The 142,429-nt window shown below is 57.3% G+C and overlaps 1 protein-coding gene across 1 annotated transcript; it reads right to left on the reverse strand.

Moving 5' to 3' along the window:
• Positions 1–43,029: 43,029 nt before the first annotated feature.
• Positions 43,030–101,189, reverse strand: CHL1 (cell adhesion molecule L1 like). Its single transcript, XM_036266749.1, has 26 exons — positions 101,056–101,189; positions 97,676–97,781; positions 94,528–94,715; positions 83,654–83,776; positions 82,528–82,698; positions 81,746–81,793; positions 79,434–79,554; positions 76,162–76,346; positions 68,905–69,036; positions 67,016–67,156; positions 66,368–66,479; positions 65,448–65,614; positions 62,702–62,867; positions 60,913–61,037; positions 59,071–59,172; positions 58,756–58,953; positions 57,361–57,431; positions 53,341–53,563; positions 52,215–52,330; positions 51,908–52,112; positions 51,599–51,721; positions 50,860–51,039; positions 47,807–47,968; positions 47,118–47,249; positions 44,909–44,981; positions 43,030–43,469 (listed from the first exon to the last, which is right to left on the reverse strand). Exons 1-26 carry the CDS (start codon positions 101,147–101,149, stop codon positions 43,253–43,255), a joined length of 3,681 nt encoding a protein of 1,226 aa, XP_036122642.1. The 5' UTR covers positions 101,150–101,189; the 3' UTR covers positions 43,030–43,252.
• Between the last annotated feature and the right edge of the window lie 41,240 nt (positions 101,190–142,429).

A 142,429-nucleotide genomic window follows, 5' to 3' on the forward strand; every position in this document is an offset into this window, starting at 1 on the left:
GACACAGCTGGTGGGGACGCAGCCCGGTGGGAACACAGTTTGACAGTTTCGCACAAAGCTTGGCCTGGACTTGGGATGCTCCTTAGCAAGTGTGCTTCTTGTCATCTGCCTAAATTAGTCGAAAACCTGTGCCCACAGACACCTGCCCAGGTTTGGGCGCCACCGAACTGTCCTCCAGTGGAGAACAGATGAGCTCTGTACATGCGGACACTGGGACAGTGGTCAGCGCCGAAGGTGGACGCTCCGTGAAGCCAGGACACACCGGGAACCTCACCTGTGTGTCACTAAGCCAAAGAGCCCGCCTGACTGGCTACATCCTGTGCGGTTCACCTCGTGACGTCCTGGAAAAGGCAGAGGTGTGGGGACCATACAAGGCACAGTGGTTGCCGGGCAGCAGGAGCCTGTGGCCAGTAGGCGGGTGTGGAGGACGGTCTGGCAGTGATAACACTGCGGGGTCTCAGGGGTGGACATTTGTCACCGTGCCTCGGTCTACGCCCATAGGACGTACAGCCCAGCGTGAAACAGAACTGTCGGCTGGGCGGCTGTGACTGTGGGTCCCTCCGAATGACCACCGGACCCTCTGGAGAGTGATGTTGACCATGGGGGACGCTCCCTGGGGGGTGGGGAACCTCTGTGCCTTCCTCTCAATCTGGTTGTCAAACTCACACGCTCTACAAAGTAATGTCTGTAAAGGAAAGAGACAGAAGCCACGCTTCTGGGGAAGGCCTCACCTTCGGGCACGATGGGCCGCGTGGGGACGGGGTGTCCAGCGTCAAGGCAGGAGGGCCCAGGTAGGACCCCGCTCCTCTGCTGAGAGCCAGGAGGCCCACGGACTCGTCCGTGTTACGGGAAGACTAGCCTTGGAGGAAACACGTTTGGGTCCAACAGCAACACTCCAGAAACGGCAACAAAGTGTTTACAGAAGCTAAACATGTACTTTACCTCCAGCGAGTCTAACGATGGATGAAAAACAGCGTGAGGAACGAACGCACAGTCAGAGGGAGCCCGACATCACCCCCTTCATGTCCCTCTGTCCCCAGTTAAGAATCTAACCTCTTCTCCAAACAATCCCAGTGCAGTGTTCTCAAGAGAGGCAGAGACCGTGTGCGACGAACCTCAGCTATTTTTATACAGTTTTTCCCCCGAAAGATCCCAATTCCCGGCTCCTTGTCAGCTCCCACAACGCCTCCCAGCGGGCCCCTGGCAGGCAGAGCGGCCTCCTGCGGAGCTCAGCCTATCCGCTGGGTGTGCAGAGCCCTCGGCTGTCTACAGTCTAGCACGTCATTATTGCACAATGTCTTCATGAAGACACTTCTCCGAGACGATGGGAGATGCACTGGGTTGTCCACCGGAACCCAAGGTGGAGCCGTGCTCCATGCCTGACTGATCGGGGCCTCTGCACAGAGACCCGGGGGGCCATGGACTCGCCGCTCCACACATAACACGGAGCCTGATACACCCGTCATAGGCTGAAAGTAAAAATGTAGCCCGGCCAGTTGGCTCAGTGGTTAGAGCATCGGCCCTCGGACCAGAGAGTCCCGGGTTCGGTTCCCACTAAGGGCACCTGCCTCAGTTGCAGTTCATCCCCGGCCCCGGTTGGGGTCGTGTGGGTGGCAGCCACTCCATGTGTCTCTCTCACATCGATGTTTCTCTCTCTCTCTTCCTCCCTCTCTCTCTCCCACTCTATCTGAAGATAAATGTAAATATGTCCTCAGGTGAGGATAAAAAAGAAAAAAATATATCAAAATTCAAAAATGTAGCCCAGACAGTGTGGCTCAGGGGCTGAGCGTCGACCCTGCACCAAGAGGTCGCCGGTTCGATTCCCGGTCAGGGCATATGCCCAGGTTGTGGGCCTGATCCCCAGTGGGGGGCGTGCAGGAGGCAGCCAATCGATGTTCTCTCTCATCGATGTTTCCATCTCTCTCTCCCTCGCCTTTCCTCTCTCTCTAAAGTCAATAAAGAAAAATAAATACTTAAAATGTTGCTCAAGAACTGTGAAAATGCAGGCGTACTACGGGAGTGTCAGTGGAATCACCGGCTTGGTCACCACCTTCTGCCTGGAGCCGGGAAGCCGACCGCAGGTGCGCACCGGAGACGCGCACGCGAGCAGTCACGTGCGGGAAGCGCGTACTCCGGGAGGGGCGTGGTGACGATACTCAAAGGGCCTGAAGCCCCGTGGAAACCACAGTGAAATGGGGCTGGGCCCCTGTCCCCGTGTCGTGAGGCGACCTCAGAGCTCTCGCCCCCCCGTATTTACATGGAAGCAGTAACTCATCCAGCCTCTTGCTCCCCAGGTGCCTGTGGAGGGTGTACTGCATGGGGGCCCTGACAGAACGGGGGACAGCCGTGAACGGGGTACACAGGTAAGAGGACAGGCAGCGAGGTCGAGGCGGCACCCACGTGCCCTCCTGGGCACGGCTCAGAGGAGCGTCACGGGAGACCCAGCACCTGGGCTTCAGGGTCAGTGCCGGGAGACACCCCCAAGCTGGGAGCTGGGGCAAGCTCCGGGGTCGGGCCCCTGCAGAGAGAGCTGCCCCTGGCGTTTGCAGCCTGCGCGGCTGGGGGTGCAGCGAGCTGGGGGGGATGCAGCCGGGGCCTGGCCTCCCCTCTGTGGGCGGAGGCTGCACCGCCGTGTCCAGGCAGCCGCCCGGGAGTCCCACGCTGACCGGACGAGCCTCAGGAAGTCGGTCACCCACGTGGGCCAGCGATCACGGGACAGACCAGCGTGCGGTCTCAGCTCCGCGGAGGAGGCCTCGGGACGTTTCTGTAATTCACAGCACACGTGGTCTCCAGACACTAACAACAGACCAGTTTGGTTTCAGTGTTTGGCTCTTTTCAGGGTGACCTCATAGCCACTGATTTCCCTTGGGGAACGACAACCCACTGCACACAGCACCCCAAAAACAGTCTGCCTCGGCACCTCAGACTCCTGCAGCAAAGACAGAATCTAACGGGGGCGACCCCGAGGCCCCCACCTCCTGACAAGGCGGGGTGCAGCCGGCTTCACGGGACAGCGGGGGGTGGGCGGCTTCATGAAAGAGCCGGTGGGTGAGGGGGGGCTTCACGAGACCGCAGCCCCACAGGTGCCCAGGGTCTCAGGCTCAGAAACACCCACACTCAAGTCAGTGCTCTGATGTCGGTAGCTTGACACCCTTTCCCCCTTTTGAACAAAGTGGCGGTGGAGGGGAGGGGGGGGGAGCGTGACGGGATAAACCTAGACTAGGTGACCAAAGGCGGCAGGAGGAAAGACTTGACATGTGCCTGTGTATTGCAGGAGCAGTGAGACGCCGTGACGACCAGCCCCTCTTCCAGGAAGTCCTCCGGGATCTATGCCAGGACCCGGAAGCTCGGCTTCGACCATCACGTGCGCTTCTCTCAGTGTTGATCAAGTTCCCAGAATCCTCCTTTCCTTGGAGGGTCTCATCTCAGTACCAAAGGGGTGTCTCTGCCTCCAGATGCCACCTCTTTGATGATCAAGGGGTTCGAGCAGCTTTTAAGGGCTGGTACCCGAGGAAGACCCTGGCCCAGGTGGTTCTGCGGCCGAGGAGACACTGAGTTCTGGGAGGACGGCCGTCTTGCTGTGACTGCAGGAAGACCTGTGCCCCGGCTCGGGGCGGTGTCACCGGGGGTGCGGTGGCTTCTGGACGCAGATGCTCCAGAGGCCAAGACGGCAAAGGACCTGCCGGAGGAGGAGGTGGAGGAGGAGGAGGCCGCAGGACCCTCCGGCCGAGGGAGGGTGTGGGTGAGGGTGCGGAGCCGCCGGATCTGCTTTCTGGGGAACGGAGGAACGAGGAGTTCTTGGACCTGAGCGGGGTGCAGAGCTGAAGGGGCAGGAGACAGGACGCTGCAGGGGAGAGTACACCCCAAGGCAATCCGGGCAGGGCTCCCCAGAACACCTTGCCGAGCTCAGCCATCTCTTTAGGTTCCTGGACCCCAACACGAAAGGTCCTCACCACACAGGGATGTTCCCGGTGCGTCTGCTCGGGAACTAATCCAGGAAAAGGGGACCAAGCAAAGCACCCTGGACATGCTTCCAGGACTGACCTGTCCTGGGGCGGAGCCTCGGCAGGTCCTGGGGGACCCGGAGGGAACACTGTCCTCGTAGGAAGTGGGGCACTGCGTCCACTGCTGCCCCTGAGGACCCCGGGGGTGGAGAGGTCACTGCCCATCCGACCCTGCGTGGCCCTCGGCAATGCGTGTGCCTGTGTCTTAGTTACTACCCCAGAGAAGCTACAAAGTAAAACGTGAGTTTTACAAAGTAAGACCCTGAGACCATTGGAAATACCGCAGTTCCCTGTGTAAGCCAGGGGGTCTGGCCCCCGACGGCACCGAACACGTCCATGTGACGATGGCAACCAGCAACGGAGTTTTTACTTCCGTCTAACTTCCCTCGATGGGAACAACCACAGGTGGCTGATCCGTGGGTTTGACGGCAGTTCCAGACAGGGAGAAGCTGCTGACGTGTTTCTGGGAAGGGGAGTGTGTTTAGGAGAAGGCTCGGAGCCCCTCCTGGAGCAGGGAACGCTGTCGCTGGGCCCCCACCGCCCCTGAGGGGTGCTCCCCTCTGTTACGGGGGGTCAAAGCTGCAGGGCTCCAACCCCGCTGACCCACCAGGCCGTGGGGCCAGCAGTACCGCTTCCCTCAACTACCCAGCCCGGCTCCGTGCTCCCTCGAGAGGGAACTCAGACAATAACCGTCACCCCGAGTCCTGTTCCGCCTCCCTTCTCTCCAGCTGAGACGCCCCGCACGTAACGCCCTCGGGAGAGACGGATGGAAACTGATGAATCTAGAAACACACCATGACAGCGGCTTCATTAAGGAGTGTCTCCGGCAACGTGTCCCTTGTGTCGATGGGATTATCCAAGTGCCCAAGTCCACGGTCAGCGCCCCCCAGTGAACCGTGAGGTCACCGTTTCCCCGTAAGAGCACTGGAGCAGGGAGCGAAGCAATTCCTCCCTCCCCTGTCGTCGTCCGGTCGCGAAGCCCCTGGCTGTACCGTGGACCAGGACCGTGGCACCTGACACAGACCCAGGTGGGGCCGCCGCCTCCGAGCCACGGGTCGCACACAGCGGGGTCTGCACAGCTGTCCTCTAACAGACTCCTCTGTCTCGGACTTATTATCGCAGGAGGGAAACCTTCCCTTTTTCATTATTTGAAAGAGTCTCTAGAATGTATCCTTGTGTAGACACATTAGGGCACTTAATTTTTTAGGCAATGAAAATATGAATTATTCTACGGTAAATTGTATATTAACTACACCTTCTTGGGATGTTTCAAACATGCATATTTTTTTAAAGCATCTTTTTTTTTCTTTAGTGACACGCTGACACCCTGACCCTGGGCTGGGGGCTGCAGCGGGGCCTCGGAGGTGAGCCCCTGGGTGATGGTCCTGCTGGCAGAGGCCAACCAGAGCCGGTTCTCTGGCCAGGGGCTGCTGACCAGGCGTCGGCCATCGCTGATTTCCCTCTGGGACTCCTTTTGTTTTTTCAATTTTTTCCATTTATTGGTTTTAGAGAGAGAGAGGGAGGGAGAGAGAGAAACATCTATGAGAGAGAACATCGATGGGCCACCTCCTGCATGCCCCCCACTGGGGATCGAGCCCACAACCCGGGCCTGTGTCCTGACCGGGAATCAAACCGGCGACCTCCTGGTGCAGGGTTGACGCTCAATCCCTGAGCCACACCGGTCGGGCAAAGTTCATAATTTTGTAGGGCCCTCGACTGACGTTATAAATATCCAAAGGGCCCTTGGCAGGGAAAGGCTGCCCCCCCCCCCGGACCAGGCCTCACGAGGCGACAGGCATTTTCAACCCCACTGTGATCACACAGGACCACTCTGGTGCATTCGGTCTGTCCTTGACCCAACATTGCGACGCAGAACGTGACTCTATATCCAAAGGAAGTAAAAGTGGACTATCAAAAAGATACCAGCACTCCCGTGCTTATTACGGCGTAGCCGCGATCCCCCAAATACAGACACAACCGGGTCCGTGTGTCCGATGAACAGAAGGTGTGATGTGCAGATGTGTCCCACACGGTGTGATTCAACCAAGAGAAGACAGGAAATCCTGCCATTTGTCACCCCACGGGTGGACCTCGAGGGCATGCGGCGGAGTGAGGTAAGCCAGGCAGGAAAGCCACATGCTGTAAGATTTCTCCCACAGGTGACTTCCCAAGACGAATCACACAAACAAAACAGAGACAGACGCGTAGAAACGGTGGTGATCAGAGGTGGGAGGGGCTGGGGTGTGGAAAGAGGTGCAGGGATTCGGGGTACACAATCCCGCCCCGAGATGAACCAGTCCCGGGTGTCACGCCCAACGCAGGAGGTGACAGGTGGTCCCCACCCCGCAGGGCGCAGACGGGCAGCCCGTGTCTGGAATCAGGCAGGATCGGGTTTGGATTCCGGTTCTGCCGCCCGTCGCTGCGTGAAGTACGGACCCGAGAACAGCGCCATCCTGCAGGCTCTCGGGAGATCACATCAAGCACGCCGTACGAAGTATCGGGAGCATAGTAATCGCACCGTCAACGTTGGCCATTATCAGGAGTGACAGCTGGTATTGACCAGCCTGGACCTCAGGGTGGCCTCATTCTGAGCAGATTTTATAGTGACTCAATCTGTGAGTAACCGCGTGACACGGGGACCCAGCCGAGTTCTGCAGACAAAGGAGGTTATTAAATGAACGCGTCCACTCAGCAGGAATGCGCAGTGCGTCTTCGTCGCCCGGCTGTGTCTCAGGCACCGATGACACCTCGGAGAGGGAGACCACGTCCGGCCTCCCCCGGCCTCGCTTCCAGCGGGGGGCACGACGCAGATGCGGCTCCTCGGTGAGCCGTGCTGGGTGGGGCAGAGGGACAGTCTGTACAGACCGTTTGCTAATGCTTCCTCCTCCAGAGGTAGACAGGGACCCCCATCCCCGAACACGTGCCGTCCTGAGTGGCCGACTCAGCCAAGCAGAGCGACCCCCCACAGGGCGACCCCCCGGCCACCCGCGTGGACCTCACTGGGAGCCCCTGGGAAGTGCTGACTCTCAGGTCTCGCCCGGGCCCGGGAAATCAGTTGCCTTTTGACAGACTGCTCCGGCGATTTACTTGCAGATGAAATTTAAAAGCCTTGTTCTAGACACGGGGGTGTGCCCGCCAAGGGGCTTCCTCCATCTGACACTGAGATCCGTCAGGGCCGGGCATCCGTCACAGGACCCCACAGAAGCAGCTTTCGCTCACAGTCTTGGCACAGCTGAGGCCGACCACAGGCCCTCTGGGGGTGCTCTCACGAGAACACTGCTCTCTATTTCGAGAAAATCTACGCAATTCTCTCTGGAGAGGACCTACGTTCTTTAAAAAGTGTACCGAGAATCTGGAGACGGAGTTACAGTTTCTGTTCTGGGATACTTCTCGTGGAGGAGCAAGTATCATTTCGTAAGTCTCCGTGAACGATGCAGTTTTCCGTGGTTAGGAGACATGTTCCATGGTCACCAGGAGACACGTTCCTTTGTCCCCAAGAAGCTGAAACCACCAGCTCAGGCCGTTGTCCCAACGCCCAGCGGCAACCCCAAATTCTGCTGCCTCTCGGCGCAAGCTGGAGACTCCTGACTCCCCCACTGTGGCCGCCCCCACACATACCCTCCAGGTGAATAATAACAAAATAGCACCAAAATAACAGCGATAGGAGTAGTTTCCCCAAGTCTCTGCGTTTCATCCTATACCAGTTGCATGGTGTCGGGTCTCAGAGATGTTTTTAAAGCGGCAGACGAGAAGGGGGTGTCCCTGAACAAATCCGTGTGCCCCAGAGAACCCCGGGAACTAATCTGAATTCCAACTCCCCTGCCAGCCCCCTGCGGTTGGCAGCTAAAAGCATTTTTTTCCAGAAGTTTTATGCAAAGTGAAAGATTACTCCCAATGTAAATTTCAGATGTGTAGGTTCACTGTAAAGGTCGGGAGACAAGATTAGAAAGATCTTCTTAAATTAGCCCTTTTCCCCCCTAGCAGGTTACAAGTTGAAAGTATTGAACAGAACACATTCCGGGTATAATTTAAGACCTCTAAGGTTACAGAAAATAGATTCTATAAAACTCAACCCCAAGTGCATATTATTTCTTCCAGGATACAATTGCACCGAGCCCTCGGGGCTGGCGGGGAGCAGTCCCAGCAGGGGCTGCTCCAGGTCCCCCTCTTCCAGGGAACCCGACAGTGGGGTGAGGCCACCAGGAAGCCCGACCTCCGTACCCACGGGGACCTGCAGGTGGTGTCCGTCTTATGTAGTGAGAGGTGACACCTTCCAGGGCATTGAGATTTTGTTTTGTTTTTTCCTTAGGAAATGGACCACAGGAAATCTCTTTTTCATGCTGCGAGACCGGATGGGGTGCTGGTGGGTGTGGGTGGGAACCCTAATGTACACAGCTCAGCTGTGCAGAGACGGGGTGACTCGGAGGTGGGTGGGGGTTCCGGGCCCTCCGTGAGCGCACTGTGGGCGCGGGGCCTGCACACCTGGGCTGTGCGTGGCTGGCTTCCCTGCCTGGCGCTGGCACATCGACTGCCCAGAAAAGTCCAGAGATGCCCTGAGCACATCGAGGGGCACCGGCCCGGTGCCCACACCAGGGAACAGTGTGGGCGACAGGGAGACGGCTGAGCTGTTCCAGGACCCAAGTGGGCAGAGACACAGCGGGAAGCCCCACGGCCGGGATGTGCTGACCGGCTGTTCCCTCGCTCAGGCCCCCCTCCTGCCCAAGCTTGCTAATGAGCCCGCCGTGCGTGGTCAGCAGAATGTCCACATTCCAGGAGCAGCCCTTCCGTCGCTGAAAATAGGCCCAGCCGGAGGGGAGAGCAATGAACCCTGATCTTATTAAGGTCACAAGAGACGAAACTGATTCCTGTGTGTTCTCCCTCTCTCTGTAATAACTGTTTCACTCAGCATCCTGTGCCTGTCACGGTGACCCTGCTCCCGGGCCCCCGGCCCCCGCTCACGGGTACCGCTCACGACCACGTCCGGGTGGGCAGAACCCACTCCCTGGCCCTGCCAGCCACCAGCGGCCCAGGGTGCCCCTGACCGGCCGGAGACACACAGAGGCACCGAGGTCCAGGTCTCTCCTGACACTTAGCAGCTGTGTGGTCTCAGCAAAGTTGCTCACCCTCTCTGAGTCTGTTCTCTGTAGCACGGGGAGGGTTTCCACACTGACAGACCTTTTGTGAGAATTAAATTGGGTGTTTATGTAAAAGCCTCCGGCGTAAAGAAGGGGTTTGGTGAATAGTTCTTCAAGGTGAAGCTGTAGTCCCCGAACCTCGGCATTAGACCAAAAACATTTCTTATGTAGTCAAACAACCTTCCCTGTTTGTTGTCTTACACGGTTGGGTTCCGAGAACGTCTGTGGGTTCCACTCTGCCTCCCCGGTCAGCGAGAGCTCTGAGGTCACCTTGGGCTTTTCCTTCCTTTCTTTTTCTTTATCCTCACCCGAGGACATTCTTGCATTTATCTTCAGATAGAGCAGGAGGGAGAGAGGGAGGAAGACAGAGAGAAACATTGATGTGACAGAGACACATCGACTGGCTGCCACCCACACGACCCCAATCAGGCCGGGGACAAACTGCAACCAAGGTACATGCCCTTAGCGGGAACCGAACCCGGGACTCTCTGGTCCACGGCCAGCGCTCTAACCGCTGGGCCAAACTGGCCAGGGCTCACCTTGGGCTCTTTCAAAGCCGGTTGTGCGTGATTCCCACAATGCACTGCACCAGCTGGGTGGCCGGGGACGCTGAGAAACACGACAGACAACCATGTGGCCTGGACCAGGGCAGCCGGCCCAGCTAGATGTGCTGCTTCCCCGGGGGGGCATGTGAGCAGCCGGCCACGTCCCCTTCCCAGTAGCCACACTTTATGAAAGCGATGGCAGGGCGGCCCTGCTCCCCGTTCTGCTGAGAGTGGGTGTTTGCATCCGCCAGCCCTGCACCAAGGCCCCGAGCACGTTCCCCAAGTCTGCTCCCAGGAGGACAGCGGCTGCAGCCTGAGCCAGCGGCGTCCGCCCGGCGCCCCCTGCTGGCCGAGTGCGGAGGCGCAGGCGAAGAGAGGTGCCCAGGCTCCAGCCCGGAGGGCGCCCTGGTCCTGCTCGCCCTTCGCTTCCCGAAGGGGCCGCAGCAGTCGCTGCCCACACACTGCCCACCTCGCAGGCTCCAGGGTCGGGGGAGCCCCTCACCGCGATGAGACAGTCCCACGTGGAGCCAGGGTGGTGCCCACACTGAGGACCGAAATGGAGAGGAAAACGAACAAATGCACAGCGATTCCTCACTCAGCAAACCCACAGGGCCTCCTGGTGACCGTGGGGCAGCAGGGAGCTCACACAGGACCCAGGACCGGGGAGCTCTGGACCAAGGGGGCTGCCCCTCTCCGTACCTGCGTCTCCCCCGCGGCCCGGCGGTTCCTCAGGACAGCGGGCCAGGGCGCTGGAGTGACGGTTCGCCAAGAATGTGCAGCCAGTGAGGCGGGACAGTGGGGCTGGGTGTCCCGCAGTGGGGCTGGGTGTCCCGCAGTGGGGCTGGGTGTCCCGCAGTGGGGCTGAGTGTCCCGCAGTGGGGCTGGGTGTCCCGCAGTGGGGCTGAGTGTCCCGCAGTGGGGCTGAGTGTCCCGCAGTGGGGCTGGGTGTCCCCGCAGTGGGGCTGAGTGTCCCGCAGTGGGGCTGAGTGTCCCGCAGCGGGGCTGGGTGTCCCGCAGTGGGGCTGGGTGTCCCGCAGTGGGGCTGAGTGTCCCGCAGTGGGGCTGGGTGTCTCCGCAGTGGGGCTGAGTGTCCCGCAGTGAGGCTGGGTGTCCCGCAGCGAGGCTGAGTGTCCCGCAGCGGGGCTGGGTGTCCCCGCAGTGGGGCTGAGTGTCCCGCAGTGGGGCTGGGTGTCCCGCAGTGGGGCTGGTGTCCCGCAGTGGGGCTGGGTGTCCCGCAGCGGGGCTGGGTGTCCCGCAGTGGGGCTGAGTGTCCCGCAGTGGGGCTGGGTGTCCCGCAGTGGGGCTGGTGTCCCGCAGTGGGGCTGAGTGTCTGCAGTGGGGCTGAGTGTCTGCAGTGGGGCTGGGTGTCCCCGCAGTGGGGCTGGTGTCCCGCAGTGGGGCTGGTGTCCCCGCAGCGGGGCTGGGTGTCCCCGCAGCGGGGCTGGGTGTCCCGCAGCGGGGCTGGGTGTCCCGCAGTGGGGCTGGTGTCCCGCAGCGGGGCTGGGTGTCCCCGCAGTGGGGCTGAGTGTCCCGCAGCGGGGCTGAGTGTCCCGCAGCGGGGCTGGGTGTCCCGCAGCGGGGCTGGGTGTCCCGCAGCGGGGCTGGGTGTCCCGCAGCGGGGCTGGGTGGCAGCAGGAGGTCTCAGTCAGCCTCCTCAGCGTCCTCGACAGGTTCTTCACTGTGAGCAAACCTGTGACAAGCTCTGTGACCCTCAGCTCAGTGACACAGACAGGATCCAGGCTCCTAGGCAGGGACTCACCCTTCTAACAAGATGATGTTGCACGAACCGGGCTCATTCGACGACCTGCTGCCCGCCCGCCAGGTAACTGCTCCCACCTGTTGTTGAGGAAACCCCGTAAGTTAATAAACGCGTGTTCTTCAGGGCTGACACCCTTTTCCTGTCGGCCAGAGGGCCCTCCCGCTCCCTCCGTCCCTGTGCTCTCGGGGGCAGGGATTCAGCAGCCACGCTGAGCCCGTCGGACAGGTGTGCCTCTGCTCGGACAGGTGTGCCTCTGCTCGGGACAGGTGTGCCTCTGCTCGGGACAGGTGTGCCTCTGCTCCGGACAGGTGTGCCTCTGCTCGGGACAGGTGTGCCTCTGCTCGGGACAGGTGTGCCTCTGCTCTGGAGAAGTCTCCTTCACAAGGTACTGCCTGGTTGCCCTGGCTGGGGTTTGCCTGCACAAGCTGTGGGACACACCAGGTTTTGTCAGCCTCGCTGTTACCGCATTTCATTTTATTTCATTTGGAGGGGAACACAGCACCACCATCACCCACCAGCGCCTATCAGAACCCACCAGCACCCACCAGCACCCATCAGTACCCACCAGCACCCACCAGTGCCCACCAGCGCCCACACCTGAGAGCACTCTACATGGTCTGCTCGAGGTGTCAACGCCGTGTGGTTACCAGGCAACAATCAGCGAGGAAGAGCCAGGCCCCTAACTCTCAGGAGCTGCCTCCTCCTCCTCCCACCCGCTCCCACTCTGCGGTTTTCCTACCTGCTCCGATGGAGGACCCAGCTCTGGGGGCGCAGCTCCATGCGGAGGCTTCCCATCAGACCCCATCTTGGGCATCATTCTCTTTATTTATAGCACTTCCAATAGTAGTGCGTTTTACGACCAAGGGGTCCTAAGTGTGATGGACGATGTTATCCAGGCTTAGGAAATACGAGCTATTGCTATTCGTGGTCATTTCTGCCATGGACACCCGGGTGCCCGGCCGGGTCCACTTTCCGGGCCAGCTGGTGTCCCAGCCCCAGTCGTTTTAAGTGCTTCCCAGAGACTCAGGAAGGGGGCCTGTGGCTGTGGGTCTCGGGTCGGAAGGGACCAGGCGCCCCCTGGGGTGTCTTCTACAGAAGCACTGGTCCCCTCATCGGGCTCCACCCTCAGGACCCCAGAGCTCCTGCAGACAGGCTCAGACTGGTCCCAGCTGTTGAATGAAATGCCGGTCGCTCTTCAGAGACCACGGAGCGAGACCACAGCAGGGCAGGGGACGTGCGAGCAGATGAGAGCCCTCAGCCTCTGGCTGCTCCCTGGGCCAAGGTCTTGTCCCCAAACACACAGGCACAGAGCCCAGGGCCAAGGTTGGGGCATGAACCCTTTCAGAAGCAGAGGGCCCGCCGTCCCTGGAGGGCAGTGCTGACGCCCCTTATCATCAATGGCCTCGCTATCTGCTCCCCTGAAATCTTAAAGACCTGCGCTGACCCTGGGGGGAGCCGGGTTTGTCCAGAGCCGCCGCCTGTGCCCTGTGGAGGGGCGTTGTGCCGTGGCCACTCTGCATCTCCGAAGTCCCTGCCTCCAGGTACGGGTTTGGGGGACACAACATTCAGTGTCCAGCAACACCTCAGACCTTGTTTCCCGAGGCTGAAGCTGACCAGGTAGCTGCCCAGCGTGTTCGTCAGAGTGGACCATACGGGCCACCGTGTCCACAGGAACATGCCAGTGCCCCGCAGATGAGTCATTGCTCATAAAGACAGCTTTACAGGGGTGGGCCGCTCCCCGCACCCAGGACACCCGTGATGTAAGCCATGGCAGGGCTGGGGGCCCAGAGTTTTAAATAGCCCCCAACCTGGTTACCAAAAGCAGGAGTGATAACATCCCAGCATATGCGCCGTTTCAATGATCTTCCCAATATGTTGCAGTTTTGCATGTTACAAAACATTGTTATTTTTAATCCTGAGATCATGACTCATCTTGAGAAAGTTTTTTTTTTAATTTCTGAGGACTTTGAAAAAGTTTTTCTTTATTAGAATGCATTAACATAAATTAGCTGCACAGCATGTGTGTGCATGAGAGAGATGCAAATGTGAGAAATGTAGGTATTCATCGCCCTGTGTTTGCTGAAGCTAAAAAACTCAGTAAGTCCGTGGGCGGAGGGAAGGAGACTCATGCATTTCCTCGTTTATTTGTTGGTAAGACTCTGGGTCTTAGGAGAGCACAGGGCCCCGTTGCTGGGGTCACTCAACCAGGCAGTAAATTACGGCTGATTGAACTGGAAACCTGAAATAATCTTCAGGTGATCCGACGAATCCCACCACAATTGCCACAGTTCTCCGTTTCCACTCCACTGATCGCTGGTGAGCCGTTCTGAATTAGGGAGAAGCAGGACCTCTGACCTCACGGAGATCACATCCCACCTAGTTCTCTTCTCCCGGCAAGTCTGTCTTTGTTTTCCCCTGGATTTGTCTCCAGAATAATAAAACACCGCATGCAAAAGATTGTCAAAGCTGAGGGACCCTTCGCCTTGATTAAGAAACAGGAGTTTGATGGCGTTGTGCCAGCCTCCTCCTGCCGGCCAGCAGGGACGGGGACACCAGTCACCGCTGGCCCCTGACCGGCAGAGTGTGTGTGACATCGGCCTGGTCCTCAGAGCCCACACTGGGCTCCCCTTGGAGCCACCTGGGTACCTGTTTGAACACTTGCCCTTCCGGTACCCACCCTGACCGTCTCAGCTCCTCACGGATGGAAGCCCGTCCCCAGAGGAAATTTAATAACAGGAAAGTCTGGTGGGTCCCCCTCATCGGGAGTCACAGCGCCCGGCGAACACGTGCCCCCCCGCGGACTCCCGGGGGACACTGTCCTGGATCAGGACCTTCCTCCCAGTCACCGCGGACGGTCTCTCAGCTCCCGCTCCGTGGACGGTGCGAAGGAGAAACCACAGGCCACGGGCTCCTGCTGAGACCGCGGCACCTGGAGTGAGCACTGGGCCGACCACACGTCCACCTGTCCCGGAGACACCCCCCCTCCCCCGCAGCTCCCTGGCCGACCGCCAGCAAGGTCCCCGTCCGGGCCTCGCCGTCCCCCCAGAAGGAAGAGGCGAGGTGCATGGTGAAGTCCTTCCTGCCCTCTCTTCCAGCAGGCGGGGTGTCCCGCCCCAAACAGGGCTCCCTTTTCCCCCCTGACACCCCGCGCCCAGCGTCTCCCCATCACCGTCCACGCTGTGCAGCCGGGGGTCCCTGTCGCTGCCGGAGGGGTGCTGCCCCTTAGGAATCGCGCAGGGGAGCCAATCTGATCTTCTCCACTCGGTCAGATTTTGTTTGTTAGCAGTTGCTACGAGCAACTGAAGGGGCGTGACACCCAGTGGCCTTGGAAAGAGCGGGTGACTGCAAGGCTGTGGAGCTGGGCCTGGAGAAGCCACGGACCACGCGCCACGGCCCCTCCCGGCTCCGCACGCCCTTCCCGGGCCCTCGCTGGGGCCCGGCGATGGGTACAGAGGTGCCGGGAGGTTCTCGGGTGTCTCGGGGACTCACCCGCAGGTCCTGCTGCAGCGCCCCAGACCCGAGCGCTGTCCTGAGCAGTAAGAGCAGAGGGGTGTCCTCTGTCCCAACACCGGGGTCTCCCCTGGCTCCCCAGACACCGCAGAGCCATAGGGATGGAAAAGTCATCTTCTTACTCACCAGAAGCAACTGCCCACCGTGGCCGGGATCCTGAGTGAGGGGACCTTCCGGAGCCCTGCAGGGCGGGCTGGTTGCCAGGGAAACGACCTGGGACCGGAGGGTCTGGACCTTCCCTCCCAGGACCCCTGGTTCCAGGCACAGGAAGGGCTCGAGGTTGGATCAGTCAGTGAAGGCCGACCAGTTAGCAAATCACACCCATGGAATTGAGCCTCCATAAAAAACAATAATAATAATAATAATAATAATGAAAACAAATCACCAAGGAGGGAAACCAGAGTGTGTCCGCGTGCCTCACACCCAGGGGTAACGCGCCTGGCGGAGCAGCTCTGGGGGCCTCGCCCTGTTCTCCTCACCTGGCCGGTGTCCCCTCGGCTCTGTGACCCGCAGCCGGCGAGCGGGCAGAGGTCCGGGGCTCTGTGACCTGCACCCGGCGAGCGGGCAGAGGGTCCGGGGCTCTGTGAGCCCCTCCAGCCGGCGAGCGGGCAGAGGGTCCGGGGCTCTGTGACCCGCACCCGGCGAGCGGGCAGAGGGTCCGGGGCTCTGTGAGCCCCTCCAGCCGGCGAGCGGGCAGAGGGTCCGGGGCTCTGTGACCCACACCCGGCGAGCGGGCAGAGGGTCCGGGGCTCTGTGAGCCCCTCCAGCCGGCCGGCGAGCCCACGCCTGTGCCCGGGGGCCTCCCCAGGGGCAGCCACCAGCCAGGACCACCGGTCGACCCGGCTGCACCTGGGGCTGAGCCCCTCACCTGTGGGATCTGCTTCCATCTCTGGGGAGACTGCAGAGTCGCGCTGAGTTCCTGGACCCGGACGCCCAGCCGGTGCCCGTGGTCAGCGTGAGGAGCCTCCACAGAGCAGAGGGTGGACTCGGGTCCGGGGGCCTTTCCTGTGCAACTTACATAGAAAGAACCCCTCTTCCCTCCCGAGGGGCGTGGGGGTGCTTTATCCAGACAGCGCCCCCTCCAGGTCAAGTCCAGACACAACCGTCTCGCTGAGTCGCACAGACAAAGCTCCCTGGGCCCCTCCCCCGTCTGCTCCCTGAGAGCCTGTGAGCCTCCCAGCAGGACGGTGAGGAGATTCCGGGGCCTGGTCCTAGCTCGTCGACTTGGTTTAGGGATGTCAGCCTTTCTTTTTCATTTATCTTCAGATAGAGCAGGAGGGAGAGAGGGAGAGAGAGAGAAACATTGATGTGAGAGAGACACATCAAGTGGCTGCCACCCACACGACCCCAACCAGGCCGGGGACAAACTGCAACCGAGGTACATGCCCTTCGCGGGAACCGAACCCGGGCCTCTCTGGTCCGCGGCCGACGCTCCAACCGCTGAGCCGAACCGGCCAGGGCAGGAATGTCACCCTTGCACGGGTGGAATGATTTGGACGAGAACCTCCTTCACAAGGGCACTTCTGGTCGTGGTTAGGGCGAATGTGAGGATGGAAATGTAGAGCCGGGGTGGGGGGCACGTCGATCGTGGTGATTGTGCAGTGGTGACACTCTGCTGTTCAAATCTGATTGAAAGGACATCGCACAGGAAGCTTCCGCTCGGTGCTGATGGCGTGAGCTCCCGAGGCCCGGGGTTCTGAGAAGCCAGCCGTCTCCACGGTGAGTCCCCCCGGGTTCCCCTTCAGGAGTAGTTGGATTGAAGTACGTCTGTGATGTGGGAGCCTCCGGGTCACGGGTCCAGAAAGGCCCTGGAAAGGGCTGGGGGAGTGGGGAGAACCCCTGGGCAGCCGTCCAGGCTCGTGGAGGGACCTCGAGGGCCCCATGCACAGAGGCCCAGGAATGCCTCGGCCCCCCGCCCCCCGCCGTCCAGCCTGGCATGGTCATCAGGGAGGACTCGGGGGATAGAGGAGGTGATATTAAATGATATTAAAATGTGTGAGCTTGTTAAAATCGTGTGACAGCCTATTTTTCTTAGTCAGACCTGGCCTTGGACAGAACGGAACTCCCATAGCTTGGGGGTTGTCACACGGCTAATCAAGGACCAGAGCTGCTGCAAACCAAGCAGAGTGTCTTCAGGCCCACGACCTCAGACCCACGGAGCCTGGCATCGTGGGGGTGGGCGTAGCACCCCCGACGCCAGGGTGGGCACGTCCAGGCCCCGTGTCCAGGGATTCCCTTCGCGTCCCTCCGACCTGGCCTTTACGCATCTCGTCTAAATCAGGGCTAGATCGATGGCGGCTGTTCGTAACTTAACACCTTCCTACACGTAGACTCACGTCCTGAAGACAAAGGCTTCGCAGCCGCTGATGAGCTTCTCGCCCAGCGGGTCTGCTGTCTCTTACCCGTTTCCAGAGGCCGGAACCCAGCCTTGGGCCGCACTAACGAACCGTCCAGCAACTACTAGAAAACAGGGAGCCCCTGCCGAGTCGCCGTGTATTTTTCTGTTAACCAGTTTTAACTGTGTTAATATCTAGAACGGAGTCTTTCTGTTGTTGGAGGCATTTCTAAATACCTGGGGACCCCGACCCCTCAACGCACCCCTGGGAGCCGACCCTCCCAAGGTCGGGATCCGGGGAGTCGGTCACCCCCTTATAACTGAACCCCGTGTGTAAGGCAGAAAGGAAACAGCACTTGGCATGTCCTCTTTGGAGGTTCCTTCTGTGTCTGAACACGCGGTTGGGCTGAGCCTCCGACTTGTCAAGATAAAAGCTGTACCTTGGGTTGTTAACACTGAGTTAAGTAGAAAAGAGGCTTTTACGTTGACTGCGCCCCTGACCTGTATCCGCGTGGAAGTGTTTGCCGTCGGCCTGGGGCCGGCTCGCAGTGGAAGTGATGGGGAGATGCTGAAACGGAACAGCCCGTAGACGGTGAAGCGCGGTCCCGAGCCCAGTGCGGCGTGTATTTGAGGGAGGAAATGAGTTCTAGCAACTCCTGGCTCAGTGTCTGAAACAGGGTGATTATAACAACGCCCGTTTCCGAGGCGACGGTCCAACTATGTAACAGCTAGGTGAGCGCTCGCCTAGAAAAGTCAGAACGACACCGTTGGTTCGAGCGAAATGGTGCACACAGGCGCGGCGCGGATGGCCCGCAGGAGCGGCCCCCGGTGGCATCGGGTGTGGCACCTGGAAGGGGCCAGGTTTAGCTGCCGGTGGCTCTCCTCCAAGGCGCCCGGGACCACGCTTCGTACCAGGCTGCTCTGTGTGACCAACAGAGGAGAAGGAAATTCTTGCTGCGGGCACATCGCAGGCGCCCTGGCCGCTCTCTCCGCTTCTCCTCGGTGACCACTCCGGGGAAGGAGCGTCAAGACCCGCCCAGGGAGAGGCCCGTGGCGGGGACAGAGCTCGCAGGCTGACCCCAGCCTGGGTACAACGTCCAGTGACTCGCCAGTGACAGCGTGAGGACCGTCTCCTGAGAGACACTGAGCCAGGACCCCCCAGCGGGGCTGCCCCGACCCTTACCCTCGGCCTCTGTGTGGGGGGTGCACGGGCCCCCTTCTAGGCTGCTGGGTTTCGGGTAATGTTTTCTGCAGCAAGAGACCACTCATTCACCATTTAAGCGGCATTCTTACATAGAGAAATGAGGACAAAAAGAAACATTTTGAGACAGAAGGCTGGGCCGTTCTTGGTGCTGAATTCTGAGTGAAGGAGACACCCAGACAGGCACTGTCTCGGCCAGGTGGGTGGAGGGGATGCGTCATGTTGAGGTGCGGCTATGCCCAGTCGGGGACCTGCCCCAGGATGTGAACAGAGGCTAAACTCAAGCTGGTGCCCTGTTCTCCAAGCTGGGCCACCTGCTCCGAGGGCCACCACTCAGAGGGACACAAACGTCCATTCCTCTGCCAACGCGCGTCCATGAGGTTCGCTCACGGGAGGAGGCATCGTTCCAAAGAAGCACGTGAAATCCACGACCGTGGTGCCCGCCCTCGTGGGACCCGGCATTTCAACCTTCTGGAAAAATCACGAGCTGACTTCTGAAAAGGACCAAGCTCCACAGGCTGGTCCCCAGTCCGTGTCCGTAAACGGGACTTTCCTGTGCCCGTTACATCTGCTCGGGTCTAGCGGGCTGGACAGGTGGGTTATGGAGGACATTGAAAGGCCGACAAGGATCGACGTTCCTAATGTTGCACCGGGGCTCTCTTAGGGGAATGCATCATGAACGGAGTGTGTGTGTCCCCCTTCAGAGCCCGCCTGTTGGAGCCTACCGGCGAAAGGTGTGAGCAGGTGAGGCTGCCGGGAGGTCACCAGGCCACGAGGGTGGAGCCCCCCTGAGTGGGGTGAGTGCCTCGGTCAGAAGAGGCCAGGGAGCCAGTGTCCCCTCTTGCTGCCAAGAGCGGACGCAGCAAAAAGATGCTGCCTGCGACCTGGACCAAGGCCTTCACTGGAAGCCACCTGCTGGCCCCTCGTCTCGGACGTCCAGCCTGCAGAGCTGGGAGAGAGAAACGTCTGTGGTCCGTACGCCCCGGGCGGAGGGCAGTGTGTTACAGCGACCCGAGCAGACCGAGGAGGACCACAGCAGGGTACCTGACGGCACCTGGAAGGGGATCCACAGGCACAGGACAGACGGGGGGGAGAGAGAGATGATGCAGTACACAGGGAACATGCATATCACACATCCATGAGTCCGGGGCTGTGACGCTACTTTCTTGTACAGCGACTGAAGTACGTTTCCCGTGGGTCAGCCTGCAGAGGGGTCCCCTCGGTACCTAACTGCTGGGCCCGCCCTACTCCGTGAACAGGGAGAAGACCACCTGGTTCCCCGCGAGATGACCAGCCTTGACTAAAGGTTCCTGTATCAGCACCCCCTGCACTCCGAGAGACTCAGATAGGAGAGGAGGAAGTTCTCAGAGAAAAGGGGTCAGTCCCATCGTAATGAAGCTGTCGGCACCACCAACAAGTAACCTCCCGTTTGGAGGAAAACAGACAAGAACGGCCGAAATCATACTCTCGTTTATCACTTGGAGATTTTAAGGAGAGTTGTGCGCACAGGGGGGCTGACCAGTGAAATGTGTCTGTGCACAGGTGTTTTGTTTTTGTTTTTAAATCCTCACCCGAGGATATTTTTCCATTTATCATCAGGTAGAGTGAGGGGGGAGGGAGAGAGGGAGAGAGACGTCGATTGGCTGCCTCCCGCACGATCCCCACCGACCGAGGCTGGGGACCAACCGCAGCCGAGGCCAGTGCCCTTGACCGGATCTGAACTCGCTACTCCTTGGTTTGGGGGCCGGCGCTCCGACCACTGAACCACACGGGCCAGGGCTGTGCACAGGTGTTTTGTTTCTTGTTTTTTTTTTGAAATCCTCACCCAAGAATATTTTTCCATTTATCCTCAGATAGAGTGGGAGGGAGGAGGGACAACACAGCGACAGAGACATTGACTGGTTGCCTCCTGTGCGATCCCACCATGCTCAGCGGGTGGACCACCGGCCACACCAGCCAGGGCTGTGCACAGGTGTTCTCCAGGGGCCAGCCAGCAGTGGCTGCTGGGGGGGCTCGGAAGGGGCGGCTCGGAAGGGGGGGCGGGGCCTTGACTGTCAGTCAGCCCTCAGTGAGCTGCCTGGGACCCTGTTCTCATCTCTTCTCTCCTCCAGGTCGAGCCTCCCACGAGCAACCATGTCATGGAAGAGCTTTGGCTCAGTCATGTCTTGGCCCAGTGAACAGGTGTGTGATCGGGCTGTTACCTGGCTCACACTGAGGTCAAGTCCAGGTCAGAGGCCGTGGCACAGAGGTGCTTGCCCTGGGGGAGGGTCCTTTCCCTGACCCCTGACCCCCAGCGCCCAAGCGCAGGAGCCTGGGAGGGAACCTGCCGGTGGAGCTGGGTTAGACCTGGGTTCCTGACCCCCTCAAATCGGTGCAGCTGATGTGGCTTTGGTGAGTCACCTGGGTTCCTGACCCCTCAAATCGGTGCAGCTGATGTGGCTTTGGTGAGTCACCTGGGTTCCTGACCCCTCAAATCGGTGCAGCTGATGTGGCTTTGGTGAGTCACCTGGGTTCCTGACCCCTCAAATCGGTGCAGCTGATGTGGCTTTGGTGAGTCACCTGGGTTCCTGACCCCTCAAATCGGTGCAGCTGATGTGGCTTTGGTGAGTCACCTGGGTTCCTGACCCCCTCAAATCGGTGCAGCTGATGTGGCTTTGGTGAGTCACCTGGGTTCCTGACCCCCTCAAATCGGTGCAGCTGATGTGGCTTTGGTGAGTCACCTGGGTTCCTGACCCCCTCAAATCGGTGCAGCTGATGTGGCGTTTGGGGAGCCACGGAGTTGGGGGCCATCTGTGCGCAGCAGCAACTACCCACGAGGACGCTGAGCTCTCCCGGAGTGACTGAGCCTCTAAGCGTCGCCCAAACCCGTCCTTCCACACTGGCTTTGGGAAGCTGGAGCTGGACCTCTGTGCGCCCGAGTCCCCCTGGGCCGGTGCTCAGTGAGGCCCGGGACCAGGCCCATGGTGTGAGGGGGTGGAGGAGAGCAGGGATGCCCCTCCTGGGGTCCCTGCTCTTTGCTGTCTCTGCACCTGAGGAAAAGCCTCCTGTTGGCACAGAGCCCGGGACCTTGCAGAGCCGTGTGGCGAGTGCAGGCTGGACGTCGCCCCGCCCGGGAGGGTCTGCTCTGCGGCAGTGACCACGCCAGGAGCCACTGCTGCCGGGGGGGTGGGGGCGGCTGAAACCAGGGAGCAGAGCCGGCGTGCGCCATTAACCCCGCCCGCGAGGGGAGCCGGGGAGCATACAGACCCCGGCTCTGTCCCCTCCCTGGCCGCCCGGAGGGTAAGGGCGCCTCTCACAGTCCAGGCCGGTTCGCCCAAGAGAGCAGAGCGGTGTCATCATCTGGGGTCATCCGTCTGGGGGCAAAGCAAAAACAACCCACACCCAGCCCAAGTCCTTCTGCTAATCGCAGGCCCGTGACGCACACGGGCACCCCGACCTAGCAGGGACCCTGGGCAGCCGCTGTCTCTGTGCCTGCAGGGTGTCCCGTCTGCCAAGTCCTGGGCGGGATGGGCCGGCTGTGGCTGGAGGTCAGTCAATGCCCAGACCGGACACGCGACTAGGGATCGATGCACTGTAATGTCGATGTTACTGGCAATGATCAGTTTGTAAGTGTTTTCTGTTATCTGTGTTGTTTTTCTACAATGAACAAGTATGATTCTGTCATCATGCTCAGTCATTCAGCAAAAAGAAAAAAAAAACCTCAATAGACAGAGTTTTGAAGTTTGAGGCTCCCTTCATCCCGGGAGAGAGAGGGTTAAAATTCTTCGCGGGGAAGTGGAGTGCGGGGTGCGGGTGGGCTTGTAGGGACAGGATGCGTGGGTGGAAGAGGAGGGGAAGGTCTCTAAATGCTGCCACCTGGCCCACAGCCAGCCACCACCTCAGCTGGGTCAGTGAGCAGGCGTGTGGTCCCAGGTGGTCCCAGGTGGTCCCAGGTGATCCCAGATGGTCCCAGGTGATCCCAGATGGTCCCAGGTGGTCCCAGGTGATCCCAGATGGTCCCAGGTGGTCCCAGGCTGCCCCAGGTAGTCCCAGGTGATCCCAGATGGTCCCAGGTGGTCCCAGATGGTCTCAGGCTGCCCCAGGTGGTCCCAGGTGGTCCCAGATGGTCTCAGGCTGCCCCAGGTGGTCCCAGGCTGCCCCAGGTGGTCCCAGGTGATCCCAGATGGTCCCAGGTGATCCCAGATGGTCCCAGGTGGTCCCAGATGGTCCCAGGTGGTCCCAGGTGGTCCCAGATGGTCTCAGGCTGCCCCAGGTGGTCCCGGGCTGCCCCAGGTGGTCCCAGGCTGCCCCAGGTGGTCCCAGGTGATCCCAGATGGTCCCAGGTGGTCCCGGGCTGCCCCAGGTGGTTCCACGTGGTCCCGGCTGCCCCACCCCAGTCCCCAGGCCATCATGGGAGGGTCCCTTTCCCCACACCCACACCAGTGCTTCTCTTGATCACCTTTCTGCCGGGCTCTCCAAGCTCCTTGCCACACCTGAGAGGCAGAAACCCCCAGATGGAACCACACGGAACCGTGTCCACGTCCAGAACTCAAGCCCTGAGAAGCAGGGGCCCGATCGCAAACCCTGACCTGCACAGTGAGGTCGCGGTCCCTGTGGGCACAGGCGGGGGGCCCCCATGCGCAGGGCTCCTGCCGACACTCAGGAGCGGAGACCCTCTGAGAGGCACGTCCCACAGAGCTCGGGGCTCTCATTGGGGTTGTTTGGGAGAACCCCAGTAAACACTTCCTCCGAAGCAGCAAGGCAGGCTCCTGAGAGTCAGTGGCAGGGAGCGAGTGACTCCCGGAGCCTGCAGGATGGCCCGTCTCCCACCAGGAGGCACGCGCAGGGCTGTGAGTGCGAGGGAGGGCGCCGATGGGGACACGGCGCAGCGACGGCTCTTTGCTGGTGACAGAAACATAAACAGCACCTGGACCCTACCTGCTGGGCGCACAGAGCTTTCCCGAAGCCGCACTCGCGTGGAGAAGCCTGGGGCGGGCGATCACGCAGGCCCGTCCTGAGCCGGAATAAGGAAGAGCTGTGACCGCCGCCAGGCGGGGGTGGGGGAGGGCGGGGGGACGACCCATAGGTGGCAGACCAGGGGTGTGAGTGAGGGTCTCCACCGTGAGGGGGGCTGTCCCGAGGAGCAGGCGCGGGCACCTCCTCCCGGCCCTGGCGCGTGGCAGCCACAGAACGGTTGCCAGTCCCGGGACGGGAGCCTGGGGGCTCCCCCTTTGCCGGTTTCAGACTCCGGTGCCAGGCTCCGCGTCTGCGCCTCCGTGGAGCTGATGTCGCCGTCGGTTCGCCCGCAGCTGGTGAGAGGAGCCAGCCTGGCACAGCCAGGAGAATAAACACAGAGCAGCCGCCACGTCTCCGGTCGGGCTGCAGCTTCCTGGGGAAGGAGCGTCTGGCAGGGGAGGGACCCCTCCCGATAATGACGCCACGAATAACGCAAGGCCGCGGCGGTGCCGGGAGCCCCCCCCATGCAGAGACACTCCGGGGCCTCGAAACACTGTTTTCATTTTAATTTATTTCCTAGCGAGAGTCACACACACACCATCCCCAGCCGGGCTGGACGGCGTCACAAGCGCTGGTTCTAATTCGGTGCAGCGAGGGATTCGGTGGTGACTGGATCCTCCCTCTCGGCAGAGCCGACGTCTGCGGGTTGTCACCCTGGTTCCGACAATCTCAGAAGCAGCAGCTGGGAAGTCATGAAAAATACATGTGAGGCCAAGAGCCTGCTTTTCCCAAAACGCTCTTCTGGGTGGCGTATGTCGTCTTCAGAGACACGAACATGTTCTGCGGCAGTGAGCAGTCCACTGAGGGAGCCCGGCGGGGACTCAGACACCTGACGCCCTGACCCGGGGCTGGGGCTGCAGCGGGGCCTCGGAGGTGAGCCCCTGGGCGACGGTCCTGCTGGCAGAGGCCAACCAGAGCCGGTTCTCTGGCCAGGGGCTGCTGACCAGGCGTCGGCCATCGCTGATTTCCCTCTGGGACTCCTTTTGTTTTTCAATTTTTTCCCCTTTATTGGTTTTAGAGAGAGAGGAAGGGAGAGGGAGAGAGAGAGAAACATCGATGAGAGAGAACATCGAGGGGCCGCCTCCTGCACGCCCCCCAGTGGGGATCAGCCCACAGCCTGGGCCTGGGCCCTGACCGGGGATGGAGCTGGAGACCCCCTGGTACGTGGGTCGACGCTCAACCCCTGAGCCACACTGGCCGGGCGACACTGTGCCTTCGAGAGCAAACTGCGTTGCTCAGTGTGAGATGCGACGAGCCAGGACGAGAACAGAACCTGGGGCAGCAGCATCTGGGTTTGAAGGTCACCCGAAGGACACGGTGAGCGGGAGCTGGAGTGGCCACAGCGGCGTGGGCTCGTCGTGAGGTAGCAGCGTAAGGACTGCCGTTGGAGGGGCTCGGATCCAGGCCTCCGGGCTTGACCGGGTGAGGTTCTCTCCGGTCAGCGCGTGTCGCACAGTGTGTATCACGGGGCCCCCAGCTCGGCCGGGCTTCCGAAGCAGTGCCCCTCGGGCGTCCAGCACACTCTGCCCGGCTCTATTCCAGGGACTTGATGGTGCGGCTGATGAACCGCCAGCTTGTGCAGACTCATTTTAAAGCATCGGCTGTGGTTTAACATGGAAACTGGCAGCAGTGCGGGGGGGACCGGAGAACGTGGTCTCGGTGCGAAACCCAAGGCTGTTTCGTGCTCGGTTTTTATAAAGCGCCACGTGGGCCGGGGCCGAGGAGGGAACAGACAACCTGGACGTGTCATGTGCTGCCGTCAGACCGCGTCCCCTGGCATGAATATTCATGTGTTCATTTCCCAGGTCTGCGTGGAATTTCCATGGAGCTTGAAATGTGCCGCTGCACCAAAGAGGCTGGCCAGCTCCCGGCAGCGGAAACATCCGCCTTCTGTCTCCCGCGTGGCGGGGTGTCGCGTGGGCAGTCCGCAGGTCGGCGGCGCCCGTGGCTCCGTGGTATCGGGGCCACACCAACTTCCCTGGGGTTCTCTTGAAGGGAGTCCCCTTACGGTAGCCGCCCGAGCTCAGAGCCCCCCGACACTGGAAGAACAGTTACACGTTGTCTGCCCCACGCCGCACGTTACCCTAAATGTCTCACACGTCACACTAACGACCACACTCACGAACATGAAGGGTACAGCCCAGAGCGCGTCGTAGGATGGAGCAACGTGGGCTCCGTGCCAGAATGTCCGTGCGTGAGCCTAGTGAAATCTCTCCTCTCCGTGAACCGGTCTCCTCCTCCGTGAACCGGGCGTGGATGTCTGTCTGGGCCTCTCGAAGCAGACGTGGAGATGGGGTGAATCTGCAGGGACTCCCCGGGGGAGGAGGTGTGAAGGGCGGAGGACCGCAGGGTTCAGCTCCCGGGAAAGGGACACAGGAAGGGAGCTGGGTCTGGGGGCCTCAGAGAAAGCGGGGTTCAGCGGGGTCCTGCGGAGGCCAGCCCGGGCCCGGCCTGAGTCCTCGCTGGGCTGAGTCCTGGGCCAAGAGCACGCAGCCCTGGGAACGCTGGTCCGCACGGCCCGGGACGAATTCAAAGAGGTGGCGGCCGGGACCTGTCAGCAGCAATGGCCGGGCAGCTGGCCCCCCGAGGGCCTCTGAGGGGCGGGCACAGCGGCCGTGTCACGGTGCCGACCCAGCTGGTTGTTGTGCTGACAGGGAGAGGGCAGCACCCGCCTGCCTGCCTGGTGCGTAACCGGCGACAGTGACGGCTCCGTCTCCGCAGCGCGGCACACGCGCCCGGTGCCAGTCCTCGGACCAGACGTCACACCAACGCCAAGTGCCAAGCAGTGTCTGGGAAAACGCTGCTCCACCGTCGCCGGCTGCGGCGAGCGTCTCTGGCCGATATTTCAGCTCAGCCTCATGCCTGAGAGCACTTCCCGCCCTGGTTTCTGTCCCTCGAGCCCCAGACCTGCTGGGAGGCCGAGCTGCCTGTCCCCTCCCCGTCCCCTGTCTGTGAGCGCGGGAGCTCCTGGGATCTGCCCGGGGCTCGGCGTCCACCAGGCCGCTCTGCAGGGGTGTGCACGGTGCCGGGAAACGTCGGGGGCCCTGCAGCGGTGTTGCCAGCCTGTGGCCTGCGGCCTAGAGGCTGCCGGGAAGAAAAGGGGGCAGACTCCGGACGACAGCAGCTCGGCCGGGCCCACGGTTCAGACCCGTCGTTTCCGGCCATTTCCGCACCCCGGGCGCGTCCCCCGTCAGAGCCGTCCTGGGACCAGGACACAGGCGCCGTCTCCCTCGTTGTGTGTAGACCGGTGCAGACGCCCCGACATACGCTCCCGCACATGTTCCAGGGGTCTGGTTGCCGCTCAGCACCAAACGCGTTCTTTCTTTAACATGCTTCTTGGAAGTTAGAATGAAATCAACTGAGTTCGTAGACGTTGGAGGGGGCACCTCTGAAAGTCCTGCTCTGAACGACGGGGATGTCTTCGGCACCGAGTTTCGGGGCGGCACACTGGGGAGAGGGACCCCGCATGTGCCGAAGAGCAGCTCGCTGGGAATGTGTCTGAACTGTGGGAGGAAAGCGAAGGGCTGAGCAAGCTCAGCAGCGATGATAAAACTGAGCAGGGACCTCGCCCTCGGCGATTCCTGAGCAGAAACCCTCCCGGGCGGATCCTCAGAGCTGAGGGCTCTTCAGTCTCAAAACACATTCACGGGGCCCAGCAAACGCTGCGTAACTGGAGGCGCTTAAACAGACGGGGGCCGGGTCCCCCTCGGCTTTGGAAAGGATTGTCCTCCGCACGGGAGGTCGAACCAGGTCACCTCGGACCCGCACGTTCTCTGAGTCAACGACCTCTGGGAGCACAGTGACCTCCATGAGCACAGTGACCTCCGGAGCACGGCGACCAGGAGAAGAACAGGAAGGATCCCCACAGACCCCTGGGACGTGTTCCGCCTTGTACGTGGGAGAACCGTGCACAGCGTCTGTGTTACACGGTGTCACCCTGGAGTGTCGGCGAGAACGGGAGACGGGTCTCGTGCCCACCCCTGGGCGTATGAGTCGGTTCCGATCCCCCCGCCTGGGCTGGGAACAGGGTGGTGCGCAGGGACCTGGGTCGCGTGTGGCCGCCGCAGCTTGTACACCAGAACCACACGCGCTGGTGCCCTTGGAACAGCGGCCAGGTGTGCACTGAGCCTGTTTCATTAAACCAAGAAAAGGCAACAAATACCCATCGAGCCTGCGTAGGGCTGATCCGAGACGTTCGTAGGGCTGAGGCCTGCAGATCAGACAGAAGAATGAACCAGACCCACTAATGGCAGCAAACCCAGCCGGTGGAGGAAGGGCTGGCGCAGTAGGAGGCTGTCCACCGGGTCCTCCAAGGAGCCGTTGCCAAGAGAAGGCGAAGCGTCGGGGACTTTATTTGGGGACGGGTTCCGGTGGAAGGAACGAGAAGGAGCCGTGAGCCCTTCCAGTCGGACCCCGAGGAGGGGCGGGGGAGAAGCTTGGGGAGGGGCCTGCGCCGGCCACTGGGACTGTCCCCGTGGGGGAGTCCTGGGCACGTTCTCATGACGGCGGCACCATCAGCAAAACAACCAGCCGAGCACGGACCTCAGCACGTACTGTCCAGGGAGACGTCCGAGTACGTGGAACACGCGTTAGTGAGACGCTTTTCCCAGGACCGGGCAGGACGCGCAGAACAGGTTCCTTCTGCAAGTGGGTGCAGTGGGGTCGGAATGACACCCAAGGGGGTCACTGTGCTTGAAGGAATGCCTCGTTCCACTTGGCATCGGGGGCAGGACGGAACCAGTGCTGGCGACGGTCAGCTGCCGTCTCCTCCAGCGAGGACGGTCTGTGGCGAGAGCCCGTCCACACCCGGACACCAAACACGTGTCGCTGTCTCTTGAGGGACGTGCCCCCCACCCTTCCTCTGGGGACCACGGAGGCGTAACTCTGACCCCAGCTCTACCCGTCAGCAAGGTCACAGCCCACAAGGTCGCAGCCCACAAGGTCACAGCCCACAAGGTCGCAGCCCGCTCGCCAGGTCTCCCTGCAAAGCTCCCCTTCCCGCGGCCCTTCGGGGAGCAGGTCACCCCTGCTCGGTGGAAGGACCCTCCGTGGCTGGTCTGCGGAGAATATTTATTCTGCGCAGTTTCTGTGAGAGGGAGCTGGCGGGGGGGTGCCCACTGGTCGGACAGAAGTGAATAAAATCCACCCGGCGCAGGAGCCGACCACAGAAGGGCGAGAGGATGAGACCGTCTCCGTGTGTAACTCCGCAGGGCGATTCCTGGGACGGAGGCCACACGGCAGCGCGACACGCCCAGGGGGGGCAGCGTCTAACGCCGGCGTCCGTCCTGGTGCGTCTGAGGACCGTCACCCACCCCGAGCAGATGACCAGTGTCGACCAGACAGTCTTACAGTTTAGCCAGAGAAGGGGTGTCCGCACACCACCCTCCCGGCGCCCACCTGGTCACCGTCACTGGACACAGAACTGTTCATCAGCGTCTGCTGGGAACATGGTGAGACCACGTTGTGAAGTAGATTCTACACGGCGGCCTGTTTAAATGTTTTAGTTAAAAACAGACATTTTAAACGCACCCCCCGAACACTGAAATGCCGTAGCTGCAGTGAAATAGTTCCGATAAGCGGTTTGATGACTTTCTGCTGCCCGTGTGTCCCCCACTGAGCACCACACACAGCAGCTGGTGTTTGCGTCTCCTGCCGGGGCCACCAGCACCGCGATGCTGGGAGGGGCCCAAGCGCACGGCCACGCCGGCCTCTCGAAGCCTCCAGGTCGGTGACGCGCGGGGTGCGGGGCTCCGGTTCCCGGCCGCTCCTGGAGGTGGACCCGCTCGCTCCAGAATCACTGGTGGAGATGATCTGAGTAAATCTCCGCATCAGGGCGGCTCTGCAGTGACCGCCCCGCTGAGGACCCCTGTGCTGCCTGGTCTGGTCTCTCACACTGGATTATTGTGCGTATTTCTGCCTCATCGTCAGCGCGGCTCATGAGCATCAGGGTGACCGTGGGCCGTGGCGCAGATCTGTCATTCCACACGAGATGCTCCTTCATCCTGACGGGAGGCGCTGGCCCCTGGCTGTCTTCACAGCCTCATAAACCAGGTTCAGCTAGAACAGAGCCAAAGGGAAACGTGACCCAGAGACGCGGAGACAGACGTCCTGGGTGGCCGGCAGGTACCGTGGGCAGACGTGCGTCCCTCCCTCGCACCGTCGCTCCTCACCCACGAGGAATCCCCGGGACCTTCACGCTTCCTGGGGCCACCTGCACAGGCTCCCCGCTATTTCCGGGGCAGCGATGGGGGCTCGCGGGGGTTCAGGAAGTGCCGGGGTGAGAAGAACACGTCTGTGCGGGTCGGTGCGTACCCCGAGCCAGGCGCGGCTGCCGACACAACCGAGTGCATTACCTGAAGCCAACGACAACTCCACCCTCGGACCACCACGCTCGGTGCTTGGATCGGCTCCGGCCGCTGAGGGCTGGGTGCTGCCCGGACAGAGCGGTGGGATCCAGGGACTCGATCAAACTCCCAGGTCGGGGAGGGGACACCCGCGCTCCCAGCATCCAGAAGGTTCTGTCGACCCTGACGGAGCGAAGTCTCACCTCACCTGTTGGAAACTTCCCTGGGAAACGTAACCTCGCTGCTCAGCTGTGAAGGTGACGCAGGAGCACGACCCGCGTCGGACACGTCGCGAGGGCTACGCGAGATGATTCACAGAGCACGTCCCCCTGTCTGGGCCCAGAGCACGTTTTAGCGTCGTCAGCAAAGTTCCAAGTCTGTCCCCAGGTCGCCGCTGGGGACTGTGACACAGCCCAGAACTGGATGGGGAGAGTGGGCGGCGGGGCCCGCGGCCGGCCATCTGGTCCCCGGGCCTGCCCGGACTCTTCCCCGCCAGCTGGCTCGGCTCCCGGAGGCAGGGGCTCAGCGGCTGCCCCCCGGCCACGTCCTCGGGGACACGCACAGCGGGGCCACCGTGGGACAGCGCAGCACCTGGGCGAGGGAATGACGGCCAGCCCGCTGCCGGCCGCCTGGCTGAGTGGGGGCCGCTGCCTCCCTCAGGCCCCGCGCAGCACCCCACAAGCACAACGCCCATCTTTGCAACTTGCGGTCTCTCCCCCAGGAGGCGGCCTCAGCCCGTAGCCAAGTCCAGAGTGGTCAGGACACGCGGGGGCGTATGAACCCCACTGATTGTCAGGTGACCCTTCTGGCCGAGACACGCTGGTGCGGAGAATGGATCACGTCCACAGAGGTGGTTCTCTGGCCGCCGGAGGTCAGGGCTGCTCGTCCCCCGTCGGACTGACGGCCGCCAGAAACGGGAAGGACACACAACGTGGGAGCCTCGGCCGGATCCCGGCCCTGTGACGGACGCGGGGACCGACGAGGTACGTGTGCCTCTTCATAATTCTATTTCTATTTATGTATTTATTTTTATTTATTTATTTTTGGAACGTGCCCCTGGCGGGAACCGAACCCGGGGCTCTTTGGTCCGCAGGCCGACGCCCCCACCGCTGAACCAAACCGGCCAGGGCTCCCCTTGTCATTTTAATTCGTGATTCATTTGCCTTGGTGTTCGTGACCGACGGAAACACGGAGACATTCACAGCTGCGCGTTCAACTAGGACGCTTCGCTGCAGTGCACCTTGGGAAGGGAGCGGGGCCCCCAAACCCGGGGGCAGCGGGGTGACAGCGTGTATTTGAGGACTGTGCCCCTTCCAGCTCCTCCTCCCTGGGACCCTGGGACCCTGGGACCACTACCTCAGGACTGAGGTCTGGCCACACCCTGCAGCGTGTTTGACCGCCCTCCCCTCTGCGCTTTGCCTGTGAAAACACAAGGTCGCGAAGGTGGAGCGACGGTCCCCAAATTCACAGACCTACGCGGCGGCAGAGCAAGGGCGGGCCCTGGTCCTGCCTCTTCCCCTCCGGGGTCCCTGCCCTCCCGTGGGAAGCGGCCTCCGCGGGTCTGGAGGGGCGAATCCTCCAGCGGCGCCAGGGGAGGTGCCCGGGCCTGCGGGTCTGCGGGGGGCAGCTCCAGGTGGTCAGCCCGTGGGGACCGGCCTTGCGTGATGCTGACGGTCCCCAAGGTGCCTGCTGGGATGGGTCCTGGCGACTGCTTCCAGGTCTGCGGTGGTTCCCGGCTGGGGGTTGAGCTCCAGGCACCTCTTGGGCAGCTGCCCAGGACTTGGGCAAACATCCAATCTGTGTTCATTCGGTACCATGGGCCTGCGTGACACCCACATCAGGGACGCTCAGGGTGTGGCAGGAGTCGGTAACTACGATGTTGGTGACCGGGGGTGTCCCTGGACGCCCCGTCCGCACATGGCCAACCCGCCTCCCGATCATGGCGCCCTCGGCATGCAGGCGAGTCCTGTGCCTCAGAGAACGGTTCACGTGGACGCCTCGCCCTTCTGGTCCTCCTGGCAATGGAGAGCGATGTGCTCCTGTCCCCTCGCTGACCCCATTACAGCGGGGACCCATCTGTGATTGGGGTCACCTCTGCGTTGGTCCCAGCCTTGCCCGGTGGTCCCCAGGTCTCGACAACATGGGCTTTGGTCTGGGAGGGAGCCCGTTGCTGTGTCTCAGGCTGAAGGGAGGGAGGGTCGTGGCGTGGAACAGTGGCCCTGGGTCTCGGGCGGTGGCGTGGGTCCAGGAAGGGGGTCTGCCCAGAGCATCAGGCTGCGCGGACGAAGGGGACGCGGAGAGAGCAGAGCGGGGTGAAGGTGAGCATGCGAAATGGTTCGGACTCTGAGACTTGTCCTTGGAGGTCAGCTGGCTTGGGTCTGCAATGTCCAGGAGAGAATGTGGCTTGGAGTCACGCAGGTCGGGGTCCAGGTTTCGATTTGCTTTTCTGTAGGGTCAGAGCGTCCCGGGCCCGCCACACAGCCTCCTCTGAAAACCAGGGCACACTTGCCTGGCGTGGTTGTCGGCACCCCGGGTGCAAAGCCCCGGCACGGCGCCTGGGCGGGTCGAACGAGGACACCCCTCGGGGCTGGTAACAGGCACCAACCGCGTGCGTCTTCCTCTGTCCCCTGCTCAGCACCAGGGGGCCCCGCCTCGGGGTGTAAAGGGAGGCAGTTCTAGGAAGTCTCTGGGCAGCTCGAAGAATCTCGAAGTCCGTTCTCAGTTCGAGGTGCAGACGCACCCCGGGTAGGAGACTGGAAACGCAGGTGGCAGGGGGCAGGTGGAAGCCGAGGCTGTCCACACTCGGGACCGGCCGCCGTGGAGCCGAGGGGCACCTGGCCCACCTGGCCTTCCCCTGACTCTTCGACGCCGGGGGACTGGGGCTGTTCTGCAGAGACCTCGCCCGAGGCCTGAGTCTCGTGTCTCAGTGACGCCGCCGACACGCTCTGTCCCTGCGCAGGGAAACGTACGATGACGTTTGCTCCGTGTTCCCCTTTGGTGAGCCTGAGGAAGGCTCGTGTCCTTGGCCCCTTCGGGTCTACCGGGCACAGTGAGATCAAACCCATAACTGGGAATTGAGTGCAAAGGGTGCACCTGTGAACAGAAGCAACAGAAAACAACTTCCCACTCCCTTGGGGAGAACCAGACGGCATCCAGTTAACCAAGCGCTTAGAGAGTATTCAGTGCATGTTTTCATGCACCCGAAGACGGTGCATCTAAACTCACGAAGGAAGGAAGGAGCAAGGGGTCCCTCTGGGAGTCAGCAGGGTAGCTGGGTGACTGTGATGTGCCGGCTCGTCATTCCTTCGGTGTGTGAAAATACGAGACGTGGGATACTGGACAGAAAACCCGTCTTCGGCTCCCTCGCGACAGCTGAGCATTTCAAAGCACGTGGCCTCAGGCGGATCCCTTCCCGTGGGCTCGATCCACACAATACCGCACGTGCACGCGCTACCCCGTCCGGCTGCCCGGGGGTCTCACCAGGGACAATCACATGTCAGGCACAGGGTAACATCGGAACACGTTATAGGGATTTGTACACCTTTTAAACAATCTGCAGACATAGAGACACATGGCCGTCAGTGGAGACACAGACGGGGAGCGAATCTTTTCTCTATTTGCTTTAAGTCCATCTATCACGAGCACCTTGTCTTTGCGGAACTTCTGTTCTTCGGCTCTCGGTCTCCTCTGCATTCAGTGTGGGGTCGGCGCTCGGGCTCCTCTGCATTCAGTGTGGGGTCGGCGCTCGGTCTCCTCTGCATTCAGTGTGGGGTCAGCGCTCGGTCTCCTCTGCATTCAGTGTGGGGTCGGCGCTCGGGCTCCTCTGCATTCAGTGTGGGGTCGGCGCTCGGGCTCCTCTGCATTCAGTGTGGGGTCGGCGCTCGGTCTCCTCTGCATTCAGTGTGGGGTCGGCGCTCGGGCTCCTCTGCATTCAGTGTGGGGTCGGCGCTCGGGCTCCTCTGCATTCAGTGGGGGTCGGCGCTCGGGCTCCTCTGCATTCAGTGTGGGGTCGGCGCTCGGGCTCCTCTGCATTCAGTGTGGGGTCGGCGCTCGGGCTCCTCTGCATTCAGTGTGGGGTCGGCGCTCGGGCTCCTCTGCATTCAGTGTGGGGTCGGCGCTCGGTCTCCTCTGCATTCAGTGTGGGGTCAGCGCTCGGTGTCCTCTGCATTCAGTGTGGGGTCGGCGCTCGGTGTCCTCTGCATTCAGTGTGGGGTCGGCGCTCGGTCTCCTCTGCATTCAGTGTGGGGTCAGCGCTCGGTGTCCTCTGCATTCAGTGTGGGGTCGGCGCTCGGTCTCCTCTGCATTCAGTGTGGGGTCAGCGCTCGGTGTCCTCTGCATTCAGTGTGGGGTCGGCGCTCGGTGTCCTCTGCATTCAGTGTGGGGTCAGCGCTCGGTCTCCTCTGCATTCCGTGTGGGGTCGGCGCTCGGTCTCCTCTGCATTCAGTGTGGGGTCAGCGCTCGGTCTCCTCTGCATTCAGTGTGGGGTCGGCGCTCGGTCTCCTCTGCATTCAGTGTGGGGTCAGCGCTCGGTCTCCTCTGCATTCCGTGTGGGGTCGGCGCTCGGTGTCCTCTGCATTCAGTGTGGGGTCAGCGCTCGGTCTCCTCTGCATTCAGTGTGGGGTCGGCGCTCGGTCTCCTCTGCATTCAGTGTGGGGTCGGCGCTCGGTCTCCTCTGCATTCAGTGTGGGGTCAGCGCTCGGTGTCCTCTGCATTCAGTGTGGGGTCAGCGCTCGGTCTCCTCTGCATTCAGTGTGGGGTCAGCGCTCGGTGTCCTCTGCATTCAGTGTGGGGTCGGCGCTCGGTCTCCTCTGCATTCAGTGTGGGGTCGCCGGCCGGGCCGTCCGAAGGGGGGCGACACTGACCCCCGGCGGCCCCAGCGCCTGCGTAAATGCAAAACCGTGCACAGGGACATCTTTGGGACGTTGATTGAAGCTATTATAAGTTTTTTCCAGAAACTAGACACATGCCAGTAGTCATGAGGTTCGCGTGCAGTGTCTGAGTAGCAACTGCCGGGGTCTCAGCTCCAGGGGTTCCTGACGTGTCCCTGTAAAAGGCTCTATTTGAAAATGACCACTTTAAACTGTGCATTGTGCTGATGTTCTCCCCACAGTTTTTTCTTAGTTATAGTCCCAGAGTCTATTTGAGGTTTCTTGTACATTATTACACATATGGCCGACACGCTCTTTTTTATTCTTTTTTGCCAATTTGTGTTCTCAGCGGGAGTTATAAAGACGTCAGCATCTCCCCGCCACACCCGAACGTCATGACCATTCTGGGTCCTGGGCAGCTCTGTGGGGACGAGGGTGTGACTTCTCTCCATCGGAACTGCGCAGGGACCACACCAATGCCCGGGATGACGCAGAACCACCGGGCGCAAACCTTCCTAACATCCAGGCAGAACCTGGGCGTGAGCCACACCCTTTGGCGAGCTCAGGTTCTGGGCCGGGCTCCCCTGGGAGAACCAGGTTCCTGCAGCCCGAAGGACCTCCGACCTCCAGAGGAATCGCGTGTCCTCTCTCCGGGGTGCACTAGGTGTCCCCATCAGCTCAGACGCCCTGCAGGCCCCTGTCCGAGAGGCCAGGGCACCGGGAGGCGCTTTAACCCGCGTGTGTAATGTATCGCTGCACCTGGGTCGGTCAGAGGTTAAGGAAAAAACACTAAGCAATATCAACTTGTCTGGAAATAATAACATAAACGATGCAGACACCACTCCCCCCGTCTCCACCAGAAAGAGAATAGTTCAACCAAGAAACTAATTACGTGTGAGCCCTGTCACCACAAATGACGACCACGCTGTCAGGATTTGGAAAATGCCGACCCCTTCGGGACCGGAGAAGACCGTGTCAGTCACACATGTGCCTGGACGCACAGCAGCGGGGTCACAGTGGGACCGCAGCCGGCAGCAGAGCTCGTGTAGAACCAGGAACAGACACATTGAACCTCGAAAGGGCCTGAAGGCAAAGCTGGGCTCTCACTGGGCCACACTGCCATCTAGTGGAGGAGCCTCCAACGACGGCGGTCGGCGACCGGCCACAATCACAAGGTGCCGCCTCGTGGCCTCCGTCCGGGCGGCCGCGCTCGGCGTTTTTAAATTCATTTGAAAACACGGCTGATTCTTACACTCTACATAGGAAGTCAATGTGCTGTGATGTGAACATCACTCCCAGGGAATGACGCACATTATAAACATTTCAACCACCGTGATCATGCTAACAGATACGGAGTTTTATACATATAATCCAATGTGCTATAGACACAAAGTATATACTGTGTTGCAGTTTACTGTTTTGTATGCCGCTTACTGATGTTCACGTCCCCCTCCAAACTTCTTTATTAATTCTCGTAACCGAAATTACTGACTGAATCGCCGAGTTACAATGGTTGTTGAAGAAAACACCAAAAGCAGTTTTCTTCCCCAAAGCGGAGGGGAGGGCTGGGCGACAGCTTTTAGTTTCCGTCTGTGGCCACAGCTTGTAGTGTGGGCGTCTGTCTACGTTTATTTTTGGGTGACTGTGCATTTTTTTATTATTATTTATCGAGGTATAATTGACATATAACATTATATTTATTTCAGGAATACAAATAATAATTCAAGATTAAAATATTTTTTCTTTATTGATTTTAGAGAGAGAGGAAGGGAGAGGGAGAGAGATAGAAACACCGATGAGAGAGAACATCGACTGGCCGCCTCCTGCAGGCCCCCCACTGGGGATGGGCCCACAACCTGGGCCTGTGCCCTGACCGGGAATCAAACCGGGGACCTCTTGGTGCAGGGCCCATGCTCATCCGCCGAGCCGCACCGGCCGGGCTGGTTCGATGTTATATGTATTGCGACATGATCACCACAGTACAGGTAGCATATTGGAAACATATGAATTTTATAAAACATGTGAAAGTCGGTCGGCCGGTTTAGATGAGTGGGTGAGTCGAGCAGTTCTTTCTCACCGTCACCTGTCACAGTGCTCCCCATTCCGTGACCACTCCGTCCGGGCACCCGGCAAATCTCCGTTCCGGGCCGCTCTGCGCCTCGGCCGAGACTGGTGTCCGCTGTGAGCTCGGTGGACCCGCTGCTGTTCCCGTGGGACTCGCAGGGGAGAGGACCCTCGTGGGGACATGAATGGGCACAGGAACGGTCGCTGCGAGGAAATAAGAGGGTCACTGCCCCAGGGACTGGCCACACTCCAGCTGGTCATCAGAAAGGCCCTCTCTGGAGAAGTGACCCTGAAACACACCAGAGCCAGTGTGTGCAAGTCGTGGGGGAAAATGTGCGTACAAGGCGGGGGGGGAAGAATTCGTGTACAAGGCGGGGGGGAAGAATTCATGTACAAGACGTGGGGGGAGAATTCATGTACAAGATGGGGGGAAGAATTCGTGTACAAGGCGGGGGGGGGGAAGAATTCATGTACAAGTCGTGGGGGAAGAATTCATGTACAAGATGGGGGGAAGAATTCGTGTACAAGGCGGGGGGGGGAAGAATTCATGGACAAGGCGGGGGGGAAGAATTTGTGTACAAGGCGTGGGGGAAGAATTCATGTACAAGATGGGGGGAAGAATTCATGTTCAAGGCGGGGGGGAAGAATTCATGTACAAGATGGGGGGAAGAATTTGCGCACAGGGTCGGGAGAACAGGCTTCCACAGAGAACCAAGAGCAGTTGCAAATGTCCTGGGGCAGGAATGAGGCTCAGTGGGCTCCGGAAAGGAGGCGGCGGGAGCAGCAGAGGCAGTTTTGAGGGACAGAGGACCCGGGTCAGTGAGGTGGGTGAGGCCGGCTCCCACGTGGCCCTGGGCTTGGGGGTTGGGGCCTCAGCCACATTCGTTGCGGGTCAGGCTGAGAGGGGCAGACAGGAGCAGGGAGGCCTCCCCGGAAAGGGCTGCCCTTTGGTGAGGGCAGCGGCAGGGGGCGGGGCTCGGAAAGCACAGAAGGATACTTAGGGGTTGGAGCTGACGGGGCGACAGGGCACGGAGGGGAATGGATGCAGAAGTGGCTCTGAGCTGAGTGGACGCTGGTCCCTTGTTCAGGGGGAGGACACAGGGGGGAGCGTCTGGGGCAGATGGAGGCGTCTTTCTGCATCGGGCCAGCGTCTCCTCACTGCCTGGAGTCTCTCCTCCGGCTCTCGTCCCCTGTGGAACACACTTTCCTGAAGGTGCGTCAGATGCTGTGCCGGGAGGTGGCCCGTCCAGGGCGAAGGAGGGCGCGTCCCTGCCCGGGCAGCACTTGTGCACTCGGGGACGAGGATCACGACCGGACAGCCCTGCGGACAGTGCACCGCCGCCGCGCGGGTGGAAAACGACAGGCACTGATCCCACGATGCCCGAGACAGACGCTTCGACCCAGGGTGCCAGTCCCTGGGGTGCCCTAAAGAACGCGTGGGACTTGGAAGCAGGTCAGCGACCGTGAAGGAGGATGAGACGTGGCAGGACCTCAGGGCGCGGAGCTGTTGGCGACGCCTGGAGCTGCGGGCAGGAGGGAGCCGGGCCGAGTCCCTCACCGCGGAGCCCGCAGCAGCCAGCACGTGGGCCACGAACCTGCCAGAGCGGGAGGCCCCGCAGTCGTACCGGCAGGAGGCACAGGGACGCTGAGGCGGGAGGAAGGGGACCGAGACGAGGCAGGCCACAGAACCAGCCACTGCTACCAGCAGGAGATACTCCAACCCGGGCCATCTGGGCGAGGGGGGCCAGGGGACATGGGCGAGGACAGCAGGTGTGACCTGCCGACCCGCCCCTTCTCCCTCGGGTAACATCTGCTCTGTGGGATGTTGACCCTCCATGCTCCCCAGCGGAGCGCGAAGGGCACCGGGGAGGGCACCCGAGCCCGCCACGCACGTCCACCTCCGCGCGGTCAGGCTGGGCCCCGCACAGCCCCACACCAGCCCCGGCTGGCACAGCAGACAAGCCCAGGACCCGAGGGGGCAGGCGTCCCATGCCACCCTGTGCCAGGAAGGGGGGGATGCGGGACAGGACGCGAGCTCAGTAAGGTCTGGCCATGCGGGGCACCGAGGGGCAACTGCAGATCTCTGTCCCTGTCGTGAGAGCGATGGGGTCGCCCAGGAGGAGGAGCAGGACCAGATCTGTACTGCGACTGGTACCCTCACTGTGGGGGGGGTGAGCGGGGAGCAGTTAGCAGGAGGACAGCAGAGGGACAATCAGCAGAGGGCAGACTGCGGGGACATCACAGACAAGACCCCGTTGGCATGAAAGTGGTCCCAGGGGCGCAGACAGAGCGCGGATGGAGCCGGGGGTCCGGCCCTTCCCGCAGCAGGACTCGGGCGGGCTGGGCCTGGGGCGGAGAAGGCGGGCACACGGCACAGTGCCCGAGTGCAGCCGACGCCCTGGGCAGAGGCTGCCGAAATCCCGGGACTGCCAGGCGTGCAGGTGTGGGTGGGGGTCACCCCAACTGGGAAGGGAAATGACGCTTCACTCTGCAACGCCGGCTTTGAAACAGCCTCAGACGTCAGAGCAGAGAGGCCGGGTGGAGGGCAGGTACCAAACCTCAGCTCTGGGGGGGTCCTGAGCTAAGTGTCCTCGAAATCACTTGTGTTTACGTGACAACCAGGCCCTGCGTGGACGACACAGGTGAGGGAGATGGCGGGGTCCCAGTGAGACAGACTGGGCCGGCCAGGGACACCGGCTCGGTGAGACAGCCGCTGTGTCTTCCCTCCCGCAGGACAGCGGGCGTCCACTCCGTTTACGTCAACCGCCGCTTCCAGGCCGTGCCCCGCGGCTGTCGGTGCCCATGCGGGATACTGATCGTCGGCCCCGTTTACGGTTCCACCACACCCCCCAAACCGAGACCCCTCTAAACACGCTCAGTGAGTCAGCTTGAACCCCAGCCGTGCTACTCAGCCCTCTGAGCGGGCGGAGGGGCGACGGATGATGAGCCGGGTTCTGGAGTCTCCGCTCCGCTCTGCGCTGGTCTGCCGCCCATGGGGTCGCGCTCACTGGGCCCCGCCTCGTGCCTCAATTCTACACGCAGAGGACGCTACAGACATTGACCAGTGGTGTATGTGACGCGCTCAGCACACACAAAGTGGTTTTCAGATCCATAATTTTCAACAGATCGTCTGCTGAGCAGACTGGGTGCCCCGATCGCCCACCAGCCTTATTGGAAAGCCCAGCTACGGGACATGTCGCCGGTCTGTTGTAAATATCGTCGTTCAAATAATGCTGTATCGCTACACCTCATTTACACTTTACTAATTTGCGTTGTGCTATGGACATCCTGGGGCCACGGGAGACCAGGGGGACAGGCAAATCCTGATTCCTCCCGTCTGGACAGAAGAGGACACACACAGTGTTAGAGTTCATGAAGCCAAACGTTTATTTGGAAAGTCGAAGTTCATGTGTAATGAAAATATGTTTAAGCCATACATGTTCACAGGCAGAAACACAAACACCACCTCTAACACAAACACCTTTTAATTAAGTTCCGCTATGAGTATCAATCTACGTGAAAAAAAAAACAAAGTCCTCGGATACAGTCCTCGTCCAGACCCCCCTCTCTCTCGAGGACGCCGCGAAACGATTTAAGCTACGAGCGACACCCGCTTTGGTTCAACGCTCATTCCACGCCGGGGACCCAGGGGCGTCCGTGCTGCCAGAGCACAACCCCCACGAGGGCCCTCAGTGTCGGCCCGGGGTCACCCTCATGCTGTGAACATTGTTAGGGTTCAGCCTGCAGTTAGTTCTCGGCGCTTAGGAAAGCACACCAGTCAGCGTTCTCGCGCGTGGTCTCTCTGGAGCTCATCTCTTCCACGAACATAAAATAGGAGAAAATATGACTGGAGACTTCCGGCACAATTTCATAGTGTCTACTTTTTTCTTTTCTTTTCTTTTTTCTTTTTTTTTTTTATAAACACGGGCACACCCAAAACAGCAGATGCCTTTACATGAAGAGAATACAGCCACCAAATGCACATTTTCTTATAAATACACATGCAAAGAACACTTCTGTGTAGCAAAGACCCTGCTTAGTTTTATTCGGATTAGTCATGTTGGACGGCGTGTGCAGACCACATTGCTCACGGAACAGCAGGTGGGTTATATTTCCTGTACGCCTGTTTTTCTATAAAAATATATTTGTGTGCTCACAGGAAGAAAAAACATCGCCTTGGTCTGCGTGGGGTGACTTTTGGATACATCGTTAGAGTAAAGGTTTGTTTTGGAAATTCAAAGGCATCTCAGCTTGTATTATTTTCAAATTTTTCTTCGTAAAAAAGAACACCCTGTGACAAAGAGAAGGTGACTGAGATCATCGTTAGCACTTGATTGTTGAGACCGTTTGAAGCAAAGGGGTCAGCAACTTGCCTAAGTTGGGTTTTTCTGTACAAAGTCGGGGCTGGGACAGGGGAGAGCTCAGGGTCCTAGGCTGTGGGCAGCTCCCCGGGAAGTCACCCCACCAACCGGCCTGGAGAGCACACACCACCCATTACGTAGAAACCACGTCGGCAGTGGACAGAGAGAGGCAGCCCTGGGCCCCGTCCTTCTGTGCTGAAGGCTCCCCGCAGAAGCCAAAGGGGAAAAGGTCCCGGGACAGCGGAAGGCGGCCGTGACGCAGTCCCGTTGTCCATGATCCTCAGTTCTGGCCACTCGGAACATAGGAGCCGGGACATCCTGACCACACAGACAGCTAAAGGGGCGCTAAGATTCGGGAAAGGGAACATGTCATCGCTTGTGTTAACTTCTAACACGAGGACCATTAAATGTTTCGTGAATCGGCTTCCAATGCTTGGTTAGGTTGTTTCCACCTTACATGACTCTCTTGAGACCTTTCTGACGGACGACAAACACAGGAGCTGACGCCACCACAGAACTAGACTCTACAGTCCCAACCAGGGCCCGGTGCAGAGCCGCGACCAGACAGCCCCCCAGGGGCGTCGCGCAGGACACAGGACGGCTCTGCCTCCCGAGCCACTGTCCCCTAGAGATCAGTCCACGGTGCCGACAGGTGTGTGGGTCCCCACAGCCAAGTGGGCGAGGGCCATCCCCGTTGGAACTCCGCCTCAGGGGGCGGTCCAGTTCTGACCACGGGCCACTGTTTGAAATAAGACATTTTTTCGCTGCTCATGCATTTTGGATGACACACGGGATGTAAAACGACATGTAGGTATACCACGTGGGCTACTGCATCAACCACGATGAACACCCCTAATCTGGGTCCACAGGACAGGTGGTGGGGGGCAGACAGCGAAGTCCAGGACTGACCGGGATACGCCCACAGCTACCATTCAAAGAGAAGGCAAACTCCACGCAACGCAGGGTTTGTGGCAGGGGTACAGAACGCTCCCTTCCGTGGAGGAGTGGGCCACGGAAGGCCACGGACAGGCCCACACAGCCCTTCTGACACTTTCTAAACCGTTCTGTGTACGATCTCAGAAGAACGAGTTGCTGTAGGCCAGGAAAACATGCCATATTTATGGGACATTTTATTCTAAGACTTGGGAAGAGCAGAAGACGGAATCCAGGTGCTTTATGCAGAGTCCTCCGTTTGGGGACCCAGAGCTGGGCATGGCCGTGGAAGGGTGGCGTGGCCTCTCTGTCCACGTTCTTCCTCTCACCCCAAGATAAACCCATCGGTCCTCAAACTGTGTGACCATCAGCATGGCGTGTGCATCGCAGCCACGGGATGGAGGCGCGCCGTGACGCGGACTTGGCGACGGGTGAAGGTCCGTGTGCAGGGGGAGCATTACGTAGACACAGTTCTGACCTCCAGCCACGCGGGGACCTCGCCCTGTCCTTCCTCAGGTGACCGGGGACAGCTGCCTCTTGTGCAGCCAAAGTCCATCCAAGAAAAAGACAAACAGGGTGCCGATCCCATACCCCTCGGGAATTAACAAGTCACGTCAGAACCGGAAGGTGCATTTCTGTCTAAACGGGACGGTCTCTGGGCAAGTAGTTAGAGCTCAATAAATACTAGTGGCATTTGCCTAAGACTTCTACTAAGATTTAAATAATACATTTTGACTGTATCGAGACAACACCGAGAGTTTAATAAGACATTCATTTTCCTCTTTACACGTAAATAATCTGTGTGCTTACAATGACCACCTTTTAGCCTGCAGGGAGGCTGCCACTCGGTCCCAGAGACCAGCACATACGTGGAAACAGTGCCCGCGAGGCCGCCGCGTCCGCCAACAGGGTGACGCGTGTGGCCGGGCGTCCGGAGTGCACCGGTGGACACTGACTAGGTCGAGTGACTCTCATCACGGGATTGTTGCATGTCTGAGGAGTCAGCACCTGTAAGGAGGCAAACAGGCGGCAGCGCTGGACACTCTGTTTCCACGGCTGAGGGTTTTTCTCGGCAGGAGGGCAGGGGCGGCGTCGCTGGGGTCTCTGGCAGTGTGCTCTGTCCCCAGGTGCTCGGTCTGGCGCCCTTGAGCTGAGACACGGAGGTCGGTGGCAGCCAGGGACACGGCCACGTGGCGTGTCACGCCCGCAGTGGGAACGTGGCCGCCGAGCTGCCGTTGCTGTCCACGGACCCCTTCTCCTTGGAGCCCGCGTAGGCGCCGATGAAGGACCCGTCCTCGCTGAACAGGCCGTGGTCCCCGTCCCCGTACTGGACCAAGCTGTCGGCGCTCTCCGTGGCCGGCATGGCCCGGGTCAGGGACCGAGGGCTGCCTTTCAGAGGCTTCTCGTCGCTGTCGCTGGAAAACAGCAAAGGGTCCCTCAGCGCTGTCGTCTGAGCTGCTCACGCAAAGCAGCAGGGCTCACAGCGCCCAGGACTCCCACGTGACCGGGGGAGACGGGTACAGACAGCCGGGGTAACACGCTCACAGACACACGTTTCGCAGGTCACAACCAGTCGGCCGTTCCGCGTGACCGAGAGCCGCCTCCCCGTCCCCAGCTGGGGCCCCACGGGCTCAAAGGGCCGCCTCACTGACTGGCTCCGGGGACTTCGGCAAGGTCTCCCCTCTGACCCGTGTCCCCACGACCTTCCGAAACCACCCCTCTGACTGGGTTACTAATCAAATTCTGTTTCTTGTAACCAAAGAAGTCCCTCGGATAGAGTTTATAAACTCAGGGTTTTCATTGTAAACGACGGCTGGTGTTCTTAGGACCTGCATCTACGGGACCGTGTGCGGATGGTTTGGGTTTCACGCTGACGAAAAGCAGCTTCGCCCGGCCTTGCGCCAGCATCGGCCTGAGCACGGAAGGTTGCCGGTTCGATTCCCAACCAGGGCACATCCCTGAGAGATGGGCTCAGAGCCCAGTCTGGGCGGAAGCAACTGATCGACATCTCTCTCTCTCTCTCTCTCTCTCTCTCTCTCTGTTTCTCCCTCTCTCTACGCATGTCCTCAGGTGAGGATTTAAAAATAATCATAGGATAATAACAATAAATATAACAAATATTTTTTTTATAAAGCAACTCTGAGAGTGAAACGTCTGTAACAGTCTTCGATATTCCTGATCAGGGTTTTTTTCCTTAAGTACTAACAGCCGCGACACTGTCAAGTCGTGTACCGAATGAAACAGTTTTGTCAAACCCGACAGAGGAAGAATGTGGAGAAATGTAAGCAGGGCGTGAGCAGCTCTTGGGAAGACGTGGCCTGCGCTGGAGGCCTGGCCACGGGCACGGCCCGTCCCCACTTCCCCGTGGCACCCGCTGTCCCCGGGAAGAGGAGCCGAGGTGACGTGTGCCCCCCGCGAGCTGGTGCCCGGGCCTCCGTCCGGCTCCTGTGCCCTGGTGGTCTGGACGGCCTCCCCCTGGCCAGTCCCCTCATGACCAGCGTCACCAGAGCCGTGACTGAGAGCTGAGCGCACACTTGGCAGAACCGCAGCTCGGGTGCCCTGACGGAGCCGGTCGTGGGCTCCGGGACGGGGGTTCTGCAGTTACCACAACAGAAGACTGCGGGTGACCTTGCGTCGGGGCGGCAGAGTGGCCCGGAAACCAGCCCCGGGTCACAGCGCGGCACCCGGACACTGTCCCGGGGGTCAGGGAGAGAACAGGGGTTTTCCTGATGAGCACGCCGCCTGGGGGTACAGCATGAGAAACATGTGACCTGCTCCAAGGGCACAGGTGAGCCGTGCGGGTGAGTCACCTGCACCTGAAGGACCCGCGCACCTGGGCGGACGCCGTGTTTACCTGTAGTCTCCGAAGGTCTCGTCTTTCCCCGACTGAACTTCTGGGTCCGGGTGCAGGTCCTCCTTGTCCTTCACTACAGAGGAGAGAGAGACACGAACCGTGAACGTGTGCGGCCGGAAGGAACCCCGGAGCCACGCCTGCTGATGCCACGGAGCCAGGTGCTTCTGTGGTTCACCTACCACAGCAGTTACCGCGTAAAGAAACGGGGCACCTGGGTTCCCCTCTGTCACCCGCGTTCCGGCACGTGGCAGATCTCACATTAACCCAGTGCTCTGTGGGCCACGTGGCTTAGCTGTGGCCGCTCACGGAGACCGAGGTGTCCACGTACACTCGCTCCCCTACCCTCTGAGGGCCACAGGCTCAGCCAGCTCTCTGCCATCCCATACAGAGAGCGGAGTCGGCCCTGTGTTGGTCTCTCGTCACGTCCCCTCCTCAGTCAGGCTATCGGGGTCCACAGTGACATCACAGCAGCTGTTTGCTGAGGAGCGAGACGCAGGAAAAGCCCAACGAAACGCTATCCTCGGCACGTCCACGACTCGCAGACCTGGGGGTCCCGCCCACAGTGCGAAGCGTCCGCTTTCATTTCCCTTGAGAGCATCTGAAGACGCCCCTTTAGAGCCTGGGACAGGCCACACCTCACAAGGACTATTTGGGGGTGACAGCCAAAGGGAATGTGCATGGAAAGGGGAACGGGCCCTGCCCAGGCTCTGACGCCCCCACCCCTGGGGACAGTGCAGGCCTGGAGGCCAAGCCGCCTGGGAGACCCGGGCAGCTGGCCAGCGCCTGTCTGAGGACGCAGGAGGAGGAGCCCTCCCAGGTGGGAGCCGGGACCGTGAACAGCCCCCGCCCGGCCCTGCCCTGTGTCCTGTTCTCTACGGGACCCCGTGTGGGAGTCAAGGGAGCAAAGCCACGGAGGCAGCCGGCTGCCCCCACGGCCCAGCCACAGGCCGGGTGGGACTTGGCGGGACGTCACCGGCGGCGGCGGTGTGGCGGTCAGCGTCATGGTCGGCCTCGTGAACCCCGTCTTTCCCAGCCAGTCCCCCGGATCCACAAACCACAGGCCCAGGTTTCCTGGGGTCACTGCAGTTGGCATGACCCAGGGCTGGGCCGCTGGAAGGCGTCCGGTGATCCCCAGGGCGCCCCTCAGCCCTCGAACGTCTAGTCCATAGTCACCGGCCATCACGGAAGAAATCATGCGCGATCGTGTGACTTGTAGACATTCAGAAGTTATTCTGATTGGTTTCTCCAGTGTGCGTAATGGGCTCCCGATAGGTATTTGTGGATGAATCCCAGGCCAGGAATGAGCACCACCCCGCAAACCATCCCACGGAGGGCAGTGGGGTCCCACCCTTCCCCTACACGAGGGCATCGCGGATACTAGGAAAACAACCCCAGCATCTGAAACAGACTGAGATGAAATACACTTGAAAACTGGATGACGTTTAAGGGAAAACAACCACTACATGAACTAGAATGGTGCTTGTTCACATTTTAGATGTCATTCATGGAGGGGCGGGGTCTCGCTGTGTCCAAATGTCTCAGAGCAAAAATCCACCCTCAGCAACGCTGACTCCAGTGCGGCTGACGGTGGGGCCGGAACCCACTCGTGGGAGAAAGTCCCTGGTCGGGGACGTGAGGAGAGGCGTCCTTCCTTCCGAAGGTACGGAAACACGTGTGTGTGCTCAGTAATAAGTCTCCTCGGCATCTCTGACATTTTACAAATAAAGAGGAGAAACTGGGAAGTGCTGTAAGTCTCCTGAGAGCCCATTTCAGTACAGAAACTGGAGAAGTGGGCAGACACCTGGGGATAACACCCCTGCGGTGACTTGATACAGGACAGTGTTTCCTCCCAGGTGGACACTGCATGTCTACTGCACTGATATAAATTTGACTTCAGTGTGTGATCAAATGAGCAAGAGGCGTCTCGGCAGACTGACTCCCCCAGCACACGATTTCATCAACTGACGGTCGTATCAAAAACAACTCTTCTTGCTCATTTGCTGCTTTTTTATTTACATCCCACACACCAGAAACATCTGTTCTTGTCCTTTTCTGTCTGATTCAGTTCACTCAGCATGACCGTCTCGAGACTCACCCATGCTGCTACCGATGGCAGCGGCCCACCTTTTTCCTGGCCGAGTAGTACTCCGCTGCACACGGGTACCGGCGGCGCTGCCCGGGAATGTCGAGAAGAACATGGACCCCCTACCTGAGTACTTCCCGCCGCGGTTCCTCTTCACGAAGCAGACGGTCAGCAGGACGAGCGTGAGCGCGGCCACGGCGCCCATCAGCCCGATGAACCAGCCTTGCGTGGTGATGCTGTCGTACAGGCCGGCGTACTCTGTCGCACAGAGAAGTCACACATGAGGCTAGAGCGTCCCGGGCGCTAGGCCTCTGGGGAAAGTTACACATCATTTTAAACACACAAAACAGTACAGTTTGTCTTCCTCTCCAGTGCCCCAGAGGGGACGTGACTTGGAGGATGTTTCCTCGGGACACTGAGGTCGGCGGAGGACGGGCCTCTGCACCGCGCGGGCGGCGACCCCAGCGGAGGGCACAGGGCAGGCGGCCAAGGCGGCCAGGGCAGACAGCGGCAAAGCGCAAGCAGAAGCCGGCTGGGCACTGCGGGATGCCAGGCCGTTCGGGTCCCGGCCCGTTTACTTGTTAGCGTTGGTTATTCACGTGCGCTATGAGCAGGAGGTGGTTCTAGGCCGTGTTCCCGCCGAGAGCGGCAGGGCAGGGGCCTCCGCGGGGCGTGCGTGTCTGCTGGCTTGAAGGCGCTATGCCGACACGGGGGACCTCTCGGCTCCCGCCCTGGCCTGTCACACGGGGTGGGGACGGCCGGTCTACGGGACACAGGGTACCCTCGAAGGCAGCCCCACACGATCCCAGCCTCACCTCTCCCTCTCTCCTCAATCACATCTTCAAAAATGCTGCTGTTCCCGACCCAGTTCTTAGTCAGGGGGCGGACTACATGCTCAGCGCCGGGCTCAAGTCCCTCTAGTGGGTGCACCTGGTCAGTAACATTCACTCCTTCCGAGGCCGTCCCGGGACCTCGACCTAAGGAACGTACACAGCAAAGCACACACAGTCACCTCGAAGAGCAGGACAGCGAAGGTGTGACACAGACTGTTACTGGAGACGCGGAGACGGCTGCCGGCGGCATGCTTTCCGTTAGCTAGGTCCTGACCGGTCAGGAGGTCCGCGAAATCAACCTTCGGGGTTTCCTCCTTAACAGACTGGGATTCGGTCAACGCGGTGAACCTCATTCGAGTCCCGCTGGGATGACGTACGTGCCCAGGAAATAGTGCTACAAATCTACCTGGTCCGGTGAATGGTTCCGCCCAAACGTGGACCTCAGAAACCAGACACTGTTGTTTTGTGGGGTCTGAACTCCCACACACCTAGCAGGAGACTGACTGTGGACACTGAGGCTCATCACTGGAAGCATGTGGCGTCTGAACCCCACGCTACTCCTCTTTGCCTCGCTGGGCCCCACAAACACGGGTGGAGGAGCACCAGAGACGGTCGTGTATTAAACACAGGACACCTGTAGGAACTGAAGCTACATAAAGTGCAGGCTCATAGGTACATTTAATTGAAATGCACTCCGACGGGAGGTATTCTGAGGAATGGGCACTTTTCAAAAACCGTGGATATGCCAATAGATTCGTCGTAAAAACGCATAGTTGCAGCCCAGCCGTCGTGGCTCAGTGGCTTGGGCATCGTCCCGTGGACTGAGAGGTCCTGGTTCAATTCCCAGTCAGGACACCTGCCCGGGTTGTGGGCTCGATCCCCAGAGGGAGCGTGCCAAAGGCAGCCGATCTATGTTTCTCTCTGACATCGATGTTTCTATCTCTGTCTCTCTAAATTAATAAAAACATATTTTAAAAAATAAAATTTAATACAAAAAAACACAACTCATAGTTGCAGATAACAATATGAGTCACGTGTAATTAAAGGATACATTTAATTTCCGGTGTTGCAACAAAATGTCTAAAATACTTTCCTAGATATTTTGCTAAGAATCAACTCACCAGAATAACTGGAAACCAGAAAATGTTAACAATGTATACTGAAGTAAAATATCTCCCATATTTTCGAGAATATTAGGGGTTATGCAACTCTCTTCATAATGGGATACTATGTTTCATGTTAAACTTTAGTTACGTTTCCATAGATGGGAACTGGATTGAATAGTTTCTGATAAGAAAAGGGCTTTGCTACAAAGCGGCACCGTGGAAGAAAGGACAGTTACATTAGTTGAGCAAAGCCATGAAGGTAGAGCACCACTGAAGTCGAATGCAGTTAATTTAGACGCTGAAAAACAGAAATATTAATATAATACTGAGTAGCACAAGCTTTTGAAAATCAGAGCAAAGCAAGTGTTCCATTCAAACCAGTAAAAGACACACAGAAGAGTCTCCCCGATTCACTCCATCTTCTCCCTCTTACGTTGTGAACACTGGAGGGACCCCGACAGCAGTCAGAGAAAATGCCTGGCTGTCAGATCCCGTTCTCGGAGTAACGACCCGATGACCTGAGCGTGTGCCCCCTCGTCAGAGCGAGAAGGGAGATGCGCAGAAGTGGACCCCAGTGTGGACAAAAGTTATCATTTTTCAGAGTGTTTTGTGATCGCAAAACACGGTGGCCCCTCATTGGAAATGTTTCTGTAGTTTTTTCAAAGATCACAAGGAACCCCAGTGGAAAGGGGTCCGTTTCTTTCCTACGAACATGCCCCCCAAGGAGAAGTCAGTGTGAACCAGGAGGGGCAGGTGCTGGGACCCTGGAAACACAGAGCTCTGGAAAGGAGCCCACAGGCCCGTGGGGCCGGTTTCCAAAGCGCTGTCCTGAGACTGGGCACATGAGCCCCAAGCACTGGGTCTCCCATCACTTTGCGGAAAAGCCGTCGCCTCGGTTAGAGAATCACACAAACAGCCTTTCGCATCCTCCAAAAGAGTGATTTTCAACGCTTCTCACCTCAGGGCCCACGTGACTCATTACTCTGCGCACACCAAACAAATACGCGTTTTGCTGATCTTACAAAAAAAATAGGTATAATTTTGATTCATTCACATGGGCCGGCTATTGTGTTGGCGGCTGGCGTGTTTCTATTTGACAGTCTAGGGGAGACGAGGTCAGCGCCCCCACTGGACAGCAGACAGGCACACAGGTGGCGACATCACCGGTCTGACTCCCCAGTTCCCAGCTGAGGTTCCGCATTGCCTGGCTGTCTCCCCTCGCTGCCTCCCACTGGCAAGTACCCTGCAAGGTCAGGTCAGCTTGGCCCGCACACAGGCTGTCTGTCCTCTGCTTCAGTTCCCTTTACTGTCCTACTCTGGTTTCTTAATTCCCTCCCAGCAGACTACTGATTTCAGCGAAGGCTTTGCAAGATCACTGTGAACATCGCAGTTGGAGAAATAATGTGGGGCTGGAAATGGTTCTGAGTTGGAACAAAAAAGTGCCACTAACCCATAAAAAATATGCAACTAAAACTAGATGTCTTGGTCATTTTTAATAAATACAATAAAATCGCTACATGAGTCGTGTGTGGCAGTCCGTTCGGGAAGTGAAATATCAGATCAGTACTGCGAAGTGTCTACCAGGGCAAGAGACCTTTTTTTTTTTTGGTATGAAAACTTTCCCCCAAAAAAGATCCTCCTACTAACCTTACGACTAACTTTGCGAACATGTTCCCTAGTTTGAGTCAAACGATAGCCCCTGACCTGTGCACCACACACGAGGGGGTGCAGCTGTGTGGAGTCAACACGTTGGATCGACGTGAACTCCAGGAACAAGGTGAATACCTTCTGGGTCTACGTGGGTGGATCACAGTCGGCCGCCGAGGCCACGGGATCCCCAGGTTACAAGGGCCAACACGCCAGCGCGTGCGTTCGCGGCGGCTGTTAAAACCCACGGAGGGCAGCTTTCACCTCCGCCCACGTACTTACTGCCGCCTCCTAAGGTGGCCATCTCCTCCGTGATGGGGTTTCCGCAGCCCTTGGACGTGCACGCCCTCACGTAGAACTTGTACTTGGTGGTGGCGTTGAGGCTCGACAGGCGCCAACTGTGCTTGGCCGGGGTGGTGATGTTGACGTCGATGAGCTCCCCCAGCTCAGAGGTGTTGTTTACTAGGGAAAAGGACAGGCCTCACATTGCAGTCTCAACCATTTGGTCACCCCGCCCCTAACTTCTGCTTCTGCGTTCGCCTGGGGTGTGCAGGGCGGTTCCTAGCTACCCACCCGCCCGTGCTACGGGCTGGCACGATCCCCATACGGGGGCGAGCCAAGGTCCAGCCCAGATCTAGCTGGTGGCCGGCTCAAGGGCTCTTACAAACACACAGCAAACGCACGTGTCCTGCTACCCCCTGGCACTGAGCTCTCACGAGAACAGAGCTGGGCAACCCTTTGCGGAAAGGGCTGGATGGTAAGTGCATTGCCCAGGCCCAAGCTCCCCACACCGTAGCTACGGGACCAGAAACAGTTATGGGCGAACAGAGGCCGGGGGCGTGGCTGTGCTCAGCCGAGTTTTCTTGATGAAAAGGGACAGCGGGCTGGCTGTGTCCCCCGCCGGCTTGGGGCCCCGCGTCACCGGGAAGCCAGCTGGCCGGCCGGCAAGGCAGGGTCACTCGGCTCAGCAGGGCACGCCAAACACCCACGCTACACGGAGGCCATTCAAACGTCTGCCTACTTATCTGGTACTGCAGCAGGTAGCCGGTGAGGTTTCCGTTCAGCTTCTCAGGCAGACCCCAGGACAGAGTGGCTGTGTCCTTGTCCACGCTGACGACCTTGAGGAACGCTGGCTGCTCAGGCACTAGGACACGCAGACCGAGAACAGAGACCTCGTGACTCGGACACTCCAAGAGAACAACCCCAAAGCCCCCTTAGTATACGTCTTCACGGAAATCGAGAAGCCAGCTCAGGGGGTGCACCTGCTCTACTATTGACTCGGCCTCTGGAACATCCCCAGGCCGGCACCGGCCCCGCAGACACCCCTCACCTCCCTCCGGCGTCTGGAAGGTGTAGGGCTCGCTCTCGGGACCGGCGCCCTTGGAGTTGTAGGCCAGGACCGTGAGGCGGAACTGGGTGAAGGCCTCCAGTGCGGGCAGCATGCCCTGGGTCCTCTGCCCCAGAAACCTCAGGACGTGCACCTCCTTGGGGTGCGCTCTTCCGTCCAACAGGCTCTTTGTCTTCCACCAATTTATCTGCAATGGAAATGGGAGCCTTGACCAGGCTGTCGCCACGGCCTGAGGTGCCGCTGGCTCACAGGACGGGTCGTGTCAACACGGGGACGGCGGGGCAGAGACCTGGTATCCTTTCAGACGTCCGTGGACTCTGTCCTTGGGCACGGAGGACCAGGTCACCTTCACCAACGTGCTGTTCACGACGTCCACGCCGTGGACCACTGGGGCTACATCGGGGTCTGTGGGGCACGAGAGGGCGGTCAGCTCTAACGATCCCCACCTGTGGTGACCGGACCGCTCAAAGCTGTCCGGGGTTGATCCCCAGAAAAGTGTGGAATCAGTTCCTAAGGAACCAGAGAACTTCTCGTCCCAGCAGTGTGTCGGCCACAAGGGTTCAGGGACACGGGAGCCAGGCCAGCAGCACCTTGGCTGCAGGGGCCAGGGAGTCACCTGGACCTGCTGCCTTGAAAGGACCTGAGCCGACTGGTGCTGTTGCTCGGTTACTTGGCAACGGTATCCATCCGGCATCAATACCAGCAGCAAACTGAGCATGTGCATGAGTCAGGCATCGTCCAGGGGCCTGGACGGGCTCCCTCCACCCTTGGGACAACCCACCAAGGTCGGGTAGGAAAATGCAGACGCAACTGGGTCAGGTGGGAGCCGCCCCACATTCTCCATCTCGGGCCTGGATGGAAGCACCTGTCGGGGGGCCGGGTCCCCGCGCACGGCTCCCCCTGGGCGGTCCCACTGGACACAGAGCCTGCTCCCTCCGACACTCGACTTGCAGGACTCCTCACGGTGTGAGCACTTAGGGACTCGACCACACTGCGAACACCCTGACCTCTGTGTGTGGGACTCTGCACACACCTCCGGGGCTGTCTCAGCCTCGGAGGGGGAAGGGGGGAGGGGGGAGGGGTGCTCCGCCCACGCCGGAGGCGGGCCCAGTGGTGGGGGGGGGCATGTGGAGGCTCCCCGCTGTGTGACCCTGCGCTGCCTACCCAGTGACCTGGTGACTGAGGGCTCTACCTTCAGTATCGAAAGCGCTTCATCGGGGAACGTAAGGAATGAAGCCTTCCCGGCAGCCCCTACCGCTCTACACGGGTGGAGTGTCCCGTCAACCCCAATGCAGGAGTCGCATCCCTGAGCCCCCAACCCCCCTCCCCAAGAACACCCTCTAGTGGGCAGAGGCCGCGGACAGACTTGGGTCGGCACTGGGAGCTGCCGGGCGGGCACCTCGGGGCGCACTCACAGTCCTCTCCAGAGTAGAGCACCACGGACTGCGGCTCGGGGCCGGCGCCCAGCTGGTTGACGGCTCGGACCTGGACCTCGTAGGGGGCGTAGACGTCGGGCGTCATCACGCGCAGGCTGTGCTCGCGGACTGTCTCCTCCGCCCACTCGCCCTGGGCCCCCTGGGGCTTCCAGGACACGCGGTACTCCAGCCCGGGGCCGTTCTGCTCCAGGGACTTCAGAGGCTGGGGCAGAGGCAGGTGTCATCAGGGACAGCCCAGCCCGGGCCTGAGAACGGCGCACGGTCCCCCCGGGGGAGCTACCCCTCCCGTTAGAAAACTGGGGACATTCCTGCCATCCCCGGAAGTCTGTGCATTAGTCCCTCGCCTCCCGGCCATAAGACCCACGGTCTGGAGGCCTGGGTTCTGTCCGCGGGGTTAAGTCTAACTTTTCATTAGCAGGAGACCGCAGGGACACTCCGCCCGGGGTGCAGCCTGTGCCCAGCCCCCCTCTGCAGTCTCGTTCGGCCCCGCAGACGGGCAGGCGAGAGGACGTGCCCGTGACCCAGGCGGGGGGGGATCCCCCGCTGTCCACAGACCTGTCCCCTCCACCCCTCCAGCCTCCTCGGCCTTCTTTCCAGAGAAAAACAGAGACTAGACATCATTTTTGGAGGATGCGAATGCTGACACGTTAGCACCCAGAACAGATGCCTCCTGTCAGTGATGAGTAATGTCCCGGCTCCGGCCGGTGTCTCTGTTTCCCTAAGAGAACCCGTCCGTCCCCATCCCGTCCCCTCCACACACACCTTAGTTAGCGGTGAAGGAATATTGAGTGTAGAATGTCTAGTGTAGAACATGGGTTATTTCCACTCACTCATTTTGTTTGTTTGTTTTAAGAATAGCTGACTGGATTTTAGAGAGAAGGAACCCTGATTCGAGAGCGTGATGCCGCCCCCTGCAGCCCCGAACCCGGGACCGAGCCTGCCCCTGCATGTGTCCTGACCGGGAATCAAGCCAGCCGGCGACCTTTCGGTGCCCAGGACGGTGCCCAAACAGCGGAGCCACCCCAGCCGGGACTCCGCTCTCATTTCTAGCTGAGCGAGACTGAAACTCACAAATATTAAAGACAAAGAAAGAATTTTAGAAAAGCAAGATAGAGAAAGAAAGTTACCTACAATGGAGCTCCCATTAGACTGACAGCTGATTTCTCAATAAAAACCCTGCAGGCCAGAAGGGAGGGGCATAAAGTGTACAAAGTAATGCAAGGCGCGGGTCTGAACCCAAGACTACTCCATCCAGCAAGGCTATCATTCAAAATTGAAGGAGAAATTAAGAGCTTCACAAATAAATAAATAAGCTAAAGGAATTTACCACCACCAAACCATCACTACAAGAGATGCTGAAGGGACCATTGTAAGAAGAAGAAACAAAGAGAAAGAGAGAGGAACAGAGGTATAAAATATAAATGGCAACAAATATCTATTGGAGGATTCCAAAATGGTGGCAGAGTGAATGGAAGCTACACAGACGATCTCCCAGGACCAAACTGAAATTACAACTAAAATAAAAACAGATCATTGGAAAAAAGCAACAGAAGCCCTGACCGATTTGGCTCAGCAGTTAGAGCATCAGCTTGAGGTCCGGAGAGGCCCAGGTTTGGTTCCACTAAGGGCATGTACCTCAGTTGCAGTTTGTCCCCGGCCCTGGTTGGTCGTGCAGGTGGCAGCCACTCGATGTGTCCCTTTCATGTTGATGTTTCTCTCTCTCTCTCTTCCTCTCTCTCCCTCCCACACTGTCTGAACAAAAAATGAAAAAATGCCCTCAAAAGAGGATTTAAAAAAAAAGCAACAGCAAAGCAGCTTGCTGCCGACCTCACACGCGTGGCACTTGAACGAATCTGTCCTGGGAAATGCATCTGAAATGTGATGTCAGCCCCAGGGCAGGGCTCAGCTCCACGGGCAGTACTTGGTGTGAGTGACCTTCGGTGATGTTACACGTGTTCCCACAGGATCCGCGATGCTGCCCCCCTCAATCGCTTTCACTGAAACACTTCTAAGAGGCATTGGTTGGAATTCAGTCGAAAGCATAGCGTTCTGCCAGCAAAATACCTTCCAGTCTGAGCTCATTCCACGGGGACACTTGCATTAACCAACCAAAACAATCGAAGCCAGACCAACCCTCCCGAGGCCCTGGGGTGCTCCTGCCTCTCGCAAGGCCTGGCCCTGGGGTGCTCCTGCTCTCAGACGACGGTAAATCCACCAGGAGCTCAGCACTGCGCAGACCCATCAGCGCCGCCCTGGAGCCAGCCCGTCCGCCCCCAGCCAGCTCCTGTGCTGACAACGTCCTGCAGGGGGCGCTCGCTCTGCTCCAGGGAAAACCCTTCCCCTGGACGAAGTTCCCTGCAGACACCGCAGGTCACTCCTGTAAGAAAGACCTGGTCTGCACGGCCGGCCTCCTGGGCGTCTGAAGTCCTGAAAACCAGCAGGAGCACTGGTGTCTGGCTGGCAGACAACGGACAAGAGAACCTAAAAAATTCCCCAGGAGAGAATTCCCCGAAACACAGACGGGGGAGCAGGTGGGGGCTGGAGGAGCGCAGGGATGAGGGCTGCCTGCCCGTCCCCCGAGGAAGCTGTGGCCGAGGACTGAGTCTCTAGAAAAGAGGTTCTTAACTTGGGACCCAGGGGTCTCCGGATGGGTCATGGGTGTCCTTCGAAGGACATGAAATGACGAGCAAAACTAATCTGAGAGTTCAGCTCCTTGGAGCGGAGGACTGACCACTGACCACTAGGGCCAGAGTGGTTCTCACGGAGCTCACCGGCCGTCCACCCGGCACCGCGTCTGCCTTACGGGATTGTCTGCGGAACTTCAGGACCATGCGACAGATACTCCCAAAGCATAAATGACTGACATGATACATAGTTTCAGACTGTGAGTTAGGTAATTACCCAGACCGCGAGGGAGTAACCATTTACGCGAGGGAGTAACCATTTACCACCACAGATCCAAGGAGAGAATATTCCTCTTGAATAGATTTGGTTTCTATGTATTACCGATTATTTCCTAAATTTTAACCTTGCAAACCTTAATTTCACTGAAATAGTAATAAAAGGTAGGGGCTGATATAAAAATATCAACTATTTTGCTGGGAGGGTCTGGGGGGGGATTACGTAATGAGCACTGAGACCAATATAGGAGAGAAAACAGAAGGCTTTATGCATCGTAAAATTCTCTCAAAGGTCAAACCCGAAATGAGGTGTGGGAATAAACGAGTATATTCCAGCATACATTCAAAAATGTCCTGTATTTACGTAAAATTCCATCCAGGCAATGCTGGAGGACTTTGCTAATCAGAATGGCTGAATGGCAACCACTTCCAAGTAGGTTAAAATACTTGCTCGTGAAATATGCCCAATAGAGGGGGGACGTTCTCTGCTGTTACAACGGAAATTTTGAAATGACACCCACAAGCACTGAAGTTATCTGAGCAGATACAGACTGCTATGCCTTGTTTAAAGAGGCGAGTCTATTTAATAACTCTTCACAGAGATAAAGGGGGAGAAAGCATTTCGAGTCCAAAGATACCCATGTTTAAATTCTAGCGTCTGGGGTGATGGGCAGGACTGTGAACCCCCTGGGACCCCAGATTCTAGATCCGGGACTTGCTGTCAATGATGCTTTCTCACCAAGGTTGTCCTCGGAATTACGATACTTGCTAGACCATTTACCAAAATCAAGTGAACGGTTAAGGTTTCCTGTAGGTTTTAAATGGGAGAACATTTAAAATATTGGTAATAACACTGAAACTGTGGGTGACGGATTAGAATTAAATCAACCTGAATGATCTTCTTTAAATCATTTCCCACTATAAAACTCTACGTCACGACCTTGAAATCCCAATGCCCTTTAACACAGACAAACCAAATACATTTATAAAGTATAATAATATCAATATCTGATCTCCTCTTTCGTAAAGAATCCTGACCTGTCAGTACCCCAACAAGAGATCTAAGAGAAAGGGAAGAAGGAACATAAAGAAGACACACCTCCCACTTGATAATCATTTCTTTGGGCTGAGACGCTTGAACCCTTATGTTCTGTGGATTCTTGTCTGGAGCTGAAAAATCACAAGCATTAAAATTATTTTTGCCCCTGTACGGTCCCCAGGCAAATCATCACATCATCCCCCACATGAAAAACATAATTAAAGAACTGATATATTTATTAATTTCTGTCCAGCTCAGTGCCTAAAAAGATTAAGGTAGCATTATTGAGATACAATTGACCTGTGACATTGTATAAGTTTAAGGTGCACAATGTGATGATTTGATGTAAGGATATATACGAACACAGACACACATTTTATATTTGTATGGGTATACATATTTGCAAAATGATTACCTCAACAAGATTAATCAACATAATTTCGTAAGGCCGCTTTACAACATATCTTTCATTTAAAGGGGCAAAGCTGTGTTCTTGGCGTTGTTGCAATTACTCCATGGAGTGTAGGGGGTTTGCGCTCACATACCTTCGTTTGAAACTGCTCTTTAAATTTCAAACCTGAATTGTAACATCCTAAACCTTCTTTTTAAAAAAACGTGTTTTAATTCAAACCTACTTTCCTTTTTCTACTAGAACCGTGACTAGAAAGGTGCGTTGAGCCGATCTGTCTCTCAGCTAAAGCAATGAGACATCAGGGCTTTGCATCAGCCGCCAGGTTTAGGAGCAAGACCGGGGCGAGCAGGGGCGGCCCTGGAACATTCCGGATGGCCCGTTTCATCAGAAAGGGCTAAGCAGAAAGTTTCCTGCCGACTTCAGCTGATGTCCAGATCACCCCGGGGTCTGGTTCAGGTATTACCTGTATTTGCTTTTCCTCAGTCCTGAAAGGGAATTCTATCCTAGCTTGTTTATTTCAGCCAGGGTGGAAAAATAGGGTTACAACCTCGGGCGTGCCTCGTGGCAACTCAGTAACATGTCAGCACCATCGTTCTTGGGATTTATGCAAAAAAAAAAAGAGTGTCTTGGGATTTACACAGATACTGGGATACAACATATAAACTAGACGCGTAAAAGGAGCGATGTTTGATCCCCTGAAAACGGAGCAGGGTGCCCATGAGGACTCAGTTTTATTTCAGGAGGCGGAGCCCTGACTTCCTGCCCACACCCTGAACTGGGACTGGGACTCAGCTGGTGTCTGATTCTAACCTGATTCTTAGTATCAGAAATCAGTTTCTCCGTATCCCTCCCGGCTGACTTCTGCTCTGTGCCCCGCATGGCCGTCCCTCTGAATGAGGCCGTGGGGTTTGAGTATTCTGTGTGTTGCTCGTTTCCAGAACTTTCCGAGCTCTGTCTTGGGAAACATCTGAAATCACAGACCCCTCTGGCAACTCTCTTTGGAGACTGACATGTTCGGTGGGGGACGGGACGTGGACACCCACCTGCGGGCGGAGTTTCGTGATGGTCGGACGGCCTGCTGGGGGCGCTGCTGCCCACCTCGTTCACCGCGATGACCCTGAACTGGTACCTCACGTAGGGAGCCAAAGGCAGCAGGGCCGTGGTCTCCGCCCCGGGGACCGTGGTCAGCTCCTCCCACCGGCCAGGCTCCTCCCTGTTCCCCTCAAATTCCACCACGTACTCTGCGGAAGCAGCACAGGGGGCAGGTCAGGGCGGCCACACACCCTCGAGCAGCAGGCTCCCCAGGGCAGCCGGCCAGCGTCCGCGGGGCGAGCGCCCGTGTCCCAGGCCGTCCCTACCGCTGATGTTGCTGTTGTGCTTGTCCCCAGCCTCCCACGTCAGCCGGACGCTCCTGTCCTGTCGATCCGACAAGCGCAGGTTTTCCGGCGGGTCCGGAACATCTGGCCACAGACGAGAGGTAAAGGTGAGCAGGTAACGGTGAGCACGCAGTGTCTGCGTTCCCGCCCCTGGCTCAGGCACCGGGCGGCCTCCCCCCTCTCTGGGGAGCCCCCTCCGGCTCGGTGACCCATGGGCCCCCAGGCTGTGCCCTGAAGGAAGGGCCGGCCAGCTCTGAGCTCAGGCCACAGCATCGCTTTCCTTGGGGGGTTTCCCCGGCCTGGGGAGGAGTATCCCAAGGGGAGGTTTGCCACCGAAACGTTTTGACAGAAACTGGAAATTTGAGTTGGTCCTGACACATTTTAAGGGGGTTAAAGTAGTGGCATTTTGGCTGCTTTCACAAGAAAAGCAACAGTAACAAGTCAGCCCCAGTGACCTTTCTTTACAATTCATTTCCAAAGTCCCACGTGCCCCCAGGAGAGGAGGGGAGGCTGGTCCACCCTGGGCCGTGCTGCAGCCCAGACAGGACTGTCCCCCCGCTCAGCAGCTGCCGGCGAGGCCTCCCCGACAGATCACGGCCTCGCCCACCCGGAGGGGGCAAGTCCTTTTCTAAAACATGCTCAGTGTCCGTGGCCTGAGGTCAAGGCCTTAAATAGGAAATTATCGTCCGGTTTCCGAGTCTGATCTCTGGGATGATGCCCCCGGCACACGCAGGAGCCCTGGTCTGAAGTCGCCGGCCACGCCGCCCTGACCCCGGTCCCCGGGATTCTGCGGGGCTGGGACCCCCGGGCTGCGGTGGATGCGTCAATGATCTCCTGACGGACTGTACGGGACGGCTTTCGAAGGCAGCTTCTGCCGGAAGTGGGTCAAGCACGTGCTTTAAAAACCTGCTGCCCAGCCCTGGCGGGCAGCTCAGTTGTTGGAGCGTGGTCCCCTGTGTGGGATGGTCCTGGGTTCGAGCCCCGGCTGGGGCAGGTACCGAAGGCAACCGATCGACATCTCTCACATGGAGGTTTCTGTCTGTGTGCATCTCTCTCTCTCCTTCCTCCCTCTCTGGAACCGATAAGTAAAACTAAAAATAATGTTTTCAATAAATAAAATAAAATACAATAAAAACTTTTCCAGGAAAAAGAGTCTTTGAGATGCTACGCCCAGTCCGTCATGCGTTACTTTCTGTTACAGGGATCGGAGACTTAAACCCAGAGACTGTCTGAAAAAATGAGAGCGTAAACTCCACGAAGTGGTATAGAAAACACAGCCCAAGTCTTGAACGCTTTTTATCTCTATTCTCTGAGTAAGTGGGCCTTGCTTCCTACCCAACACCCCACCCCTGCGTCTGCGGGTGAATTCGGGGTAACCGCCTCAGTGACAGTCGGGGGCGCACACTGCTTTCTAACTAGGATCAAGACCCCTCCCTCCTGGGCCCTGGCGGCTCGGCCTGTGCCAAGGACTCTGAGCAGGACTCTGACGCCACCGCCAGGCGCCCACGCCGACCCCCGCTTCCCATCTCCACTCCTGAGCCCCATTCTCCGCACCCCAAAAGGGGGCTGGAGGGCCCGGAGCCCCAGCCCGCCCCAGGATTCTTGGCTGACAGCCTGGCCTGCCTCCCACTGAGCCGGGCAGCTACCCAAGGAGGAAAAGGAAATTAAGCGTTAATTAACATCTCTAAAGCAGAGGAGGAGAACTGTTTGAAACTGGGTTACTACTAATTGAAAAATTCAAACTAACAGTCTCTGCTCCAGGCTCCAGTAACCACCGCCGCCTGCGCCCTGACGGGAGGAAGGAAGGAACAGACGTGCGCTCACCCAGGACCGTGAGGTGAGTCCTGTCCACAGCACTGTCCAGCGCCGTGTGGGCGGAGCAGGAGTAGACGCCTTGGTCCTGCAGCGTGACGTTGGAGATGGTCAGGCGAGCCCCGTCAACAGTCACCCTGCGGGGAAGAGGCACCGGATGAGGGAGGACACGGCACAGAAACGCAGGTGCCCCCAATGCACCCCACTCACGCGACAGCGAAACAACACAGACGTCACACAATGCAAATGTTCTCAGAGAAAATTGCAGTTAAAACCGAGGTCAAGCACCCCCACACACACACACACACACACGTGTCCACACCACGTAAAAGGGGCTGCTTGGTCTTGTTTTGTTTGTCAGGCGCAAACCCCCCCGCAAAGCCTGGCCCAGCGCTGCGCCCCCGCGCGTCTGAGGAGCACGGGGTGCCCACGGCAGCGGGCGCCTATCTGAAGGGTTGTCACCCACATGTGTGTTTGGGGAGCCACCCGGTCGGCTGGGCTGTTTGTCACACAGGCAGCTTCTGCGGCTGCAGGACGAGGGGACCGGAGTGTCCCGGAGGGACAAGCCCTGTTCTGACCAGTTTCTGTTTCTCCAGCCTCCAGCCCCAGCAGGGGGCACACGCGAGTCTCTGACAGCAGCTGAACTCGGATTTATCCGAACGGCAGGTGGCAGACGCTCCCTTCGTTCCTGAATCTCTGCTGGGCTGGCCTTGCTTCTTCCCTCCTCCCACTTCGTAAGGGAGTTCAGGACGCGGACACGCACAGATCGTGACGTTCACGTGTCTCTGTGCTGTGGACACACCGAGTGGGTTTTCACAACAGTCTCATTACGTTTGAAATGCATTCTCAGCGGCTGGCTCTTGAGCTGAGATAACGGTCGTCCTTGTGGGGAGACGTCTGCAGTGGAGGGTTAAAATGTAGAACGCACACGAACTGCTGAGAAGCTCGAATTGTAGAAAAATCACTCCGAAGGGTCGTCCATCCGACCACGTCCTACCGACGAAGGGCCTCTAGCTCCCGCGGGGCACCTGGACGGCTCGCCAGCTGGCACCCCATGGTCTTCCCCTGGGGACCCGCACGACTCAGCTCAGGGGAGCCCACAGCTCCTGTGGGCTCCGTGTCCGTTTGGTACGACTGCAATGCACACACTGGTGGTTTTGGAGAGTTCACCCTCTCGGATGAAGGAATTTAGTCCCGTCACCTCCTCCCGCCCGGCTCAGCGGCAGAGCGAGGGAGGGGCCGACTCCCAGCTGTCAGGCCCGGGCCTGTGGCAGACACTGCGTCTCCCTCTTCCGTGAGGAGCCTCCCGTGGTCTGTGCTCAGCACCTCCCCACGCCGCCCCCTCCTCCCCGCTGTGTGTCTCTGTTCTCTGTACACGGGCTGAAGGCAAACGCGTACTTGCCAAGACCCTTCGGCGGGAGTGAGTCCAGGAAAGATCTGGGGTCTGCTGGGAGGGGCTCCCATGGGCTGGGAGGTGGCGGGACTGGTCACTGTCCCCTCGGGCAGCGTGAGCAGTTGGGGCTGCTCCCAGCAGCACCCCGGGGTGGACCGGCGGAGGGACGGACTGGTCTGCACACCTGCATCGCACCTGAGCGCAGGTGACTGAGAGTCCTGAAGGTCAGGGAGCAGCCCCTGCCAAGTGTACCTCCTCAGTCGCCCCAATGGTTTTGGGGGCCCCCAGCAGTAAATAAGCCTCAGACCCCTGTCGTGACTTGCTGAGTCACAAGAACAAGCAGACAAGCCCCGTCAGACCCTGAAGGCTGAGCAGTGTCCACGCCTGAACCCCCACCAGCATCCGCACCTGCCGTCCTCCGTGCCGTTGACCTCCAAGGCGACCCCCCCTCTGCTCCAGGACAGCCTCAGGCTCCCCTGCAAGTGCGCGTCACACGTGCTCACACAGTGCAGCTCGAGCGGGTGCGACTTGGGGACACGCGGGTTCCTGGGGGAAATGTGGACTTTCGTGGCATCTGCGGGCACCCAAGGGAGACGCTGGTTAGAACCACGGAGCACAGCTCACTGCAACCCACACCTGCCCTCCACCACGTGTCAGCACAGCAGTCAGGGCCGCGCGCTGCCGTCTCGCCGCAGCCTCCCACGCCACAGACCAGGGCCACTGTCCCACCCAGGCGGGCTGGCAGCAGGCACACGGGGTAGCAGTGAACAGCTCAGCGAGTGCCCTGCGTCCGGCCCAGGAGCCCAGGAGCCCAGGAGCCTGAGCTGACAGATGCCTCCCAGCGTAAGAGCAGCCTCATGTCTCCTCCCAGCCTCTGGACGCGGGATCCTGTGTGAGCTCGTGTGGGCCCGTGTGGGCCCATGTGGGCCCGTGTGAGCCCGTGTAGGCCTGTGTGGGCCCACGTGGGCCGGTGTGAGCCCGTGTGGGCCTGTGTAGGCCCGTGTGAGCCCGCGTGGGCCCATGTGATCCTGCGTGGGCCTGTGTGAGCCCGTGTGAGCCCATGTGAGCCCATGTGGGCCCGCTCTGCAACCCCAGGGCTCAGAAGGACGTGTACGCAGCAGCCCCACTGCCTGCTTGTTGACTGTCTTGTTGAAGGCGTCACAGTCAATAGTATTTAAAGGCTAATCAGCCCTGGCCAGTGGCTCAGTGGTTAGAGTGCTGGCCCGTGGACCAAAGAGTCATGGGTTTGACTCCGGTCAAGGGCACATACCTTGATTGCGTTCGTCCCTGTCCCTGGTCGGGTCGTGTGGGAGGCAGCTAGTCGATGTGTCTCTCTCACATCGATGTTTCTCCCTCTCTACCCCCACTCCACCTGAAGATACATGGAAAAATATCCTCAGGTGAGGATTTTAAAAAATGAATAAATAATAAAAAAATGAAAGCAAGTCAGTGGGGGAAAGAGGTGAAGGGTTAAGAAGCACAGGTCAGTAGCACAGGAAGGAAGTACAGCTCAGGGAATGTAGTCAAGAATATTGGAATAACTTCGGTGGTGCCAGGTGGACACTGGAAATATCGGGGGGACCCCTTTGCTAAGCACGTGATGTCTGACCATAGGCTGTCCACCGAAACTGATACACCACTGAGTGTGAACTGTAACTGAAAAGTAAATTAAAAAAGAACATAGGGGGGAGGGTGTGGGTGCAGGTGCAGTTTGAGGAGTCGGCCAGGAATCGATCGTCGTGAGGCTGGTGGTCGTGAACAAGATCAGGGTTCACTCCCCAAATACTTCTGACCAAGTTCGAAATTTCACATAAAAACCTTCCCTAATCTTTTCTTCCTGTAGAAGTATGAAGCTTGCCCTGGCCGGATTGGCTCAGCGGTTACAGCGTCGGCCTGCGGTCCAGAGAGACCCGGGTTCGGTTCCCGCTGAGGGCACGTACCTCGGTGGCAGTGTGTCCCCGACCCTGGTCGGTCGTGCGGGTGGCAGCCCCTCGATGTGTCCCTTTCACATCAATGTTTCTCTCTCTGTCTCCCTCCCACTCTATCTGAACAAAATATCAAAAAAATGTCCTCCGTGAGGTTAAAAAAAAAAAAAAAAACTGGACACGACACTTGAAGACGCAGGGACATCGGAGGGAAGCAGACGTCATGAGAGAAAGTGTGTGGGCTGCAGAGATACGGTCCGCGGGCGACGTGGGCAGAGGGAGCCAGGTCCTGGGAGGAGCAGGAGGAGAGGGGGCAACGGGAGGGGGAGCGCGGGGAGGGAGCTCGAGCGTCACCCTCTGGGTGGACACGGGGATCAGGACACGCCCCCCCCAGTGGGCAGTCAGAGGCCATGACACCGACTCCGCCCCCCCTAGAGCCCAGTGCCTCCCCCACCGCGTGGACTGCAGGCCTTTCTCGCCTTCCTGTCTCCCTGAAAAGGGCTCTCTGAGCAATTTTAAAATCGAAATCCGAGTGAAGCCCAAGAGGCTATTCACAGCTTCCCAGGACTTTGCTCTGAAGAGGAAGAACCTGCTCCCAGAGGACCAAACCCTCCCAGCTGCGCCCCAGGCTCTGTGACCTCCACGCTACCCGCTTACTTGTGGAATTCTTTTTTTTGTATTGATCTTCAGACAGAGCGGGAAGGAGAGAGGGAGGAAGAGAGAGAGAGAGAAACATCGACGAGAAAGGGACACATCGAGTGGCTGCCACTCACACGACCAACCAGGGCCGGGGACAAACTGCAACCAAGGTACATGCCCTTAGCGGGAACCGAACCCGGGTCTCTCCGGACCACAGGCCGACGCACTAACCGCTGAGCCACACCGGCCAGGGCTACTTATTAAATTTTTAACTCAAAGACCTGGTTACTTGTCACAGTGCTTTGAGTTGGTTATTGAAATACAGGATCATCACAGAAATGCCGAAATAGGGCATTTTCAGAGATTGCGCGTCGTCCCAAGGACACCAAGCTCCCTCTTGGACGGTCCAGACCACACCCGTGGCCAGCACGGCCTCTGCCCCTCAGGACGGTCTCGGGACCAAACACCACCTGGGACTCGGCCAACAGGGACGCTCTTACGGCAAGTGCTCAGGTCAAACCACCTCCTTTCGGGGAAACGGAGACCAGGGGGGCCCGGGGAGCATCGCAAAGTGAAAACAACCGAATTACTTCGGACGTCCAAGCTGGCGGTGACCGCTGTCTTCCCCTCGGCGTTCTCCACCCAGCAGGAGTAGGCGCCGGCGTCGTCCTCGGTGGCCCCGCTGACCTGCAGGGTGCCGTTCCTGTGCACGCGGTACCGCGGGCCTTCCAGAGGCTTGGCCTCGTCCGCCTTCTGCCTGTGGACGGAAGACGCAGAGTGGGCGGCCAGCACAGGCCGCTCCAGGGCCCTCACACCGGCCTCTTGGGAGCTCAGCCGACCTGGGGTTCACATCTCCCCCAAATGTTCTACCTCATCTGCCCACCGTGTGCCTGGGGAACTGGGGTCCATGCCCCATGCTCTGCTCTAGCCTCGGGCGGCGCCCTGCCCTGGCCTCAGAGCTGATGCGTGTTTTCTGGCTTCTAGCAGGTGAGCTTCCTGGTGAATGGTCCTTGTGGGGTGCTGAGGGGGGCTCGGAGCCCGAAGGGATAACAGCCCTTGGCAGCCGCTGGGCTGGGGGACACCAGTCATTCACAGGTGTCGTAGGCCGGGGGTCTTCCCCGTCCTGGGGACCAGGGTTCCGTCTGCCCTGTGAACCCCAGTCCTCCTCCTCACAGTCCCCCACATCCAGGATCTGCTGTGCGTTAGCAACAGGGTGTGGTGGAGCTGAGACCTCACGGGACAGACGGTGTCCCCACCAGCCCTGTCTCCAAATTCATTTGCAGGGTCACTGCAACCCTCTGCTTTCTCCGATCTGCCCACATGGGGACACCCCCGTCTTGTCCCCGCCTCCAGGGCAGGGGTGGTGGCTGGGGAGCTCCCCACTCCTCCCGGGCACTGGGTACGAGCCACCACGTGGACCTAGTGTGGCCAGTCCAGTGACGGACGAAGAGACACGGGGCCCACGGCTGACACTCTCGGAAGGCAGCGGTGCCTGCGGCAGCCGACTCACCAGGACACCGTCGCCTCGGGCGACGCGAAGAACTCGCAGTGTAAGAACGCGCTGGACCCGACCACGGCGCCGTAGCCCTGCCCGTCGGCCGTCTGTATCAGCGGGCGGATATCTGCCGGAAGTCACACGGACAGTCACAAGCATGTGAGTGAGAAAGAACAGGCGCATGTTATTATTATTATTATTAAAGTTTTTTCTTTATTGATTTTAGAGAGAGGAAGGGAGAGGGAGAGAGAGACAGAAACATTAATGAGAGAACATGGACTGGCCGCCTCCTGCACGCCCCCTACTGGGGATGGGCCCACAGCCTGGGCATGTGCCCTGACCAGGAATTGAACTGGTGACCTCTTGGTGCAGGGTCAGCACTCAACCACTGAGCCACACCAGCCAGGAGAACAGTTGTATATTCATATGTTCTTTATCTGGCCCTGTGGACACTGTAAAGAGGGAACAGACAGATCCCAGTCCAGGTTCTCCAATTAGAAGTGTCCAAGTTCAATGCCTGTAGACAGCGTCATGCCCAAATGCAACACAAGGGGGCTCTGGCTGCCCCCGTGAGGCCCGCGTCAAGAATTCCTGGGCTGGAGAGTGAGGCCTGGACACCGTCACTGGGCTGGGCAGGTGCACAGCCGCCCGGGAGACACTCACCCACCACGTCGATGTTGGCGTTGGCCAGGATGGTCCCGTGCAGGTTGGAGGCCTCGCACTGGTACACGGCCGTGTGGTTGGGCCGCAGGTCCGTGAAGCTGACCTCCCCGGGGGACACGACGTCGCCGGCAAAGGGATTCTCTGCAGGAGAGGAAAGGATGTCAGTTTGATTAAAAAAAAAATTGGACCTGAAATATTTATGCACCCTCTATTAAACGTGTCACACAGTATTTATATTTTAAGGCCAGCTTAGGGTGAGTGATAGCTCCTTGCATCTCATTCTCTCGTCTTTCCGAACACCGACCACGGATTTTCATTCCCAGACCTTCTGCAGGGTTAGTGTTCCGGGAAATGGACGTCTGTGCCAAAGCATCGAGTGTCTCCGGCGCCCTGCCCTCCGTGGGCATGCCACGGGTAAGAGGTGGGAAGTCCCACTGTGGACTGAGTGCCACTGCCCCGCACACAGGGCCCCTTGACGCCGGGCGCCCCCCGGCCGCTGCCCCGTCTCCATCCCTCCCCTTCTGTTCTACCCAACACCCTCCACCCAAGGGGTCTCATTTGCTGTCTAACCCGTTAATGTACGTAGCTTATCTATTTCATTTTCTTTCTTGAGAGGCTCATTTTTCTAAATTTTGGCAATAAATTCTACTTAGCTCCTGACCCAGGCGGAACAGCTCTTGGATGACACTATTTTAACAGGTCAGGTGCATGTATGGGCATGGAAGACGTCCGTGGGTGTGGCCTTATCTCGTTAACTTCGCTCAGAGCCCACTGGCCCAGGCCCAGGCGGCCACCGTGGAGGTGAGGGGGCCGGTGTCGGAGCGGGCAGTGCGAGGGCCCCTCCTGGCCGCCTGGCCGACTGCAGGTCCCGCCCGCCCGCCCGTGAGGCTGCTCACATCCCGGGGTGTTGGTGGAGGGCAGAGATGTCAGGGTGTCTGGTTAAAGGACGTGCCAGGGTCAGTCGTGAATCTGCCTGCGATTTTCTTACTGTGTCTCCACGGATGCAAAGCAGTGATCACAGTCAGTTCTGGGTGACAGCCAACACCAGCTGCTCCATACGAACGTGGGTACCTTCTTCCACCTCTGTCCCCCCAGGGTCAGGAGTGACCGTGTTTCTCCTCTGAGCGTGAACCCCGTGGGGCGGGACCCTGCCTGTGTGTGGTCTGTGTCCCCGGCACGGACCCGGCAGCTGTCACTTCCGGGATGACGGAGACACACTTGTGGGGTGGCACTGTTCCTGGGGGTCCCTGCAGCAGGGGGGAGCACAGCCCTCGGAAGATGCCTGTCCACCTTCTCGTCTGTCCCTCCTGTGAGTGTGTCCCCTACCAGGGCAGCAGGGCTTTGTGGGTGCGACCGTGACGTGGGGAGAGGATCCAGATCATCCCGTCACCCAGGCCGGCCCCGCCCAGGGCAGTGGGTCTCCGGCTGTGGCCGAGGAGGTGGACCACGGAGACGCAGAAAGTGGAGAGCAGAGGCCTGGCCTTGAAGATGGGGGAGGGAGCCAGGAGCCGAGGGAGCCCCAGCCTCCAGGAGCTGATGGGACTGAAGTCAGTTCTCTGCCAGGACCCCCGGGGATCCCTGGGGTCTCCCCGGAAAGGAACACAGAGCCCCCGCTGACACTGACTTAGCCAGGGCGGCTTCTGCCGTGGGATTGGAGAATGATAAGTGTGCTCAGTGGTAGGCCACTGAATCTGCGGACATTCGTCACAGCAACAATGACAAGCCAGCACAACCCTGCCGAGTGTTCTATCGCCTCCTCTGCCCAGGAGCGAAGGCAGTAGCTGTGCCAAGTCCTCGGCCAAACCCTCCCCGGTGCCGCGAAGCCGTGTCCCCCGCCCTGCACCCCTGGCCCACACTGCGTCCCAGCCGCCGCCGCCCATTTCGCTTACCGTCCATCGGGGAGCCGTTGACTCGCCACTTGATGGTGGGCTTGGGCTCTCCCTCTGCCTCGCACAGCAAGATGCCACTGGTCCCCGTGCTGTACACGCCACTCTGGGGCTTCTTCGTCCAGTGAGGGGGCTCTGGGAACAAAGTCAGGGTTTCTCAGGGGTTTCATCTGCATCAGAGGGTGGGCGGAGGCCCAGGCCTGCACTTCCGGGACACACCAGCAGGTGGCAGACACGGCAGGGGCTCAGGGCTGTGTCAGGCCAGGGTGAGTGTGTGTGTGTGCGTGTGCGTGTGTGTGCATGTGTGTGCATGTGTGCGAGCGCGTGAGTGCATGTGTGTGTGTGCATGTGTGTGAGTGCATGTGTATGAGTGTGTGTGTATGCATGTGTATGAGTGCATGTGTGTGAGTGTGTGTGCATGTGTGTGCATGTGTATGAGTGCATGTGAGTGTGTGTGTTCATGTGTGTGTTAGTGTGTGTGTGCATGTGTGTGAGCGCGTGAGTGTGTGTGCATGCATACATGTGTGCGTGCGTGCGTACATGTGTGTGTGTGCATGCTCGTGCCCGTGTGTGTTCTCACTTGGACGTCCAGCGTGACAAGAAACTCGACATGCCGAGGACAGCCGTCCACAGTCTCCCTCCGCCCAGGAGCCCTCGTGACAGCCCGGAGGAGGAACAGGCAGATGGCTGTTTCCTGCTGCTACAGCGTATTTTCAAGTAGCAGCAGGGAATTCAAAAACGCTGATATCAAAGAACCTTCTTAAATACAATGAACGTGTTCAGCACTTTTTCTCAATATTCCCTAATGAAAGGCTTGCAGCCTTCACGGTCCTGGCTGTAGCTGTTTATCTAGGAGCTGCAGTGTCTCCGGAAACAGTTGTGCTGAAAGGGGAGGGAGCCTACGAGCCAGGCCAGCTCTCTGCCCTCGGACAGCGGAGGAGCCACGTGTCCATCGCCCTGCCGGCGCCCCAACGTCACAACTCCGAGCCGGCGCCCTGCAGACCGAGGCGTTCTCTTTACTGCGCACACGCCGTCGGGTCTCGTCACCCGCGGACACCGCTGCGTCGGGAGCGAATCGAAGACTCGGAAGAAGTGCGGAGGGTTTGGCCAATCGGATCTCTGGGAAAACCGCACCGTCCCTGCAGGTCCTGGTTCCCCTGAGGGGTTGCTGGGTAACCCCTCAAGATGTTCTGAATTTCCATTTTTAGTCCAAAAGGAAAAGTCTTCAAAGGACACAGATATGTAAAATAAAAAATGTCATCTGACTGTCATTTTAAAGGAGGAAATACAAGTTACATGAAAAGAAAACAAAAAGCATACAAAGAGCCCTGGCAAGTTCCTCCCGGCCAGACAGGTGGCCTGTGTTGACTCCACGGGTGCGGACGTCCCTCCTGACCCAAGGTAAACGTCCTGGTCCTAACCTGCAGCCGGCACACATTTCATTTACCCGGCGGCAGTCAAGCTGCACAATGGACACCACTGTCCGCGGAGAAGGGTTTTCTTTTTCATACGTGTGTGTGCATTTTCCAGGGTATGTTTAACTGGTTTTTGTTTTTGTCTTTCATAAAACCTCATGAAATGAAACACCTGAGGTAGAGTTCCGAGGACATGAAAATGCTCCTATTTTCAACAGAGAGTTTTGGGAGCAGTAACGTTACCGGGACCTTGGGATGAGCCGCCCGGCACACTGACTGATTCTCTACGCTGACTGTGCATTTGAGGGCGGCTGGGCGATCTCAGAAGGTCTCGTCTCAAGAAGAGGAACGTGTGACTGTGGGTGCTGACGAAGAGTGACTAGCGGTACGGGGGTGACCAGAGGCCAATGGATATAAAGATTTCGACCACTGTGTTGTACACCTGCAAGGAATATATGTCGGTGAATCCTCAATAAAATAGTAAAATTAAGGGGATTACGTCACAAGGACGTTTCCCTACATCGTCACGTGCACTAAGGTCAAGATTTCGATCCCCTTCTCCTCCCGGGAATTTCATGGACTCCTTGGTGTCCACCTTCACACCCGTGGCCGTCAGGGCTGGGAGGGCCGACGTGGGCGCCTCATCCAACCCTCTCCCCTGTGGACGGAGGGCTGAGCTTCGAGGAGTCACCCGGCCTGCCCAGGTCCACGCGGAGAAGAAGCCCCTCCGCCCACGGCTCCGTGGACAGACCCACGGGGTGTGCAGCATGGAGACCAAAGCAGTGGTTGGCATTTCTCTGTCATTGCTATTTTCAGTGTGGGCCACGGAGAAGGACCAAGCCCACTGAAGCCACCGACGGTCCATTTCCGCTTCCGAATCCAAGGTCCCCCGTCATCCGCCAACTGACGAGAGGTTCTGCATACTCGCTGAACCATCGATAAACTTGACCTTCAACCTTCCTCGGGTCTCTCCAGAACTGTGCGGACTTTTCTTTTTATGCTTCTTGTCCCCGTGTCTCCTGGGGACGCAAGCCGAGGATGGCAGACTTGGCCACGGACGAGAGAGACTTGGTCTGTCCTGCTCCGTCGCCTTGAGCTGCCGCGACACTGTCCTCACCCAAAACCCAGATGGAGCCTCTCCCAACGGGGTCCCGTGGGGGCCCCGAGACCCGCGATCCCTGAAGGCCCAGGGTTACGCCTCCTGTGTCTCCTTGGGGGGGCACCGTGAGTGTGGAACCGAAATGACAGATCCTCAAAGATCCAGTGCACAGGCCTCGTCCGGGGAGAGGTGGCCTTGGACAGGTGAGCTGCACCAGCTTCCAGCCGGCCCCCCTCGCGCCGTCTGCTGAGGACCCGGCCACAGGGCAGAATCGGGGGTCGGGGTGAGGCTGGGGTTCACAGGGACCGAGAACAAACAGACCTGTTCCAAAATTAGACCGTGCGACCCTGTCCGGAAAGGTGAGAAACCGAAAAGGCTAAAATGAAGGCTCGAAAGAGAAACAAAAGGTTAAAATGGAAAAGTCTGAGAGAAACACCATCACCGGGTCTTATCCTAAGATATAAGGAAACTGACGTTAAAACTGTCCTCATGTTGTCCTCACTGTACATTAAAAATACGAGGTCGATGTTTCTTACGCTGGTGGCCGAGAGGCAAGGGTCTAACGGTTAGACTCCGGTGAGCAAGCCAACCAGAGACGCGTCCTCGGAAAGAAAACAGAAGGAACAGAAATCCTGGACCCTGGAGCACAGCCCATGGCTGCTTGTTAGCTGCAGACTCCTGTCTACTACATGTATTCTCAGTAAATAAAAACCGTTACACCTCCATTAAACCGGGATATAATTGTAACTGTTCAGAAATAGGTTGGTTACTTTAAAAGGAGGCTTTCTGAGGTCTAGCAATGACTGAACCGCATTTGAATTAATGATCTTCTAAAAGCCAAGACAGCTGCAGACACAGAGATGAACACAGAGGTGCACACAGAGGTACACACAGAGGTGCACACAGAGGTGCACACAGATGTAATCACAGAGGTGCACACAGATGTACACACAGAGGTGCACACAGAGGTACACACAGAGGTGCACACAGAGGTGTACACAGAGGTACACACAGAGGTACACACAGAGGTGCACACAGATGTACACACAGAGATGCACACAGAGGTACACACAGAGGTGCACACAGATGTACACACAGAGGTGCACACAGAGATGCACACAGAAGTGCACACAGAGGTGCACACAGAGGTGCACACAGATGTACACACAGAGGTGCACACAGAGGTACACACAGAGGTGCACACAGATATACACACAGAGGTGCACACAGAGGTGCACACAGATATACACACAGAGGTACACACAGAGGTGCACACAGAGATGCACACAGAGGTGCACACAGAGGTGCACACAGATGTACACACAGAGGTGTACACAGATACACACACAGATGTACACACAGACACTGTCTTTTATCACACAGAAAACTCAAAGGTCTCCCATGGTTCAAACACTGACAACGTCATTGGTGGCGGATTATTTTTAAATGATCAGTTCAGATGTGATTGTGGTCATATTTTGATTCCTGAATTTATAATGGTTTAGATGCCATTTTAATATACATTTTATATATATTTATGTTAATGTATAGATTTAATAGACTCTATATATATGTTATTTATATAAACTGCATATATAATAAATATAACATGTGCATTATTATAACATGCATAAATATTGTTAATATATACTTACATATTAGTTCTATGATGTTAATATGTTCAGTATATATTAATTATAGATTTCATATATTATATATGACATTGGAAGTTAATTATATATAATTTTGGACGAAAAGGGGCCACCCGCTAACCTGACAGGCTCAGGGGTGGGGGTCCCCTTGGCCAACTCAGCGACCTGACATGACCGCACAGGGTGGTCTGAAAACTTCCCAACTGACAGTGGGTCATGGGGGTGGTCCTGTCCCAGGCCGGTGTCTTCCCTGACAAAGGTCAGTCTTGACCTTAGCTGAGCCCATCGACTGTCTTTCTGCATCTATGATACCCCGTCTGTGGAATGTCAGAGTGACCCCCTTTTCCAGGCCCCTCGGGGCACCACCTCCCAGCAGAACGCAGACCTGTACACATTAACTGTCCTCCACCCACCAGTGTAAACGAAGCCTGTGTCTCTCCGTTTGTTTTTTATCCAGTCCGGGAGGTCTCCCCGCGTGGCTTTCTCCCACCCCCTAATCTACTCCCGGTGAATTTCACGTGACCCCTTCCGTCTACCCCTTTGATGCTGACGCATAAAATAAGCCGCACAACTGCCGCTCTCCGGAGCATTTTCTCACTCCTTCGAGGTTTCGCTTCCAGGCAGTGGTCGTCTGTTTGGCTCAAACGAGGCTGTGAGCGCTCTCTGCAGGTCTGGACGTTTCTTACGTCGACATGATAAATAACATAATCATGTGTGTCTACGTGTGAAATGTGCACAGACCTCTGGAACGAAGAGCGGCCCGGCCCACATCCTGGCTGCTGTGCAGAATTCCGCACATGACAGAATTTGCAGGAGCGTCTGCTCCCCATTGAGGCCGTCGCGGCTCCAATCACAGCAGAGACGAACCTCACAGGGGCGGACAGCACAGGCACAGCTCCGACCCGGCACGGCGGGGCCTTCAGCCTGGATGTGGCTTCCAGTTCACGGCCGCCCTGCCCTTCCCGTGTGGCCACGCCCGGTATTTCACTTGACTGAGCAAGAGACAGAGGAGGCGGGAGGAAGGTCCCGGAAGGCAGAGGACAGTGGACGGAAAGCGACCTGGCCGGTGCCTAGGACTGAGGAAGGCCGGGTCCATGCTGCGTCCACTCTTAACAAAGGACAGACGGGATCCGCAGAGCCCCTGGCAGGGCGACCTCAGGGCCAGCCAGGGGCCTCATTAAGAGGCAGGATTAAGCTTCCTAATAAAAACAGCATTTGCATCTCAATGGTGCTAATGGCTGTTTCGTGAATGGGGGGGACAATTTGCTCAGGAAACCTGTATTCCTGCAGTCAACATTTCCAATTGAGTAATTTGTTGTCCCTCCTTGACTTTGTTTTTTCCCAAACCTCGCAGTTCTACAAGCCTGCCTTCCAGTCAAGAAACCGTGGCCAGACTGTTAAAACATTCGGCTCCGGAAGCCACGCTCCAGCCTCTGGAGGGGTTTCCTGGAGTCAGCGGCCCGCCGGGCGCCGGCTCTCTGGGGTGGGCTCCCGGGCCCTGTGTGCACTGGCCGGCCTGGCGCACAGTGTGGCCGACGTACTGAGTCTCCAGGACGAAGATCATGGCCGACGGAAGCGTCTCCAGCCCTTCGTCTCTGAGCGCCTGGGTGAAGGAGCCCATGCCCAGCCAGGCCCCCCGTGTTCATGTCCCTGCGGGGCACCGGGCTTCCCTCCTCCCGTCGCTTTGTGGCTGTTGAACAAGAACCATGATTTTCCCATCGCGGCCTCCTGGTCCTCCTCGCCCGCCAGTCACGCGTGTGGGAGAGGTCTTGGGGACACCGTGATGCTCCCAACAGCGGCTGAACCAGTCACCTCGACATCTGCTCATGGGTGGCATTTGCATGGTGGCCGCCAACAGTGGCAGGGGCCAGACACAGTGTCCTCTGGGGACGTGAGCTTCAGGAGGTGACGGTTATGGGGACATAAACAAAGCCCCGGAGCACCAGTCCCTGGACAGAACCCTAAAAGGGACCGTTCCCTTCAGCACGAGGCCCACAGAGCGAACGCAGGTACGGCCCCGTCGTCACCACTTCACCATGCGCAGGAGACCCCGGCGCGGCCAGGCCAGGATACCGTCCGCGTCCATCACACTCCTGGATGACGGGGAGTCTGAGGTCCGCCCAGCAGGTGTGGCCCAGTCTCTACATTCTGGGGCCCCCTCGGTAAACGATGACATCACTGTCCACTTCTATTTTTTTTTATCCTCACCCGAGGACATTTTTCCATTTGTTTGTTCAGATAGAGTGGGAGGGAGACAGAGAGAGAGAAACATCAACGTGAAAGGGACACATCGAGTGGCTGCCACCCGCACGACCGACCAGGGCCGGGGACAAACTGCAACCGAGGTACATGCCCTTAGCGGGAACCGAACCCGGGTCTCTCTGGACCACAGGCCGACGCTCTAACCGCTGAGCCAAACCGGCCAGGGCCCATTTGCTTCTATAACACCACACACAAGCGCCCCACCACCATTGATCCAACTGCTTGGGCTCGTGGACAGGGAGCCGAAATATAACGGGTTCTGGCGCCTTTTGATGGAGAATTCATCTTCCACCACAGGGTTGATGACTCCAGCTCCCTAACTACCAGCATGAGCCTCACCTGAGCCCAAGCCGTGCGCAGAGACAGGGACCCAGGAACGAGAGCTCAGACCGGATTCGCCTGCTCGTCTCACGTGTGAAGAAAGTGGAGGCGAGTCATGGCGGACACGGCAAGTTAGTAACAGACGGGACCCGGGGTCGCGCTGCCCCCCCCGCCCCCAACGCTTCCTTCCGCAGCAGAGTTCACCGCCCCTCAGGTCTGACCGCGGGCGGCACCCGGGTACATCGCACCAAGAATCTTCCCTGTGACACGGGGACCAGGTTTCACGGCACAAATCCGGGGAGTCACTGTGCCTCTCCCCGATGACATCCTCTCGTCCCTTCTCTGCGGTCTGTGGGGTGAGTGGCGGAGCAGTGGCTGATGGGATACCCGGTGCCCAGTCTGCAGCCCAAAGCGGGAACAGCGTCCCTGTTTTAACATACACGCTTCACACGCGTGAACCCCTATTTCTGGCGATCAGAAGGAAAGCAGGTCCACGGAGGGGCACACGTACCTTCTACTGTGACGTGGAAGTCGTGCGTGGCCGACCCCAGGGAATTGCTGGCCGTGCACCGATAGTTTCCTTTGTCCTGGAAGGAGACGTTCTCTATCTTCAAAATCTTGCCGTAACTTTCTTTTGTTTCTCTTCCTTTTGGTAAATCGCCCCCTATTTTTTCCCAGTCAACCTGTGGAGTTGGTCTGAAACAAAATAAATAAATGACAAAGGTTTTTCAAAGGGCAAAATAAAAGGGAAGAACCCCCACGGGACACAGGCCTCCTCAGAGTGTTTTCTCGTGGGCCCCCGGGGTCCGACCGAGTACATCCGCATCCCGGGGCGCAGACCTGCCCGCCCCGCCCACGTGCGTGCGCGCGGGCCCCCCAAGTCTCTGCCGTCACCTCGGGTGAGAGGACCCAGGGGGAGCCCGGGCCGGGACCCCTGAGCGGCTTTCCCGGGGTTGGGAGGACAGGAGAGGGGGAGGGAGCCCCACATCCCTGGCCCAGAAAGATGGGATCACGCAGTCAAAACAAACAGGAAAAGAAAAAACACAACAAAATCCGAACTGATCATGTGTCGCCCGCCACAGGGTCACTTTCTCCACCTTCGTAAGGGGACGGGGGCGGGAAGGGGTCAGCCGGGTTCAGGAAAACACGAGATCGGCCACGCGGGCGGCAGGACCCTCGGTGCTGGAGAGTAAGCACCGTGCTCTGAGGCTGCTCCTGACCGGCGTCCGCCCGTCTCTCCGCGGGGTGAAGGCGACAGCGCGGGAGACACATGGTGCTGCCGCCTCCCCTCACTGGCCTCTTCACTGTCCACTGCGCTGCGTCTCTGAGCTCGGGCGGCGGGTGGGGACTATGGCCGTTTCCCAGGAGGGTCTGCAGGCCCAGGCAGTCAATTCATCTGCGCAAGGTCACGGGGTGGTGAGGCGCACGGCGGAGGGGACTCTCAGGTCATTCTCTCCGTCACCACAGGCCACACATCTGTGCTCTCCTCCTCCTCCCCCAGCAGGACACCGGGAATCTGTGCCCAGAGCCAAGGAGCTGGTTCTCGGTCGACAGCGAACACCGACCTCGCGCGGCTGCATCACCGTCTCAAAGGGTGTCTGCTCACAGTGGCTAAAGGAACACACGGCCTTGCGGACAGACATCGGCCGTGCGGACAGACATCGGCCGTGCGGACAGACATCGGCCGTGCGGACAGACATCGACTGTGCGGACAGACATCGGCTGTGCGGACAGACATCGGCGGGGAAGGCGAAGACCCCTTGACCTGCACAGATTTGCTGCCTCCTCACCCCTCCAGGCCCAGGTGCTTCCTGCCCCCGACTGGCGCCCCAGCTGACCTCGGGCCAGGGCAGAGGGCGCAGGGCAGAGGGCGCAGGGCAGAGGGCGCAGGCAGGCGGAGCTGGGCGCACCCGTGAGGCCCGGCCGAGCTCACCACCGAGCGGGCGCCCGGCCCCTCCAATGGCCTGCTTGTCACCCATCTGTCCACGTGGCCCCCCGCCACGGCGCGGGCTGCCCTGGACCTCAGTCCCTCCCGAGCCGGAGTCTGTCGTGGGTCCAGGCTTCCAGGCTGCAAGCTCGCGCTTCCGAGAAGGTGGTTTTTGTCTGTTTGTTTTGCCGGGTCCTTGAAAAGTACGCGGATGCTCTGCAGCCTGTTCCTCGGGAGAACAGAGCACAGCGATCCTAGGTACCAGGGGCCCTGAAGTGTCATTTATCCGGAGCGGCCCTGGACCCCCGCACATCCGCCAGCTCAGCCTTTGTTCCTCTTTCTGTCCAATTCAGGAAGATTCACAGACGGCGTTTGAGCGGAGGAGATGGAAGGGGACACGCTGCTTAACCCGTGAGACGGGCACGGTGTCCGACGGGCACGAGCCCCTGCGGAAGGTCCCCGTTTCAGCGAACCGTTTGGCGTTTTCACTGTTGCTGACCAGTGATGGCGACACTACATGTTCTTCCGGTTCAGAGACAGAGCCACCCTCCGCTCCCACCGCTGGACAGACCTGCTCCTCCGGTTGCAAGTGCCGATAAGTGGGACGTACAGGGGCTCGGAGGGGGCGCTGGGGGGGGGGCTGCAGGTCTTGGCCCCTCCCCCCACCTGGCCCATTGGAGTCTGACCAGTGAGCTGGAGCTCTGGGCTTGAAGGAAAGAGAGAGTCACAGAGCTTGGGGGTGTCCAGCCAGGGGCGTCTCTCCCCGACGTAACTGAAAAGCCCTCATCCGAACGCGCACTGAGCTGTGGGCGCTCCGGCCTCTCGCTCTGCCTCCTGCGCCAGGAGCCAGGTCCCAGGCCAGGTGCCCTCAGCTCGGGGCGGGACGCCCGCCCTGCTCCCCACGGCGCTGCCCCCGGAGGGCCGGGCGTGGGGTGCACAGCAGGGAGGGAGAGAGGGTGGACGAGGAGAAGGTGGCGGAACGTGGCTGACTGTGGGTGGGGGTCACACAGCAGAAGGAGCGGATCAGGGTCAGCCAGGTGCACCTGAAACCTGAATGATCCCAGTTACCAATGTCACCTCAATGTCACCTCAATGTCACCTCAAACACTGAATTAAGAAGAACAGGGAAAGAAGGTGTGACTAGTGAGGGACCCTCGGCTCCCCTCGGGGGGCGTGAAGATGTGCTTTTCTGGGTCAGAGAAAGTCCAGGTGATTACAGGTTGTCAGACTGTCTTAGACCACGTGGATGGGCCTGTGTGCCATGGGGACCTGAGGGTGGATCGGGTCCCCGGGACCTGAAGAGGGAGCTGGGCTCACCACCTACGAACAAGGGGACGCAGGGCCCCGGCTCTGAGGACGGCACTCGGCAGGCGGAGCTCAGGGGACGGTGGTCAGTGCCCTGTCCCCCACCCTCACACTGACCGAGCGGAGTGAGTGCCCAGGCTCAGCCCCAGCCCGAGGCGGAGTGTGAAGTGGAAATTACTTCCCCCAGAAATGTAGGGACTCTTTTTCTTTTAATCCTCACCCGAGGACATTTCTGCATTCATCTTCAGATAGAGTGGGAGGGAGAGAGAGGAAGAGAGAGGGACATGAGTGGCTGCCACCCTCTCATTCCCAACCAGGGCCGGGGACAAACTGCAACCGAGGTCCGTGCCCTTAGCGGGAACCGAACCCGGGTCTCTCGGGTCCGCGGGCCGACGCTCTGACCGCTGAGCCAGACCGGCCAGGGCGGTAGTGACTCTTTTTAAATAGAAACAGTTGGGAACGGGGGTGGGACACTCCTCAACGGCAGCTCGGTCTGCACACAGCGGACAGACAGACAGGCTGGCAGGACAGCGTCGGGACGGGGTACTCACAGGCCTTCCGCGAAGCACTCCAGCAGCAGGGTGGCCCCCCGGAGGACCGTGGCTGAGGACTCAGGGCCCAGACTAGCAGGAGGCAGCAGCAACCTGGGTTTTCTCTGCTTGATCGAATTTGCTGAAAAACAGGGATCTCGGATGTTTCTCGAACCAAGAGCCTTCACGTCCTGTGCCCTAAAAACTTTCTCAGCATACGTCACCCTGTGTCCGTGTGTGAGGGTGTGGGGTTGGACACACGCCCCACTGTGGAATGTTCCCACTCAAAGAGACGCCCTCCCGCCCTGCAGCCGGTGTCGGGGGGCCTGTCACCACTGGGCTGTCGTCGTCCGGGAGCCCAGACATGGCGAGAAAACTCTCCATGGGGCCCGTCGGTGGCCGATTCAGTTCCACATGGTGTGTTCTGGCCCCATCCGATGTCTGTGTGTGTTCATGTGTGTGTGCCTGTGTGTATTTGTGTGTCTGTGTCTGTGTCTATCTGTGTATCTGTGTGTGTGTCTGTGTGTGTGTATCTGCGTGTATCTCTGTGTGTGTGTCTGTCTGTGTATCTGTGTGTGTCTGTGTATATCTGTGTATCTGTGTGTGTCTGTGTGTGTGTCTGTGTGTATGTCTGTGTGTGTGTGTCTGTGTATCTGTGTGTGTATCTGTGTGTATCTGTGTGTGTCTGTGTATCTGTGTGTGTGTATATCTGTGTATCTGTGTGTATCTGTGTATCTGTGTGTGTCTGTGTGTGTATCTGTGTGTGTGTCTGTGTGTATTTTTTTTGTCTGTGTGTCTGTGTGTGTGTGTCTGTGTGTGTCTGTGTGTGTGTGTGTCTGTGTGTGTCTGTGTGTGTGTCTGTGTGTATGTCTGTGTGTGTGTGTCTGTGTATCTGTGTGTGTCTGTGTATATCTGTGTATCTGTGTGTGTCTGTGTTTGTATCTGTGTGTGTGTCTGTGTGTATTTTTTGTGTGTGTGTGTCTGTGTGTGTCTGTGTGTGTGTGTGCACGCGCACCTTACATTGAACACGTCCATGTACTCATGCACTTTCTCAGGTCCCTGCTACGGCACAGCCTCCTGGACCTGCAGGCAGAGGCCCGACTCGGACACCAGGCGTCTGGGAACTGGTCAGACCTTTCTGTGACTCCGGGTGTCTGGGCTCAGAGACGCCCTGCGGGACGGCCCTCTGCACCAGGCTGACCGCACAGGGAGACACCCCTCTGACCTTCCCACGCGACCTCCTCAAGCGCAAGGCAGTCGGGACCCCGTCTCTGGGTCACACCCTTCCCCGAGGTCCACATGGCCTCAGTGCCAATCACCCACCGCGGTGGGAAGAGAAGGGGCTGCCGCCGTCAGAGCGGGGTGCAGCCACACACCTCTCGGGTGTGCCCATCGGGAAAGACGCAGCACCACTGTCATTACACATACACGATGGGGCTGTATCTACAGACTTCCTGTTACACAGTGATCACATCGATGTCTACACCCATGTCCGTATAGTTAAATACACTGGGCACATTGTTAAAATGACTCTTCTGTGTGCTGTCAAGGTGTGATACACATATCTGAGTGATTGGCCGCAGAGACAACAACGCTGGCTGTGGACTGAATCCGCCCCCCTTCTGGCTGAGGGGGCGCAGCTCCGAGTCGGCCCCCAGGCCCCAGACACTGCCGTGCGGCAGAGGTGGACGCCTCCGGGCCTGGGGACAAAAACCTTTTGCTGTGTTTGTAAAAATAATCCTGCTCGTTAGGAAACACGCTCACCCCACGTCTAAGTCAGGGTTACTCAGGCGGCTCCCACAGAACACCGGCTCCGGTGGGTGCTCCGTGGAGAACACAGAGACGTGTTCTGGGCGCTGGCTTTGGAAGGGCTGCGATGTCTTTCTCCGAGTCACTGACACGGACAGTGCACACCAGGTGTGCTGGGAAGTCCCGCAGGAAAGTGACCTTTGAACTCTCTTAAACACAATGTTCCCTGCACTCGCTGACGCTGAAACATTGTTTCCTTTCAGCCCTTCCAGCGTCAACCACGATGTCTGGACAATGAGAGGCCTCGCGGGGCCTGGGAACAATGACTCCATGCAAAGTGCGTCATCCCCCACGTGTGTTCCTACCTGTCTGTGTGTGAGTCACATGATCCACACATACGCGGTGTATTCCTACAGTGATGCGTTTATAAATATCACCCTTTTGCCTATATTTAAGGGGAGAGTCATAGATGCCTGTACGCTAAGGGATTTTCCTTGCCATGAATGTTCATGTTTTGATAAACTCGCGAAGGGACTGAAGGGAAAATGCAAATTCTGCGGCGGCGCTGTCCCTGCGCCACTTACCCCCGGAGCCCGACTCTGTGGGTGGACGGGAGGCGTTCGCATGCGTCACTGAAATGAAAGATGGAAGAAAACACACAAACACAGCGGTGGATGGACACTCGGGAGGGTGGACAGGTGTTTTCTTAGGAAAATGGCAAGATGAGGTGCACCCTGGCTTCGCTAGGACGTCGTCTTGAGGGAAACAGCTGAGGAAACACTGACACGGAGCTGGCCTGGGGCAGCACCGCCGAGTCCAGGCGCGGATCCCAGCCCGGGGAAGTGGGCTGCGGCTGCCGGACCGGCCCCGGTGCAGCCTGGGCGGCGTGGGTCTCACGCGAGGACGGAGACAACACCAACTACCCAGACAACGGCCGGCCATGCCCACTCGGGCTCGGGCAGCCATCTCCCCTGGGCGCCTGCGGTTCCTGCTCCCCGAAGACCTGCTCCCGCTGGGCGCCCGACTCGAGCAGGAAGGAGGGGCGTGTGGGACAGAGAGTACAGGGGCGACGGAATGGCCAGCCTGGGGTGCCTGAGACACCCGGGAATATCGCTGTGCTTCGCTCCCTGAAAACGACTAGACCTGTGGATGGCAAGCGGCATGTATTCGTCTGTGAACTGCGTGGTTTTCTGGTGACGAGGGACAGAGCCCCGAGCCTGCAGGGACGGGGCCTCGCCTGGCGCCGCCTCCGGGGCTGAACGGAACCCCGGTGGGAATGCCAGCCCCGCGCTCGCTGGCGTCGGCGAATGGAGCGCAGATGCGCTGTCCCCGGCGCCCGCCGCGGGGCGGGAAGGATTGGACTTACAGCTGTTCACCGTCAGCTTCATGGGCATCTTCTGCACGATGGTCCGCAGCCGCGGGAAGGCGGCAAAGCAGCAATAATCGTTGCGGCTGTCCCTCTCCTCCACGTGGGCGAAGTACAGGTCGCCCTGCTGGCTCATGTACACGCGTGCGTCCTGCCGGATGTGCTCCAGCTCTGCAAGGGAGCCCGGCTGTTAGGGGCCGCGGCCCTCACTCCCTGTCGCCGCCCGGGTCAGCTCCGCTGTCCCACGGACTCACTGCGTCTGATTTCTCAGGTCTGTCCTCCTAGCCCCTCGGCCTGGTTTCACCACGGGAGCCGAGAAGGAGGACACAGGTCCACCCAACCCGGGCGGGGGCACGTCCTCGGGGCCGCCTCTGCCCCTTCTCCTCCCACCTCCCGGGCCTCTGCTTCTGCCCCACGGGCCTGGGGGACCGGTCAGGAAATGAGTCCAGTTCAGATAATGGCCCTTCACCCTTTCATGTCCTGAGGACGGTGTTTCCTTAAGGCAGATGTCCCCAAGCACCCTCTCTGAGATGCGACTCTCTCCTGGATGCAGCCCGGGAAGTCCTAGGTGGCCACCGTCCGAGTGCTCAGCTGCCACCGGGGGTCACGGCCGTGGTGGCCGTCCCTCTGCGTGGGCCACGGGGAAGACCCTGCTCAGGCAGCCGCCACAGGTGGACACCAGCAGCGGCTGGGATCTCAACTCGGGAGGGAGAGAGAGGCTTTGGGAAGGGACTCAGACCGTGAACACTGACTTTTCTGTGGGTCACTGGATGGAGCGGGTGAAACAGGACTCGCAGAAAAATCCTGCTGGTGCCGGACACGGGTGAGCTCGGCTGGCGTGGGTGCCCCCCAGCCGCAGGGGGCGGGGGCAGACAGCACCTCTCCGCAGACGTGTCCTCACGTCAGGAGTGTCTGCTCTTTCCAGAGAGAGTTTAGGAATCTCTTCACCAGCTCCCCAGTGCCCCCACGCCCCCCTGAAGTGTGCACTGGACACTTGGGAGCAGACGGCAGGCGGGTGTCGTTCAGAAATGCATCTGGTGCCACACCGATCGCCTGTTATCGCCTTTATCTGTGGCTCCAGCACGCCCGCCACCCACCACGCGTGGCCTGGGACCCACGGACTTACTGATGTTCATCCAGTAGACGTGCAGGGGGGGGAGCCCCGAGGGGGGGTTGCAGTGCAGGACAATGTTGTCCCCCTCCTCCACTTCGAGAGGCTCGATTTTCTCTTTGGGGAATTTTGGAACATCTGGGATAAAAAAAAAAAGTCATTTTTAAGACATGTGAAAGTTAGCTTTCAAGTCATATTTGGTGCATTCTTCTTGCACAAAATCAGAGCGTTTTTATTTATTCACGGCGACATCCCCAGGCTTGGTTCTCGTGTCCCCTGCAGAGGGAAATGCCACTGGGACTCGGGGTGCACCTGGGGTGCACCCTGACACAAGCTGAAGAACACCTGTGTGTCGTCATGTGGGCGACGGGTGTCTCCTCCGTGACAAGGATCAGCCAACACGCCTGTCCCGCGCGTCTGCCTGCGGAGGCCGTGAGCTCGGAGCCACGGCCGCCGGTCCTGGACGGCGCCCTTTTCTGCAGACACTGTCCCCTGAGGCAGACACCGGTGGTTGGTCCGGGGCGGGGTGGGGACCGTCCCTGCGGGCTGCGTGAGGCCGTGAACCAACAGCAGCAGACGTGAGCGCCCGCCTCACCGGGAGCGGCTCCGGCCTCGCAGGGGGGCTTATCCGGCGTCGGACGGAGGCACAGGCGGGTGCTTGAGTCGATGATGGTGTGGGGCCCGCGAGGGTCGCTACACGCTGCCCAATGGCCCTCGGCGGGAAGAGGTTCCCACCCCTGCTTCGGGGTGAAGTGTTTCCGGTGATTGGCAAGTATTTCATCAGGCACCGAACCACACACGCAACTCAGCCCACAGGGGGAACCGGTCCCGGTGCCACGAGAAGCCGAACTGACCCCGTTCAGGTGCAGGGAGCCCCCGCGGGGGAGCCCCTCCGGGAAGGGAGCTTTGCGCAGGGGTGTGGCATGTTCCCTTTCCTCCCCTGAGGGGTGTCCCCCTTTCCTCCCCTGAAGGGTGTCCCCCTCTCCACCCCTGAGGGGTGTCCCCCCTCTCCTCCCCTGAGGGGTGTCCCCCTTTCCTTCCCTGAGGGGTGTTCCCCATTCTCCCCCTGAGGGGTGTCCCCCTTTCCTCCCCTGAGGTGTGTCCCCCCTTTCCTCCCGTGAGGGGTGCCCCCTTTCTCCCCTGAGGGGTGTCCCCCCTTTCCTCCCCTGAGGGGTGCCCCCTTCTCCCCTGAGGGGTGTCTCCCCTTTCCTCCCCTGAGGGGTGCCCCCTTTCTCCCCTGAGGGGTGTCTCCCCTTTCTCCCCTGAGGGGTGTCCCCGGAGAGCAGAGGCGGCTACAGGGAAGTCCCCGCTGCACAGCTCTGAAGTCCAACGCCCACGTCCAGACCCCGGGAAGCCTTTGTCAGCTGAGAGACTATCCCCCTGCTCAGCTGAGCTCTGCGGTGCGTGTCCAGCTGTGGGGGCTGATCACGGGACCCCAGCTGATGGGACAGGAGGGCCTCACCGAACGGGACTTGGCAGGGCTCTGTCTCTGCATTCCTTCTTAACCCGGGGTTCACTGAGGGGTGTCATCACTCTGGGAAGTCTGAAGACAAGCTCCTCTCCCCACTGTCAACTCTCCCCTCCCTGGTTGGGGGACCGGCTGACGCTTCTCCTACCGAAGCGCCGGCTGGTCGCAACGAACTGCTGTCCATCTCAAGTCGACGACCCTCCAAAGCCGGTATTGCAGGGGGTAGGGGGCACTGCAGGACCTGGGCCACTTGGGACGGCAGGCCTCCGGCATGGGACGCTCCCCGCAGCTCCCCACCTGGCCACCTGACTCCAGCACACCCATCCCGACAGGCATTGGGAGCGGCAGCCCCGGGCATCCTGCTGTCGGGGTGCGTGACCCACCCCGAGGGCTGCGCCTGCTGCCCGCCCCCACCACGCTCAGGCCTGCCGGACGGCGCGGGTCGCCGCCTCCCTCCAGGCCAGGGTAGGAGCACATCTGAACCCCCCGCCCCCACACCCTGTCCCTCGGCCAGCTCGCCGGCTCGACCGAGTCCAGTGTCCACTGCACGGGGTCCGCCCGGCCGGTGGGCAGGTGCCCAATCCGTCTACACTCAGATTCAAGGGGTCACGGCATCAGAACCGAGCGCGGTTCTGCCCGGAGCGAGCAAACGGGCACACCCTTCTCGGGGACACCCTTCCCGGGGACACCCTTCCCGGGGACACCCTTCCCGGGGACACCCCTCGTCCAGCCGCCGATGAACACGGAGTGCAGCCCCTGACGGCGAACTGCCCCTGGAGCACTGAGGGAAGCCAGTGGCGCAAACGGATCGCGCAGGGAAGCCCACTCACCCCGCCGGAGTCAAATCCAGGCTGTAAACCCCAGTTCTGCAAATGCAAACACGTAATTCAATGGCTTCCCAGGCGTGGATAATAAAAATAGGGTGAAATAAAATGTGCACGTCTACCAAGCCCTTCACCCCGCGCCGCCGTCCTCCGGAGCAGCTTCCAGTCGGGGATGAAATTAATCTCCGGGAACAGGAAGGGTTTTATACACGCAGTGATTTAAGGTCCGAGAAGAGAGATCACAAAGGCCGTTAACTTGTCGGGCATCTTTAGGTCTTCTTCTCTGGCTTTGAAAGCGTTTCAGCGGGGAGGTGCCAGGCGAGCGAGCGAGCGCGTTAACGTCCACGGACGCCCGTGAGACGTGGTTACTGTGACCGCGCAGCCGGCCCGAGTCGGCTTCACGCGCAGGAAGACGCGCTCCGGTTACGAGCGACCCGCGCCAGTGACTTCCCTTAACGGTTTCTCTGGAGAAAACATCAGCGTCCCCGATCTGGACACGCACGCCGCTTTACAAAGTGGCTCGTGAACCACCGTTTCTCTTCGTCCCTCTGCCTGTCGACTCCCCGCAGGTGGCCCGTCCCCTCCTCGTGCCCCAGCGAGCCTGGCCTGACCCTGGGCTGTTCCCTGTGCGAACGTTTGGAGACCCCACGATGGCCAGGCCGAGGGGAAGTCCACCTGCTGCAGGAAGCCAAGAGCCTCCAGCACCGGCCTCGTCCCCTCTCCTCCGGGAGGAGCCACCTGTGTCCCAGGGCAGCAGAGGCCCTTCCAGGACAGCTCCAGGGGCAAGGCCCCCGAAACCCAGCCCGAGTCTGCGCGGGCAGCTTCCCTGTGCCCAGTCTGCTTGGAGCCACCGGCACGAGCCTGCAGTGCAGACCGGGGGGCTCCCGGGGCCGGCGGGCTCACACTCACCGACTCTCCCCTCCTCCTACAATGAAGGACAACAGCTTCCTGCCAGCACAGGAGGCTCCTGCAAACGGCTCTGCATCTGGGGTCACCCTCCAGCATCTGTCGGGCTCCCAGCCCAGCGGCTGCGCCCCGGCTCCGCCCCTTTCTCCTCTCTCCGGGCATCTCAGGGTCTCTGACCTCCTCTCTGAGAGCCTCAGAGGGTGGTAGGGGTTCCTCCGGCGCCGGGCACCCCAAAGCCTACATGTCTGGTGGTCAAGAGAAGCCGGGACACAGCCCGGGCAGGTCTGACTGAATACTCATCACGCTGACTGACCGTCAGGGAAGAGGCATGGGGTCTGCACCACGCGGCTAGGACTGTGCAGAGGTCTTTCCCAGGACCCGAGGGTGGAGTCCAGGCCCTGAGTCCCAAACTCCGCCGCAGGTGCTTTCGCCCGAGCGGGCAACACCTTCAGCCCCCGAGAGGACGCCGCGCGGGTGACGGGGCGCAGGCTGCACTGAGCACCAGGTGGTCACCATCTGGAGCCAGCTGCCTGGGCCCGGCTTCCTCACTCACCGCGGACCCTAACCCCCTCCTGCAGCGGTGCGAGTGTCCCCCTCCTCCAGCGGCACAGCGTCCGCACCTTGTATGTTGATTGATCAGAGTTTAAGCCCCTGCTTGTACGTCCATCACAACCTGGCGGACGTCTGAATCACCGCGCACGGTGACTCCTGTTCAGGGGCATCCCGTGAGGTGCACCCCATCACCGTGCACAGTGACTCCTGTTTGAGGGTGTCCCATGAGGTGCACCCCATCACTGTGCATGGTGACTCCTGTTCAGGGGCGTCCCGTGAGGTGCACCCCATCACCACGCACGGTGACTCCTGTTCAAGGGCATCCCGTGAGGTGCACCCCATCACTGTGCATGGTGACTCCTGTTCAGGGGCGTCCCATGAGGTGCACCCCATCACCACGCACGGTGACTCCTGTTCGGGGGCATCCCGTGAGATGCACCCCATCACCATGCACGGTGACTCCTGTTCGGGGGTGTCCCGTGAGGTGCACCCTGTCACCGTGCATGGTGACTCCTATTCAGGGGCGTCCCGTGAGGCGCACCCCATCACCATGCACGGTGACTCCTGTTCAAGGGCATCCCGTGAGGTGCACCCCATCTCGCAGCGCAGAGACTCGAGGGCAGAGGCTCTTTCCTGCTAACTCCTGCGCCCACATGCGAGTATTTGGGATCAACTTTTTCGCCGGAGGCGGAGAGGGAGCCAGGGGGATGGAACACCGAGTTTCATGGGGGGAGGAGGGTTCACTGAATGAGCTGTCCCCGCCCTCCCCAGGGTCCCAGGAAGGACCCTCAGCAGAGTCCCCCCGCCTGGTGAAGACCCCAGTGCACGGTATGTACACGATTCCTCAAGAAAGTCTCTGAAAAGCCCTACTGAGGCGGGAGAGGAAGAAGCCAGGACAGTTCCTGGGCAGTGGACACAGACGAGTCACTAAACACGGCCGGACGACTTGAACGAGCTGGTGAATCGCAGGAACGCGTCCATCTTCCCTCACCAAGGACACGAGAGCAGAGGCTCCTCCCCGACAGGGCACACGTCGCAGCGACGGTGCATGAGACCCCGGTCATGCCCGTTGCGCCAGCCAAACCCAAGGACGGGCGACGTCGGGGAACAAACGACAAAAACCGGGTTAGAGCCAGACTCACCGAGATAGGGCAAAGCGGGAAGCCAACCAGAGAACGACCCCAAACTCCCTGTGCGCTCACCTGGATGCATCGGCACATCGCAAACACACTGGGGAGCTGACGGATGCACCGAGACCCTCCCCTGAGGCCCCTCGACACATGGTGACAGGACCCTCAAGACGAAGGACACTGGCGGGCTCGCTCTGGAGCCCATGCCCCTCGGGCGTGAACGTTTTATTTTCATTCTCCTGAGCTCTAAGGGCCCCACGAGACTCGCACCAGGGGAGCAGTGGGCAGCGGCAGCTCGTCCCGGGCTCACCCCCAAACCTGACTCCGAGGCCCTTTTCTCTGACTTCCCCGCGAGCTGAAGCGGCCCCGCCTGGGCTCTCCTGTCCACCTGCACCTTGTTCACGTCCCAGCCTCAGTAAACGTTTCCCAGAATCACCCGGACTTGGCGCTGAGAATTTTCCTGCTCGAAGTCAAGAAGCCTGAACAGCCACCAGAAAGAATATATGCACCCCTATGTTCATAGCACCCCTATTTACAGTAGCTGAGATCTGGAAACAGCCCAAGTGCCCATCAGTAGACAAATGGATAAAAAAGCTGTGGTACATGTACACAATGGAGTACTACGCAGCTGTGAGAAAGGAAGATCTCTTATCCTTGGAGACGACATGGAGGGACCTGGAGAGCGTTATGCTGAGCGAAATAAGCCAAACAGAGAAAGACAAATACCACATGATCTCACTTATTTGTGGAATATAATGAACAAAATAAGCTGATGAACAAAATAGACCCAGAGACACAGAAAGGAGTCGGGTTCAGACTGACAGACCTCAGAGGAGGGGCGGGGGAGGGATGAGACGAACCAGAGGACTTACATGCGTGTGTGCGTGACCATGGACATAGACAACAATGCTTGTGGGGGGGGGGGGGGTCTGGGGGGAAAAAACAGAAACATCTGAAACAAAAATAAATTAATTAAAAACAAACCACACACGCCCAGCCAGCCCTGGCAGACGCACTCCAGCCCGGGCCCTACCAGGTGACGACAGGCAGGAGAACCCCGAATGCTGCAGGGGAGGCTGCTGTGCCCTGTGGCGGGGGAGCTCCCAGCAGGCAAAGGGGAACCACGACCCTGTCGTTCAAGGGCACGAGGGTCACCACAATGAAGGCGACTCCCCAGACCCGCTCGCGCACCACAGGACGGAAGTTTCTGGAGCAAAGCCCTTGTCCTGTTGACTGCTGCACCTGCAGTTACTAGGACGGCGGCTGGCAGCGCGGGGGGCTCCGAGAAGACTGTTGAACAAGCTGCCAGGTCTCCGTGGCTCAGCTGGAAAACCCATTGTTCCCATGTCGGGAAAGAGTTCACTGCATTCGCTCGTTCGGCTTATTTTTTTCTTTTTCTTTTTCATTTACCCTTAAGGTGTGTGTAGAGGCTGCTATTTGTAGGGACCACAGTGGGATTTTCAGCCGCTGTGCTCACGCCGGAAGCTCGGTCGCTAAAGCCTTCGAGGTCGCCCATGAACAGTTTAAAGAACGACACAGACTGAGCATCAAACTCGAATCTCCGCGTTTCTGTTAATACACAGAAAGAATCGAATCTGCAGTGTAAGGGGGACGATAAACAAAGGCTGTAGAAAGCTGGTCTCTGACTCACACCCCTAAGGTCTGGGCTGCGGTCCTGCTCAAAGCACGGATGACCACAGGACGCAGCGAGGGGACGAAGTGGTTTCAGGAGAGGCCGAGGGGGATGCACGAGACACGGAGTCATCTCTGTCTCCGCAGCTGAAAAGCTCAGCGACCTCCCAGCACTGAGCTCGAGTCCGTGATCCCCTCTCAACTGCAACGCCCGCGGGTGCCGGCCGGGGTCCCCGTACTCGTCCAGGTCTCCCTCCGTCTGCGTCGGCAGCCAGAGAAAATGTGTTTGAAAACCCTTTGATGGCAGAATCGTAGACGGAAATGTGCCATTTCCTTCTCTGCCGTGGGTCCGGCTGCCGTCTCTGCCTTCATGTCTCCATAGCAACCAGAATTCAGGTTGGGGACCAGCGGAACGCCTTGTCTGCTACGGATTTTTAATAACCTCTCCCTCCCCCTCTCTCATTCCAGTTAACTAATTTCAGATAAATAATGGATGGCAGATAGATAGATAATAGATAGATGATAGATAGATGATAGATGGATCCATCCAGTTTTACGATCCTCAGTCACAGCTCTAGTGGCAATACCTTCTGGCCCGGAATTCATTAACATTTGCCACGAATGTCACCTCCGGCCAAGCTCCTGAGATCATTCCCAAGTCAGCATGTCACAGACCTGCCCACTGCTCTGCTGCCGAAGGCCTCAGCCTTGGGGACCTGACGCAGGCGGGTGGCAGGCTGCGTCCCAGCTCCACGAGCCCGGGGGGGCCGTTTGTAACGCAAACACAAAGCATGAAGAGAGACAAGAAATACAACGAACGCTTCAGCCACTGAACAGACACCGCCACACAGCCGCCAGCCGCCACCCAGAACACAGCCTCCCCACGACCCCTGTCTGCCCTCGTCCCTCCTCGTTCCGTTGGAGACCATCACCGTCCTGAACTTCACTTCCATCCATCTCTCGTGTTTCCTTGTAATTTCACCACACGCGCGAGTCTCCTCAGCACCGTTTTATTTTGACCTGGTTGTGAACGTCCATAAATAAAATCAGTGTCTGTGGGTTCAGCACCCCCCCCCCCAGTTCTCCAAGGCTCACTGCCGAGTCGTATTTCCGTCTGAATGGGCAACAACGTCCGTCCTCGTCCTGCTGGGACGGGTGCATGCGTGTCCCAGGACGCGGGGATCACACCTGCTTCGCGGGGACCACGCGGGGACCGGCCCACGGGCGGGGCGTCGAGGGAGGGCGGAATGTTCCCGCAGGCCCAGCAGACAGGACTCTGTGTCCCGGGAGCTGCGTTTCCCACTGTGCGTCCTCCCAGACCCGTGATACTGCGCAGGTGTGGGCAATGCTGCTCCCTTCGGGGTCACAACAGGTCAATTTCCAAATCCTGACGACGCAGAACTCGTTTCTGTCTTCCTTCTGCGGTTCCCGTCCGAGGTGGGTGCTCACACCTTCTCCGCTGCCTTATTTATTTTTTTATTTATTTTTTTGCTTCCCCCCCCGTGAGGTTTGTGAAAATATTTATAAACACATACTATTACACTGAGCTGTGCTGACTGGCAAGTATGCTTTTCCCTCTCTTCCTGGGGTCTTGGGTGAAGAGAGGATCTAAAAATCAAATGTAGTCGAATGTTCCTTCGATTTCCTGAACGGAGCTTCCGTACGTCTTGCTGGAGGAGTTTTCCCGACCCTGACGTCAGGAACAGTGTCCACTTTTCTTTCCAACATTCAAACCACTTCTCCCTTCACAGGGACGCCTTCGGGGTGCCTGGGAGGAATCTTCCCCGCGACGGGGGAGGACCCGGAGAATGTCGTCCACACGGACGCTGAGCTCTGTCCGGCCGTCAGTGTGGACAACAGGAAGGAGGCACATCCGGCTGGCTCCGCGCACTGCGCAGAGCTGCCGCTTGTCTCTGGGCCCCGCCATCCGCGGGCCTGCGGACAGCCTGCCGGCGGGTGACACAGTCGTCACTGCGGCCAGTGCCCCGAGGGTCCTCACTCTTCCCGAGACTCCACCCAAATGCCCCCGTTCCTCGGACTCTTGTCCACCAGCGGCTCCCCGTCCACAAACGGACCAACGGAAACAACCTGCAGAGATTTCTGCTCAGTCTGTGAGCCGACTCGCGGAGAACTGAGATCCCAGCTCCCCCGGGTCTTCAGTCCACGAGAAAGGGGTTCCCCGTGTACGCAGCCCTTTCGAAAGCGTGTTCCGTAACCCAACCCTCTCAGCCGCCAGGCCCGCCCAGCTCTCTGTCGGGCTTATTTTCTGTCGTCGTCTCCTCCACCCTCTGCGACCTCACTGTGACCGTAGGTGAGTGAGTTCATTTCCACCTTAACGCGATGACACCTAATAAGCGGATGTCATTAACTGTCATCCCCTCTTTTCTAACATATATTCATTTTTTTATTGATTTTTCCCCCTTTTCTGAGAGAGAGAGAGAAACATCGATGTGAGAGAGAAACATCGACTGGCCGCCTCCTGCACGCCCCCTACTGGGGATCGAGCTCACAGCCCGGCCTGTGCCCTGACGGAATCGAACCAGGACTTCTCGGTCCATGGACAACGCTCGGTCCACGGAGCCACCCCAGCCGGGCTAAGATAAGTTCTCCGGATGAAAAGCGCTCTGAGCAAGTGTCATTGTGTGGAATTTCCACTTCGTCACTTCAAAAATATATCCCAGCTCCTTTGCCATTTCTCAGGGGACCGAGGTTCCTTAGAAACACGGTCATTACTGTGCAAAGAGACGTGACTCTTCTTTCTGTTACTGATTCCTCACTTAACTGCATCCGGTCATGCTTTGTTCCCAGCTAGTAAGTCACCAGACACCCGGAGGGCGCCCTCTGTGGGTTTAAAACGGTGCCAGGTGGCACCACGGTCATCGGCTGGGCCTTTCGATCTTCCCTGTGCTGCTGACGGTTTCTGCTGCTCGGGCCCCCCGCTGATGACAGGACAGGGCACAGTCCCCCCACTGTTACGATCCATCGGTCTGTGCCTCGGTCTGGCTGCGTTGTTGGTCCACACGCTGCACTGGTGTGTGTGCCTCGTGAGCGCCCCCAGGAGCCTCCGTGCACCAAGGTCCGTGGCCCCACCGTGACCCGGCCACACCTGCTCCAGGAATCGCTTCTCCTGGGGTCTCGCTCCCACCTTGCAGGGTGCCGATTCCACGGCCTCGCGGCGGAGGCCCCAGGTGGTAGGCAGTTCCCCGCTGCTTTTTACTAACGTGGAGCACGTATTCCATTTGCTCTTATCTCCAGTCAGTGATAGCAGCCTGAATCCGTTTACTTTTTACATGTCTGCTCATCTCGCCTTCTCTCTGGTTTCTCTCCTTTTCCTTCTGCTCCCTCCCACCCCACAGACCGACCGCCAGTCATTTCCGGTGTGCTCCCCGCCTAACTCGGCGGTGACACGCGTGGGGTGCGGAATCTGACCTGACCTGCGTTCTCTCTTCCGCAGTCACCACACCAGGCCCGCCGGCTTCGGGACAAGGCACAGGTGTCGCTCTCCGCGTGTGTCTGGGGCGCGGGTGCGTCTTCTTCCTCCAGACCCTGCTCCCCGTACGACGCTCTTTGGGTGGCGCCGTGTCCAGGCCCCGTGAGACGACAGTTACACGGCAGCTGAGGGCAGATCTGTCCGTGAGGACTTCTTCCGTGAGCCTGTGGTGGGACTCATGGTGCTGAGCCCAGGAGACGGGGGAAGATAAACAGCCCATCGCGACGTTGGTTAGCCGGGGTCCCACACCAGAGGCCGACCAGGGTCGTGACGCAGTCTTAGTTTTGGTGAGAACTGTGGGTCAGCGACACCCTTCGCAGTCCAGGACGACTGTCCCTGCAGACGGGACTCAGGGGTACCAGTCCCCGCTCCCCTGCAGACAGACGGCACGCCGAACGTGGGCGGGCTTTAGCATTTGCCCTGGGCCACGGGACGGACTAGAAGTTGTCCCAGACCAGACCCTGTGGCCCCCGGTCCCAGGCTGCAGCCACAGGACGACAGCGGGTGCCAAGAAGCTGTCTGACGCGCGGCGCACTGTGTGATTACGGGGTCACCTGTGCTAACACAGGCCCGAGGATACTGGCAGTGCCTGTAGCTGGCTGAACCCAACGAATAACAGTGTGACCTCATTCCCACCACGGGGCAAAGCGGACACCATGTCTTCCCACACCAGGCACAGGGCACTGGATGGAGAGCAGCGACCTCCCACGGCGTTCAAGGTCATCCACTTCTAAGCATCACTGCAAGAGAACGTCCTTACGGGTAAAATATAAGCCACGCAGAAGCTGGTAAAGTCACGAATGAGCTATTTTCTTACGCCCCGAACAGTGCCCACCTCCCGCCTGGCCGAAACACGTGTGAGCTGGACTCTCCGCGCGGATACTCACTGGGGACTATGAACTCGATTTCTTCCGACATCGCGACACCCAGCGTGTTCGCAGCGAAGCAGCGGTATTTCCCTTGGAAATGAGCTATCTGCCCCTCGTTCGAGATCCGGAAGGTCCCTGAGTTGTTGGACACAACGACCCGCGGGTCGGAGAGGTCAAAGGGCTTGTCGTCCTTAGTCCACGTGAATCTGTAACAAAAACTCGGCTTAATATTGTGGAAAAAATCATAACGTGTCCCCGAGTATTTATACACACATGCGCAGAAGTGACAAAACCTTGACATTTAATCCAGGGCAACAGGGATGTCTGTCTGCTGGGCCCTAACAGCCGACGTCGTACCAGCTGCTGCCGTCGGGAGGCCCACCTCCCCCAAGTTCACGTGTGGGGTGTGCTAGGAGGTGGGGGCCGCGGCGCTGCTGGGGTTGTGAGGGGGGGTCCTCACGAGTGGGGTCAGCGTCCCTCTCAAAGGGAGCACGTCTGCCCTCGCCCCGCAGACATGAGGTTACAGACAGGGCACAGTGTCTGGGAGCCAGCAGTGTCCTCGCCAGATGCCACGGCCAAGGGCGCTGGGACCTTGGCCCTCACGCCCCCAGAACAGCGGGAAACCAGTGTCTGTGGTAAAACCCCCCAGTCTCTGCTCTTCTCATCCTATCAGCTCAACGGACTGAGGCAGACGGACAGCGTCGTCGCCGAGAGAATACACGTGAAATTGGCCTGTTCTGTTCCTCCTGGTTAAAGCCACCGTTTAATCTTCCCAGTTAGAGAGGAATGCGTGATTTCCACCGATATTTGGGGGACTGCGATCAATGTCACCTATCTGAGACCGCGTGAATACATAATTTGCTCACTGAATTTTCTAGTCATTACAATGTTAGTAGGGACCACCTGCCATCACGTGGTCACTATTTAAATCACCCCACTGTTTCCACAGTTCCCCTTTTCCAGCGGTGCTGGGAGGAACCATCCCCATTCCGTTTGGCACGTGTCCAACTAGTTCTTTAGGCCAATTCCTGAGACGTGAGATTGACAGACTCCTAGCACAGGAAAAACTCTCATATCTTCTGAAAAATGTTGCGAATTGTATCACGCAAACATATACACAGTCCCAGTCCCACTCCAGGGTGTGAGCGTGGCAGAGTCCGGGCAAGGCTGGGACGGCCTCTCATCTCTTCATCGGTCTAATGGACACACAGCGACTTCCCCTTGGGTTCCATTCAGCATTTTACCCAGAAACAGCCCCGTAAACTTGAGTAGACCAGGACCCCGTTTCCTCGCGGCAACCTGTCTGGTTATTCTTCAGCAGCCACGGAACCATCATGAGCCCATGTTTGTTCCGAGCGTCTGCCTTCTCCTCCCACAATCTCTCTTCCCCTCTCTCTGCATCTCTCTGTATTTTACGTTTATTGGATCCACGTCCCCCCAACACCAAGAATCTCCTCTTTTAAATCCCAGCGTGGTGACTGGGGTCACTCCAGGTACCCAGAACTGAACATTTCCACTCAGTGATACAGGACGTCATTCTAATGCCCTCTCATGGTCTTTTGTAGGATTTCCAAAACACCCCTCCCCCCATTTAGATCATTTAGTTCTTGTTACTATTATAACGATTACTACAGGAATTACATGACTCCAATTACAATTACAGAGGGTTTTTATATTGTTTTTGTAGATGGCCCCAACAGGAACTGTTGATATCGCTGGGTCGCTTCTTTTGCTATTGTAATGGAATATTTCCTTCCTTCATGTTTTCTAATTATTTTCTGTTTGGTGTCGGCATCGAATTACTTTTTTTTTTTTTTAATGATTTATTTATAACTGACCACTTAATGCAACCCTTCCTATATATAAGACCCTGCTTCTTCCAGAGGATTTTCTTGGGCTTTTGGAGAGAATATCTAATTATAGAATAAAAATATGTTACTATTAATCATATTTTCCAAAATTTGTAGTATTCATTTTCTTGCATAATCGGACTGGGCACAGCTCTAGAAAAATAAGCAATCGTTTTAAGAGAAGATATCTTATTCTTATTTCCTAATTTACTGGAAATGCTAGTTGTATTTCATAATTAAAGTCAATATTGAATATTGACTTGATAAACACATTTAATCATTCACCTCTGATAAATGTGTGGTGTTACCTTCTGCTCCAGTAATTTGGTTGTAGAATATTAATATAGATCCCATTGGCCACTGGGCCTCTTCTCCCTTTTCTATAATCCTACCTGTATTCAGACCCACTGATGGAATATACTCCATTTGGTGAAATCAGACACAGTGATACATTTACACGTTAATGACTCACAGCAGATGACTTGTGAAATATCGAGCTGTCTGGCAATAACAATGTCGGTGACAATACAATTTCAAACAACACCTTTCCACTGACTACGTGTCTCTGTAACGGATATAAAACCACCAAGCAGGTCGATAAAGCTACGCAGCTGTGCTGAGCATTGAAAATCGCCCAGAACTTAAAAATCTGGAATTATTCCCATAGCCTGCCCCTCGTCACTCCCAACAGACACACATTTCTTTCTGCCCCAACACAGAGGGCACTTTGAAGAAACTTCCACAGTGATTATAATGACCTAGAGTAACAAGTAGGTAATTCATAAAAAACATGTAAACACATAGACAGTCTTCTGCTCTCCGGATGAGTGAATATTTATATGACAGCTTAGAAACTATCAATAACCACCTATTCCCTGAATAATGCATGTGTTGCATTTAAAGACATGCACTAATTAACGGGATGCCTGTCGTCTATGAACATGTTCACTCTGGGCTTCGTCGATGTGACCTTCCACTCAGTGAATAACGAGTCTCCGATTCTGTTGACCTTGTTCAAGTGTCAGGTGAGGAACTGTTGAATATTTGCATGAAGCCCGAGCTTCTGCCAAGTGTGTAATACCAGACGATTTATTTTAGCATAAAAATCATTTCAACCTGCAGAAAAATCACCTGAAAAATAGCTGGACTTAAACTGTGTAGATGCAGCCCCCCGCCGGGTGCTCCTTACCTGAAACCGTGTGTGGACCCCCGTCCCGCAGGCGTACCGGGGCCCAGTGAGAAGGAGAAACGGCCCTTTGGGCACATCCCTCCGTGTTACTGGTTTCACGTCCCCCAAACACCCGGAAGGTACTCACCTGGGCTCCGGGTTGCCTTTAGCCTCACATTCGATCTGGAAGTATTCGTCAAAGGGGTAGGCAACTTGTTCTTTGGACTGTTTGGTGATGGTCGGAACCTGTTGAACTAAAGAGGGGAAACAGCGCGTCAAGAACACTCGTCAAACCCCGAGTGAGGCTGACGAGTTAACACAAGGGCCCCGCGCGTCCTTCTGCGTTGACAAGGGCACGGGCTGGAGGCCTGCCCGCCACAGAGCCACCGTGGCGCCCCCTGCGCACAGCGGTCGGACTCGGGGCGCCATTGTCTCAGGGGGCCCTGTGCCGTTCTCGTCAACCCAGAATAAAGCCCCTGTTCCCGAAGCAGAAGGACAGCTGCCGTCTCCCCCACCTGAAATGATCCAATTCGCAAGTCCCGGCACGGAGCCTGCGTGGAGGCGTCTGCTCACCTGGACTTCGTTTGGGCGTTGTGACAGTCTCTCTTTATTTTCTTTTTCTTGATGGTTTTCTAAGACATTATATTTCATTTACTGCGTCTACATGATTTCTTTCCATTGATATATGGTAACTTATGTAATGCTTTTCTCGTTATTGAACATTGAATTTTATTTTTCCAGATAGCATGTGCTTCAGTGAACATCCTCATACATTCTCCTTTTATTTTCTTAAATATGATTTTATTGAATTTTTTTTAGAAAGAGAGAAACATTGATCAGCTGCCTCCTGCCCACCCCCTCGAACCCACAACCTGGGCATGTGTCCTGACCAGGCATCGAACCCGGACCTCTCAGTCCGTGGGACAAGGCTCAATCCACTGAGGCAGGCCTGCCGGGGCAAGTGCTCCTGTGATGAATCAGAGACTCGTGACGCCCCCAGGCGCGGAGGAGTCACCGTCCGCCTTGTCCACGCAGGTGCTGAAACAGCCACAGGAAGGAGCAGAGGACCTGGTGTTGTTACGCCGCCGATTCCCTCCACGCAGATTCCTGGGTCACCCCCAGAAGGCTGAGAGGAATGTCCTGCTCTCGAGGAGGACATTTAATCGAAGCCGTGATGTTTACCCTCATCGACAGGAATGATCTTAAGCAAAACGGTGTTGTCTTTGTTTCTGTTTTCCTGCGCGTCTGTGGTTGTGAAGAACACGTTTCGTCTGGTCCACGTGGAGCCAACACCCTGCTCTGGGTGGACAGTACCATTCACCCCATCGCTGTGATGACACAGAGGGAGTGTGCACAGTCAAAAGTCAGCATGACGTCCAGCATCACTGCGAAAGGTCTGAGCCCACGGACAGCCAGTCTGTGCCTCGGAGACCCCGAGAGGTCCGCCCACGGGTCACCTGTGATCGATGCTCAGCCCAGAATAATAACTCTGCGCCACAGCCAATTTTTAAATTCAATTTTCTTTACTTTTGCCTAATGAATCCAATAATTGGGTTTTAACAGCTTAGGGACATTAGCCCAAGTTCAGGCTTTACCCACTGGGTATTAATAAATATTCTAATAACATGGAAAAAACATCCATCGCTCCATTGACATTGACCCTGTTTCTGATTACGACTGTGTCTAAGCAGAGCAGATCTTGTAAATTCGTACTGTTTCCGTTGACGACAGCGACAGACGGTGAGGGGGCTGCGTCGCGGCCACGCCCCGGGATGAGCACGAGTGACGTGGATACCTTGCTCAGGAGGGCCTTCTTCTTGCCGAAACTCGCGAAGGCTGTGAAGTCTCTAATTATTCAGGGAAGGGAGTGCGTAACCTTTGGCCGCCTGTAAGAATATATATTCTTCACTCTGACTCCGTTCTCCATAATGAGGCCAATTACGGAGACAGCAGACAGGCTGGCATTCAACACCGGCCTCTCTTCTGCACGGGTGAGCCGCAGACCTGGGTACACGTCCACGCGCTCTGGACACACGCCGGGAAAGCTTCATGACGGTTGTCCGCAGACAGCGCGGGGACACGCACAGCCGCGGAGACCACCAGGATGAAAATGAGAGCCGTGTGTGACGACAGAATTTCACCCCGTCACCGCCCGTGACCCTACTGAGGGAGGACGCGGGTGTCAGGACTGCGAGTCAGGGATGTCACTGGGGAACGTGTGAAATTATTAACCCCTTCCTCCCCGGGATCACCGAGAGCGTCGCTGTGAATCAGGTGTGGCCCACTTGAAGCAAAAGGATCTCCCGACGATGCGTGTGAGGCTGTCACCAGAATTCCTGCAGCGAGCCCGCAGCCAGTGTGTGAGCTGCGGGGTATCCGCTGGCCTCAGAGAACCTCCCCTGCGCGCTCAGAGCGGGTCGGTGGGTTCCAAGCGGGGGTCTTGGCAGCAGAGTTTCTGTCCAGGAGAGTGGAGACGGGCCTCACCGGCCCCCGACGTGTGACATGACGGCCGCGTCGTGTACTTTAGGGGAAGTGCCCCGAACACGCTCTGTGACAGAGCGACTGCCTCTCTGTCCACAGGCTGAGCCTCCGGAGGACGTGTTTGGTTCAGGGTGAGCACCTGTAACGTGAGCTCCACTTGGAGGCCGAGGCGGAGTCTCCAGAGCTCAGACGGTCGGGAAGCCATCCCCAGTGCTGATCTTGAACGTGTTACAGATGTCCCCCCTTTCCCCCACGGACCCAATGCTGAGATTCGGATGAACAGCCAACCCCTCTTGTTTATGACCCAAAACTACGGAAACACGGTCGGGTTGATGTTTGAACTTCATGGACAAAATATCAAAATCGCCTCTTAAGGGAGTTTTATGTCCCTTTAGTTACAACACAAGATACATTCCCAAATTGCTACCCGACAGGGTTAACCTACTGCTACATACCCTGTGTCTGCAGACACATCATTGTTTCGACTTTTTTTTTTATTTTTTAACTTTGAATTACTCGAACTTATTTAAACGAATTCACGATTTTTAAAAATTGGCATTCGTTTTTACCAACGTATGCTGAGATGTATGCGTCCATAAGACCACTACCTACCTCTTGACGTAAATTCACACTGCACACACTTAGAACTGCAGCGGATACCATCTGATACCATCTGATACGTTTATTCGTACACTATGAAAGTGGCTATTTAATATCTTCCTCGTTGAAAAGGAATGCCAAGTTTCAGGTCCTTTGTTAAATGTATCGATGTTTTTTAGAGAAAGAGGGGGTGGGAGAGAGGTTTGTTGCTCCGCTTGTGTTGTGTTCATTGGCTGATCCTTGCTTGCGCTCTGACCAGGGATCGAACCCGCAACCTGGGTGTGTCGGGACGACGCTCTCACTGAGGCAGCAGACATGTCGGGGGACAGTGTGCTGGGAAGTGCACAGAAACAGGGTCAAAAACGTCGCCTCGCGCTGTGCGTGTCCCTTGGAAAATCGAAATGCACACAGAAACCCTGCACCACAGGTGTCGGAGCTGCACGGTACCTGAAAGTGGTATTTCGGCGGCCGCGGCGAAGTCCAGCAGACAGGACATTAGGGCTAAGGTGAGCCCTGCTCCTCCGACGCGGAGCCGCCCCATCGCCGAGGGACGAGCACACCCAGGTGGACGCAGCTTCCCGGCTCCTCTGCCCTTTGGTTGAAAGCTGAGAAGGGGGCGCACCTGGGAGTCCAGAAAGAACAAACACGAATCAGAACAACGTAGACCCAAGCACCCTCCACGTCCCAGATCTAAGCGTATCTTCCTGTTGGCGACGACGCTCCGCACTAGGAGACTGCTCCCCGGTAGCGCCGCATCCACGGGCTCAGTGTCTCCTCTTCGCTAAGGCAGCACTTCTCAACCTGTGGGTCGCCAAGACCATCGGAAAACACGCATTCCCGGCGGTCTTAGGAACCCAGACGCCGCTCCGCTATGTCTCCAGGCGGGTCGCCCACACGCAGATGCGCCCACACACGACAGGAGGAAGGTATTACAGGGTCGCGGCGTGAGGAGCGTTGGGGACCACTGCTCTAAGAGACCCTGAGACCCGGGCCGTTGTACACCCGACCCCTCACGGTGGCCCCCATTCCCAGGGGTGCACGCCGCATACCAGCGCCCAGAGAATAACCTCACTCAGTCCATTAGCTTCTTCAGCCACGTGGGTCCAGCTCGCAGACCTAATCTCCCGTCATCCTGGCAAAATCACGTCTGCCACCCAAAGTGATCGCATTGCGGGGAGGTGCCACCGGGAGCGAGGGCCAGCGCTTGGACGAAAACGCACGGTCGGTGTTGCTGCATCAGAGCCCCCTCGGCCGCCTCGCGGAGCAGGTCCACGACTCAAAGCGCAGAGAGTGGAAGAAAGATCACAACGTCCGTGTTCCTGCATTTCCTCCCCAGTTTCACCGATTCGGAACACGGTTAGAACAGACTCCTAAACATTGTTTATAATGTAATAGAAAACTGATTTGCTCCCAAATGCAATAATTAGTTCCTCAGGTACGTAATTTTCTTTTTCTGTAAAAATCAATTACTCTATTTACTCACTTAGAAGTGATGGGGTGGGGGGGCAAATATAGAGTCAGACCAGGGTTTAAATGTATGTCCAGTTCCAAGGATCTGGGCTTTCTGTGGGTCACCTCCAGCCGCACAGGGGGGGACGGTGGGCGGCTTTACGACGCAGACAGCGGGTCCACGTTAAGCTGGGGCCCGGCGCCGCAGCCTTGCTGGCCTGTTTCAGGATCGGAAGGTCTGAAAAGCTACATTGATCAGGAGGGGAATACCCCCACCCCCCAAAAAGAAGATGGACTCTCTGTTCTTGAGGTGGAACAATGCCATTCACTCTATTTTGTCGGATCTCAGCTCGACCATTCTGAAAAATGGAAACTGGAAAAAGAAATTATCCTTGTGAGGTTCAAAATATTCCTTAAAAGGACTAATCGCTTACGTGGTTTCTAATGTGTCATTCTGTAATGAATTATTCCAACCAATGAAAAAATATGCTTAAAAAACCTGTTTTCATCAGCTTTTGTAAGGTGAAAAGTCTGAAGAAAACCGGCTGGTGTGGCTCAGTGGTTGAGCATCGACCCTGCACCAAGAGATCGCCGGTTCGATTCCCGGTCAGGGCACATGCCCAGGTTGTGGGCCTGATCCCCAGTGGGGGGCGTGCAGGAGGCGGCCAGTAGATGTTCTCTCTCATAGATGTTTCTGTCTCTCCCTCTCCCTTCCTCTCTCTCCAAAATCAATAAAGAAAAAATAAAGAAATAAAACACAGTAATGTCCATGCTTTGAATCCTCCTTTTCCTTCTCTCTCCTGACACACGTTGAGAACGGTCAAGCAAATTCGTGGATAGTTATACATCAGCCGTTCCCAGCCACCTGTTATTTAATCTTCTGTGCCATTAATATTCAATGCCGGTTTCTTAGGGGCGCCCGTGGCGGCTTAATGAGCTGTGTTCTCTCTGTGAGGAGGAAGCTGTCGAAACCATGATGCTATCAGGAGACCGTATTTCCAGACGAATTATCACCCACCCTGAAACAGAGACAAGATCACTGGGGACCTCGGGAGGGAGAGCAGGCTCGGCCGGCGTGGTCTCCTGATTCAGGCCGGGCCCCGACGACGACTTGCGAGGGTCACAGTGAAACAGCGCTCGGTCCGGCCTGCTCAGTGGGGCTGGACTGACCTCAGGACTCTTGCTCCCTAAGAAACCCCCTCCCACAACAGGGCGGGACGGGGAGCCCTGGCTGGAAACAGGCTGTAAGAGTCGGACGAACACCCGAGACCCGTCCGTGTCCAGCGTGTGACGGCGGTTCCTCCCCAGCTCAGCGTCTCCCCTGCGGGCGGGGCTGCCGCGCCTGAGACTGTACGTTAAGAGTCTACGACCTGAAAGCCACGGGAGTCACGGCAGGGCCCCTGCTAGCAGGACTTGGCAGGCGCACGGGGCGGGGCTGCCTCGACGTCCCCTCCCGGAAGCTCCGGCCCGGGGCGCTGGCACCGAACCGACGCGCGGTTTCAACAGCGCTTTTCTGCACGGGGAGCTTGACGCAGACGAGCAACTTCTATTCGCCGCAGGAAGCGATCGGTTATGACCGTGACGCCCAAAGAAAGCAGCTTTAAAAATAACTGAATGGGTGTATAGAGCAGCCAGGGACTCGCTCCAACTCAGTTGTTCAAGTTTTATTTTCTTTCCACACAGTCAGGGCTTGAGAAGCAGGAGCCGCCAAAGCCCAGTTCACACCCGACCTGCCGGCGAGGGCGGCGCCCTGTCCGCCACCTTGTCTTCTCGGGACCCTCAGGCTAGGGCCAACTGTCCCCATTCTGCGGGGGGCTAACTGTCCCCCAGGTCTGCAGGGGGCTAACTGTCCCCCAGGTCTGCAGGGGGGCCAACTGTCCCCCGTTCTGCGGGGGGCCAACTGTCCCCCGTTCTGCGGGGGGCTAACTGTCCCCCATTCTGCAGGGGGGCTAACTGTCCCCCATTCTGCAGGGGGGCTAACTGTCCCCCAGGTCTGCAGGGGGGCTAACTGTCCCCCAGGTCTGCAGGGGGGCTAACTGTCCCCCATTCTGCAGGGGGGCTAACTGTCCCCCATTCTGCAGGGGGGCTAACTGTCCCCCCATTCTGTGGGGGGCACACTGTTCCCCATTCTGCAGGGGGGCAAACTTTCCCCCCAGGTCTGCAGGGGGGCAAACTGTCCCCATATTCTGCAGGAGGCAAACTGTCCCCGTTCTGCAGGGAGGCAAACTGTCCCCATATTCTGCAGGGGGGCAAACTGTCCCCCAGTTCTGCAGGGGGGCAAACAGTCCCCCAGTTCTGCAGGGGGGCAAACTGTTTCCCAGTTCTGCAGGGGGGCAAACTGTTCCCCAGTTCTGCAGGGGGGCAAACTGTCCCCCAGTTCTGCAGGGGGGCAAACTGTTTCCCAGTTCTGCAGGGGGGCAAACTGTTTCCCAGTTCTGCAGGGGGGCAAACTGTCTCCCAGTTCTGCAGGGGGGCAAACTGTCCCCCAGTTCTGCAGGGGGGCAAACAGTCCCTCAGTTCTGCAGGGGGGCAAACTGTTCCCCAGTTCTGCAGGGGGGCAAACTGTTCCCCAGTTCTGCAGGGGGGCAAACTGTTCCCCAGTTCTGCAGGGGGGCAAACTGTTTCCCATTCTGCAGGGGGGCAAACTGTTCCCCAGTTCTGCAGGGGGGCAAACTGTCTCCCATTCTGCAGGGGGGCAAACTGCTCCCCCGTTCTGCAGGAGGGCAAACTGCTCCCCCGTTCTGCAGGGGGGCAAACTGTTCCCCATTCCGTGGGAGGGACCCACACATTTCCAGAAGCCAGAGTGTGATCTGAGTCACTCCACCCCAACCCGGGAAACTGGGAGGATCACAAAGCAAATGAAGAGGCTTTTGTTCAGTCTGCCTGGTGAAGACCATCAATCAATTTACAAGTGTCATAAACAGGTCCTGAGATAGCTGCTAACGGCTCTCCCCGGGAACAAAGGGACCTTGTGCCTGGTCCGGCCCCCAAAGGGAGGGCGCGGAGCCGGTCCCTCCGCAGCGCGGAGGCGGACTTCACTGCGAGCACGTTGGCTTCCTGGGGAAAACGTCGGCTTTAATTGATAACGACGTGGAATAAACTAATATCATGAATAACACACTGATTTCATTAAACCGCAGGACTGGTCGAGCGCCAACAGGAACGCAACCGCGCGCCGATAGCCAACGTCGCTGGTTCTCCACTGTGTTCCCTCGAACGCCCCAATCCTCGCTCCGACACGCGGCAACGACATGGCACCCGAAGTCTTTCCTGGGGGCGCAGGGACAGGCTGAGCCGCAGAGCCAGACCCCTTCCGCAGAAAAGGGAAATGATCTCACCACCTGGCGTGGGGTCACGTGGGACCGGTCCTCACACCTCACGCCCCAGTCATACTCAGCGAGGGATTTTGTTAATTGAGGAATAACACAGATGCACCAAAATACACAAGACTCGGGTGTACAGCCCAGTGGATTATTATTATTATTATTTTATCCTCACCCGAGGACATTTTTGCACTTATCTTTGGATAGAGTGGGAGGGAGAGAGGGGAGAACAGAGAGAGAAACATCGATGTGAGAGAGACACATCGAGTGGCTGCCACCCACACAACCTCAAACGGGGCCGGGGACAAACTGCAACCGAGGTACGTGCCCTTAGCGGGAACCGAACCCGGGACTCTCTGGTCCGTGGGCCGACGCTCTAACCGCTGAGCCAAACAGGCCAGGACAGCCCGGTGGATTTTAAGTCACTGAGCTCCAAATGCCCTCCTTCTCCTCCAACGAAAGACAACTCAGAAATTAGTGTCCTGACATGTGAAGTACACGTGGACGGGAAGAGGTACTGCATCGACCTGGCCCTTGCTGGGTGCGCTGCGGTGGTCAAGACGGACACAAATAGCGCTGTCAGCGAACCCCTCACTCACCAGCGCCCGCTGGGGGCCAAGTGTGCTCACAGCTCTGAGCGGTGCCGACAAGAGCCAGCCGGGACGTCTCCCCGGACGGACGCAGCGTCTTCAGCATGGCGTGGGACGGTTCCGTAGGTGTGCCTGGATTTTGTCCAGGATATAGTTAGGTGATACATGAAACGTTTCAATAAAAACTCTTCTAAGTGTCTAGTCAAATGTAGCACAACTGGAGACTTCGAGAACCTCAAATACCTTCATTGTTAAAAATATCACACGGCCTATTAATCCCCAGATTAGCTGTGAGGAGAATGTTCCAGAATAAACCCATAGTGTTTGAGTCACAGGGGATTTGCTAGAAAGGTCTGTCCGACACCAGCACCCTTGAGTGACGAGGGTATGAACTTCATGCAGGCCCTTCGGAAGGGTAGCCAGAATGTCACCGCGCCGACCTCTGGGGAAGCTCGCTTGCTTTTTTTAAAAAAATATGTTTCTATTGATTTTTTAGAGCGAGAGATAGAAACATCGATGTGAGAAAGAAACATTCAGCAGCCGCCTCCTGCACGCCCCCCCTGGGGATGGAGCCCGCAACCCGGGCATGTGCCCTGACCGGGAATCGAGCCGGGACCTCTCAGTCCGTGGGGAAGCCGAGTTCTATCAGCAGGGCCTCAGACAAAACCGGAACAGATGGACAGAGACAGAGAACGTACTGACGGCTGTCAGCGGGAGGGGCTTTGGGGGGAAAGGTGCAGGGACGAGAACCACCAATCGGTGGTTACAGAACATCCCAGGACGTAGTCCAGCCCAGGGAACACAGTCAATAACATTATAATAACTGTGCACGGTGCTGGGTGGGCACTTGGCTTATCAGAGGGATCACTCCGTCAGTTACATAAATGTCTAAACTCTACGCTGTCCCTGACACTGATATAACAATGACTGTCAACTGGAATTGAATTTTTTTTAATTAAAAGAATTTAACAGACAAACCCACAAAAGCAATGCCTCAAAGGTGACCAGCCGGGACTCCACCGAGCGGTCGACAGAGGGCCGGCCCACGCGTGTAGCGTGTGCCCATGTGTGTGCACACGGGAAGGAGCAGGTGGGCACGACAGGAGGCCGAGGGGTCTCTGCTCACCTGGGAAACTTCAGCCTCACACGCTGTCATGTAGCACCTGTCACGTAGCACCTGTCACGTAGCACCTGCGACAGGGTCCGAGAGGCAGAACAGCAACCCTTGTGTCCCTCTAAGACTGGGGAACCGGCAGCACCCACAGACAGAACCCAGTGAGACAGAAACGGACGGTGGATCGAGGCAGGAAGCGGACGTCAGAAGTCATTAAATGCCACTTGTATGGGGCTGAAGCAATAATACCGTCAGCCTTGACCTAAGACCATTTAATCGTTTTTATCTCAGCATCTCTAACCCTTCACAAATGTATAGAGACTTTAATGTTGAAAAGAAAGACAATATTTATTCTGTAAATTAACCTCAAGCACCGTGCTGAATCTAGATCCACAACCAATCAATACACATTCACTGGGCCTTATGATAAGCCCATCAGTCAGGTGGTTGAAAATCATTAAAAGCCTTGGCACCTTATCTAGGTAAGAATGTCCATTTTCCCAACGAGACTTATCTCCTGGGTGACTAACGCAGCCATTATGTTGCCTGAATTAATGTCCACTGTGGAGCTATGGACAACATTTCTAACATAATAATTTATGCAGAAAAGAATTACTTTGAAAGGATTTACTGGCCCTGGCCGGTTTATCTCAGCGGTTAGAGCGTCGGTCTGCAGACCAAAGGGTCGCAGGTTCAATTCTGGTCAAGGGCACGGACCTCGGTTGCAGTTCGGTCTCGGGCCCTGGTCGGGTCGTGTGGGAGGCGGCCAGTTGACGAGTCCCTCTCACGTTGTGTTTCTCTCTGTCTCTCTCTCTCTCCTTTCTTCCCTCCCACTCTCTCTGAAGATAAATGGAAATCCTTGGGTGAGGATTTTAAAAAAAAAAGGGATTTATCGAATGACTAAAAAACGGACCCTTACTTCTCATAAGAAACTAGTAATAAATAAGTGACCGTTTGCAGGAACAAAACAGTGTGGCTAAATGTAAGCTCACATCACCCTCGGGCCGGAATGATGGGGCCCTCCCGGCGGGTCCCGGCCCGCAGCCTCAGGGCACCTCGTGGGGCCCGGAGCACCTGGAAGGGAAGCGATGAGTCGGCCACGTAGACACGTTCCCAGGGCTCAGCCCAGAGGCAGCGTTTCTGGAGAGAGGCTTGGAGGAGCCGTTGGCGTTCCCAGAGCCACTCGGGGCAGAACACGCGGGGAGGACGGCGGCACAGAGCAGAACACGCGGGGAGGACGGCGGCACAGAGCAGAACACGCGGGGAGGACGGCGGCACAGAGCAGCAGAGCTCAGGGTGGCGGAGGCTTTCTCCCGCCTGCGCTGATGTGAGCGAAGCCGGTGGTCTCGCTGGTCAGGATAAACCCTGCCTGGGCGGGGGGGGGGGGGGTTTGCGACGTGCAGAGGTGATGCTCACCAGGTGAGCGGGGCGTCTTCCTGCCGTGAGCGGGAAAGGCAGCCGGCTGGGGTGAAATCCCCACCGACGTGTCAGCCCAGCCACCGGCCGGCCCAGGGCTCACCACGGGGACAGTGGTGCTGAGACAGCCCGGGCCCAGCGCTTCTGGGACGGCCAGTATGTCAACAAGAAGAAAACAAAGCGTGTCCGTAAGAATACCTTGTTTGAAGAGTAATAGTGCGGCATCGATGGACTATATCAATGTTCAGAAAATCCTCCTACTTGAACGCTTTGTGAACCAAATGACCGATCTCTCAGTGGTGTCGGTGGTCCTGACCCCCTGCTGTGGGAGCCGCGTGGGGGACGCAAGGGCTTCTCTCCGGCGCTGGGATTTCACTCCGTCAGGAAGAAGGAAACCAACCTCAGCGAGGAGAACTGGACAGTTTCCTCATCGCTGTGTTTGGCAAGTGACCACAAAAACGAAAAGACCCCTCAAAACACGCTGGAGAATAAGATCGTAGAACGAGGCCCATGCGTCCGAATGGCCACCAGCTGACAGCTGTGTCCTGGAGTAACTGTGTCCTTTTCACCCCAGGACAAAAGTCCTCCTGGTTCGTCACCTGCAAAACTAGCCTGGGGTCTTTCCTTACCCAGCCGTCCCTCTCAGGCCATCGCTCTCTGTAGCGAGGAGACCCACAGTCGTGTGCTAAGCCTATAACAGGTTTATACATCAGCCAGTGTCATTAACCATGTCATTAAAGGTAATAAAATAGCTGAGCTGACATTTCTGCATGTGGTTACAGCTGTACCCATAGTGACCCCACAGGCTCCTCTCCCACCTGAGGTGGGGTTGTGCTGCCTTCAGCAGGGGACTAGCCCAGGGCCAGGCCAGGGCAGGGTTGGAGGCCCAGAGTGAGGAAGACACGGCCCTGTCCTAAGTACATCGATGGAGCTGGTGCGCAAGGAGGCCGATCAGGAGCCAGGAGACAGAAGGAGACACCAACCCGTGGCTTTGCCTGGCTCATTCAGGGCTGAGGACCAGTTTTCTCCCCTCTAACCTAGAATGCAAGTTGGCAGCCCCAATGTCAGTACTCGGCACTTTCTCACATGAATTCACGGGTGTGCACAGATGAATCCACAAGCACACAGATGAATTCATAAGCACACAAATGGATTCACAAGCGCATACAGATGAATTCACAAGTGCACACAGGTAGATTCACAGGCACACACAGATGGATTCACAAGTGCACAGATGGATTCACAAGCGCACAGATGGATTCACAAGCGCACAGATGGATTCACAAGAACGCACAGATGGATTCACAAGAACGCACAGATGGATTCACAAACTCACAGATGGATTCACAAGCGCACAGATGGATTCACAAGCGCACAGATGGATTCACGAGCACACAGATGGATTCACGAGAACACACAGATGGATTCACAAGCACAGATGGATCACAAGCGCACAGATGGATTCACAAGTGCACACAGATGGATTCACGAGCACAAAGATGGATTCACGAGCGCACAGATGGATTCACGAGTGCACAGATGGATTCAGAAGTGCACACAGATGGATTCACAAGCGCACACAGGTGGATTCACAAGCGCACAGAGGGATTCACAAGTGCACAGAGGGATTGACGAGCGCACAGAGGGACTCAGGAGCGCACAGATGGACTCAGGAGCGCACAGATGGATTCAGGAGCGCACAGAGGGATTCACACGCGCACAGAGGGATTCACAAGTGCATGCAGATCGATTCACAAGCGCACACAGGTGGATTCACACGCGCACAGAGGGATTCACACGCGCACAGAGGGATTCACAAGCGCACACAGAAGGATTCACAAGCGCACACAGGTGGATTCACAAGCGCACACAGGTGGATTCACAAGCGCACAGAGGGATTCACAAGCACACAGAGAGGGATTCACACGCGCACAGAGGGATTCACACGCGCACAGAGGGATTCACAAGCGCACACAGATGGATTCACAAGAACGCACAGAGGGATTCACACGCGCACATAGGGATTCACAAGCACACACAGCTGGATTCACAAGAACACACAGATGGATTCACAAGCACACACAGAGGGATTCACAAGAACACACAGATGGATTCACAAGCACACATAGAGGGATTCACAAGCACACACAGATGGATTCACAAGAACACACAGATAGATTCACAAGAGCACACAGATGGATTCACAAGAACACACAGATGGATTCACAAGAGCGCACAGATGGATTCACAAGAACGCACAGAGGGATTCACAAGCGCACAGAGGGATTCACAAGCGCACTGATGAATTCACAAGCACACAGATTAATTCACAAGCGCACTGATGGATTCACAAGCACACAGTGAGCCTTGAAAACCTGAGTCACCTGACACAGGTGCCCATCAGGGTTTGAGCAAGGTGGTTTTCTGTCTTCCCTTCCAGTTTCATACTAAAAATATGTCCTGTTTAAGCCTATTTGGTTCTTGGTTTATGCTTTTTGCTGGTGATGTCACATTTAAAGTGACTCGCCCTCTACGGCTCTGTCTGCAGGTGCTGCACGGGGTGCCGTCTGTCCCGAGAGCAAGAAGGCTGCGACGAGCCTGGCAGGTGGACACAGGTGCCTCGGGTACGTTTCCTTCAGAAGTAAGCTAGGGCGTTGCTGCCCGAGTTCAGTGATTGTGAACCAACAATATACGTCAGACAAGGGCCTTTAGATAGAAACACACGTAAAACACGGTGTGCGCTGACCGGCTGATGAAGAGGCCCGACCGGCGGTCAGGAGCCTACTCAGCGCCTGGGTCCCTGGGAGCAACGCTCCGCACGCACTGACTCAGTGTTTGGGCAACTTCACGGCACGTGACTGCCGTGAACATGAGCATCAACTGCAACCGTGACCTTGCTTTTCATCGCATTGTAGAGCCACCTGCACACTTGTGAATTGTTCCGGAATAAAACCACTTGCCTGGACCCAGAATAGAAGCTGAAGCCAATGAGCACAAAGACTGAGCAACACATTTTCCACGAACACTCTCACAAAGTAAGTACGAATCGCGTTTCCATGCCTTTCGGGGACAAAGAAATAACTTCGCAGCACATTTTCAGCCCCAGAGTGGTAGATAAACACCTGGCTCGCCGCTCCTTTTACAACAAAAAACGTGCTTCTGAAAGAAGACCAATAACGTAAAGGAAAACAAATGATGTCAAGATTTTTTTTTTTTTTGGCTTGAGTCCTAGGCTTCTAGTTCACACATTTCCCTCCAGATCACACTTTAAATTGCCATTTGATCTGTTTTCAAAATAAAGAAAGAAACGTTGAGCAAAACTATCTGAAAGAGCCCTGGCTGGTTTGGCTCAGCGGTTGGAGCGTCGGCCTGTGGACCCGAGAGTCCTGGGTTCAGTTCCCGCTAGGAGCACGTAGCAAAAAAAAAAAAAAAAAAGATATCTGAAAGACTGGGATGACGCAGACAAAGGGTCCAACAGAACCACGGAATGCTGTCTGGTAACGCGCTGCTGCTCCCCAGAAAGACGGTCCTGTTGATCGAAAACCATGCTCCCTGTCCTTCCCTGTGGACACCCCTAACGCGCACACAGCCAAGTGGGCCACCCACTCAGGACAAAGGTCCTGGCCGGGAGAGCCGGGGGTGGAGGACCCATGCACGTCCCCTCCGGAGACGGACAGCAGCCCGGGGTCAGGGGTCAGCATGGCTGTGGAACTGGGCCCAAGGGCGGGCTCAGGGGGGTGGATCCTGACTCATTAGCAGCGAGCGGTACCAAGTCCTCCGCAATGTACCCTGTACCCGCACCACCTGCGCAAGCCAGTTCTGGCTGTGTCTCGTTCCCAACACTTGCAGAAACTGGACACAATGTAGAGAGTTGGGGAGAGAAGACGCTAGATTAACCATCAGCCTCTAACGAGAAATGGAGGCAAGTCTTACAGCAGAGACCGACTTGCTGGTGGGAAAATACACACATTGTACTGAGTGCTTCAGGTTATCTGATTTAGCTTTGCTTTTCCTGTCTTCTGAGGTGGAGATAATTCAGCCAGAATCCACGGGAAAGGAGACTGGCCAAGGGCACCAGCAGAGAGCACACCCAGGTCCCACCAGGGCCACACGACGGCTTCTGCACACGTGGCACCTGTCTGACGGGCGTGCCCAGGAAACCGAGCAGCTTAGTACATCCCCGTGGGCCCACCTGCTGTAAGTATAACCCAAAGGCTGAACTATGTCCGACCAGACGTGGGCAGGTCCAATCTCTGCAGAAGACTGGAAGGCTGGGATCTAAAATGACAGAGGGACTCTCCCTCAGCTCCCCCAAAGCACACGCCCTTGCGGGCGTAACCACGTCCGTCGCCCTTCCTGTCCAGCCCCAGGTTATACAACAGACAGTGGGGGACATCCCAGGTGTGGGTCTGCCCCGTGACAATTCAGGTTTGAAGGAAAAGGAGGCCTTGACACCGGATAAAGATCGGGTGCCCTGTGCCTGGCACAGAACCAGCAACCGGGACCAGGGACAGTGGCGGACAGACGGTCTCCGTCACCAGCGATGGGGAGAAAATGCCGAGAGCAAATGGGCGGGTGTGGCCCGTGAACCCGGGGAGCAGGGTGGGCGTGGGAGCCACGGACGGGGCTGTGAGGGCGTCCTCCCTGCAGGACTGGGGAAATGGGGTGACGGACTCTACATTATGTCCACTGTGAGTCTGCTCATTTCTCGCTCATCATCGCAGTCGTGATCAATTATGAAAACGGGAACCGCAACGGGGGACCTGAGGAGAGTCAGCGCCAGCCCGGACACCGCTCCCTGCAGCCCTGCCCTCCCCCCTGGTCCCGCGCGGTGGCCACGGACCCAGGAAACCCTGGCTCCCGCCCTGGCCACGTCCCTTCTGCAGAAGTAAGTCTCAGGCGCTGGCTGCGGTGCGTGCGCGCTGTCCCCGGAAGACAAGCGGCATCGATGTCCCCTTTGGTGCTGAGTAGCCGAGGTCGAGTCTGCAGACCGCAGCTGTGGGGAGTCGGGCTGGTGCTCCAGGGCACAGCCCTACCACTGGCACGGGGACCCCACGCCAGAAAGCAGAATTAAGACCCGAGATGATTCTCTCTCCAGCTCCTTTATCCGTCGGGTCCCGTTCCCACGGACCACTGCATTTTGTCCTCAGACACTTCACTGCGCGGAATTCCCAGGATGCTTTACAGAGAAAACGGCGGGAGGGACTTCGTCCGATTTCACGAAAACGCCCGCGACCCCAGCTGCAGTGACGCCTTCCGCTGGGAACGAATTGTAACCCTCTCCTCCCCTTTGCAGAGTCCTGCTTCCCCGAGCCGCTGGGCGATCCGTGGTCCGGCGTCCGGCGTATGCAGAGCCCTGCTTCCCCGAGCCGCTGGGCCGTCCGCGGTCCGGCGTCCGGCGTATGCAGAGCCCTGCTTCCCCGAGCCGCTGGGCCGTCCGCGGTCCGGCGTCCAGCCTAAGAGGTGCCGTGTGCTCCTGAAGCCAGGCCCTGACGAGTATGCGGTCCCACCTGCAAACCGCGCCTTCCTCTGGTACCTGCTTTCAAAGGCCGGCTCAGGCCAGATGGTCTCCCCAGGACTCTGCGCTGCACTGGGCGGCAAATCGCAGACCTCGCTGCTGGGCTTGGTCAGGGAAGGACACACTCCATCTGCCATGGACGGCAGCTAATTTCATTACCGAAGGCCGACGGGCTAATGAAAGAATCACACACAGAGACATGCGACGGTCCCAACACAGACCAGCGTCCCCCGTCACGCCACCTGGAGAGGGAACCGCAGTCCGATTCCAGTGCCACCTAAGGAGGGACAGCGAGGCCGTCCCCACGATACGCATCCCTCCTGCCTTCTGTCAACCCTCAGGCCAGGGTCTGCCTCCAGCGGCCGTGTGTGGTCACTCCCGTGGCCCGTGACCTAAACGTCACGAAGTCAGAAATCACACGTGTGGTGTTCTCTGAGTAAACCTCCCTTTGTCCCGTTTTGAAGGACATGTTGAGGTCTGTGTATGTCCCACATGCTCTGAGGTGGTCCAGTTTTCAAAGCGATGTCGCCGAGTGAGGACCTGTGCTTTGGTGGGGTTCTACACCCTCGTTAGAAACGTAGCCAGGCTGTCCGGTCAGTTCTGAGTGGCCCCTGATGACTGGCAGACAACACACAGACACTCCAGGGCTGTTCCCGCCGACAGACAGCTCCAGTCGGTGGAACTGGAGTGGTCACCCCCTTACCCCCGAACACAGGCCTGGAGCAGAGAGAAGTCGGCATGAACGACACCCTCTTCCCATGCAGGCCCCCTTCAGGGTCCCCTGAGTCCCTCCTCGACCACCAGCCCAGTGGAACCCCAGTCACTGCTCACAACTGCACCCTCCACTGTCAACACAGCCCTTGCCACCAACGCCTTTTGCTGTGTTATTTGTTCTGCTTCTAGACACAGGTGGTGAGCCCATAAAGGCAGGGACCTGCATCTCAGTAACCTGTCCCCACTGCCCGGCACCGGACTGAGACAGAACAGTCCAGGGTAGAGGGTTGTCGGACGAGACGGGACTGGGGAACTCGTGAGGAAGAACGGAGTGGAAGCCTGGAACACACCTGTGAACACCTCCGCTCATCCCGTAAGCACCCCGTTGTTAGTCCTTGCGCAACACTGAGTTCTGAGAGCATGTGTATTATGATACAAGAAGACAAAATAGCTTTCAGACCAGAAATTCTCAGCTGGGTGGGTGGGGGGGAGTCCAGAACGCAGCCTCTGGGCATTTTCCCCCCAGCTGGGAGGGCAACCCCGGGCCAGGTTAGCCGACGGCCAAAAGGATGGCCCAGCCCACGTTTTCATAATCCCAACCCTACACCATTCTCTCTTTCTCATGAGAACTTAACGCAACACATGTTGAATAGACAACTACTGCACGTTAATGTCAAACTGAACTGTGAAGGAAAAGACGTTAGAGATGGATTACAAACAGAAAGATTGGCTGGCAGAGGGCTGGCTGACTAAATGGATGGAGGGAGGAGGGGAAGGGCACTTCATAGACGATATCTGCACACGTACATCAAAATGGAACAAGTAGAACTAGGTGGGGAGGGAGAGAGAGGGAGAGAGAGAGAGATTTTCAGGAATCGGCTCTCGCAATCCTGGAGCCTTGTTAAGCCCAGGAAGAGCTGCAGTTTGAGTCCAAAGGAATTTCCTGGGAGACTCTTTCTTCCTTTGGTTCCACAGGGGAGGTCAGACTGTTCTCAACTGATTGCATGAGGCCCACCCACAACACGAAGGGCAATCTGTTTTACTCGAAGTCCACCAATCTACATGTTTTTCATCCCCAAATTACCTTCACAGAAACATCTAGAATGGCGTTTGGCCAACCACCTAGGCCGTGTGGTCCAGCCAAGTGGACACACGCGATGAAGCATCACAGGACTCCACGGACGAGCTGGGAGCTGATGTGGCCGGTCTCAGGGAGGCACTAACCAGGCCTGAGGTGGATGATTAAAAGGGGAGGATTTCCAGCCCGAGAACCAACCTGATCACAGACTTAGCAGCCTCACACCCTACAGGAGGCTGGGGTCGGGTCACAAATGGGCGACTTCTACATCGAACACTAATGGCAGAGCCCCATGGTGACCGCAAGCAAGGAGCCTGTGGCCAGCACGGGCCTCCCCGCTCAGCTGTTGGCTCCTTCCCACTGAGCTCTGAGAGGCACGAGAATTCTCAGGCCCCCAGGCAATTTCCTGGGAGGTGCAAGTGGAAAAGGAATAACTCTGGAACCCTGAGCAATTACAGTGAGACTCAGCTACAATTACCAGGGAGACTAAGTTACAATGACCAGGGAGACTAAGTTCCAATTACCAGGGAGACTAAGTTACAATTACCAGGGAGACTAAGCTACAATTACCAGGGAGACTAAGTTACAATTACCAGGGAGACTAAGCTACAATTACCAGGGAGACTGTTACAATGACCAGGGAGACTAAGTTACAATTACCAGGGAGACTAAGCTACAATTACCAGGGAGACTGTTACAATTACCAGGGAGACTAAGCTACAATTACCAGGGAGACTAAGCTACAATTACCAGGGAGACTAAGCTACAATTACCAGGGAGACTAAGTTACCATTACCAGGGAGACTGTTCCAATGACCAGGGAGACTGTTCCAATTACCAGGGGGACTAAGTTACAATTACCAGGGGGACTAAGTTACAATTACCAGGGAGACTCAGCTACAATTACCAGGGAGACTCAGCTACAATTACCAGGGAGACTAAGCTACAATGACCAGGGAGACTGTTACAATTACCAGGGAGACTGTTACAATTACCAGGGAGACTAAGTTACAATTACCAGGGAGACTAAGCTACAATTACCAGGGAGACTAAGCTACAATTACCAGGGAGACTAAGTTACAATGACCAGGGAGACTGTTACAATTACCAGGGGGACTGTTACAATTACCAGGGAGACTAAGTTACAATTACCAGGGAGACTAAGTTACAATTACCAGGGAGACTAAGCTACAATTACCAGGGAGACTAAGTTACAATGACCAGGGAGACTGTTACAATTACCAGGGAGACTGTTACAATTACCAGGGAGACTAAGCTACAATTACCAGGGGGACTGTTACAATTACCAGGGAGACTAAGTTACAATTACCAGGGAGACTAAGTTCCAATGACCAGGGGGACTAAGTCACCTAACACGGCTGCAAGGCTTCTTGCCCGGACACTGCTGAAACTTCGGGCTGGATAACTGTTTGTCGTGAGGAGATACCCCTCTGTGTGCAGTTGATGTTTAGGGGAACCAGGACCTCTGCCCATGGGAGGCCAGTGACACCCTTTCCCTCACGTGACAAACAAAAACACCTCTGAACATTGTCAGACGCTGTTGGGGGGACAAAACCACCCCCCCTGGGAACCCCTGGGTTAAAGAATGTGATACTCTAATTGGAAATTGTCTGGCCAACAGTTGTGTGTGTGTGTACAAGTGTGTGTTTACATGTGTGTTTACACACGTGCGTGCGTGTTTACATGTGTGTGCGTGCATGCGTGTAGACATGAGGCACATCCTTGTCATTAACTCCTAAAACCAGGGGGGAAGCATTTCCATTCTATTGCCCAGGAGAGCAGGGTATTTATTAAAGTAACCACCCAGCCAACCAACAAAACCAGTTTCTCTCTACCTTCCCTGACCCCTCGGAGGGAGTGACCCCGCGGATGAGGGCACAGTCATGCTGGACAGCGGGACCTGGCTCGGGCCTGGCACCCTCTTGCGAACGGCGCCTTCAAGGAGCGTGGGCGCCCCTCAGCCTCAGGCAGCTTTTCCAGCAGCGCAAGTGGTTCCGCACTTCGACGCTGCCTGGAGTTATTTTCCAGGTGATCAGTTAGCTACGGATGGTGAAATGTTTTGCCATGAATTCTTCCCTTTATTCCTAAGTCCAGACTGGTCTCCCATTGTCCGGACGCATTTAGGTAGAGAGCCGTTCAGACACCGCCGGGCTGCACTGCGGCCCCAGGCGCGCCCCCGCCGCACGCTGTCAGGGCGGACAGGCCGTGGCGGGTGTCCTGAACGGGCCTGAGCGTGCGCTGTGTTTTATTTTATTTTGTTTCATCCTCGCCTGAGGATATTTTCCACTGCTTTTCAGAAAGAGGGGGAAGGAGCGAGGGAGAGAGAGAGAGAAACACACCGACTGGTTGCCTCTCTCCCTGAGCAGGGCTGGGAATCAAACCACAACCGAGGTACGTGCCCTTGACCGGAATCGAACTCGCGACTCTGGTCTGCAGGCCAGCGCTCTGACCGCTGAGCCACACTGACCGGGGCTTAATGCCATATTTGAAACTCTGCCTTGACCCTCGGCACAGATGCTCCCCAACACTGATACTCAAGAGGCCCAGGCCTCTCATGTCGGTTCCCGCGCTGTCGGGTGGGAACCTGACTTATCCCAGGGAAACTACAACCAGCTGACCAGCAGTTGGAAGCACACTGGGTGCCCTGGCTGGGTGGCTCAGCTGGTCGGAGCATCGTCCTGTGCACAAAAAGGTGTCGGGTTCGACTCCCGGTCAGGACACATACCTAGGTTAGCTAGGTTGTGGGTTCAGCTCCTTGTCAGGGCACGTTTGGGAGGCAACCTGTACATGTCTCTCTCTCTCTCTCTCTCTCTCTCTTTATCTGTCTCTATCTCTCCCCCCACTTCCTCTCTCTCTAAAACCAATAAACATATCCTCGGGGTGAAGAGTGAAAACAAACAACGCTGGACAAGGTGGAAAAAGTCCTATATTTCGTGTAACGGTTTTCTACCGTGTGAGGGAAGGAGCAATTGGCACCCGGAGGCAGGAACATGTCTTCGGGGCTTGTGGAAGGCCACGCCCTCCCCGGCTCAGCCTTTCCTTTCCACAGTGTCAATTAATCACGTCCAAGCAGCCGCAAGTCCGGGTCCCCACGCCCGACGACTTCAGCATGGCCACCCCGTCTGTGCCTTCCCACGTCCCCCGTTCTTGACCGCGGCCCGTCACCCTCCGAGAGCCGCCGCCATCCATTCCCGAGACCAGACAACAGGACGAACGGTTACACGTGCAAAGGGAATTCACGGGATAATCAGGGCCATTTATGAAATGCCAGGAAAGATGGATCACTCGGGCATTCAGAGCAAGGGGTCCGGACTGCGAACAGCAGCCCAGGTCCTCGCGTCTGCGCGGAGCAGAAAGGAAGGAGGACCCGTCTTTGTTCTTTCTGCCTCTGCCGGCCGAAACCCGCAGAACCCGAGAACCGGGGAGCTGATGCAGAGAGGGCCCCCTGCAGAAACCAGCTTCCCTGGACGAGAACGGGCACCTCCGGAACCCAAGGCGCGCGCCAGGGCGGGAAGGTTCTGACGCGCACGGGACGCGAGGGGCCGGCCTTCTGCGAGAGAAACCGTTTGCAACAAACACTTTGACTCTCAGTCCGGGGGAGTCACCGGGGCCGCTTACTCCTCTGTCTTCATCCCTAAAAGTAACTGAGAAATTGCTAAGGACATAAAGGCGAACATCATCTGGATCTTTCTCTCACGCGTTATCATTCTGAACGCTGTTAACAGGTCCATTTTACACGTGTCCCCATGAGACCACGGGGGTCTGCGCACGGGGAACAGAGACGTCGGAGGAATCTCAAGGTTCCTCGAACCGTCTGAAAACTGAAGGCTCTTCTCTGGAACCCGCATCTCCTGAATTTTTCTTCCACAATGACACTCAAAACGACACCATCTCTTGCTTCGTCTCTGTTCTCGTCGGAGGTCAGACCCTTGGGCGTCCCTCCTGTCTGGGCTTTGCAGACGGCCACTCAGAACTTTACAGCACCACCTGCAGGGCGTGGCCAGGTGCCACCGCAAGGCGCCGGCTGCCCACCGGTCCAGGTCCCACACCCACCACGGGGCTTCCAAACACGATCTCTGCTCCTCCTCCGTACGGACGTTACGTGAAAGCAGCCACAGAGGGAAGCTGGTGGCAGGTGTCACACGTTGCGACAAGGTCTCCTGGCCACGGATCATGGCTCCGGGAGAAACTCACGCACGCGGTGCTGCAACGTGACACTGAGGGGCCCCCTGGGATCCCTGCAAAGGTCTCATGACAAACTTACATTGTGCATCATGGTGATCCAAACACAACAGCGCCCACATCAGCTTCCACTTCCGCAGTGGGGGCGGGGAGCAGCGTCGAGTGCGTGGCTCCAGGGGGTTCCCCGGCCATCAGGAGACCAAACCCCGAGAGGATGCAGGAGAGTGAAACTCACAGAAGGCAGTGGTCGAACACACAGAAGGAGCAGAAGGTCTGTTCTAGACAGTCTTGTCATGTGCTTCCCGGGCTAGTTTCCAGAGGATGAATTACGTATTCAGCATTAGGGTTCTGAAGGGCTGCTTGTCCCGTCCCTGAGTCAGAACAGGAGCTTCAGTCATGACTTGAGGAAGCTCTGCAGCAGCCAGGCCTCCTCCCCAGATACACACACGCACACCATCTGCACAGGCACGCGCACACACACCCATACACATCTGCACGGGCATGCACACACACACGTGCACACATGCACTCACACTCACACACCCATACACATAAGCTCTCACTCATGCACACAAGTACAATCACACATGCATACACATCTGCACACTCACACACACATAACATGCACACATCTGCACAGGCACTCACACACATGCACATCACGGATGCGTGCATACACACACATACAAACACACATGCACACACACGTACAAGCACGCACACGTGTACATTCACACAGGCACACACACAAAGAACACTCACACATCTGCACACGTGTGCAGATTCTGCCTTAGAATCAAACCCGAATGCCCGTGCTGTCACTCAACACCCTCACTCTCTTACACACACACGTGTGAGATCTGTCACCGCAGCTGAAACACGCACATGAGAGAAGAAAGATGCTGAAAGAGCAAAGCCACCCACAGGTAAATAAAGTAGAAACAGCAGGAAAACCCATCCGACCTTCCGCTCAGCCTGTTCGGTGTGGAACCCACACCCATGTGAACACACACGCAGCAGCCTCACCCCACCCAGTCCCCTGGGCTGAGGGACCCCCCACTGCACATAGCCACAGGCTGCACGGACATCGCCCTGTGGTGCTGGGGACACTCAGGCTAAGAAAGAGCCTCTTTGCCCCGTGAACCCTGCAGCTGCCCCGCGACACGCCGAAATCCTCGCTCCCGTCCACGGCACAGCCTCCCTCCGAACAGCAAAGCCGCTCGCGTCCACCACGTTATGAAAGAGGCTTAGCTTCCTGACCTCCCGTTCATTCTCTTCCTCCGTCAGTTCCAAACGTCCTGGCAAAGACCACACGAGGGAACGGGCGGAGGGAGAAGAGGCAAAGTCACGTTTGGAGACAGCCGCTCGGGGCATTGACTTCCTTTGAACTCCTACTATAAACACACGCAGGTGCTGAAGGCCACTGTTCCACGTACGGTTCACAGCCCAGAAAAAGAGGAATAAAGTAAAAACACAGCGGTTACGGTTGGCCCTGGGCAGGCGAACGTGGCGTGAGTCGCAGTGTGGGGGAGAGAGAGATGACGTGGGGCACAGGCACTCACACACATGCACATCACTGATGCGTGTTCTTCAGCCAGCAGGACGACTGAGCACGCTAACGTCACGTGTGTGCCCAGATGTGCACCATTCAACTCGTTTCCCAAGCTGGACACTGGCTGCTCACTCCTGGTTCTTTATTGAGCTTCTTAAGATATTCTCCAGGCCCTGGCTGTTTGGCTCAGCAGTTAGAGCGTCAGCCCTCGGACCAATGAGTCGCAGGTTCGATTCCGGCCAAGGGCATGCACCTCGGTTGTAGTTCATCCCCGGCCCTGGTCGGGGTCGTACGGGAGGCAACCCGTCGATGTGTGTGTGTCTCTCTCTCTTTCTCTCCCTCCCTCCCTCCCATTCTGTCTGAAGATAAATGAAAAATTATCCTCAGGTGAGGATTAAAAAATACTTATTAAAAAAAACATGTGTATATACATGTTTTCTCCAGAATTCCACCTGTGATCCAGAGTGCGAACATGTTATCATTTCATCCTAAGACCGGGAGCGCATTAATTATTAAATAACATCCTTCAACTTCCGTACATTTTCTTTAAGATCCGTGAGCATCTGGCGTATATTAGAAACGATTCCTGGAGCAGATACCGTGTGCGAGGCACCGAGCTGAGGACGCGACACGCAGCAGTGTCACCTGGGTTACGACAATCCTGAGGCGGGTGACATGTCTCTAACTCGTCGACGGCACAGCCTGGCGCAGAGGGTGTGCGTCCTTCACAAGTCACCAGCGAGCAGGGGACATTCTGGAACCGGTGTCCACAGGCTTCACCTCCACGCTGTGACGCCGGCAAGTCCCTCGGTCCGTGCACCCCAACCCTTCCGGTCACGAGGTTCTCCTGCTCTGCTGAAACCTTACGGTCAAGGACGGAGGACCACGGCTCTCGTCAGTCACAGAGCCACGTCTGCAACTTCACGAAACACCGACCTTCTTCCAGGCTAAACCCTGTTCCCCCCCACCCCGAACCCACACGGTGTCTGAGGGAGATTGTGACGACCTTTAAGGACGCCGGGCTCCAGGACCCGATTTCCTGAGTGTCTGTGACGGACGTGTCGCTGTTTATCATAAACGTCGAACAGAGGGGAACAGAGGGGACTTTACCTTCACAGCGTCAGCAGTGGGTGGGGAGAATACAAAAGTCATCTTGAACACAAACTCATAATAATTTACTTTTAAGTTATTTTTCAGAGAAGGGTACACATAGATGACTTAGATGTTGGCACTGAGCAGGCCCAGTCCCAGGGACTCTGATCGCCAGTTTCGCAAACATAAATTACTGTTTTACGCTTTCAAATTCTCCGTTTTTTCATAAATGTGGGAAAATGTGAAATGCTTAGAAAATTGCTTGGCAAACATATAGGATATTCAGTTAACAGAACCTTTATGTCAGCAGGTCCCGGCACAACCTCGTTTCACTCAAGGTCATTCCCTACAAGGTCGATGAGGGAAGAACAGACTCGGGCCCTGGCTGGTGGTTCAGGGGGTGGACCCCAGAGAGTGGACGGTTGGATTCCCGGCTGATTGTGCTGTCCTCTGACCTCCCACAGACGTGAGGCGGAAGGGTGTGTCCAGGTTGTCATGAGTGTGGTGTGAGTGGCCTTCTGTGTAAGGGTGGGTCCCACCCGTGACCCTGAGCTGAATCAGAGGGCTGCAAAATAATAATCTTCCTTGTTTTTATTCATCTTTCAGAAATGTATGCAGAGCTCATGTTCATTTCAATGTCCAGCATGAGAAGCAGTTTGGGTCTTTATCTAGAGGTTCGGTGATATTTCTGTGACCAGAAATATGCCACAGGAATTCACTTGTTTACATCGGTTAGCCTGGTGTACAAGCGGTTTATTATATGTTGTTTGGCTGAAAGTTGCCGTTTCCAGGAACCTCAGGGGGAAGTTAAGGGAGACTCACTGTGTGTGAATTTGGAGACTTAACAAAGGATCAAGAGAGACCACCTACCAAACGTCCACTGCTCTCTGGTTCAAATTCATGGCTATTGCTTCTCTGTGTGCTTCTTCCTCTCCATCATGTGTGCACACACACATACACACATGCACACACATACACACATGCACACACGCACACACAGACACAGAGACACATATGCATACACACACGCACACACAAACACACAGACACACATGTACACACACGTATACACACAGACACACACACACGCATACACACAGACACACACGTACACACACAGACACACAGACACATACATACAGGCACATACATACACATGGACACACACAGACACATACACACATATATAAACACATACACACATACAAACACATACACACATACAAACACACAGAGACACATTCACACATGCACACATACATGCATGTGAACACATACACACATACCTGTGTGCGCACATACATACACATAAACATGCAAGCACGTAAACACAGATTCACACATACACACATGCATACACACACACACCAGTTGTCAAATATCAATTATCTTATAAACATACCCACACACACATTTGCACACACACACATATCACACACACACACAACAGTTATCACACACGAGATGGTGCGGTGCCCAGCTGTGTCTTTGTGACCCAGAAGTTCCTGAACCCTAAGGGTCACCAGAGTGACCCCGCTGTAAATCCACGCGGCACAAACAGTGACCTGGAGAGTGTCCACAATGAACCTCTGAAATTCTAGAAAACCTTCCAGCTGCCTCTGAGCCATAGCAACGGGAACTCCAGCTTCAACAAAGAGATTGTTTAACTCACAGTCGACTAAGTCACAGCTCAAACACTGTTTTCCCAGAACCACTGCTCTGGGGCTGCAGTTCCAGGAGGAGGCCGGGAGAAGGTTAAGAATGAGTGTCTGAGAATAGCACTCGGGAAGAAAATGAGACTCGAGCACAGTCTCACAGGGCAGGAAGGGGCCAGAGGTCAGCACAGGGCGGGAGCGGGCGAGGCCCTGTGGGGAGCTGGGGGGGCCCTGCGGGGAGCGGGGGGGGCCCTGCGGACAGCCGAGTGGGGACACTGAGAACCGGAGTCCGGCTTCCATGCTGGCTCTGGTTCTGCACAGGCTGGTCCAGCGCCCTCCCGCTCCGTGTCCCCCCAACAGTGGTCATCTTCAAGACCCCAGAAACCCCAGCCCTTCTCCACGCACACTTTGGAGCGGAACCCCCCAGCGCTGACCCCTCAGCCAGGTCTCCTCCGCAGAGAGGCCTGCAGCTCCCCGGGCAGGGCGCCCAGAAGCTGCCAAGCATGTTGCTGCCCCTGGATCAGCAGTGAGCGTCAGAGATCAGTGGGGGAGGGACGCACAGGGGTAGGCCGGGCTGTGGGACCATGCGGGGCCTCCGCGGCCCTCCGGGGCATTCCAGCGTGGGCCACCCTCAGAGCTGTCCGGAGCTGGGCTAAGGATGGCACCAGGCATGAGCCATGGGCTGCCCTGGAAAGGAGGCATGACCTTGAGCAAGGGAGTGTCAGTTCAGCAGAGACGATGCGAAGGGGACGCAGATGTGAGGGCTGGTTGCTGGCAGCACTGCCAGCAGCAGAGGCAGCGACTGGCTCTCAAGGCTGAGCCAGGCAGGACTGCTGAGTCCCCCACCATGACTGTCTCCGTGCACCTCCGTCTTCTCTTTGGTAATGTGGGGACGATGTGCTGACGGCAAAAGGGGCACAATATGGAACATGATGTGAAGGTCCCGGTACATGTTCAATCTGCAGCATTACCTGCTCTATTCGGAACAGGATATGGATGCTGACTTGATTAGGGAGCATTTAAAAAATCAGCAATTCCATCCTACCTCCTTCCACCCATTTATTCACCCGGTGCCTACTGGGTGGTGGAGATTTTCCAACCCCTGCACGTCCTAGTCTGAACAGAGCTTACGTTTTAGAAACAGGATAAGAGCAACAACTGTGTCAATGAATAAGTGATGCAGTAGTGTTGAGAGGACCACAAGTTAGCGAAAGGTGCAGACAGGTGTTTCTCAACATGGTGCATCGCTGGACTCCACCAGTGGTCACAGAAACCCAAACAATCTGACTTCACTGAGGAGAAGCCACTGGCCCGTAATCAAAAAGCTGCTGCCGGACACCAGCACGGCCACGTGTGCCTCAAGTCCCTGTGTGGCTCGTGTGCCGGCCACGGTCGTCGGGGTTCACCGTGTACCAAACATGACTCAGTGATACAAGTGCACCTGTTCAATAACAAACTCTGAGCACTTTGCCTCCTGTACTGAAGAGAAGACTAAGCTCCCAGGCCCTGCGGTCACTCGAAGACGCCCACGTTGTCAGTAAGTACTGAAGGTCTGTTCAAACCACGGCAGTCAGACTTCAGCACAGACTCGTGGCCACCAGCTGTTCAGGCCACGCCACGGATGGTCACCTTGTGTCCTACCATACGGCACATAATCACCCCATCGCCTTAATTAATCCGCTTCTCGGTCCCCATGAAACACGAAGGCCCCACAAGTGGACATTCACGATGAAAAGCACCTCCATGCAGAAGACAATGGAATGAGAAAAGGCGTCAGAGAAAACAGCAGGGGAAATCGCCAAGAAACAGATCTAATGCCCTTCGCGGAGGCCAGTCGGACAGGGGATGCCGGCTCTACCCGGACCTGACTCCCGCCGGCTCTGCGAGCTCCCGGCATTGGACGGGGCCCGCCCGGCTCTGGGAACCAGCGAGGCGTGTGGGACCCGGTCAGACGTGCAGATGTGCAGCTGACCTCGAGTGAGCCAACGTCTCGTCTCTGACCTGCCATCGGGGACAGCAGCCCCTGCCACCCGTCGAACACGTTGGCTCTGCCTCCCGTTGGTGCAGAAAGAAGAGGGAAGCGTCCAGGGTGCTCGGCACGCGGTGAGGGCCGAAAAGACCAGAGGAGGAACAGGATCTTTACAGAGAGACACATCTGTACCCTTTCGCATCTCAAGAAAAGATCAGTGTAACACGATGGAGTGCAGTCGGCTTTGTAAAGCTGAAACAACAATAATCGAAGTGAAGCATGCACAGAGTGAAAAGCGCTATCAAACACGTCGTCACAAGCCCTTCCCCTTTCTAGCTTTAGACACGTCACAGAATTTTATGTCGACCCCAGGGGTCTGCGGGGCGTGCTCATGTGCTCTCTGACAGGAGGGCAGGTCTTTGTGGCGACCTCTCTGCACGCGGAGGTGGTGGACCCTCGGCCCGGAGCGACATCCTCACCATCGGAGTTTACAGCCCTTGGATTTCAATTTCCAACTCAGCTTGATATTTTCGGTTGGAAAACTGAATTCATTTTCAACAGGACTGTAAAAATGTGACAATTACAAAGGGAACGGTTCGAGGAACTCACCATAATGGGAAATTAAATGTCCCATCGCGGCCCTTAGCAGGCTTTTTAGCAGAAGAAATATGAGCCATAAAATTCCATCTAAGATAACCGAAACTTCTGACATGTAGTTTTAGAAATGTAAGAAAGGCGGTTAAAAGGCAGAACTCTGCTTGTTGTCAAAGTCGACTTCCCCCAAAACAACCCTTCCCCTAACCGGCAGCAGGCAGCTCCCGTCTGAACTGACACGTCAGGTTTGGATTTGGTGGGAGACTCTGCAACCTTAGAGCAGAAAGGAACCGTGAATCACTTACTCTAACACCTCCGCTTGGTAAAAGTATGAAGTTGAAGCTCAGAGTAGTAAAATGATTTGCCTAAAATTAGTGCTGGACCCCAAGGTGATGATGATGGTGGTGGTGGTGATGGTGGTGGTGGTGGTGGTGGTGATGGTGGTGGTGGTGGTGGTGAGGGTGGTGGTGGTGGTGAGGGTGGTGGTGGTGGTGGTGGTGAGGGTGGTGGTGGTGGTGAGGGTGGTGGTGGTGGTGGTGGTGAGGGTGGTGATGGTGGTGGTGGTGGTGGTGAGGATGGTGGTGGTGAGGGTGGTGGTGAGGGTGGTGGTGGTGGTGAGGGTGGTGGTGAGGGTGGTGGTGGTGGTGAGGGTGGTGGTGGTGGTGGTGGTGAGGGTGGTGGTGGTGGTGAGGGTGGTGGTGGTGGTGAGGGTGGTGGTGGTGGTGGTGAGGGTGGTGGTGGTGGTGAGGGTGGTGGTGGTGGTGGTGGTGGTGGTGGTGGTGAAGATGATAATGATGATGGTGTTGGTGGTGATGGTGGTGGTGATGATGGTGGTGGTGGTGTTGGTGGTGATGGTGGTGGTGAGGGTGGTGGTGGTGGTGGTGGTGGTGAAGATGATAATGATGATGGTGGTGGTGGTGATGGTGGTGGTGATGATGGTGGTGGTGGTGTTGGTGGTGATGGTGGTGGTGAGGGTGGTGGTGGTGGTGATGGTGAAGGTGGTGGTGGTGGTGGTGGTGATGGTGGTGGTGGTGGTGATGGTGGTGGTGGTGGTGATGGTGAGGGTGGTGATGGTGGTGAGGGTGGTGGTGGTGAGGATGGTGGTGGTGATGAGGATGGTGGTGGTGGTGATGATGATGATGATGGTGGTGGTGAGGATGGTGGTGGTGGTGATGAGGGTGGTGGTGATGGTGATTATGATGGTGTTAATGATAGATAACACTTATCAAGACTATTCTTTGAGAAAAGGATTATATTCAACAGCTTGAGGTTCAAAGAGATTGCCTAATTTATCCAGAATTCTCAACTGAGAAGTTGCCAAATTAGGCCTGCAACTCCAATTTTCCTGGCGCTAAAAGCCATTCTTTTAATCCGTATACCACCTACGGCTCTGCTCTCTGCCCTGCGGCTGGACTGGGTTTTCCACCACCCCTCCTAAGAAAAACGAAAGCATGTTAAAGTTTTCTGATCAAATAGCTCCTTCCTACCTTATTGTCCAGTGTTTGCCATCTCTGCCCAGGCGTCAGGTCCCCCGAGAAGCGCTCTCTGCCTCCATAGACCGAATCCCCAGAACTCTCCTTTCTGGCTCTTATCGGAGTGGCAATGCTGAATTATTCACACGATAATCTGATCAACACATGTCTGCTCTTTTAAACTACAAACGTCACGAGGGTAAAAGCTGTGTCTGGTTTTGTTTGCCATCACATCCTCAGCTGAGTGGCTTGCAACAGTTAAACAAAAATAATGTAAGAATGAGTGAATATTTTTCCAACGTTTAATTCCTGCGAAGGAACAACCATCCTGTACTGGGCAACTGGACATTATCTGCAAGATTCATTTCCCTCTCGCTGTGACTTTGTACGCACACAGGCCTAAACGGTCATCAGTGACACGCAGTACAAATGACAGGAGCACCCGGTGCCCAGGGACCGGCCCGGGAGAGGGACCAGCTGGGCTTGCGGAGCGAACTGAAGACCAAACGCCCCACAGGGTCAGCGGGCCCAGTGGGGAGAGGTTCCCAATGAGATGTGAACACGGACGACAGCCTCTGACCCAAACTAAAGTCGACAGACGATGGTTCCTCAATACGCAATCAGGTGCCCGCTCTCCGTGTCTGTGGGGAGACCCACCACCCACTCGCAGACACAGGAAGCAGCGGCCGTGCATGCCTGCAGAGTGGCCAAGGCCACGGTGCCCGCCCCCGGAGCCGAACTCGGGGACTCACTTCCGAAACGCCAGCGCATCACCTGGAGCACGCTGTCCTGAGCAGAGGGAGACGGCGGCCTGCGGGCTCTGGGCAGCTCCGGTGCATTTCTTCTTCTCCCTTCTCCCTTTTTCCCAGAGCAGAGAACATGGGGGGGTGCGCCTCTCTGGTCCCGGTGTGCGGACCTCCGTCCAAGGGGCAGCTTGGGGCAGCGCCTTTGACTGGCCTCTTCACTCCCTCTCGTCCTGGGCTCGGCGAGGCGCGTGCTGGTCCCTCCCCGCTGGGCCGGGCCACCACGTGACGTTACTTCCTGCCCCAGGCCTCAGGTGTCTGCACACTGGTGGCTCTGCTGTTGGGGGCCTCTGACGTGTGCCCGTGGTGCACGTGGTATTTTCCCTGATGCAGGTGCCTCAGGGCGACAACAGCATTTGGTGGGGAAAACAGTCTTCTCTCATCATTGGATTGTATTCGCAGTCATTCCTTTGGCTGTGCTACGTAGTGTTAGGGGCACTTTACTTGTGCCATATGTCACATTGTTACTTGAAAAGTCCTTCGAATGTAAGACCCAAAGAGTAGGCCTATTAGAAAGATGACCCTGGTGTTCCGGTTCCAGTCGCTTTGTCCGGAACGTCTCAAGGTCGCATGGCCAGCAGGGGCAGCTACCGAAGGGCAGGGGCAGCGGAACCCGATACTATTCGACATCGTGAACGAGGGGGCATAACTCTGCTGGGTCAGCAGGAAGTTACAGCTTCACACATTCCCCAGGGAACCACCAGCCAGCGCTCCCCAGACCACGAGGAGGGTGGAACATACAGTGGGGGGTCGCGCATGCACAATGGGGGCCAGAGGGGCACGGGTGCCCATCAGTCTCCCCTGGGAAAGAACTGAGCTGGACGAAGGGACAAAAGCCGGGAAGATGTGGGGGACAGATGGTCGAGGGGGTGGACCCAGCACAAGCCCTGGGAAGCCTCGGACGCTAGCTGGTTATTTTGCAAAAGTGCTGGTCCCTCCCAAGCCCCAGAAGGTACAATCCCAGCCAACACAGCTCTGCCTCCAGCGCGGGAACACGACTCGCCCCGTCTGCGCTGTGTTCTGTCCGGAGCAGCCATGGGACCCAGCAGACCAGCCGGGCTCCAGGTGCCGTCCTGGACACAGCCCCAGCCGAGCGCAGCCGGAGCCCAGGGTGACTGGCCGGACCGGGAAGGCTGGGCTGGATGAGCCTGGCAAGGCGCCAAAGGTCTGGGTGGGGCCCTGTGTCCGGGCCTGAGGAAGGCGAGCGGGACCCTCCCCACGCAGGGATGGACGGGGCACTCCTTTGATTTGCATCTGATGGCTCACATACATGTTACTGGGCCACAGCCTCCCGGACGTGGGTCCCCGGAGGCCGGCCCGCCACCCTGCTTCCGCCAGCTTCAACCACTTCCGCAGGCTCCCAGCTCCCAGCTCCCACCGGCTCCCATCGGCCTCCACTGCCAACAACTTAACTCGTCCTTTCTCTGCGGTGCTATGGCAACCGCTTCCCTGCTGACAAAGGCTCCACCTTCTGAAACTGCCAAGGGAGGAGAACTAATACAAAGTTAGAGAGGGCTTCCAGGACCGACCCAATCCTATCGAAGTCTTAGGAAGGCAGAGACGGCCTGTGACCACAGGAACCTGCGGTGATCACGGGCCGGGCCTAATGCGGAGCCCCGTGCAGGTGCCCCTCGGGGACCGGCACCCCACCTGCAGCACTCGGACGACCTGCCTGTGAATCTCAGCTTCACCAGTCACCCTCCCTGAGCTCCCAAACCTTGGAAGTCGCATTCGGTTGTGTGTGCACGGGCTTCGAGTGACAGCAACTTCAATAAGACGCCAGTTGAAACAAATGCATTTTTGGCACCTTGATGCTAAAATTATGTATGCAAATTGGAGGCGATCCAAAGACCGGGCAGGAGGAGGAAGGGAAGGAGCTGGCGTCCGAGTGCCCAGACCCTGTAAACAATGATGAAGGGCCCAACAGCTCATAAATATTCAAAGGCGCAAACACCAAACACAGACAGGAATGATTAATTCTGGGACAAGGGTAGGGAGCTGGTTCTGATGTATTTACATCCCAGCAGAGAGAAAGACAGAGGATCTGTTTAGCACCATCATTTTGAAATGTGAAACGTTGGTTATTTACGCAGAACAGCCCAGCGTCGGCTGGAACGGAATCCTATCGCCTCTGAAGTCCCCCTTCCCAGACGGGGTGACCAGGGAATGAAGATTCAAGGTGGGGACCTTCCTTCTGAGAGACGATTGCACACGGCGCCCACCGAGGATGCCTTAAGGAGAAATTTTCACTTTATGTAACACTCACTGGACGGCCTCTCACGCTTGCATTTCTTTCGGTTCTGAAGTGAGTCGGCCAAGGACGAGGCCGGGACCCGCGTGGCCAGGCGGGGCTCTCAGGGCAGTTCACATGAAAATTCATGAGAAACCAAGTCTGAGTGAGACCGGACACTCCCAGCAAGTGTGCCCGGAGGGCAGGGCCCAGGAAAGCAAACCAGAAACGAGCTCAGAGAGTCCAAGCCACAGCCTGTGAGGACACCCCTCCCGACACCCTCCCTTCCTCCTCCCCACCCCCGCTTCACGACGAGCATGTTTGAGGCTCCCTGCTCGGGGGAACGACGCAAATACACATGAGAAGAGGACTCTGCCCTCAGACATATTCATGAGACAAATGTGTCAACGACTCGTGGCGACTGCCTGCGGGACACACACACAGATTTGAACAGGACAGACGCACACGACCGAGCACGGTGGGCAGAGTGTTAGTCAGGGATCGCCAGAGAAACAGAACCCACCGCTGGACGGGTAAATGGCTGGGTGGGTGGTAGGCGAGAGATGGAGATGGAGATGGAGGTGGAGATGGAGATGGAGATGATGGAGATGGAGATGGAGATGGAGATGGAGATGGAGATGATGGAGATGATGGAGATGGAGATGATGGAGATGATGGAGATGATGGAGATGATGGAGGTGATGGAGATGATGGAGGTGATGGAGGTGATGGAGATGATGGAGATGGAGATGATGGAGATGATGGAGATGATGGAGATGATGGAGATGATGGAGATGGAGATGATGGAGATGGAGATGATGGAGATGGAGATGGAGGTGGAGGTGGAGATGGTGGAGATGATGGAGATGATGGAGATGGAGATGGAGATGGAGATGATGGAGATGATGGAGATGGAGATGGAGGTGGAGATGGTGGAGATGATGGAGATGATGGAGATGGAGATGATGGAGATGGAGGTGGAGGAGGAGGAGGAGGTGGAGGTGGAGGTGGAGATGATGGATATGATGGAGGTGGAGATGGAGAACTGTATTACAGGAAGTGGCGTAACTGTCACTCGCGCTGTCTGTGCACTGCGGACCCGGAGAGCTGGTGATATGATCAGTTCAGTCTGATCCAAAGTCCACAACCGGGAGCACTGACGAGCGAGGGCAGACGGTGGGTCCCAGATCAGAGGACAAGTGCACCCTCCCCTGCCTTCTGCCTGCTGAGCCCTCCATGGACTGCAAGGTGCCCGCCCAGGTGGGGGAGTCTTCCTCCCACAACCCAAAGTCATCTCCCGTGGAAGTGCCCTCCACCACGCCCGGAGACCGCTGCCCGGCCCCTCGCACGCCCCAGCCGCTCCCGCTGACCCGGGAGATGGACCGTCGTGCGCAGTGTGTGAGGACGTCGCAAACACAGGGGCGGTCACCGTGTCCCTCCCAGAGAGCAGGAGCGAGCTCCGATGTGGCCGGGCACCTGCGTGGTCACTCACAGTGGACCTGGACGTCACTGGAAGTGGTAACACCTTTGTGAAGATGCACAGACCCGCACGGGAGGCAGGTGTGACCTCCACACGGCAGCACCTGACCAAGGCCTCCAGGAACACGCCCCCCCTTCCTCTCGGGACACAGTCTGGTCTCTGAGGTGACAGAACCCACCAGACCCCTAGACCAGCGGACCAGTGTACGCAGATGGACGCACCGCCCAGTCTCAGCGTGTGACCCGGGCACCCCCACATCATGTGCTTTATCTGGCCCCTGCGCGGAACCCGTCTCTGTCCCTGCGCTGGGTGAGCACCTGCTACGACCCGTGGATAAGAGCATCTGTGGATAAATTATACGTAGTTCTGGCAACCACCGAAATGTATAGATAAACCCACATTAATGCAGCTCATAAAACGTCTAACAGCCAGTGAAGACTGCTGTCGGCCCGGTCAGATGAATCACAGTGTTAACAGAATGGGCGGAAGAGATGAACCCAACTCCTGCGCATAGAAGCACAACCAATGGCCACCGGCCACAGTGTGGGGAAGGCAGGAGGGCGGGAGCGGGGAGCAGGGTCACTGGGGGACAGAGGGGGACATCTGCAATACTCTCAACAATAAAGAGAAATGTATATATATATATACATACATAGAAAGGAGTACGGTGCAGACTGAGACCTCAGAGGAGGGGGCAGGGAGGAGGGAGGAGATGAACCACAGAACACAGGTGCATGTATGTGTAACCAGTGGACACAGACAACAATGCTGGGGGGGACAATATGGGGAGGAGGGTGTCTAAGGGGGGAAAGGAAAAACATTTGTAACAAAAATAAATTAATAAAAATTGCAACATATATATATTTATAAAACAGCAAAATGAGTCTTCATGGATCATGCAGTCAGGCACCACGTGACCACGCGGGCCACACACTCACGGGTGGTCCCGGGAGACAGACACGGAGTGAGAGCCCACCCCAGCAGTGGACTGTCAGCAAGTCCGGCGCAAGGCGTTACGACGACCTTCGTTTTCACGACGGTGAGGTTTGCACCCAGGCCGGGGATGCGCTCCTCAGAGGGTCTCAGTCATCAGAGGAGACCTGACTGTGCCCAACGGGAGCAGGGTGGAGCCGAGGTTGCCCCAGTGCGCGCGACAGGGAGGCCACCGCGGTCAGAGCGCCGGCCGTTCCCTACCCTCTCCCTGCTCCCGGGAGCAGGCACGCCGACCACGCCTCATGGCCTCCAGGTGCCCATCTCTTCCCACGTGGTCCTCGTGGTCCTCGGCTCCTGAGGTCCCCGGGCACAGCCGGCCCACAGAGGCCTGCGTGCACCACGTGATGTCTCCCCTCTCCAGGACTGACAAACACATTCCTCCCGGAGTGCCATTTGGCCGGTGACACAGCACGCTCTTGGCCGAGTAAGATATGAATTATTCTTTCATTCATATCATTGAGGACAAAAATACCATTTTTTTCCTCAAATCACTTTGTCCTTAAAAACACGCAATGCTACTAGTTGGTGACATGCACTTAACAAGACTACGGCTAACTCAGCACGAACAAGCATTATAAAAGGTGACCTAACGTGACCGGCACCTACAGGCAGTGACGGTCACTTACTCCAGTTCTGCGAGTCAGGAACGAGATGTCGGAAAGGACTGGACCCTCCCGGCAGCCCCATGGCTGTGCCCTGTGAGAATGAGCTTCTTCTCGCTCTTCCCCACCCTCCCAACGAGCTGCCGCTCAGCTGTCTCTGCACGAAGACTGTGGGAGAATCCGGGGGCCTGGGCAGCTGCACACGGATCCAAGTCCAAGGACAGCCGCAGGGGCCAAAGGCCCGCAGACCTCGAAGGGCCGGGCTCTGGGTGACCGACGAAAACACAGGATTTCTCACTAAAACGTCAAGCCGACCCCCCTTCTCCAAAGACAGAATTCACTTTCTATGACAAAGGACCTTCACAGACATATCCTCAAGATGCAGAGACTCGAGTACGCCAAGGGGTCAGCGCACGAGAAAGTGACTTTGATGCCATGTTTTGATCTTTGAAAGAGAAGCCATCAGCCTAACGGAACCAAAACATCAAAACGCTGGACCTGTTTCCCCGGCGACACCAGCACCAGCCCCTCTGGCCGGGCCCGTCCGCCGGACACCGAGACGGCTGAGTGCGTCGGACACGGCGCAGCGGAGGGGACGCCGTGGGGCCCCCCGTCCACCGTGAGGCGTCCGCAGGGTCAGCACAGGGTTCTCGTCTGCCGCTCACGGTGCCTACAGAGTTGCATGTTGTCATTTTAGAGACAATTCACTCCAGAACCACTTTTAGATTAATGTTTACCTTCTACCTGTTAAAAAACATAGATTTAATTTTTCGTTCTCCCCACCCCTCCAAAAGGCTCCCCCGCACCCAAGCCACCGCCTGGCTCCGTGCTGGGAAGAGGCACCTGGGGGTTTCCGTCTGTGGACAGATAGGCGGAGGCCAGCCACGCAGGGACAACCACAGAACCCACGTGTCCCGAGAAGCACCGACATGTCTCCCTCATTCGAGTGTCATGCAAAGGCCACAGATGGTGAGGGTTTCTGCTCGGCCGGCCCCAGAGCAGTAGCCCCTGCTTGTGCAGGACGCTGGGCCCATCTGTCAAAACACAGCGGTGTGTGCCCGGCCGTGAGGCTCAGGGGACAGAGCGCCGGCCCGTGGACTGGGAGGTCCCGGTTCGATTCCCGGTCAGGGCGCATGCCTAGGTTTCGGGCTCTATCCCCAGTAGGGGGCGTGTCGTAGCAGCCAATGGATGTTTCTCTCTCACATCAATGTTTCTATCTCTCTTTCCCTTCCTCTCCATCCCCCCAAAAAATCAATAAAAAAAAACTTAGAAAAGAAGAAATCGGGTTGACAACACCCCTGTGGTCGACGGCATTCACCGGACACAGGACTCTTCACTCAAACCAGGGAGGTCCGAACCCTCACAATCACCTCAAGATGCTCAAGTCCATTTCATGAGTGAATATAGCATCTTTTTAAAAAGAGATAAATAGCCCTGGCAGGTAGCTCAGCATCATCCCGATACGCCAAGGTTGCAGGTTCGATTCCCGGTCAGGGCACGTGCAGGAGTGAGTGGGACAAAATGATGTTTCTCCCTCCCTCCCTTCCTTTCTGCCTCCAAAATCAATCGATAAAATTAAAAAATATATAAAATAAAGATGCTACGTGATGCACAGAATCCTCTCCAGAAGACAAGCCGGAGCTACAACAGGAACGAGCTCACAGCGAGTCCCCCAGACGCCGGACAGACAGCGACGCACCTCGACGTGAGGCCCGCGAACGGCTGAGCAGTCAGCGTCGCCCGCTGGGCTTTATTTCTTAGCAAAATGAAGATGCTGCGATTGTTCCTACAACACTCCTGAGAGAATAGACACCCTGGAGGAAAACGGTCCCTGCTTCTGATCACTGATCTAGTATCGGTTTATTAGGAAGCAATTAGGGACCCCTCTAGGGGTCACACATGAAGTTTTTCCAAATCAGTTGAAGACAAGCCGGAGCCAGGCGTGTGAGCCACTTATGAGACCCCCCCCTCCCCACCGCACTCACGGCGCCGCCGACCCCAGAAGATGAAATGAGTCCGGAAGGCTCGGGCCTGTACGAACTCCTGATGACAAGGGGCGGAGCCAGGATGCACCCCACACTCAGGCTCCAGCCCAGCGGGGCCACCCCAGCCTGCCGCCACCGCGCCCGCCCCGCGGAGCGCCACCCGTAGAGGGAAGGACGCCTCCGTCTCCCGCTATGTCTGCAGACATACATTCCGCTGTCGAAGGGGCGAATAGCATAACAGGGCGAGATCAGCACGTGTCCAAGGACCTCAGAGACCCGCTGAGACTCCGCCCACCGACAGCAGGTGTCTGAAGGGATCCAGGTCTCGTACCCTCACCACCTGCAGGGATGTCAACAAGGCATCTGAGAGCTCCTTTGGCCTCGGACGTCTACGATCACAAGAAACTGTCTCATGACGGCGTCGGAGGAGGTGCATGGAGGCACGGAAAGGCTCAGGGCGCTGGGCCCCGAGACTCCGTGGGGGGGGCTGAAAAGGTCAGGAATCCTCAGTGTGGAAGATGAATACAGAACAGATCGCAATGGAGGGAACCTGGAAGGGTACAAGGTGACGAGAGTCCTATTCTCTGAGGCCCCGGGCTGCTACCGAAGGGGGGAGGTCCCTCCAAGTAAAGTGAGGCGAATCACACACAACAGATACGTCACGTGTGTCAAAGGGATAAACAACTTCCGAGAAGTGCCAGGCACACTTTGGCGAGGGCGCTCGGAGTTTCTGAACAGAGAGGAGTCAGCACTTCACTCGCTGAGACCCTTGTGGAGAAGCAACACACCCCTGAGGGGAAGGACGCTCCCCGTGTCCACAGACGGCGGCCCCGGGACCTGGACCTGACCCACCCGAGCAGGTCCCCTCAGGCGCTCAGGTTCTTGGCCTTGGATTCAGCTCCACCAGGTGGCACATGGCAGGTGACCAACGGGCTCTGCACCATGGCTGTTACCTGGGGATGTTCACCTGACTTTAAAAAAAAAAAAATCTTTTTCTTTTTTCTTTATTGATTTTACAGAGAGAGGAACTGAGAGGGAAAGAGAGAGAGAAACATCGATGAGAGAGAACATCGACTGGCCGCCTCCTGCACGCCCCCCACTGGGGATCGGGCCCACAACCTGGGCATGTGTCCTGACTGGGAATCAAACTGGCGACCTCTTGGTGCAGGGTCGACGCTCAACCACTAGCCACATCGGCGGGGCCAACCAAAATACTTATTTTTTTTTTTTTTTATCCTCACCCCGAGGATATTTTTCCATTTTTTGTACAGATAGAGTGGGAGGGAGAGAGAGGAAGGGAGAGAGAGAGAGAAACATCGACGTGAAGGGACACATCGAGTGGCTGCCACCCGCACGACCAACCAGGGCCGGGGACAAACTGCAACCGAGGTACGTGCCCTTAGCGGGAACCGAACCCGGGTCTCTCCCGACCACAGGCCGACGCTTTAACCACTGAGCCAAACTGGCCAGGGCTAAAATACTTATTTTTTATAAGCACTCACTAGCAAATGGACACTTTGTTTGAAAACAAAACAAAACACCACCTAATTTGTAAAACTGAAGTTGAACAGCTAATGGGAGAAGCGTGAGTTACTCTCGCCACTGAAACAGAATCGGAGACGCTGAAGGGCTCTCACAGATGAGCAGACACTCTAAGTGTCACCCGCTTAACTTCTAATTAGGTGGAATAAAGTGCCAACCCTTATAAGTCGTGATGTACAACAACATATGCAAATGAGTGACCACTCTCCACTGTCTGTCATGGGGACCTAACAAATGTAACTGACGCGCCCCAGGGAGCCCTGGGCAAGCAGAACGGTGCAGAAACCTGGCCGTGCCCCTCGGGAGCCTGGGACCTGGACGGACCTCAACCAGGGCCCCCAGAGCTGGGGCCCGTCGGGGCGGAGAGAGAACCTGGGAATTCAGCGCACGACCTGGCAGCGGCCACTGTGACTTCCCTTCTCGCCAAAAAGGGAGCAGCGAATCCATCCAAAGTATAAGGGCGTCCGGAGATTTCTGACATGAGACAGTGAACAGTCATCAGTGATGTTTGGAAGAGAGTCTTCGAGTGGAAAGGGACACCGGACGATGCTGAAAGGTGCTTGCGGGTCCCGCCCACATATTTAAATGACAGAACAGTAAATAAAGCCCAAAGATACTCTCCCAGTTAAAATTTTCTGTTAATATTAACTTATTTTTTTAGATATTAAAATTTAATAGTTAGGAAAAATATATGTAACACACTTCTATTTTTCACCATCAGCAGCCTAGTTTCCCTGCAGGCTGGCACGGTTTCGGCTCCCCGTGAAATGCGCACCTCACTTTGCCTACTTTTCAAGCCCCGTGTGGCTCAGTGGACTGAGCGTCGTCCATGGGCTGAGACGTCCGGTTTGATCCCCGTCAGGGCACAGGCCCGGGTTGTGGGCTCCATCCCCAGCGGGGGGCGTGCAGGAGGCAGCCGATCCATGTTTCTCTCTCACATGGATGTTTCTCTCTCTCTTGCTCTAAAAAAAAAAAAAATCAATAAAATCATATTTTTAAAGAAGAGAGAGAGAGAGGAGGAAGAAAGGAAGAAAACCACCTGCCTTGATTATAGGGAACCACTGAGCTCACATAAATATATATAATCAGGGAAAGTTATCAGATCTCAGTCTGCATTGATTTTCTGTCCAGATTGTAAAAGAGAGAGGATCCAGTCTGCGGAATTCCAGTTAGACAAAAGCACAGTGAACATGACTGTTACGTTCCCTCCAGCCGTCCAGCCCACGGTGGGGGACTCCCAGTGACAGGCACAGGGGCGATGGTCTCGCGAAGGGGTTCCTCACCCCGCTAGGATCAGACACCGGGCAGATTCTGGAGACAGTGAAGGGCTCTCGCTGCAGAAACACACACCCCCCCACGAGGCAACACCACACACACACACAGTCCGTGGCCACAAGGTCACCTCTGATCTGGGTCCTTCCAATGAGCCAAGACGAAGTCCAATGGCAAAGAGAAGGTCCCGCCGTAAAACAGAGAACTAGAAATCTGTTGCCATTATTTAACCAAATTGTATTGCAAACTGCTGGTCTTATAACTATGTAACATCTTAGACTGTCCAGAACTCAAAGACCTTTTCCAGTTAACCCTTGGAACAACTCTGTGTTCATTTTATGAGGCTCATTCATAAATGAGGGGAAATAGGAGTCGGGGGCTCAGTTACGTTTTCAGCGTCACACGGAGCACAGGACGGGGTCAGGTGCAGAGCCCAGTCCTGTGATTCAGTTCTAGTCCTTGCGCAACAATGTCACAACCCCGTTTCTCCGTGAAGGTGGGCAGCTTCACCTGTTAACCAAGCGGGACGTATTTACACGTCTTCGCGCCCGTTATATGCTGCGTAATTAAAAAGGGCCCCAGTTAACAGGTTCAAATGACACAGAGCAGCCCTGGCTGGTTTGACCCAGTGGTTGGAGCACCAGCCTGCGGACCAGAGAGACGTGGGTTTGAATCGGTCAAGGGCCGGTACCTTGTTGCCATTCGGTCCCTGGCCCTGCTCAGGGTCATGCAGAGGCAACCAGTCTGTGTGTCTCCCTCACGTCGATGTTTCTTTCTCTCCCTCCCACTTTATCTGAAGATAAATAGGAAAACATCCTCGGGTGAGAAATAAATAAATAAGTAAAATGACACAGAACAAGCTCGGTCCCTCCGGGACCTGGGAGGCTGCACGGAGCTGTCCTGGGGTCATCTCCCTCTGACAAATGTGGGGGACACAGCCAGACAGAAGCAGCCCCTCCCGTCCCTCCCGGACCTGGCTCACCCCAGAGCACGGACACGCTGAACGCCCCGAGTGCGTGCTGAATGCTCCGCATCGATTCTACAAGAGACCCTCTGATCTTCCAGAGACGAGCCCCTTGGAAGCTCTGGAACATCTTGTTTAAGGTTCTCCCACGGGGCCGCGGTCACTGGGCTCACTTTGTACGTCTGTCCTGACGTCGCCCAGTTCCTTACTGGGCTTCTTCATGCTGCGGAGACCCCTGGTGGGGGCAGGGAGGACGGAGCCGCCCAGAGCTGAACTAAACCACAGCAACAGAACTGCTGGCGCAGGTCCCTCCCAGCCAGGCCGCAGTGGCGTGGGGAGGGGGAGGGGCGTCCTACCTGATCGGGCCTGGATGGGGGGGCGCACGGGTCATTGATTTACACGTTCAAGACGAAACCATTAACATTGAGGTCTAAACTGCATACAATCAACATTATTTTCTGCTTTCTCAAAACCTCATAGAAGATTACAGGGTAGAATCTGAACCCGGCTGTCAGGATCCCACGGAAGTCCCACACAGAGTAGACCAACTGCAGCTCAGAGCTGGACTCGGCACCTAAAAAATTCAAGCAAAGTGTTCTTCCCTCTCCCCTTCTGTGCCCGTGTGCATTTCTGCAGGTACAGGGCTCCAGAGCTGCACGGTCTGGAAAGGGCTCAGTGCGGACGGACGGCTCTCCTTTGGACGTGCGCATTTGCTTCACGGAAGGCCTGGCTCTCGGGGTATTTCCTGCAGTCCTCGCTCACTTATGCCCCTGGAGCCAGTGCCCTGGGCTTGTCCCAGGCTCTGGGAGAGGTTCGTGCTCCTGGTGATGGATGCGAGGTGTGACCAACTGGCTGCGCAGAGACCTTCCTCCTGCCCTTTGCACACGCCAGTGCTCAAAATTAATGATGTTTCCGAAGGATGTAACAATTAGGGGGGGAAGCAGATTAAGAAAGAGTCTTAATAAATTGGATCAGGCATAATCCATGCGGGCAGAAATGATAATTAATAAAAGGTGAAATGTAACATCACCCTAAGACACAAAGCAGGGTCTCCTTAGAAACAGCATGCAGGGCTAACGCGGAAATCAATGCTCCCTGTGCCGGCCGCAAAATCACACAATTAGTCCTGCGTCCGCTCACCAACCGCCGGCACGGGAACGCGGGAGGAGTCCTGATAACGGGCGGGCTGCAGTTGCACCGGGGAAAGCGAAAGAGAGCTCTAATGAGGTCCCATGAGACACGGGAGGTTTAACTCACTCTTTCCTCCATAAAGGAGCATTTTTGCTCCACTTACTGGACATCACTTTCATATCTGATACACACTGTCAGGTCCTCTATGCCACCTGTCTTCGGGAACCGGAAGGCAGCCTCTCTCTGGTCTTAAATATGCGGCTGAGCTACTTCAAAATAGCAGGATTTAGAAACCCACGTTAAAACAAAGATGCCACTTTATCGTCTCGGCTTTGAGAGCGATCCGTTTCTGTGCCAGGTCACTGGGCTCTCATGGGCTAACGAGCCACCCTGAGATTGTATGACCACCCTCCACACCAGCCAGAGATGTGGCGAACCCTGGACATGCGATTTACATACATTACAATCAATAGAAACAAAGTATCCACTTAGGTAAAATCCTTTTTAAACCGTTGCCAGTACAGACGTACACACTCATGTACACAGACGACTCATCTGTACACTGAGCTCATGGAAAGACATCAGCAGGCCGATGCGGTGTCCCCCTGAACACTGAACCTCTACATAGACCACTGTGCACAGTTGACGCAGAAAAGCCGTCAAATGTTGTTCTGGTGACTGGAGTGACCCTGTAAGGGACTCTGACTCTGAGATGAAGTGTCCTTCCACCCAAAGGCGGGCTGCCTGCAGGCCCCCAGGCTCACTGCAGGCTGACTTGAATGGAAACCCCCTCGGAGAAGCAAACAGGCCGTTGTTAAAACTCCGCCTTCCGATAACACCATTAAACGGGGTCTGGGCTCCTCCAGTCCTGATCCTTTAATCCCAACAACAACCTTGCTATAGACCAAACCCATCCGGGCACTGTCTGCCTCCGTTGGCCAAATCAACACAGGCGGGCGGCTCAAGCCATCCACAGACTGACAGATGCAGGAGAGAGCAACGGTCACTCATCTTCCTGAGCGGGTGTGGAGGGCGGTGGGCACGGGGGAGCCTCCGGGACAAGGGGGCCAGTCCCCACCC

The sequence above is a fragment of the Molossus molossus genome, unplaced genomic scaffold (assembly GCF_014108415.1).
Source record: "Molossus molossus isolate mMolMol1 unplaced genomic scaffold, mMolMol1.p scaffold_m16_p_18, whole genome shotgun sequence".
Lineage (NCBI taxonomy): Eukaryota > Metazoa > Chordata > Mammalia > Chiroptera > Molossidae > Molossus > Molossus molossus.

Excerpts from the sequence above, each read along its gene's own strand:
- CHL1 (XM_036266749.1), bottom strand. The coding sequence starts at position 101,149 with ATGGGGCGGCTCCGCGTCGGAGGAGCAGGGCTCACCTTAGCCCTAATG. Across the intron at positions 51,722-51,907 it reads CTTCCAGACGCCGGAGGGAG|TGCCTGAGCAGCCAGCGTTC; the intron begins GTGAGGGGTGTC and ends TGCGTGTCCTAG. Across the intron at positions 51,040-51,598 it reads CCTGCTGCAGTACCAGATAA|TAAACAACACCTCTGAGCTG; the intron begins GTAGGCAGACGT and ends CCTTTTCCCTAG.